The sequence below is a fragment of the Eucalyptus grandis genome, chromosome 1, assembly GCF_016545825.1.
Source record: "Eucalyptus grandis isolate ANBG69807.140 chromosome 1, ASM1654582v1, whole genome shotgun sequence".
NCBI lineage: Eukaryota > Viridiplantae > Streptophyta > Magnoliopsida > Myrtales > Myrtaceae > Eucalyptus > Eucalyptus grandis.
In genome coordinates, this window is record NC_052612.1 from 636,324 (window position 1) to 754,105 (window position 117,782).

Consider the following 117,782-nt stretch of genomic DNA (forward strand, 5'->3'; position numbering starts at 1 on the left):
TTTTATAGGATAGAAGAGTGCTCAGGCTTGCATGTAGAGCCTCATAAAACTATTGTTAGAGCTAATGCATTTGCTCATGAAAGTGGCATCCGTCAGGTCACTGGCTATGAACTTTGAGTTTGTGGCTTCTTTTCACCTATTTGCTTACTTTTCTTGAATAATTTCTTCGGTAATTTCTCTAGCAATTCATTTTAGATGCCTAACTCTTAATGCTCTTGGTGGGATAAATCTCCTTATTGGTTACTTAGGCTCTGTTTGGTAAAAAGTGTTTCTATTCCCCGGAACATAAATTTTTGTTCTTTTATTCCGAGGAACAAGAAAAGAACAGAAACGTGTTTAGTAAAACTTTTGTTCCTGCGAACAAAAGATCTATTTTTTTGTTTCTGGGAACAGACTTGGAACAAAAACAATAAGTAGAAAAAAGTTGCTTCTTATTATGGGGAACAATTTCAAGAAATAATTTTCTCTTCTTTTCTTCTTCTCTTTCTTTTTTTTTTCTTTTGTCTTTTTTCTTTTGGCTGGTTGCTGGCCTTGGCCATGGCTGGTGCTGGCAATCGGCTAGACAAGGGCCGACGACCTTGCCGAAGGGTCGCCGACCCTCGAAGATGTCGCGCCACAGCGAGGCTTGTCAGCCCAAGCCTCGCCATGGCTGGGCCGGGCACGGAAGCTCGGCCTCACTTGGGCTAGGCGAGCTTGGCCTCACCGGTGGCCTAGCGAGGCTCGCCTAGCCACCAAGGCCACCGACAAGGCTTGGCCTCTCCTAGATCTGGCGAGGCTGAGCCTCGCGGTGCTTGCCGATGGTTAAGCGAGGCTCCAGCGAGCTCGCCAGATCTCGCCTTACCGATCGCCGGCCACCAGCCACAAAGAGGAAGAAGGAGAACAAAGAAAAAAAAAAAAAGAAAGAAGAAAAAAAGTAAAATATTAAAAAAATATTAAAAAAACTAAAAGAAACAATAAAATTTTACAATTCTACCAAACACATTTCTTTCCCGGGAGTTAAAATTTTGTGCAGTTACCAAGCGCATTCTTCTACTCATAAATTGTTCCTGAAAACATAAACCAAAAAAATAAAAATAAAAACTATTTATGTTCAAAAATTGTTCCGCGGAACAGAAACGTTACTAAACCCGCCCTTATTATATGATGCAAAAAAATTTGCCATCATTTTAATTGCGGTCCCTGCCGAAACTATGGAGCTTAAACTGATATCTTATGATCTTCTAACGTTGCCCAGTCAAATTTTCTTTTATTCTATTTCCTAGTTTATCACTGGATGCGAAGTTTAACCATGACATTTTTACCTTAAGACATTGATTCTACAAGCAGTAGATACTATTCTTCTAGCTTTTGTTCTCTGTTCCAGAAATGTTTTCTTTGGTTGCTAACTTGAAGGAGCTGATTTAAGCTTTGGTAGCATTTTTAGGAGATCTAAGACTGACGTTTGGTGGTTGTTGATGTGGTTGTGAATGATGGATATGCTTGGAGGCGCAGCGCACAATCTAAACATGTGTAATAGATACCGGAGGATTCGTCAATCTTGGAAGGAACAGAACAAGAATACCAGGGGCGTGAGGCTATAAATGGGCCAATCAGAAATAGATGGTCTATAGATTGACCCAAAAATTTGCATAATGAACACCACTTTTTAAGAGATTAATTGAGCCATGGTAAGAATCTTAAGAGACTGTAACATCTTTAGACCTTTCAAGAGCCAAACAAGTCTTCAGTTTTCTTCCTATTCCTATTTGAAAACAATGAGAATATCATTTTGTTTGTCTCCTAGTTTGAAGAACACTCTTTTCAATTTTCAGAAAACTTTAAAGCAAGGAAAATTGCCAAATGTGTCCATTTTCTTGGTCGCTGCTGAAAATATAAGTATAAAACTTAAATATCCCAAGTAATCACATTAATTTCTTGGGATTTTAGTTCATGTTTTGATTTCTCATTCTAATTGACAACTAAATATATTTGAGAAAAAATTGATCACAACTATGATATTGCCTCTAACAGTGTTTTTTTTTTTTTTTCTCTTTGTAGGACTAAATGCTAAAACACAAAGGTACATATGAAATTATATCTCATGACGATATTGGACTTGAGCGAACCAATGAAGAAGGCATTATCCTTGGAAAATTGAGGTGAGGCATTTTTGTGGTGCTTGTGTCAATTCTTTTGTAAAGGTATTGGTATGCTTTAACTTATTAAATGTAAATATATTGTGTAAAATTTGTCAATATATAGCTTATTAGAAAGGGTCACGCTAATTCCACCCCCAAAGTAGTTTCGTAAATCCTAAAAAATTAGGTGACCAAAGTAGCCTCATGAGTCCTGCACCCATCTCTTTCCCTTAGCTTGCTCAAACTAGCCTCTGGACCACATGCCACCAACATTACTGGCCTTCACACATTGCCGCCATCATACAGTCATCACTTACCTCCGCCACTGCTCATATATTCACTGTCAAATCTTCTATCTCTCTCATGTGACTCTGCCCTCAAGCACCAACCCTCGCCACCTCAAGCTTTAAGTGCATTCCGCCATGATCACTTGGATCGAGGCTGTTTGAGGCGGTCAACCTTAGATTGATCTGGGACTATGGTTGTGAGGTCTTGGCAAACCAAGCACATGGAGGTGCAGGCGGAGAGGGGGAGAATGGAGGATGGTGAGAGATCAGGCATCAACAACAATCAACAAATTGAAATCAATGGAAACCCGAACAGTGGCAACTAGCAACTTGTAACTTGGTCTGGCAACAATGGTGCTGGTCTAGCTAAGTTGGCTGGCGAAGTAGTGTGGACTAGCAGTGTAAGATGCAAAATGTGCAATTCCATGATCTCCAAAACTAGAACAAGAATATAGATAGTCGATTAAAAAGATTAATATACCTGTTTTGGAATTCATCATTCTTGATGTGAAAGCGGAAAAGCGATGATCCACGCACAAGTCATTCTCCTCTATTGTCCTCTATATCACTGGCTTAATGAGATGAGCCCCTCACTCTTTAACGCTAGGTAAATGCTTATTTGTAAGGATAATTGTGAGAATTATGGTTAGAGGAGAGACTTGAGCACTATTTATAGATTTTCCAACTAGGTCCTCTCATTACGGGTCAAGCTTAACTCGGCTCATACTAACCAACCCCATATTAAACTAATTAAGAAACTTTCTATTTCACCTTATACCAACCCCGTAAAACAATTAATTATAATATCAATAAATATAGTCCACATTAAGAAAACTCTCACATTTTCCTACTTGGGTTATATTAATTTAAATTGTACTGTATGTGTGCTCCTTAGTTTAGAGATAATTCTTAATAGTCAATCACATCTCATAAAGTCTCAAACACCGAATCATGGCTGTAACTGTATGTATACAAACAGAGCCTTCCATGGTCACGATTGTTTTCAACTTTATTGACATGGTAGTGTAACAAATGGATAACATCTCTCATAGAGAGATCCCATTTGTCAGTCACCATTCTCTTACCTTAAGTATCACAAAAAACTTGTGTCACTAAAGAATGTCTTTATGGTTCCAATGAACCTATATATAGTTTGTTTTTACGGTTAACATTTCTTTATGTATAACAAGACATATGCACAAGGCTAATAACGAGATGTCCCTAGCCTTTACTCAAGGTTTATACAATACTTTGAGACTTTATCAATAAATATTCAACATAATAACAATTTATCAAAATGTTACTAAATGTGAAACGAAAAAGTAAACTTTATTAGAGAAAAAGTAAAAACAGCTCCCACTAAATAACAGTATCCCAAGATGCTCCAAAACCCATGCTAATGACATGTCGCTCAAACACATAAGGGCGTAGGCCTTTAGTTAGTTGATCTGCAACCATATCATCTATAGATATATGATTTACTGCAATGTCACCATTTTGTATTGATTCATTTATGGTAAAAAAGTTTATCTCCATGTGCTTAGACCCCTTGAGACTTTTGTTGTTATTAATAAACAACATTGCATAGTTATTGTCACAATATAATTATACGGACCTATCCACAAAATCAAAAACTATTAACTCCTTAATGAGGTTTCGGAGCCAAATAGCCTAAGTAGCAGCTGAAAAATATGCTAGAAACTTCGCTTGCATGGTAGAAGAAGATATAGATTTCTGTTTCTCGCTCTTCCATGATACTGCACCTCCTGCCAACATAAATATGTATCTTGTCGTTGACTTCTTATCATCTTAACAGCGAGAAAAATCGACATCTGAATACCCTACTAGTTGCAAGTCCATAACATATTTATAAATCAACATATAATCTATTGTCCTTTTTAAGTATCCTAAAACTTTCTTGGCAACAACCCAGTAATCGCGTCCTGGATTTGATTGATAACTGCCTAGAAGTATTGTCGCAAATGCAATATCTGGTCTAATGCAAATTTGAGCATACATAATACTTCCAAGCACACTAGCATAAGGTAAATCCTTTGTTTGAGCTTTCTCAAAATCTAAATTAGGGTATTATGAGAAACTCAATTTATCACCCTTAATAACATGAGCATTTCTTGGATTGCAATGTTGCATATTGAATCTTTCTAAAATACTATCAATATATGCCCTATGAGACAAACCCAATAAATGGCGAGAACGATCTCTATGGACCTCAATGCCAAGAACAAAAGACGCCTCACCAAGGTCTTTCATGTCAAAAAAATTCGATAACATCCACTTTGTCTCATGTAATAATCCAATATCACTACTTGCAAGTAAGATATCATTTACATAAAGAATGAGAAAAATATATTTTTTCCCATTGACCTTGCAGTATATACAATAATCTACTTTGTTCTCAATAAATCCGAATGAAGTGACAACACTATGAAACTTTAAATACCACTGTCTAGAAGCTTGCTTAATACCATAAATAGACTTTTTCAATCTACATATAAGTTTATATGAGTCATCTGCCGCAAAACCTTCAAGTTGCACCATATAAACCTCCTCATTAAGGTCTCAATTTAGAAAAACATTCATAACATCCAACTGACGTAACTCCACATCAAAATGAGCTATCAATGTTAAAATCACTCTAAAAGAACCTTTAGAAGAAACTGGAGAAAAAATTACTTTATAATCTATTCATTTTCTTTAAGTGAAACCCTTAGCTACCGGTCTGGTTTTAAACTTTTCAATCTTTCATTTGGAATCCCTTTTAGTCTTGTATACCCATATGCAGCCAATGGGTTTATAACCTTCAAGTAATTCAATAAGCTCCCAAACACCATTGTATTTCATAGAGTGCATCATCTTTCATCGCATCTAACCATAAATTGGATTGAGAATATGAAATAGCATCCATATAAGTCACAGGATCAACAACACATTCAATATCATAATCATGCTCTCCTAGGTAGACTACATAGTTTTGTGGTATAGTTTAACGTCTTTCTCTAGTCGATCTTTTGAGTGGAGCTACTGCAACCTCATTCTAAATTTGAGGGGCTTGAGGAATTTCATTAGGAACTGCCTCAATAATAGGATCCTAAGCCGCAACAGGCTCAGTTTGTGGTGTAGGAGGCTCCATAATCGTTTGCACAGAATGAGATAATGATTTAGTAACTACCCTTTTTCGGCTACATCAAATTCCAAAAATTTTGTCGTTTGAGATTCCACAACGATAAGATACGAAGTAACACCGAATAATTTTAGAATCCAACTTACTCAATGTTGGATGATATAACTTCACTTCTGCAGGACATCCCCAAACTTTAAGATGATTCAAATTAGGTTTACGTCCAGTCCACAACTCAAAAAGAGTTAATGGAACCGCTTTAGTAAGAACACAATTTAGAATATAAAGTGTTGTTTTCAAAGCTTCATCCCATAGAAAATTAGATAAATTGGCCCTACTAATTATACTTCTCATCATATCCATAAAAGTGCGATTACGCTTTTCAGCTACACCATTTTGTTCAGGACTTCCAGGCATAGAAAATTGAGCTATTATCCCAGAATCATCTAAGCATTTAGCAAACGGTCCTTTAAATAGTTCAGCATCACCATGCCTACCAAAATACTCACCACCATGATCGAATCTGACAATCTTTATAAGTTTTCCCAATTGTTTCTCTATCGCAGTCCGAAAAATCTTAAATTTGTCAAGAGACTCAAACTTTTCTTTAATTAAGTATAAGTATCCATATTGGGAATAGTCGTCAATGAATGTGATGAAATAAAAATTTCTGTACAAAGTAGCTGTGTATGGTCTACTAATATCAGTGTGAATAATCTTTAACAAGTAAGAACTTCGTACTGCGGTTTTCTTCCTTATCTTAGTCATCTTATCTCTGTAACAATCTACGCAAGTTTCTAGATCACTTTTAAGAGTAGGCGAGATGTCGGCCATGATAAGCCTTTCTACTCTTTCTTTAGAGATGTGACAAAGACATTTATGACATAATACATAAGACTGTTCTTTAGGTAGAGGCCTTTTGAAAACAACATTTTCGGTTAAATAAGTAATGTACATATCATTGGGAGATAAACACAATCGATACAATCCATTTGATAAATTTCAACACCCAATCTTATTTAAATTATAAAACATAGAAATAACATTACTCTTTATTTCAAAAGAGTATCTACACATGTCCAAACAAGACACATAAACTAAATTTCGCCTAAAAGAATGTACGTAAAAAGTGTTTCTCAACATCATCCTAAAACCAAAATCTAAAATTGAAATAATATCTCCCACGAACTCGACGTCAACTTTAATGTTGTTTCCCACAATGAGCTTTGATTCATCTTGATTTGGCATCTTTCGGTTTATGAACCCCTGTATGGTAAACGCAACATGATTAGTTGCACCGCTATCTAGCCACAAAGAATTGGTTGGGGCTTCAAATAGATTAGATTCACAAACAAATACCAAAGAATCATTATCTTTATGCTCACTCTCGGTTCTTTTGGACAACCAAGCTTTACATTTATTGTAGCGTTTCTTTACGTGTCTTCTCTCCCTACAAAAGTAGCAAATAACACTATCCTTTTTAAGAATGTTTTCTTAGGACCTAAACTATTAGAATGACCAGCAGCTTCAAAATTTCCTTTATTGTTGGAAGGACAGCAGTTTCAGAATTGCCCTTATGAGTATAATTTTTTAACTTTTTACCCTTGTCATTACCAGAACCAAAAGCATAAAAGGCATTGTGCCCTTTATCTTTCTTCAATTTTTCTTCCTCTACCACTACCCTTGCAATTAGGTCATTAATTGACCATGTCTCATCTTGGGAACTATAATTGGTCTTGATAGTGCCAAAATCAGGAAGAAGAGTATTTAGAGCTTGATGCTTTGTCTGCAAATCTACCATTCTCAAAACATAATCTCTAACTCCACCAGAACCATCATATTTCATATTAAATAGTGTTTACAGGTGTGTCCCTATCTCAACATTAGACGAAATACAGTTTCTAGCCACCAAAGTTTCCATCATTTGCTTAGCAGTGCAATTCGCAGGCAAACCACTTTTCAAATGTTTCTGAACGTAACACTTTATGAATAGTAAGCAAATTTGATTACTCTTTTCCCAAGCAGCAAAATGTGCTTTCTGAGCTTTTGTACTCTTGGTAGTAAGAGCCATATGAACATCTATCATCTCCATAACAGACAAAAAATCTTCTCTTAATCTCTTAAAGTTTGAATCAACAATAACCTTAATAGTATTGGAGTTACCATTTATAGAAAGTGTGACTGAAAATCAAACAATATATATAATTAGCATCATATGAGCACTGTATAACTTGACGTACAAGTATACATCTAGAGAGTTACATGGAAAATTATATAATCACATTTGGACATAATACATGATATGTAGTTGTGCACTTCCCACGTGATAGCGGTTATAAGAATATATTCTAACCTTCGTGAATTCATCACCTTTTGGCATATGAACCATTAGGATCAATCATTCCTCTACCACATCATCACGTATCACTTTATGAACTAATACACAATCACCTCCTTTGGGAGTATGACCACATATTAGACCAAGATACATCTCAATTATTATACGAGATCGATATTTTAACTTTAGTGATAAGGGCAATATATCACTAAAATCACCCATCATGCTAATTACAATATTTTATTCATTAATAAAAGTTCAAATTAATATATATTATCAATGAATCACACTTTTATAATATTTATGTGATAACATACTTGTAAACCAACACCTGTATTTCCAAAATCACAGAAAAAATACGTGAAAATATTCTAAAAATACACGTATTTAGGATTTTGTATGTATTTTCACATCCATAAAATCATCAAATATGTAAAAATAAATACACCACAATATAGAAAATGATCATATGAACCTGTAGCCGCCAACCACGTGCCAAACAGAGGCTCCACGCGCCCGCATGCACCGCCTGAATGCGCGGCGTGTGGAGCACACGTGCCAATATACTAACCCCTCAAATCCAGTCTGACCGGTTCCTAGCTTAATCGTTCGGTCCAACTATCTAATCCGGTCCACGATTAACGGGTTCCCGTGAGTCGACAGGTTGGATCGGTCGCTGTATCTGGTCAAGTCGGGCCTTAGGGGTTGTTGACGTCATCATGACATCAGCCCTCCCGTGTGCGACGCACGCACGAGCAGCGCCCCACACTTGAGAGCGTGTAAGGGAGCATGATCACGTGTGGGGCGCGTGCTCGATGCCTTGGCGGCGTGTGGCTGCGCATGGGGGTGCGTGGGGCCTCCCCTGGCGACGCGCCACTCATGATTTTGCTCGTCTCAACGAACCCATTCTGAATTTATAATTAAATTTGATTTTAATTGAACAAAAAATCACGAAAATCACGAAAAATAGGACGAAAATTCTATGCATTTGAGTTCTAGGTTATGGTTACTCTAATACCATATGTAAGATGCAAAACATGCAATCCCATGATGTTTATAACTAGAACAAGAACACAGATAATCGAGTAGAAAAATTAATGCACTTGTTTTGAAATCCATTATTTTTTTATGTGAAAGAGAAAAAGCGATGATCCATGCACAAGTCATCCTCCTTTATTGCTCTCTGTATCACTGGCTCAATGAGACGGCCCCTCATCCTTTAGTCCTAGATAAATGCTCATTTGTGAGGATAATTGTGAGAATTAGAGTTAAAAGAGAGACTTGAGCACTATTTATAGAGTTTCCAACCAGACCATCTCATTACGGGCTAAGCTCAACTCAGTCCACACTAATTAGTCTCATATTAAACTAATTAAGAAACATTTTATCTCATCTTAGACCAACCCCGTAAAACGGTAAATTACAATATCAATTAATGTGGTCCACATTAGAAAAATTATCACAAGCAGATGATCTTGGTTTGCAAAATATTATTCTTGAAGGGGATTGATAAAGTTTTCTCTCGGATCTAAGATGAATGAAACAGATTAGATAAAAATCGATGACCTCCAGCACATAGATCTCCTTAAAATGGTTCGGGTGTGTTGTCAAACCATTCACGCACCAATCTGGTCATCATTAATTCAGACTCTAGTCTAGATAGAAGAAATGGTAGAAAAGTATATGCCAGAAGCCATAACCAATGGATATTTATGGCACGTGTATACCCAAAAAGAAATTGATGAACAAGGGAGAAGCTAGAGGACACAGGCGGTAGGTGAACGATATCATCGTGCGGGTACTTTTCTAATTTTACTTTATTAGGATGTGGATGGGCGATATAGGGGTGGAATTATCATGGCTCTATCAAAAGTGAATGGCCAATGGCAACATTTTCTAAAATTAGCTGTCCCTTGCGATATGTACTTAATAAAGTTAATGCTTTAGGGAAGATCACAAAACTAGAAAAGATCAAATACACCGGTTGATATATTTATAACAAATTTACCTCAAACTGATTTTTTTTTTTTGGTAACCCATGGAACCCCATAAGCTGACAGTCAGCGAGCAAATCCTAGGGGAGCGACTGCAGGACCCACCACCACAGTACTCTAGGTAAGAATCCCTAACGACACCTCTGGGATTTGAACTTCTCCCCTTCGTGAAGGGGAGAGAACCTGAGCCAGCTGCACCGCTGAGGGCGGTGGTCTCAAACTGATTTTTTTACCACAAAAAAAAAAACTCAAAATTACTATACATGTGAAAAATTTATTCAAAAGTAATTTTTTTTAATGCCAAAAAAGCTTAAACTAGTATATTTGTGACAAATATATCATCTTTAAATTGGATTAATACCACAGAAAACTAGAAAGCTGATAAATAGAGAGTAAAATTTCAATCTGCTACACCAGTCAACTGTCACGTGTCATCTAACTCAAAAATTTTGTAGTAAAATTTAATGGAAATTAATATAGAGTAAATTTGTCAAAAATGTATTAGTATAGAATAATTTTATCAGAGGTATATGATTTTATTTGAAATAAATTTATGATAAATATGTTAGGCTGGGGTTTTCTTAATGTTAATCCTCTTAAAAATAATTGATGATTTGCTAATCGTTGACAAACAAAATTCAAACTTAGATTAGGAATGGCAACGTCGGCTTCTGCACAGTGGAGAAAATATTAGGTACCCTTTCCTAGGTGCAGTAGGGTGGCGGGCGATTACTCAACTGCATTTAAAGTTAAAACCCTTCTTCTTCTTCTTCTTCACTCACTCCCCAAATCTCAAGTCTCCATTTTTGTCTCCTCCTCCTCCTCCTCCTCCCAATGGCCATGGCTACCACTTTCATCATCCCTAGTTTCTCCTCCTCTGCCGTTGTTGTTGCCACCGCCGCCGTCGCTCCCAAGCTCCGCCCCGCCTCCTCCTCCTCTCGCCGGACCTCGAAATGTCCCACCGCCATCTTCTCCCCTTGCATTGCCTCCCATCCTCCCCCCCAACGAGCCTCCTCCTCTGTGATCAGATGCTCCACTGCTCCTCCTCCTCCTCCTCCCCAGTCAGAGGGCCCCACCACCACTCCTCCCCGCCCTAAGTACATCCCCAACCGGATCCCCGACCCCAACTACATCCGCATCTTCGACACCACCCTCCGCGATGGCGAGCAGTCCCCCGGTGCCACCATGACCTCTAAGGAGAAGCTCAACATTGCTCGCCAGCTCGCCAAGCTCGGCGTCGACATCATCGAGGCCGGGTTCCCTGCCGCCTCCCCGGACGACTTCAACGCCGTCAAGGCCATCGCCCTCGAGGTCGGCAATGCCGTCGACCCCCACGGCTACATCCCCATCATTTGCGGCCTCTCTCGGTGCAACGAGAAGGACATCCAGGCCGCCTGGGACGCCGTCCGCTTCGCCAGGCGGCCCAGGATCCACACGTTCATCGCCACCAGCGCAATCCACATGCAGTACAAGCTAAAGAAGAGCAAGCATGAGGTGATCAACATTGCCAGGAGGATGGTGGCCTTTGCTCGGAGCTTGGGCTGCAACGATGTCGAGTTCAGCCCCGAGGATGCTGGCAGGTTGTTTCCGAAGTTCCTATCTTTGTGTGGCCTTTATGATCTGATTTGCTTCCGGTAGCAAAGTCGAGTTTGTTAATCATTTGATTTTTCGCTGTCTAGCTAAAGCGCATTTGCTAACGATTTTATTTCGAGGAACAATTTTTTATCATAAATAGTTTTTTTTCTATTCCCGCAAATAATTTCTTTGTATAATAAGTCGTTTGGTAAATGCAAAAAAAAAAAAAAAATTATTCCCTGCATAGAAATGCATTTGGTAAAATTATATAATTTTATTGTTTCTTTTAATTTTTTAATATTTTTATTATATTTTTCCTTTTTTCTTTTTTTCTTTTTTTCCTTCTTCCTCCTTTGTGGGCTGATCCCCAACCGCCACCGCCGCCGGCGATTAGCTGAACGAGGGTCGATGAGCCCGCCTTAGCCTTGCCAAGCCACCGCAAGGCTCAACCTCGCCAAATCTGGGCGGGGCCTAGCCTCACTAATGACCTCGGTGGCCAAGCGAGCCTCGCCAGGCCACCAACAAGGCTCGACCTTGCCTAGGCAGTGTGAGGTTGGCCTCGCCTTGCACCGGTCAACAAGGCCGAGAGGCTTGGTGTTGCCGGCCCTCGTCAACCGATTGCTAGCCATGGTCGAGGTCAGCGATCGGCCAAAAGGAAGAAAAAGGAAAGAAAAGAGAAGAAGAGAAAAGAAAAGAAAAGAGGAGAAAAAAATTGTTCCTGGGAATAAGAAGCTACTTTTTTCTACTCCTTATTTATATCCCAAATCTATATTTTTGTTTCCAAGAACAAAAGTTTTATCAAACAGATTTATATTCTTTTTCCGTTCCCCAGAACAAAAGAACATAAATTTTTGTTCCGGGGAACAGAAACAACTTTTACCAAACAAGCCCTTAGTAGTTCCCACTCAATTTGAAGGCCACGAGCAGTGGTGAAGTTGGGGCAGGTTATTTCCTTCTTCTAGGTGTTATGTATGGATTCTTGCATTCGTGAACGGGGTATAGATAAGTGACTTTTCTACTCCATCTAGAACACAATGACATGGTTTTTTTCATTCGGGAGTAGCGTACTGCTACATGTACTCACGGATAATGTGAGTATCCAGTGAATATGCAATCGTAACCTACTATAGTAAGGATTACTCATTGTTCAGAGCCCTTCGCCGATCTTATAAGAATCGTTTGTTTTGTTTCCTGTTGTGCTCGTTTCTTACATTTCCTTGAGGATATTTGCAGCTGCATTTCAGTATTTACTACCGTCGGTGTCGCTAGCTTTTAGTGACAAGAATGCTGCTGCTTGCGCCCCCTATGGTGGATGAATATGATTGATTAATGGGTTGTATGAAGCTTTGGAATGTTACGAAATCCTATTTGTTCTTTGATTTTGATTTTTTTAACCTTGATTTCTAACTAGATCGGAGAGAGAGTTTCTCTATGAAATTCTGGGTGAAGTTATCAAGGCAGGTGCCACAACTCTCAACATACCCGACACTGTGGGTATCACTATGCCTGAAGAGTTTGGTAAACTGATAGCAGACGTAAAAGCGAATACACCTGGAATAGAAAATGTTATCATTTCCGCACACTGCCATAATGATCTTGGTCTTTCGACAGCCAACACCATAGCGGTATGAGGAAATTTTCCCTTCCTAGTTTAATGAAAAACTTTTAGTGAGCATTAACTTAGGACCTTTGAATTCAGGGTGCATGTGCTGGGGCAAGACAAGTGGAAGTGACAATTAATGGCATTGGTGAAAGAGCTGGAAATGCTTCTTTGGAAGAGGTGACTGTCGGCTCTGCCATGTATATAAGGCATGGATATCTGATTTTCAATGAGTGATTGTGTATATGAGGTGAATGGATCTGTAGGAAGATAGGATGGTCGTAATCAGGCAGATTTTCTTTGGATTGATGATTCTAGTGCAAATGACACCATGAACAACAAATCTATTTTTGTTATCAACCTGAAATTATTCGATATAATCAGTTCATAAATAAGGACCGTAATAATGTTTCCAGTAATTTTATGATGTTTCGTTAATAGAAGAACTCACGGGCGCTTTTTAATTTTCAGCATCAATGAAATTATCGCAAGTTCTGCTTTTTGATAAGCAATATTTATAGAGAAAAGGAGATGGGTATTGGATCAGTACATTTAAAGTATGCTGGCAAGGATACCTAGAAAACAAAAGGGGAAAACAATGGAAGATGTACAAGCTTGTGTGCTGTTAATTCTATTTTTCTTGTTCCTTTCTCTTTCTTAAGTTTTTGTGGATCTGAATAGTTCATGTCATTTCGACTATACTTTTCTCTTAGCATGCATCTTTCACTTTTGAATGGGAACTGAATCATGCTGGAATATGTAAAGTATTAACTCATTCCGCTGCATTGCAGCAAATGATGATCAATTCTTAGACTGTAAGATAAGAAAAGCTTGTTTGATGTGATCTGGACACATAGAAGCAATGTTCAGAAGCTCTACCAAGAGACTGAGCTCAATGCTTGGATTTAGGGTAAGCCATATGGACAACCTTAACCTACAAAGGTGTGGTTAGAGAGAACCAGCATAATAAGTTCTATGCACGTCATTGGTGCTTGTACTTATGTTTATTTATTGTCAATGTCTTCCTGTTTATCTCCTTTTGCTGTTTGGTTGAAAATTGTTTGGAGTCCTTTTCTGTTCTTATTTTGCTAATCTTCCTTACCTTTTGTCTTTTCTTATAAAAAAAAAAATTATAGGTGGTAATGGCCTTAAAATGCAAAGGGGGGAGCATCTTGGGAGGTCTTTACACTGGAATCAATACTCGTCATATTGTCATGACTAGCAAAATGGTATATAATTTTGACTTAATACATTTCTTACCTTAATCAACTGTACTTCTGATATCTGTTCAACAATTTTATAGGTAGAAGAGTACTCGGGCCTGCACGTACAACCTCATAAAGCTATTGTTGGAGCTAATGCCTTTGCTCATGAAAGTGGCATCCATCAGGTCAGTGGCTATTAACTTTGAGTTCGTGGCGTGTTTTCACCTATTTGTTTACTTTTCTTGAATAATTTCTCTAGTAATTTCTCTGGCAATTAATTTTAGATGCCTGGCTGTTAATGCTCTTGGTGTAATAAATCTCCTTATTGGTTACTTATTATATGGTGTGACAACTTTTGCCATCATTTTTATTGTGGTCCCTGCCGAAACTAAGGAGCTTAAACTGATATCTTATGGTCTTCTAACATTGCCCAGTCAAATTTTCTTTTATTCTATTGCCTAGTTTACCGCTGGATGTGGAGTTTAACCATGACATTTTCACCTCAAGACATTGATTCTACAAGCAGTAGATACTATTCTTCTGGCTTTTGTTCTCTGTTCCAGATGATGTTTTCTTTAGCCGCTAAACTTGAAGGAGCTGATTTAAGCTTTGGTATCATTTTTAGGAGATCTAAGACTGACGTTTGGTGGTTGTTGATGTGGTTGTAAATGGTGGATATGCTTGGAGGCACAGCGCACAATCTAAACATGTATAATAGATAGCAGAAGATTCGTCAATCTAGGAAGGAATAGAACAAGAATACCAGGGCCGTGAGGCTGTAAATGGTCCAATCAGAAATAGATGGTCTGTAGATTGACCCAAACATTTGCATAATGAACACCACTTTTGAAGAGATTAATTGAGCCATGGTAAGAATCTTAAGAGACTGTAACCTCTTTAGATCTTCCAAGAGCCAAACAAGTCTTCAGTTTTCTTCCTATTCCTATTTGAAAACATTGAGAATATCATTTTGTTTGTCTCCTAGTTTGAAGAACACTGTTTTCAATTTTTAGAAGGCTTTAAAGCAAGGAAAATTGCCAAATGTGTCCATTTTTTGGGTCGCTGCTGAAAATATAAGTATAAAACTTAAATATCTCAAGTAATCACACTAATTTCTTGGGATTCTAGTTCGTGTTTTGATTTCTCATTCCAATTCACAACTTAATATATTTGAGAAAAAATTGATGAATATTGCCTCTAACAGTGTTTTTTTCCCCTCTCTATAGGACGGAATGCTAAAACACAAAGGTACATATGAAATTATATCTCCTGACGATATTGGACTTGAGCGAACTAATGAAGTGGACATTGTCCTTGGAAAATTGAGGTGAGGTCTTCTTGTGGTGATTGTGTCAGTTCCTTTGTAAAGGTTTTGGTATGCTTTAACTTATCAAATGTAAATACATAGCGTAAAATTTGTCAATATATTGCTTACAATAAAGGGTCGCGCTAATTCCACCCCCAAATTAGGTCCATACAAACCCTAAAAAATTAGGTGACAAAAGTTGCCTCATGAGTCCTGCACCCATCTGTGTCCCTAAACCTGCTCAAACTAGCCTCTTGACCACATGCCACCACCATTGCCGGCCTTCAAGCACTGCCGCCATCATACAGTCGTCACTGCTGCCACTCACGTATTCACTGTCAAATCTGTTCTCTCTCTCTCTCTCTCTCTCTCTCTCTCTCTCTCTCTCTCTCTCATGCGCAGGCGCGACTCTGCCCTGGGCCACGCCCTCGACCACCAACCCTTGCTGCTTCAAGCTTGAAGCACATTCCGCCATGATCACTTGGATTGAGGCTGTCTGAGGTGGTCAACCTTAGATTGACCTGGGACTGATGTTGTGAGGTCTTGGCAAACTGAGCACATGGAGGTGCGGGCAGAGAGAGGGAGAATGGTGGACAGTGAGAGATCGGGCATCAATAGCAATCTACAAATTGAAATCAATGGAAACCCGAACAGCGGCAACTAATGACTTGTGGCTTGGTCTGGCAGCAATGGTGTTGGTCTGGCCTAGCTGGCCAGCGAAGCAGTGGCTCTGGATTTGCATGTGTGCCGGTGCGGTGCAGCTTTGGTGTCTGGGAAGATGAGGAATTTGGTTGAGACTTTGAGAGTTGGTGATGGATGATAATGAAAGAAACTCGTTGGTGAAGTGATCATGATTTGCCACGAGGATCTAGATGGTGATGAGAGGGTCTGTGTCCGTTGTTATTGCAATAAATATAATTTGTTTGTGTGGAAAGTGGACTTGCAAATGATCTGGGTTTGCAAAAGATAGTTCTTGAAGGGGACCGTAAAGTTTTGTCGTGGATCTAAGATGAGCGAAACAGATTAGATAAAAATCAATGACCTCCTGCACATAGATCTCCTTGAAATGGTTCAAGTGTGTTGGGAAACCATTCACGCACCAATCTGGCCATCATTAGTTCAAACTCTAGTCCGTATAGAAAAAATGGTATAAAAGTATATGCCAGAAGCCATAACCAACAGATATTAATGGCACGTGCATACCCAAAGAGAAATTGATGAATAGGGGAGAAGCTGGAGGGCACAGGAAGTAGATGGACTATATCAAAGTGTGGGTACTTTTGTGATTTTATCTTATTAGGGTATGGATGGAGCCGACATAGGTTTGGAATTATCCTGGCTCTATCAAAAGTGGATGGTAAATGGCAACATTTTCTAAAATTAGCAGCCCCTTGTGATATCGTACTTGATAAAGTTAATGCTTCAGGGAAGATCACAAAACTAGAAAGGACCAGATTTCATCTTATATAGCAAGACTAGTGAGGGCATTCTATTTTGTGAATCATCAGTGAATAACTTGGATAAAGGGTGTCAATTGAATTTTGATGTTTCTAATCCGTCCCTTATTTTGTGAATTATCTGTGAATTAATTGGATAAAGGGCGTTAATTGATAAGTGTGTCAATGAATTGGTGGGAAAATGTGTCATTAACAATGTAGTTCATTTATGTGTAACTGTTACTTTCCCCTCACAGAATCATGTCACTTCCTTTGTGCATTTGGGCTGTTTGAAGTTTTGAAGTTTGCTCTTACATATTCAAATATGTCTTAAATTTATTCTCTTTCTTGGCAAATCTATCTGGTACAGCGGGCGCCATGCTTTGAAAATGAAACTTGCAGAGGTAGGCAGCATTTTTTTACCTACTTCATGTTTGCCCTAGTTGCGAGTTTCCTTATCGTGATCATTGTCTCATGTTCTATCTGCCCTCTTCAGCTTGGTTATGATATTGATGGTGAACAACTGGACAATATCTTCTGGCGGTTTAAGGCAGTAGCTGAGCAGAAAAAGGTTGGTAAGATGCTGTATGTTTGACCTTCTGATTTTACTGGATTAGAATAGTTCCATAATTTGACTATTTGATAATTTGTTACTTGTATTTATATTAGTTATACATATTCATGGTGTCACTCTTTTCAAACCCCGGTTGGAATAATACAAAACAGAACATCATAGAAAATATGATTGCAACTTTTTTTCTCTGGGTAAGAGGAAAGTGGGCACTGCTGCTGCATATCCTTCCATCACTGCAAGGGTCTATTTTTAAGAGTTTTGCAATTATCTTGTTTTTATAATCTTCTTTGTGTCCTCGTGAATCCATAAGGTGGTCAGAGCAAAATGGATAGCTTAAGTCTGTTTCTTGCCATGTTTAGTTCACTGGATGGTTGGTTCAGGTCTGCTGTATGTTACTGCGATGTGAACCATTTTGTACTCCATTTGTCTCAGCATACATGCACATAGATATAATACGCACATCATTGGTAGCATGAATACCAAGTCAAAATGAACTTAGAGACCATCCCCCACCTTTTACAAATAGCAGAACTCTTGATCTGTGGAAACGATTAAGCAGCAATTGAACAGTGGACATTGACAAGAAAGTACTAGTGCACAGAGTTAGACTTGAACGGGCAACATCAACAAGAGAATCAAATGCTCATCTGGCATTCCATTTGAGTAGTTAACACCTAGTCACAGGCATTTTATAATTGTGGCTGAACATATGTTGAGTAGTAAGACTTGTAAGCTGCAAAAGTGATGCAAAGTTTTCATATGGAAAGACAATAATAAGTTCATCCCCTTTGCGAGTTGTGGTGTATGCTTGCTTCTTTTGGCTCTTAGGAAGACATGTTATGTGACTGCTTTCTTTGTTGTGCTATGTGCCAGAGAGTTACTGATGCTGACATAAGAGCCCTGGTATCTGATGACACGAAAGTCGCGTAAACTGGGAAAGCCTAGCGATGAACAGATCTGAAGCGGCAATGGCAACCATTGCCAAGCGTTGACTAGGTGAGCAGCGACGAGTGTCCGGAGGTGACTGGGCAATCAGAGTCCTTATGTGCAATGGTTAATATCACAAAAAAAAAATCAAAATTGCCACAATAATGATAAATTTATCTCAAATTAATTTTTGAGTCATAAAAAACCTTGATATACCTATGACTATTTATCTTTTGTTAACCTCCGTTAAATTTTAAAGTTGGATGATATATGACATTAACTCAATTGATATGACAAATTCACACGGAAATTCATATCAGCTTAAATTCATATAATAGGAATAGGGAAACGTCGGTGAGGGCAAGAAAATGTCTCTTTGGAAGCAGGCCGAAAGCCTAAGACCTGCCCCTCTTTTTCACCAAATACCATGTCACTCCTCTGTAGAAATCAAAGCAAACGCAGCCTTTTAAACTCTTTCTAGCCTCATTTATTGGTACGGGCTCATATCCGTACATTTCTATTCTTCATTGCAGTTTAGTTGGGTCAATTGGAGCGCCTGTAAGAAGGGGAGATTATCTCAAAGATATCTGTACCACGTGCATGTTTTGCTTTTATGTTATTTGCCAATGTTCATTCAACATCACGTAAAGTCTTCTGTCCTTCTTCACCAAAAACATCCCTCTTTTCGTCTCCTAAAATTTTCTAGCAACAGAAACGGTTAAGGTAATTTGATTTTTTTCAAGTGATTTTGTACATATGAGGTAAGGAAGAACAGTTTCAAATTCCATACAGATTTCACCTAATATCTAGAACCTATTCATTAAAATATGTTCCTCATTTTCCAGAACCTGAAACTTAACCTTCATATATTATAACCTCGAATCTATCTTATCATAAGTTTTAGAGTCGATTTCAAGAACTACTTAGGTTATGCTATTAATACAATTACAGTGAATTATAATATTTAATAACCATTACTTGCCGTTACAATTCATTCACCATAATTTATATTTAAACACACGAAGAATTTAAAACATTAATAATTAAAAGTCTTAGTCATAAAATGAAAATTCAAATTAGTGGTTTCATATTATATACTCGTCATCAAACATTATAAAATACCGCAAGATTGCGCAGAGATATAATCAAGAAAAACACAAAAACTTATTCAAAATTCTAGATTACAGGTTTCAAGTGAAACCTACCATCAAAACAAGCTTACTAATTTTTGGAACATGGAATCTAGCTTGCACATGTTGAAATCAGGAAGCCGATAAGTTCCTATCGGTTTAGTTCTAAGATTTTTTTTTTTTTAGTCAAATGATTAGTTCTAAGATTGCAGATTATATTTCGGAATCATGCTTGCTCATAGTACGAGGGAGAAAATGTTCCTTCGAAAAGCCGTGTGAAATTAAAAAAAAAAAAAAAAAAATTGATGTTTTGAGCAAGGTTGTTGATGATGATGAGCAAAAAGTCAAACTCAGGATATACGAAGGGCCACGTCGGCCTTGCACGGTAGGGGGTGGCGGGCGGGCTCCCCACTCTGCATTAAAACTAAAACCCTTTCTCTCCTTCACTCACTTACTCCCCAAATCTCACTCTCATTTTCGTCTCCTTCTCCGATGGATGCCACTTTGACTTTTGTACTCCATCCAGGCGGAGGAGGAGGATACGAAAATGGAGAGTACAAAAGCGTGTCATTGTGTTCTAGATGGAGTGCAAAAGTCAAGTAATCTATACCCATTCACGAATGCAAGAAACCATACATAACACCTCGAAGAAGGAAATAACCTACCCCAACTACACCACTGCCCGTGGCTTACAAATTGATCGCGAACTACCAACTAGACAGTGACAAATCAGATAATTAACAGACTCGACTGCTACCAGGAACCCATCAGACCATAAAGGCCATGCAAAGACAGGAACTTCGTAACAAACCTGCCAGCATCCTCGGGCTGAACTCGACATCGTCCCATCCCAAGCTCCGGGCGAATGCCACCATCCTCCTGGCAAAGTCAATCACCTCCTGCTTGCTCTTCTTCAACTTATACTTTATGTGGATCCCGCTGGTGGCGATGAACGTGTGGATCCTGAGGGGCTTTGCGAACCGGACGGTGTCCCAAGCGGCCCGGATGTCCTTATCGTTGCAGCAGGAGAGGCTGCAGATGACGAGGACGTAGCTGTGGGGGTCGATGGTTTTGCCAACCTTGAGGGCGATGGCCTTGACAGGGTCGAAGTCGTCCTGGGAGGCGGCAGAAAACCTGGCCTCGATGATGTCAATGCTGAACTTGGCGAGCTGGCGAGCGATGTCAAGCTTCTCCTTGGAGGTCATGGTGGCGCCGGGGGACTGCTCGCCGTTGCGGAGGGTACTTCTGATATCGGTTCAACAATTTTATAGGTAGAGGAGTACTTGGGCTTGCATGTTGGAGCTCATGCCTTTGCTCGTGAAAATGGCATCCATCAAGTCAGTGGCTATGAACTTTGAGCTTGTGGCTTCTTTTCACCTATTTGCTTGCTTTTCTTGAATAATTTCTTTAGTAATTTCTCTGGCAATTCATTTTAGATGCCTAATTGTTAATGCTCTTGGTGGGATAAATCTCCTTATTGATTACTTATTATATGGTGCGAAAACTTTTGCCATCATTTTAATTGCGGACTCTGCCAAAACTAAGGAGCTTAAATTGACATGTAGACTCCTAGAGTGCCATAACATGGCAAAAATGGACACTTAAGTGCTATAACTTACGAAAGGTACACTTAAGTGCCAAAATCGGAGTAAAATTGATCATTTGAGTGCCAATCTAGCCAAAACGCCGACATGTCAATTTTCCGGCGAAACAAGTGCAACACGGCGTCGTTTTGGTGTTGACATGGTAAAAATTTTAATATAAAAAATAATTAAACTAAATTGAAAACTAAATTTATTTAAAACATTTAAAAAATAAAGTAAAATTTTTAAAAAATTAAAAAAATTAACAAATTAAAAAAAAAAAAAAAAGGGAGGCGGCCCGGTGACCCTCCCCACCTTCCAACGACAACGGGGAGGCGGCAACGTTGTTGTTTTGGTGCTAACGTGGTAAAAAAGTTTAATATAAAAATTATTTAAAATATTTAAAAATAAAATTTATAAAAAAATTTATAAAAAAAAAAAAAAAAGGAGGCGGCTAAGGGCTGAAATTTTTTGTAAATTTTTAAATTTTTGTAAATTTCTAAATTTTTGCAAATTTTGTAAATTTTTGTAAGTTTTTAAAATTTTTGTAAAATTTTTAAATATTTTAAATATTTTAAATAAATTTAGTTTTAAATTTAATTTAATTAATTTTTATATTATATTAAAATTCAAATTATTCCAAATTGACGGCGTTTTTGCTTATTTAAGGCTCTATTTTGGACCAACACACAAAATGACGTCGTTTGGGGTGAATTCAAGCTGACTTAGCTCTCCGGCGAGACACATCGGCGAGAAATATTAATATTTTAATGCCACGTATGATTTCCGACCAGCTTCGCCAGAGATGGCACTCAAGTGTTTCACTTTTTCTTAAAATGTGGCACTTAAGTGTACATTTCGTAAATTATGGCACTTAAGTGTCCATTTTTGCTAAATTATGACACTTGAAAGGTTCTTTTGCCAGCTTAAATTGATATCTTATGGTCTTCTAACATTGCCCAATCAAATTTTCTTTTATTCTATTGCCTAGTTTACTGCTGAATGTGTGACATCCTGTATTTTCGACCCGTCCCAATAAAACGAAATGGGCTTTTCATCGGCGCGCCGATAATTCTTTTTCTTTGAGTTGATTACTCACGAATTAACTAATATATTGGGTGAAGTTGTTAAGGAATATAACCGCAGTAAAATCCCTAAAATCTACCCGGTAGGTTAGATTTGACTAAAATCGTGTTCGGTCGATTTTAACCACGGAATTGAATTTGGTTTCGGGAATCGGACGTTCGAGCATGTCACAATTCATTTATAGGACGTCGTCTCGTCTTTCGGAAAAATTCTGTCGAGTTCAGGATTTTTGCGGAAAATCAATTCGGACGATTCGGAAACAAAATGAAATTCGGATGGACCAAATTGAAGGGATGTTTGACCTCCTTAGTGAGCTACTTGGTGAAAGGAAATTGTAGAAATTGTGTGGGTTTCTTCTTCAACAAAATTTGGACATCAATTGGAGAGATTTGTTAAGAAATCGGATTTCGGATCAATCGGAAAAGAATTCGGATGGGAGGAAGAGTGATCATTTTTGCTGCTCAAGACTTGTTATTTGGGGGAATTTATATGCAAGAAAGCAAGTGAAGATCAAGTATTTTAGCATGGGGATTTTTGGGGACCAAATTGAATTGAATTGAAGTCCAATTTATGAAATTCGTGGGCTGGTATGGGGGCTGCAATAATTGGACCTCAACTTGGTTATTTGTGGAATTTTATGTTCATAAAGGCTTAGGGCACCAAAGGAATTTGTATAAAAGCTTGTGGGACCTTTTGAATTGATGAGTGCAAATACTTTATTTAGCTTTTTCCTCTCCCTCTCTTCGGTCTCCCTCTCTCTCTCTCGCACGGTCCCCTCCATCCGAGCACCCCCCCTCGCCATTTTCTTCCATTGGTTTTTCTTTCTTTGACTTTGTGGACTCACCCTTATCCCTCCCTCTCACGCACGTCACTCTCACTCTCTCTCTCTCTCTTTCTTTATTTTGCACGTTTATTTTCCCTCCGCCGACACTCGTTTCCCCCTTATCTCTCCCCCATCTGCCAGCTGCTCCTCCTTCACGGCTCCTGTTTCTCCATTTTCGTTTATTTTCCTTCTGCCCGATCGTCCATCCGCTGCCACACGACCGAATCTCTCCATTTTTCTCCCTCTCTGCCATCTCCACCATCCTTTGTCGCTCCACGTCGCAAGCCCCATTTCCTCCTGTCGCCAGCTGCACCGAGTCAAAGCCAGCAGCGAAGCTTCGGCGTTGATTCCAGCAGCGACCAAAGCAGCTCCTTGCAGCCGCCAGCCCTCGTCTCCACCACCCTGCTTCCACCAAAACTGCTCGCCAACAACGGACGCCGCAGCATCTCCACCAACGACTTCAGTCGGCCCACGCCAACCGAGCCCAGCAGCCGCAGAACTTCCAGCTCAACCGTGAGCTTTATGGGGCCGATTTTAGCCTCAATTTGGCCTACGTTGGTGTGACATTCGGATTTCACCAGACCCAGAATATATAACGGTCAATGATGGGTCGACGAGTATGTCGTTGGACTACATCATTGGTACCACTTTTGGCCGCCGTTTCATTACCACACTCACCGTAACGAAATTTGTTTCGTTACGTTCTTGCGATAGCGTTTCACCTAGAAATCTTTTCAAGTAATACTACTCGAGAGGCCAACTTCTTCCGTTTTATATCCTACTAAGGCAAGCTTTTCGTGTACTCGGGGATGCCGATCTTCGAAACTTCCGACCACATTAAGATGTCTTCCCTTATGCGACCGTGCGACCACGTCAATCAACCTTTCCATGCACATGAGAAATCCATATAGCCGTGCCTTCTCTTTCTATTTGGCCGATCAAACAAGAGAGAGGGTTGCTGACCCATGCAGCTACATTCTGCATGCAAGAACGGCCTACGAGTTACAAAGGAGTCACGTTTCCCCCCGATGGTCAACAAATGAATAATTGTTGACCGAGAGGAACCAAATGCCAGCCACGTTGCTCCTTCACCGTCGACCAGAAAATGAAGACTTGGAATAATGCTGTGGCCACGTCCTTGCATGGGGAACGCAAGGTGGCGTGCGTCCAAGAGGAAGCCTGGCCGATAGACACGCATGCACTGAGATGTGCCCTCCGTTGGCTGCCACCAGGATTCCTTTTAGTTGACGATATGTAGTCAACTAAATCAAGGTCTCGTCCATGCATGAGGCGTGCATGGTGTTCCACGCACAGGCTGCCACCAAGTCCCATCTAGTTGACTATAGGAGTCAACTAACGAAGACACGTACATGCATGAAGGAACCAGCTGTTTCCGCAAGGGAAAGAAACCATCATGCAGACACGTCCATTACTCTCCCTTGTGAGGACATGAGGACATTGAATTCTTCAGTCATATGCACGTACATGTAATGGTCAACCAAAGGAGGAGTATTGACCCATGCACAGCCATGCACGCGGTTGCATTTTCAGCTCGTGCACATGTCCCTCGTGGGAGTCGACTAAACGGGACGCTCAACCAAGAAGTGCGGCCACGTTTTCTTCACCCTCCTCAGCAAGCCGAAGTCCCAAAATATTGCCAGATTGACCGAGACGTGTCAATCTTAAAACGCAAGGGAAGACTTGAGGCATGCAGCGGCCACGCTCATTGCATGGAAGAGATACGTGGAGATGGATGTTCGGTGGAAGGGCCACGTCTTCACCAGCTGCTGCTCGCTCGAAGGGCCGCCGAGGGACTTCAATTGTTGACCGCAAAAGTCAACAACGAGAAGGCTTTAGCCTTCCTTCGTCCAGCAAGCGCCACGAATTCTTTGGAATGTCGAACACCTAAGCCCACCACCGCAAGCTTCAAGTAAACTTTCCTTTCTCTCGGCACTTCATTTTCCGTCGACCCTCTTCTTCCCATTTGCGTTCACTTTGTGTCTCAAAAACCAGCAGCAGAATTCCATTTGAACCTCGGTACCACCTGCTCGAATTTTGCTGCCACCGTGATTTTTGGATTGCTGACTCATGGAGTCAACAATTGGTGAAGATAGCAGCAGAAAGAGCTGCCCTCATTCTCGAACACCATTTTCCTAATTAGTCAACACGCAGCAAACGACCTTTCTTCCTTCTTCTTCGTAGATGCCCAACCTCGCACCATTTTCAGCGACAACTCCAGCAACTTCCCGAACCAAAACCCTTGTGCCGTTCTGGCGGTACTCCACCGCTAACCACCGACATCGCAGCTTGAGTTCTATCGCCACCCCTCTACCGCAGTAGGACCCGAGAGGCCTCGGCTTGCGCTTCACCGCACGCCATTGTTGTCGTCACCGCTTCTCCTCACCTCAACCTTAGCTGGTAGCTTGCGGTCCGCTCGCCGTCAACGCCGTTGGACCTAAGGCAATTTAGAGTCTACTAACCTATGTAGTGTAGTATTGTTGTTGTTTGAGGAAGTACTGTTAGATTAGTAGAATGTGAACTTTGGTATTGGATACGGGTTAGGTGATGACCGAGAAAATTGGGGTTAGGGAATTGAGGAAATGTTCGGGTTTCCTATGTGTGATTTCAACTTTTTGGATTTAAATTGAACATAGATTTTGGGGACTACGAAATCTTGAAAATTTACCATAAATTGATTAGAAAAGCCTCCCGAATTGTATGAAAAACTCTATTTACCATGGCACCGACCTCAAATATTTTAAGAAAATGAGCAGTGCTTTCAAATCTCGAATTCTATATCAATTTTTCTAAACTATTGAAAATCGGTTGAATTTTGGACTTACCTTGCGAGTTTTCAAGTTTACTTATCATTTTGATAAATGATTTGTCGTAAGTGTGGGGACTATTCTCGGGTTACTTTTGGTGAATTTTGAAAATGCTGAAAGGTGAATTGTGAACATGGAATTTCGAGAAAAAAAACCCAAGGTATTTCAGATGTCGATGATTTGAAAATGTTTTGGTATTGAAATAATTTGATGTATCATTGCTGCCGTTGGACCCTCGGGTCAACGATGCCCCGGGAGTCGGGTTGCCTGGCGATGCCTCTGGATGTCTAGGAATCGGTGAGCCCCAGAGGTTCCTTGGGAGAGTCGGGATGCCCGGATGTATGATGATACATGTTCCGGAGGGTAGGGGCAGTCATTGATTTGGCGAGCCCTGGCGATTCCTCGTGATGCTAGGTGAGGGTGTGAGATGCGTGGAGGTGTGACGTAACAATCTCTGGATGCCCGGTGACTGAAATATGGAACCAGAGGCATTCGTGATGCTAGGTTGGGTGCGAATGCCTAGAGGGACACAAGGACCGAGAGAAAAATCTTTTGAATTTTAAAAGCCAATTATTTTGCTGAGTTACACCATTTTGATAGTTGCGCCTGATCACGGGACAAAATTGTGTGGCATGGTATGAGATGTGTCATAACAGTTTGGCCTTATAATCCATGTGATTGAAATGATGTGTTCTAGTTATTAAACTGCGCCCTTGCCATTTCATTGGAAAAGTTCTATTGATTTAATGCATACCTATTCTTCCAAATTATGTGTTTTGTGTATTTTGCATGAAATCAGATCATGAAATCAGATGATGATGATTCTACATAATATAGTTTAGTAGATCTTTAGCTACTGAGTGGTTGTACTCACCCCTCGTGGGGACTAACATATTACAAAGTATTGAAGATGCCACCGTTGCTAGCAAATGATGATAGGGGGTCGAGTGGAATAGAGTGACTGTAGATGCGAGGTCAGTAGCGAAATTTTGGACACCGACACTTACTGATAAACGACTTGTGAATAGCTGATGAAAAATGTCGGTCTAGTTTTTTATATAGCCAAGTATGGGAAACTTTGGCTTTTGATGTACCGACAAAAGATGTTTATCAAGTTTATGTAAATAAATAAATAAATAAAAGTGCCTGGTTATATCTATGTGCATCATTTCAGTGTTTAAGGGAGGGAGTTGTTGGATACGCTTTCGCCATATACATTGTGTAGGGACCAATGAAATATGTGATAGAACCCTCACATGGATTCCCTAAAGTCCATCAACCTAAAAAAGAAGGACATCCAGTATGAGGAAAGGAAACGATGTGGCGACCCTCACGGATCGAGGGCTGTCAGGGGGTGCCACAGTTGGCACCACCATAAGCCCGAGTTTCAGCCGCCGTCGCGTCGCCGTCGCCGTCGCCGTGGACTCATCGGCTCGCAAATCCAATGAGTTTACTCACTAATCTCCGCTTGTTGACGCCTCAAATTTTAATTAAGTCTATCTTATTAATTAAGTTTTTATTTTATTTATCTTGTCTTTTTTCGAAATAATAAACAAATAAAAGCAAACAAAAAATAAAAACAAAACAAAAGCAGAAAGAAAAGAAAGGCCTCGAAAGCCCTCGCATGGGCTGCGAGGCCCATTTCGCGTCACCGGCCAGTGGGTCTTCTTCTTCCTCGTGCAGTTGCAGCGCACGCACGAGGGCGCGACGCCGGAGCGGAGGGGAGGAGCAGCAATGACGCACATGGAGCAGGGGGCGGTTGGCATCGGATAAGAACGTGGGAGGGGCAGCTGGCGTCGGATGGGACGCCGGTTCGGCCGGCGGAGACCGCTTGGCGCATGGGGACCGGTGGTCGAAGCTCCGTCGACCGGTTGCCCCCTCGCCTATAAATAGGCCCCCGTTTCCGACAACGAAGGGCACGCCGAGAACGATCGAAGGTTGCAAAACTTCGAGCTTCCTACTGAGAGACTTCATAAGGGGAGCCGAGGCCCAGCAAACCCAGATCCGAAGGCTCGCGGCCGCAAAGGGAGCTAGATCGAGTTGCAACCCTTGGACACCCCACTGAGAGACTTCAGGGGGGCCGAGGGCTCGCGGCCTCAAATCTGAGCCTCGCCGGAGGGAGAGTAGAGAGAGAGAGATAGGCACACACAGAGAGAGACGCATGAGGGGAAGGAATTCGCGTGGGTCTCGTCGTCGCCGTCTTTGCCCTCGTCGCGCCGTCACCGAGCAGGTATCGCGCTGTCCCCGTCGCCGTCGCCATCTCCCTCGCATAGTCCAGTCATCTCGCCGTCGCCGCCGTCTTCGCCGTCGTCGCCACCGCAGCTCCTCGGCGCCGCGGTCGCAAACCCTAGGGTTTGCGATTTTCCCGGGTTGCGAAGCGGATCCAGACCCGGAAAATCGAGTAGGGTTCGCGGTCTGTGGGCGGCGGGAGTCGGGTCGGGTGTTCAGGTCGGATCCGGGTAGGGTTTACGAGGAGTCGGGTCTCGGAGCGGGCTGTCGGGCCGGGTTGTCGGGCCGGGCTGGATCCCTCCCAAAACGACGGCCCACGACGCCATTTCGATAAATAAATAAATAAAAAAAAAAAAAGAAAAAGACGAAAAAAAATCCGAGTCGGGCCGCGTTGCGGGCACGTCCCTCGTTCGGATCGGCCGGCCCGGTCGGACCCAACCCGCGGATCCGACCGGTCGGATTTTTATATTATTTTAATATAAAATAATATTTTAAATAAATAAATAAATAATAAATATTTTATTTTTTGAAAAATAATAAAAATCAAAAAATGTTTTATTTAAAAAAATGTTAAAAAAATGTTTTATTTTAAAAAATCGAGAAAAATCAAAAAATAATTTATTTTCCAAAAATATTAAAAAATATTAAAAATATATTTTATTTTCCGAAAAATCAAAAAATAAAAGATATTTCATATTTTCCAAAAAAAAATACCAAAAAACCCAAAAAAATCCCTTTTGTGTTAAAAAATTAGAAAATGACTCAAAAAATGTTTTTCCTCCCAAAAATGCATGGAAAATCCCTCGAACATCCAAAAAACCTCAGGGTTTAAACAAGATTAGGTCGAAAGGGCATTAGTGATTAACTAATGTAATCAAGTCCCCGATCCTAACTTCTCTGGTTGCGCAGGAGTAAGTATTTCTCCCTATACTTCACTTGGGTTTCTAATCAACCCACCCCAAATCGATTAGTGGCGACTCAATTTTAAAAATTGATTTACAAGTTAAAGATTTAGACTATTAAAGTCGTGAATTGGTGGACTTAGGAGAGTCCGGGCATAACTAATTTCAGCCGAGCCATTAGCCTCCTTAGGTGCTTGTACCCGATTGCGGGCGCCAGAAAAAAAGAGGTCGCGACACCGCTTAGAGAGTTACTTATGCTTAAGAGTTGATTAGTTTAAGTTAATTGGGGATTATGTGGTTAGTTAGAATGGATTAGTGACTTAATTACTTGTTGATGCATGTTAGGCAGTTAGACCGGCTTAGTTAGCAACTAGATAAATGGTAGTATTTATCTAGATTGGTTCGGAAATTTTTGGGCTCATCTCGGCTTTTTATTAGGTTTTTCCTGGCCTAAGTTGCATTTATTGGTATTTAATTAATTAATTTTGGTATTTATTTAATTAATTATTATTTTCTGGAAATTAGACTAAGATAGCTGGTGACCAAAATTTCGTGCCAATTTCAATGGTGTGATCGATTTATTTAATCGAATGCTATTTTGTGCTAATTGAATCAAATTTGTAATTTTGGGAGTTTATCCCAAAATTGAGTATTTTCAGTGTTTAATCGGGAAACATCGGGCGTCGGTTTATAATACCAAAAATATTCTAGTGGACTATATTAAATAGTGAGATTTTTGAAAATGAAAATATTGCATTTTAGCTAAGGCCGACCGTGTACCTACACACGATTATCTTTATCGGGAATGATAAAAATAGTGAAATTCTCAGTTGGTGAGAACAGTATACTATATCATCCTATGGGCTTTGATATATCAGCTTAGTGTGAGCAGTATACTTTATCAGCTTAGAGTGAGCATCATCGCTATACTATATCAGCCTTAGGGGCTTTGATATATCAGCTTAATGTGAGCAGTATACCTTAGCAGCTTTTGGTGAGCATTATCAGTGTACTATATCAGCCCACGGGCTTTGATATATTAGCTTAGCGCGATAAGTATACTTTATCAGCTTAGTGTGAGCTATATTATTTATCAGCTTTTGATGAGCATTATCAGTATACTATATCAGTCTGAGAGCTTTGATATATCAGCTTAGAGTGAGCAATATACTTGATCAGCTTCGATGAGCTATACCATCTGTTGTCAGCTTAGGGTGAGCAATGTTCGATTTGATTGAATTGTGTGGATGGTATCAATGGTATGGAGTCAAGTGAGTCGACTGATTAATGTTTGATGTAAATTGAATTGAAATGATTTGTTGATTATATAAATCGTATTAACTTGCAGGAATGAACTAAGGCAAAAGTAAGTCCTATGTCTTGTGCTTGTACATAGTAGGGGTGAGCATCAGTCCAGGGTCAACCCTGGACCGACCCTGAACCAGCCCAACCCTGCTTGTCCTCGTCCGGTTCCTAGGGAGACTAGGTTGGTCCTTGGTCCTAGAATTCCTGGACCAGTATTGTGTGGGTCAATTCTCGGTCCTGAGAGTTTCGGGTCAGTCCAATCCGAACCCACCTTATATATATATATATATATAATATTCTTTATAATTTTTTATATAGAGAAAATCTTAAAATAAACGACGTCAACAACATTAAACAGCTTTTTAGTGAGGAGTTCAAGTAATTTTACATTGTTCTTTGATAACTTGGATTTTTAATGTCTTTTACGGCAACAATAGTCATAACTTACGAAAGAGGAAGATGTTTTTGTGAGGAATCCTTAGGGCGTCCAAAAATATATATACAACTCATTATGGCATCCTTCTCTAAAATTCATTCTCTTCTATCTTATTTGTCCTCTTAGTCTTCAATTTGCCAAAATCAAAATAAAATAACTTCTCTACTCGCCACTTGACACTCGCCTCGCTCGCTTTGAGTCACTTGTGCCGCTCACTGCTCGATTGTCGCTTGGCTTGTTGTTCCTCGCTCGACATTTGATACTCATTTTGTTCGATGATCACCCCACTTGACCCTTACCGCTTGCCTTTCTTAGCTAACATCGCTCACCATCGAACTCATTAAGTTGGTACGGTCCTTAGTTGCCATTTCAAATAGTACAAAAAAATAAAATAAAAAATTATTGGTTAGTCTTGGGTTAACCTTGAAACTAGGCCGAACTCATTGGGTCAATTCGATCATCAATCGCTTTTTTTAGGAGTACAAAAAATGAAATAAAAAATTATCAATTGGTCCCAGGTTGACAACCGGACTGAACCCATTGGGTCGGTCCGATTCTCGGTCCCAAGCTCAATAGGGTTGGTCCTCGGTCCCAAAAATTGAGGACCAACATTGTGCGGGTTGGTCCTAGGGTTAGGGAGTGGACCAGCCCAACGCGGAACATGCTCACCCCTAGTACATAGGTAGCCTTTGGGGTGTATTTCCTTCCTAGTTGGGGTTTAGGGGATTGACTTGCTAAGACGTTGTCTCACCACGTCGTGGGTTTAACTTTTCAGGTCCCTAGAGTGAAGAACTCGGAGCTTGAGACAGAAGGGTCAAGGGCATGGGTAGCTCAGAAATTCTTTTCAAAGATAGATCTTCTGTACTTAGATCCTAGAGTTGGCTTTTATTTGTAAACCAGATTGTTTATTAAATCTGTGTTATTTGATTTGAAATTTGTTGTCCCACTTTTCTATCCCAAGATATTTGTTGTCAGGGAATTAGTAATTCACTTCCGCATGCGCATTTCAAATGAGTGGATCGGTAATGCATCCTGGGACGTTGCAAATTTATTGACCGCCGAGGGATGAGCACATGCTCGAGGATCGGGGCATGTCATCCCTGCTCGGAGTGGTATTAGAGCCGGTTGATAGTTGAAGTGATAAGAGGCGATGAGTCATGGGATAGTTAGTAGGAAATGCCTTTTAATCATGCCGATGCATGTGTTTGATAGCCGATTGGTAGCTTATTTGATGTGAGTCACTCAAATTCTAATCTAGTATTGGAATTAGAAAATAGGTTTCTATAAAGATCTTGTAGCATAAGTAATCAAGAGCAAAGTACTCCTAGAAAGAGAATCATTAGACCTGTTACTCGAGGTAGAACGCCGACATAGATCGGTGCTCGAGGTGGTCATGGTAGAGTGCAAGCTCAGGCCAACGCGAGTGTAAGAGTACCACTGCAGGCCAGTATTGAAAGTGTAGCAGCACCGAGCGATCCTATGTTTGACGAGATCATTTAGGCACTAGTCAACCTAAGGAACTTGTTGGATTAGCAAGCACAGGGCCAAGCTACCACTGTTGCCGCTGTCACTACCACCGCTAGTGCCGTAACTGTTGTTGTTGCCGCACTTGCTGAGGTCCAACTTGGAGTTGTGATCAGGGAGCAAGCTATCGCATCTAGGACAAGGTTCTAATCCAGCAGTGATGGCAATCAATTTGGGAAAAGGCCGATGTCAGGAGAAAGGTATTCTATTCTACCCAACAGGAAGGGTGGGATAGACAAGTCAACACCGAATCAGAATGGAGTATGTCGTTCCTATCCTATGGAAGACAACATGGATTGGCCTTATGTTTTCCTAGGACAATAATTTGTTACGAGTGTCGCTAGCACGGCCACGTAGTCAATGATTGTCCGCACGGGCCGATGGGATCGCAGGTGCCACCGCCACCGATAGAACAGAACAGAGGGAATGTACTGCAGGACGTTTAGTGGGGCATTTGGAACAAGCCCCAAGTGCAAGGAATGGTGCACACTGCCATCTGATGGGAGGTAGAGGACTCACCAAATGTGTGCCAAGTCTGTAGAAGGAAGCATGGATTAATCCAGTGTCCTGGTATAACGGGAGTGTGCTGTGGATGTGGTCAGCACGGCCATCAAGTGAGGGACTGTCTGCATAGGTCCAAGGGAACATAAGCACCGCTACCACATACAAGACACCACTAGGATGGCGAAAGGGACATGAACGAACCAACCATGCACCGATCAAAGGAGGAATGTTTTGGGGTGATTTTATTAGAGTAGTGTAGTAGAGTTTTGGGGTTAAGTTGTAGAATTTCAGTTTGTTGTATAAAACTGTAGAAAGAAGAATCACTAACTAGAGTTGTACATGACTAGTTTGCTTATGTATAACTTTGATATCATATATGAAAAGAGTTGGCTCAAGGAGCCTCTCGTAGTGAATTGTTGTCGTGAAGTAAATCAGTTTAATCCGTTAGCATGTGAAAGTATTGAGTTTATTAGGAGTCGAGAAGGACCCTCAATTACCTTAATCTCGTCACTTGAGGCAACCCGTTTGTTAGATGGGGGTTGTCAAGGTTACTTAGCAACTGTTGTAGATATGACAATGGAGGAGCTGAAGATTGAGAACATCGTTGTAGTGCAAAAGTTTCCAGACGTGTTTCCGAAAGAGTTGCCAGGCTTACCACTAGAGAGAGAGATAAAATTGCGATTGAGTTAGCACCCGGGACAAAGCCAATCTCTAAGCCTCCTTACTGAATGTCGTTATCTGAGTTGAAGGAACTAAAAGTCCTAATGCAAGAATTGTTGGATAAGGGATTCATACATCCTAGTGCATCACCTTGAGGAGCACCAGTTCCATTTGTGAAAAAGAAAGATGGTTTATTGCGCCTGTGCATCAACAACCATCAACTTAATCAGATGACGATTAAAAATAAGTATCCACTACTGAGGATCGACGACTTGTTTGATTAGTTGCAAGAAGCGTCGATATTTTCAAAGATCGACTTAAGGACAGGGTATCGCCAGTTGAGGATTAGAAATAAGAATATATTGAAATCAGCGTTTCGTACTCGATATGGCTATCATGAGTTCACTATAATGCCGTTTGGTTTGACGAACGCACCAGCTGCTTTTATGGATTTGATGAACCGAGTGTTTAAAAAGTATCTAGATTAGTTTGTGATCGTGTTCATCGACAATATTCTTGTGTAGTTGAGACGTTCTGAGGAACACAAGAGGCATTTGAAGATGGTACTTCAGACCCTAAGGAATCATGAATTGTATGCTAAGTTTAGTAAGTGCGAGGTTTGGTTGACTTGGTTTTGCGTTCCTAAGTCATGTGATTTCAAGTGAAGGAATCTCCGTGTACCCAGCCAATATAAAAGCAGTTATCAATTGGCCAAGACCAACAACCGTGTCAGAGATCATAAGCTTTTTGGGTTTGGCAGGCTACTACAGAAGGTTCGTGAAAGGATTTTCAATTTTGGCATCATCGATGACTCGACTACTGAAGAAGGAAGAGAAGTTCGTGTGGACAAACAAGTGCGAATGTAGTTTCCAAGAGTTTAAGCAAAAGCTAACTACCACACTTGTGCTGATCATTCCATCTGGTCTTGGAGGATACAAGATCTATAGTAATGCATCGTTTAGAGGACTAGGTTGTGTGTTGATGCAACATGGTAGGGTTGTTGCATACGCGTCCCGTCAGTTGAGACCTCATAAGCTGAATTATCCGATGCATGACCTGGAACTCGCAGTAATCATTTTCGCTCTGAAGATTTGGAGACAGTATTTGTGTGGAGAAAGATCCCAGATCTTCACTGACCATCAAAGTCTCAAGTATCTATTCTCTCTGAAGAAGTGGAATATGAGATATTGTCGCTAGATGGAACTCCTGAAGGACTATGATTGTGATATCTTGTATAACCATGGAAAGGCGAATAAGGTCGCAGACGCTTGGAGTCGGAAGTTTTCAGTTGCACAAATGATGGTCAAGGAATGAGTTTTATTTGAGAGAGCGCGAGATTCAACTTTTAAATTTGAGGTAGGCCACCTTTCGAATCTTATGGCCACCCTCAGACCCAGATGTTTAGAAGATTCTACAAGAGGACACCAATAAGAGAATGGCTGATTTTCAGATTTCTGAGGATAGAATGCTAAGGTTCCGAGGATAATTGCGTGTACCTAACAATGTAGAGCTTAAAGATGAGATCTTATCGAAAGCTCATCGTAGTAGTTATAGCATTCATCCTGGCAGTACGAAGATATATCAGATTTTGCATCAACACCATAGGTGGTCTGGTATGAAGGGGGGACATCGCCAAGCATGTCGCCAAGTGCTGACATGCCGGCAAGTGAAGGCACGGCATTGTAAGCCGGGAGGACCTTTACAATCACTGAGAATCCTGAGTGGGAATGGGAGCATACCATGATGGAACTTTGTGATGGGCTTACCAAGGAGTCCGAGTAGTCATGATTCCATTTGGGTAATGGTCGACAACTGACGAAGCCGACTCACTTCATCGCTGTGCAAAATGATCTTGATTTGGACAGACACACAGAATTGTACGTGCATCAGATAGTTCGTCTGCATAGAATGCCGATGACGATTACATCAGACCAAGACCTAAGATTCACAGTTGCATTTTGGAAGAGTTTGTAGACTACTTTAGGGACGAAGTTGCAACTGCAATACAGTACGACATATCATCCTCAGACGGATGGCCAACCTAAGAGAATGATTCAAACTCTCAAAGACATGTAGCGAGCTTGCGTGTTGGATTTCAAGGGAAGCTGGGAGGAACAGCTTCATTTTATCGAGTTTGCCTACAACAACAGTTACCAGCAGAGCAATCAGATGGCTCCTTTCGAAGCGTTGTATGGCAGAGCGTGCAGAACGCCCATGTGTTGGGATGAAGTTGGGGAGAGAAAGATTACAGGCCCAGAGTTAGTCCAGCAGTCAGTGGATGCAATTGTCGTCATTAGAGACAGATTAAAGACCACTTAGAGTTATCAGAAAAGTTATGCAGATAAGCATCGAAGACCATGGAATTTCCAAGTTGGTGAGCACATTTTTCTGAATGTGTCATCAATAAGTGGTACTTCACTTGCCGCCGAGGTTGGCGCAAGTGCATGATGACTTTCACGTGTCGATGTTGAGGACGTATAAGCCTGACACGACCCATGTGCTAAATTTTGAAGAATTAGACGTGGACGACAAAGTGTCGTACGTGAAAAGCCCGATTCAGATTATGAATCAGAAAGAGCAGATTCTGCGCACCAAGGCGATCCCCTTGGTTAAAGTAGTCTGATAACACCACAGGACAGAATGAGCTGGGGGCGATGTCGACCTTCCCTTGGAGGTCATGGTGGCGTCGGAGGATTGCCTGCGCTTCCTATGATGGATGAAAATGATTGATTAATGGGTCATATGAAGCTTCGGAATGTTACGAAATCCTATTTGTTCTTTGATTTTGATTTTTTTAACCATGATTTCTAACTAGATTGGAGAGAGAGTTTCTCTATGAAATTCTGGGTGAAGTTATCAAGGCAGGTGCCACAACTAACGACTTGTAGCTTGGTCTGGCAGCAATGGTGTTGGTCTGGCCGAGCTGGCCAGCGAAGCAGTGGCTCTGGATTTGCATGTGTGCTGGTGCGGTGCAGCTTTGGTGTCTGGGAAGATGAGGAATTGTTGGTGATGGATGATAGTGAAAGAAACTCATTGGTGAAGTGATCATGATTGCCACGAGGATCTAGATGGTGATGAGAGGGTCTGTGTCCGTTGTTATTGGGATAAATGTAATCTGTTTGTGTGGAAAGTGGACTTGCAGATGATCTGGGTTTGCAAATGATAGTTCTTGAAGGGGACTGTAAAGTTTTGTCGTGGATCTAAGTTGAGTGAAACAGATTAGATAAAAATCGATGACCTCCTGTACATAGATCTCCTTGGAATGGTTCGAGTGTGTTGTGAAACCATTCACACACCAATCCGGCCATCATTAGTTCAAACTCTAGTCCGTATAAAAAAAATGGTATAAAAGTATATGCCAGAAGCCATAACCAACAGATATTTATGGCACGTGCATACCCAAAAAGAAATGGATGAACAGGGGAGAAGCTGGAGGGCACAGGAAGTAGATGGACGATATCAAAGTGTGGGTACTTTTGTGATTTTATCTTATTAGGGTATGGATGCAGCCAACATAGGTTTGGAATTATCCTGGCTCTGTCAAAAGTGGATGGTAAATGGCAACATTTTCTAAAATTAGCAGCCCCTTGCGATATCGTACTTGATAAAGTTAATGCTTCAGGGAAGATCACAAAACTAGAAAAGTCCAGATTTCATCATATATAGCAAGACTAGTGAGGGCATTCTATTTTGTGAATCATTAGTGAATAACTTGGATAAAGGGTGTCAATTGAAATTTGATGTTTCTAATCTGTCCCTTTATCTGTGAATTAATTGGATAAAGGGCATTAATTGATAAGTACGTCAATGAATTGGTGGGAAAATGTGTCATTAACAATGTTGTTCATTTATGTATAATTGTTCTTTTCCCCTCACAGAATCATGTCACTTACTTTGTGCATTTGGGTTGTTTGAAGTTTTGAAGTTTGCTCTTACATATTCAAATATGTCTTAAATTTATTCTCTTTCTTGGCAAATCTATCTGGTACAGCAGGCGCCATGCTTTGAAAATGGAACTTGTAGAGGTAGGCGGCATTTTTTTTTCCTACTTCATGTTTGCCCTAGTTATGAGTTTCCTTGTCGTGATCATTGTCTCATGTTCTCTCTGCCCTCTTCAGCTTGGTTATGATATCGATGGTGAACAACTGGACAATATCTTCAGGCGGTTTAAGGCAGTAGCTGAGCAGAAAAAGGTTGGTAAGATGCTGTATGTTTGACCTTCTGATTCTACTGGATTAGAATAGTTCCATAATTTGACTATTTGATAATTTGTTACTTGCATTTATATTAGTTATACATATTCATGGTGTCACTCTTTTCAAACCTTGGTTGGAATGATACAAAACAGAACATCATAGAAAATATGGTTGCAACTTTTTTTCTTTGGGTAAGAGGAAAGTGGGCACTGCTGCTGCATATCCCTTCCATCACTGCAAGGGTCTATTTTAAAGAGTTTTACAATTATCTTGTGTTTATAATCTTCTTTGTGTCCTTGTGAATCCATAAGGTGGTCAGAGCAAAATGGATAGCTTAAGTCTGTTTCTTGCCATGTTTAGTTCACTGGATGGTTGGTTCAGGTCTGCTGTATGTTACTGCGATGTGAACCATTTTGTACTCCATTTGTCTCAGCATACATGCGCATAGATATAATACGCACATCATTGGTAGCATGAATACCAAGTCAAAATGAACTTAGAGACCATCCCCCACCTTATACAAATGGCAGAACTCTTGAATCTGTGGAGACGTTTAAGCAGCAATTGAACAGTGGACATTGACAAGAAAGTACTAGTGCACAGAGTTAGACTTGAACGGGCAACATCAACAAGAGAATCAAATGCTCATCTGGCATTCCATTTGAGTAGTTAACACCTAGTTGCAGGCATTTTATAATTGTGGCTGAACATATGTTGAGTAGTAAGACTTGTAAGCTGCAAAAGTGATGCAAAGTTTTCATATGGAAAGACAATAATAAGTTCATCCCCTTTGCGAGTTGTGGCATTGTATGCTTACTTCTTTTGGCTCTTAGGAAGGCGTGTTATGTGACTGCTTTCTTTGTTACGCTATGTGCCAGAGAGTTACTGATGCTGACATAAGAGCCCTGGTATCTGATGAAGTTTTCTAACCAACGGTTGTATGGAAGCTTCATGATTTACAGGTACATCTGCCTAGTTTTTCCAGCTTATACCGTGGTGATTCTGATGCCAATCCGTCTGGTTTAAAAATCATAGCAAATGCCATGCAGGTTACGTGTGGAACTCTTGCTCTGTGGACAGCAACTGTGAAACTTATCAGTGCTGATGGAAAAGAGCATATTGCTTGTGCTGTTGGTACTGGACCTGTGGATTCAGCATACGAGGCTGTTTTCCTAATTGTTAAGGTTTGAATTTTCGATTTTGTCCTATTACACTCATATTGTATTAAGAAGTCAGTTTAAAGAATACCTTTACCAAATGTTATTTTACTTTTGTAGTATCATTGTCCTAAAAGTAGGATATTTGTAATTTTAATTTAATAAGGAATGAATAGGGAGAACACATTTGAATTTCGTCATCGTAACCAGGTATGGAAAACTGCTCACTGAAAAGATATTTTTCATCTAGGTACTTTTAAATTTGGGGGTATAGTATAATCATTAGTTTATTATCAAATTAACATTGCAAAAGATTATAAGTACCAAATAAAGTTGACAATATTAGAATTAATTTTGTTGAGGGTTGACTTTCAGTTTCAGAACTGACAGATGTGCTCCTGCATTATGCTGAACAGGTACCTGCAACGCTCCTCAAGAACTCCATGACTGCCGTCACAGAGGGCATTGACGCAATAGCCACAATGTGAGTTTTGATCCGTGGCGAAAACAATCACACGTCTACACTTGCTTTAACTGGGGAGACTATACACCAAACCTTCAGGTACAGGAGTGTTTAATATGTTTACAAACCATGTTGTTTTACTTCACGTAAACTTCGAGTTATTGCATTCATTGTTTGAATGCCAGTGGTACTGGGTCGAGCATGGATATTGCAGTTTCAAGTGTGAGGGCCTATATTGGAGCATTGAACAAGATGTTGGGTTTCATGGAGCTGAATCCCTCATTGTGATGACAACATGAAGAGTCCTTGAGTGTTTTCCACACATTCCTGGGGAAAAGTCTTCAGAAATCTATTTATCAAGGATTAACATTTTCAACCACTTCACTCCCCCTAAAAGCAATGAAGAAGAATCATTCCGGTATTGGTGAGGTAACCTGAAATTCTTGAGCTTGTGTCTGAGGAGTGTCTTAGTTGTGTATTATAGACCAGACAGATGGTGTCTCCAATTAGTGAGCTGTTTAGATGTGCCAATACATCTTAGTTTCCTTGTTTCCCTTCTCTGAAGGATTGGATTTTTAACTTGTTTTTCAAGCTCTCCTAAATTTGTTGCAATTTTTTACGATTAGTGTTGCATTTGTTGCATATAAGAGAACCTATTGATCATTATTAGATGCGCAACTCTAAAGCTACTCTCTAAGGTCTGCCGGCTTCGTTTCCTTCTCCCTCCACCATTTCGAAACTCCAAAGCTTTGTCCAACCATCATATAGCAGGAGGTGGGACACAGATCAGGTTGGCTAAGTTTTGGCCATGAAGATAAAGTATTCGCCTATGATTTCTACCATCATTTCTTCAGCATTACGATTCTCGTAACGTGTGCTGTTAAGAAACATATTTGAAGATACTCCGCTTTTTATGACTAGCGGAGCTGGAGATGGAACTAATGGGCAATGGCGGGTGCCGTTTAGCATAAATTTCATGAATTCTTCATTGTATATTCATGAAAATTTTAGTGGAGATTTCTTAACCCCATCCCCTCGCGTCTAGATTTCATAAAATTTACTTAGATGCAAGTGACTCTGGCTTGAATCCGTGGCAATTCTTGGCTTTTGATTTCTGACTGATAATAAAAAAGTTGTGGTTTGGGACCGGATTCATAATGCTTTCGTGCGAGAAAAGAAGCCTCCGTAATGAATGGCATGGACATTAGAACGTGTTGATGGTCATGATATTCAGTGGGATCAGAGTTGATGAAGCCTTTGGGTGTTGCTTTCAACCTGGACATTGTGGTTCCTTAATGACTTTTGCGACTTTGAACCTAACCATCCTTTTGAAATTGAAAGCATGGTGATGGTATCGATTGCCTCTCCTCTTTTAAAGTCAAAGCTCAATAGAAAAAGAGAAGATACGTGAGCGACGAGAGTGGTGGTTGTAGTCTTGTAGAGCGCTCCATCAGTGCATATGTACTCATTTACAATTATAGATTGATGCGTTGATGCAGAATAAGAAAAATAAAATTTCGTTCAAGACGACAGCATCGGCTGGTTGGCGTCACTGGCCAGTTGGTTAGGTCAGGCCATGTTCAAGCTCCCGATGTAGTTTTTCGGCCTTTTTCTTTGTTTTTTCTTTTGCAGTTTGAACTGGAATTCCATGATCGTCGTAATCTTGAGCTCGCCATCAAGGTTCTTGGTTGGGTTGGCCGCTAGATCCATGGATGAGCTGGCTCAAAGCCATGGGGGAGGACAGATCGAGAGGACCAATCTGGATGAGCAACTCAGGAGCGATGATGGAAAGCGTGGAGGTGGTTCGACGAGATGGTGCTGTCCAAGTTGAAGGGCTGGTGATCTTAAAGCTTATAAAGAGCTCAATGGCCAACCAAATTTGGCCGAGCAACATTGACGATAGCCGTGGATAAGTGAGGCTCACTCGTAAGTATTAATTACTGAGGTAGCGATTTACAATAATTGAATGTTTCCTTGCAATAAAACGAGCCTAAATTGGCCAATGTAAGTTGCTGCATACATACATACATACATATGTATATATATATGTACATATACTTATATAAATATATATGTACATATATATATATATATATATATATATATATATATATATCTAATTCAAGGACTTTCAAGAAATTCATATTCTGTAGATAGTTTTTTGCCCAAAAATAGAAATTCCCAACATGCTATATATCATTTCAGTTCAAGGTAGAGAGAGAATAAGAAGCAGAAATGCTCATCTCCTCTTCTTCCTCTTCCCTCACCTGTCACTTTCTCATTGTAGAGTCTCTCTCTTTTTGGCTTTTGAAATCTCTCCGATTCGCATGCATTTCACCCCCAATTCAGTTCTCATCCTCCCACCCCATTCTTCGAACTCTTTCCTTTCTTCCCCCTTCCCACCCCCCTCTCCCTGCTTCCATTTCTCTAGAGGTGTCAAAATGGGTCATAGACCCATTTTTGGACTCATATTTTATTTACATGGTCGTATATGAGTCAAAAGCTTTTAAAACTCAACTAAAAATAGGTCAAAAAAGTGAGTCTAATTTAAATTGGTCGAAAATGGATCATAACTTATGACCCATTTTCGACCCATTTTAAATATAAAGTGGGTTAGAACCTTTGGAACTCATTTCTTAATTTTTAACTCAAGCCCCACACAATCTTTCATTGTTTACCTTTATAAAAATGTTTTTTTTTTTAAAAAATCGAAATTATAATTATTTTTCATATTTCAATTTTCTTTTCTTTTCTTTTCTTTTCTCTTTCTTTTTCTTTTTTCTTTCTTTTTCCTCCTTCCTTAGCTAGTGGCTAGCACGGCGATAGCCGGCAACAGGCCAAGCGAGACTCGAGCCTCCCTAGATTTGGTGAGACTCAAGCTCATTGGTGTTAGGTCGCGCCTCAACCTTGCTAGATTGGCGAGATCAATTCTCGCCAGCGAGCTCAAGTCTCGCCGGGATTTGGCGAGATTCGAGCGCGCTGGCGTTGGGTGAGACCGATGCGCTCGGGCGAGGCCTCGACCTTGCCAGATTGGCGAGATTGAGGCCCCACCAGCATCGAGCAAGTCTCAAGCCTCGAGCTCTAGCTTGCCTGTGGCCAGTCGCCGATCGTCGTTGTGGCCAACAGTGGATGGAAGAAGAAGAAAAAAGAAAGAGAAAAAAAAGAAAAATAATAATTAAAAAATTATTTTTAAAACAATAAAAATTATATTTTTAAAAATAAAAATAAATAAAAATTACATTTGTAAAAATTAAAAATGATTAAAAATTCGATTTAAAAAATATTTTAAAAAGAATTATAAAAATTTTCCATTAAATTAGTATTGCATAAAAGTGTTTTAGCAATATCTTTTTTATAAAAAAATCATAAAAATGAACTTTCTTAAGTTTAGTTAAAGATTATTTATATTACAATTTTCAGTTATTTAATAGTATGTTCACTTCAAATTTGAAGAGAAGCATGTGCATGGTCTAATTTTTTATAAATATTTCAATATATAGGTTTTTTTAACTTTTTATTATTTTATTTACTATTTTTAATTTAATTTGAAGTTTTAATCCAATTAGCATATAGTAGGTGTGGGTTTTCCTAAAATATAATAGGTTTTATCAATATGGGTCAAGTGAGGTATGGCTTGTGTATGGATCGATAGGTATGGGTCATTAGATTTACACTACATAAATATGGGTCCAAACGAGTTAAATGGGTCAAATATAGATCGACCCATTTTTTACTCAACCCAAACCTGATCTAACCCACCCATTTAATACATTTCTCTTTCCCGATCGATCTGCATCCTGTCGCGTCATGTCTGATCGTGTGTGTCTTCTTCCATGGAACGCGAACGTGAACCCCATCGCCGAGGTTTAGTCGTGAGTCTCTCTCTCTCTATTCTTGCGTTGGTTCCCACATGGTCCGAGTCGTTCTATATTTGTCATTCGAGGTATTTATAATGAATTCAGGGGATTTTCTTTGTTCTTTCTTTTTTCTGAATAATCTTAGTACACATATGCTTCTGAGCCAGACTTCTGAATAATCTTCGTCTTGGTGATTTGTATAGGGTCTTTTGCAATCTCCGCAACGTAAAGAGCACGAACTGAAATGAGTTCCAATTCTGTTCCTCTATTTCTACTTGTTATGGTATGCTCGTCCCCTTGAATTGCCCACTCGGGGGGTTGGTTCTCCTCGTCCACGATGACGGCTCAACAACCCCTGAGGCCCTGAGGGGGCCCAGTTAGTCGAGAATGCTAGAAGGTAAATTGGCCGTCAAAGCCTAGAAGAGGGCTCAAAGTTCAACAAACCCCAGGCGCAACGACACGAAGGTCGCGTGAATTGGAAAAAGCCTAGCGACGAACATATCTAAAGCGACAATGGCAACCATTGCCGAGGGTCGACTAGGTGAGCAGCGACGGGTGTCCGGAGGAGACCAGGCAATCTAGGGTCCTTATTTGCAATGGTTAATATCACCCAAAAAAAAATCTAAATTGTTACGATAATGATAAATTTTATCCCAAATTAATTTTCGAGTCATAAAACACCTTAATATACCTATGATTATATATCTTTCGTTAACCCACGTTAAATTTTAAAGTTGGATGATATATGGCATTAACTCAATTGATACAACAAATTCACATGGGAATTCCTATCGGTTTGAATTCATAGAATAGGAATAGGGAAATGTCGGTGAGGACAAGAAAATGTCTGTCTCTTTGGAAGCAGGCCGAAAGCCTAAGACCTGCCCCTCCTTTTCACCAAATTCCATGTTACTCCTCTGCAGAAATCAAAGCAAACGCGGCCCTTTAAACTCTTTTTAGCCTCATTTATTGGTACGCGCTCATATCCGTACATTTCCATTCTTCATATCGGTTTGGTTGGGTCAATTGGAGCGCCTGTAAGTAGGGGAGATTATCTCAAATATATCTGTGCCACGTGCATGTTTTGCTTTTATGTTATTTGCCAATGTTCATTCCACATCACATAAAAGTCTTCTGTCCTCCTTCACCAAAAACATGCCTCTTTTCATCTCCTAAAATTTTCTAGCAACGGAAACAGGTAAGGTAATTTGATTTTTTTTTTCAAGCGATTTTGTACATATGAGTTAAGGAAGAGCCTACTAATTAGAACATATCCGTTGGAACAAAATCTTCATTTTCAAGGACACAGGCGGTAGGTGAACAGTATCATAGTGTGGGTACTTTTCTAATTTTACTTTATTAGGGCGTGGATGGGCCGATATAGGGGGTGGAATTATCATGGCTCTATCAAAAGTGAATGGCCAATGGCAACATTTTATGAAATTAGCTACCCCTTGCATTATGTACTTGATAAAGTCAATGCTTCGGGGAAGATCACAAAACTAGAAAAGATCAAATTTCCTCTTATATAGCAGGACTAGTGAGGGCATTCTATTTTGTGAATTATCAGTGAATAACTTGGATGAAGGGTGTTAATTGAAATTTGATGTTTCTAACCCGTCACTTATTTTGTGAATTATTTGTGAATAAATTAGATAAAGGGCATAAATTGATAAGTATGTTTGATGAATTGGTGGGAAAATGTGTCGTTCATTATGTAACTGTTATTTTCCTCTCGCAGAATCATGTCACTTATTTTAGACTCATTTAATTGGTATGTGCTCGTATCTCTACATTCAAATCTTCATTGTAGTTTTCATATTATTTGCAAACGTTAAGTTCACATTTCCTTTCATGATTTCGTCCTTTAAAATTTTCTATATTTTCTAGCAACGGAAAGAGTAATGTAATTTGATTTTCTTTTCTCAAGCGATTTTGTATGTTCTTGGAAGAAAAATTTTCTCTGAAAGTCATGGGAAATCTTTTTTTTTTTTAAAAACATATGTACAAATATTAAGAAAGGTTAATATAACGAAAAATCTCAAATTGGTACACTAATTGATATATTTATAACAAATTTATCTCAAACTAATTTTCTTACCACAAAAACTCAAAAGTGCTATACATATGATAAATTTATTCCAAAGTAATTTTTTTAATTGTCAAAAAGCCTAAACTAGTATATTTATGACAAATATATTAGTTCTAAAGTGAAATAATATTATAAAAAACCACAAAACCGATACAATTGTGATAGATAAAAAGTAAAATCTCAATTTGGTACACTAGTCAATCGTTTCATGCTACCTAACTCAATAATTTGATAATAAAATTTAATGAAAATGAATATATAGTAAATTTATTAAAAATATTTTAGTTTGGGATAACTTTATTAGAGGTATATCAATTTATTTGAAATAAATTTATCATAAAAGTAATTGATGTTTTGCTGATCACTGACTAACAAAATTCAAACTTGGATTAGGGACGGCGACGTCGGCTTTCTTGCACAGTAGAGTTTGGCGGGCGACGTCGGCTTCTGCAACAGTAGGGTCGGCGGGCGATTAAAAATTACTCAGTTACATCTAAAACCCTTTCTTCTGATTCTTCTTAACTCCCTCCCTAAATCTCAGTCTCCATTTTCGTCTCCTCCTCCTCCCCATGGCCATGGCGGCCACTTTCATCATCCCTAGTTTCTCCTCCTCCTCCTCCTCCGCCGCCGCCGCCGCCGCCGCTCCCAAGCTCCGCCCCGCCTCCTCCTCCTCCTCTCCCTCTCGCCGGACTCCGAAGTGTCCCGCCTCCGTCTTCTTCCCCCGCATCGCCTCCCGTCCTCCCCAGCAACGGGCCTCCTCCTCCGCGATCAGATGCTCCGCCGCTCCTCCTCCCCCGCCGGAGGCCCCCACCACCGCTCCTCCTCCCCGCCCCGAGTACATCCCCAACCGCATCCCCGACCCCAACTACGTCCGCATCTTCGACACCACCCTCCGCGACGGCGAGCAGTCCCCCGGCGCCACCATGACCTCTAAGGAAAGCTCGACATTGCCCGCCAGCTCGCCAAGCTCGGCGTCGACATCATCGAGGCCGGGTTCCCCGCCGCCTCCCCGGACGACTTCGGCGCCGTCAAGGCCATCGCCCTCGAGGTTGGCAACGCTGTTGACCCCCACGGCTACGTCCCCGTCATCTGCGGCCTCTCCCGGTGCAATGAGAAGGACATCCAGGCCGCCTGGGACGCCGTCCGCTTCGCCAGGCGGCCCAGGATCCACACGTTCATCGCCACCAGTGCGATCCACATGCAGTACAAGCTGAAGAAGAGCAAGCAGGAGGTGATCGACATTGCCAGGAGGATGGTGGCCTTCGCCCGGAGATTGGGCTGCAACGATGTCGAGTTCAGCCCCGAGGATGCTGGCAGGTTGTTTCCGAAGTTCCTGTCTGCGTGGCCTTTATGATCTGACTTACTTGCTTCCTGGTAGCAGTTGAGTTTGTTAATCATCTGATTTGTTGCTGTCCAGTTAGTAGTTCCTCTTCAATTTTGAAGGCCAGGGACAGCGGTGTAGTTGGGGCAGGTTATTTCCTTCTAGGTGTTACATATGGTTTCTTGCTTTCAAGAATGGGTATAGATAAGTGACTTTTCTACTCCATCTAGAACACACAATGACATGGTTTTTTCATTTGGGAATAATGTACTGCTACATATACTCATGAGTGAATTTGCAGTTGTGACCTACTATAGCAAAGATCGCTCAATGTTCAGAGCCCTTCACCAATCTTATAAGAATCGGCTGTTTCGTTCCCTCTTGTGGTCGTTTCGTACATTTCCTTTCCCCGAGGATATTTGCAGCTGCATTTCAGTATTTACTGCTGTCGGACTAGCTTTTAGTGACAGGAATGCTGCTGCATGCACCTCCTATGGTGGATGAATATGATTGATTAATGGGTCGTATGAAGCTTCGGAGTGTTACGAAATCCTATTTGTTCATTGATTTTGATTTTTTAACCTTGATTTCTAACTAGATCGGAGAGAGAGTTTCTCTATGAAATTCTGGGTGAAGTTATCAAGGCAGGTGCCACAACTCTCAACATACCCGACACTGTGGGTATTACTATGCCTCAAGAGTTTGGTAAATTGATAGCAGACATAAAGGCGAATACACCTGGAATAGAAAATGTTATCATTTCCACACACTGCCAAAATGATCTTGGTCTTTCGACAGCCAACACCATAGCGGTAAGTGGAAATTTTCCCACCCTAGTTTAATGAAAAACTTTTAGTGAGCATTAACTTATATATTAGGACCTCTGAATTCAGGGTGCATGTGCTGGGGCAAGACAAATGGAAGTGACAATTAACGGCATTGGTGAAAGAGCTGGAAATGCTTCTTTGGAAGAGGTGACTGTTGGCTCTGGCATGTATATAAGGAATGGATATGATTTTCAGTGAGTGATTATGTATATGAGGCGAATAAATCTGTAGGAAGGTAGAATGGTCGTAATCAGGCAGATTTTCTTTGGATTGATGATTCTAGTGCAAATGACACCATGAACGACAAATCTATTTTTGTTATCAACCCGAAATTATTTGATATAATCAGTTTATAAATAAGGACTGTAATAATGTTTCCAGTTATTTTATGATGTTTCATTAATAGAAGAACTAACGGGCGCTTTTTAATTTTCAGCGTCAATGACATTATCACAAGTTCTGCTTTTTGATAAGCAATATTTATAGAGAAAAGGAGCTGGGTATTATATCTGTACATTTGAAGTATGCTGGCAAGGATACCTAGAAAACGAAAGGGGAAAAAAAATGGAAGATGTACAAGCTTGTGTGCTGTTAATTCTATTTTTCTTGTTCCTTTCTCTTTCTTAAGTTTTTGCAGTTCTGAATGGTTCATGTCATTTCGACTATACTTTTCTCTTAGCATGCATCTTTCACTGTTGAATGGGAACTGAAACATGCTGGAATATGTAAAATTTTAACTCGTTCTGCTGCATCACAGCAAGTAATGATCAATTCTTAGACTGTAAGATAAGAAAAGCTTGTTTGATGTGATCTGGACACATAGAAGCAACGTTCTGAAGCTCTACCAAGAGACTGAGCTCAATGATTGGATTTAGGGTAAGCCATACGGACAACCTTAACCTACAAAGGTGTGGTTAGATCTGTAAAGATAAGATTTGAGTATTTGTATCATAGTGAGGACCTACACTAGCTAGAGAGAACCAGCATAATAAGTTCTATGCATGTCATTGGTGCTTGTACTTTTGATTATTTAGTGTCAATGTCTTCCTGTATGTTTCCTTTTGCTGTTTGGTTGAAAATTGTTTGGAGTCCTTTTCTGTTCTTGTTTTGCTAATATTCCTTACCTTTTGTCTTTTCTTATAAAAAAAAAAATAAAACTTACAGGTGGTAATGGCCTTAAAATGCAAAGGGGGGAGCATCTTGGGAGGTCTTTACACTGGAATCAATACTCGTCATATTGTCATGACTAGCAAAATGGTATATAATTTTGACTTAATATATTTGTTACCTTAATCAACTGTACTTCTGATATCTGTTCAACAATTTTATAGGTAGAAGAGTACTCGGGCTTGCACGTACAACCTCATAAAGCTATTGTTGGAGCTAATGCCTTTGCTCATGAAAGTGGCATCCATCAGGTCAGTGGCTATGAACTTTGAGTTCGTGGCGTGTTTTCACCTATTTGTTTACTTTTCTTGAATAATTTCTCTAGTAATTTCTCTGGCAATTAATTTTAGATGCCTGGCTGTTAATGCTCTTGGTGTAATAAATCTCCTTATTGGTTACTTATTATATGGTGTGAAAACTTTTGCCATCATTTTTATTGTGGTCCCTGCCGAAACTAAGGAGCTTAAACTGATATCTTATGGTCTTCTAACGTTGCCCAGTCAAATTTTCTTTTTTTCTATTGCCTAGTTTACTGCTGGATGTGGAGTTTAACTTTGACTTTTTTACCTCAAGACATTGATTCTAGAAGCAGTAAATACTATTCTTCTAGCTTTTGTTCTCTGTTCCAGATGATGTTTTCTTTAGCTGCTGAACTTGGAGGAGCTGATTTAAGCTTTGGTAGCATTTTTAGGAGGTCTAAGACTGATGTTTGGTGGTTGTTGATGTGGTTGTGAATGGTGGATATGCTTGGAGGCGCAGCGCACAATCTAAACATGTATAATAGATAACAGAGGATTTGTCAATCTAGGAAGGAATAGAACAAGAATACCAGGGCCGTGAGGCTGTAAATGGTCCAATCAGAAATAGATTGTCTGTAGATTGACCCAAACATTTGCATAATGAACACCACTTTTGAAGAAATTAATTGAGCCAGGGTAAGGATCTCAGAAACTGCAACTTCTTTAGATCTTTCAAGAACCAAACAGGTCGTCAGTTTTTCTCTTATTCCTATTTGAAAACATTGAGAATATCATTTTGTCTGTCTCCTAGTTTAATGAAGACTCTTTTCAATTGCTAAATGTGTCCATTTTCTCGGTCGCTGCTGAAAATATAAGTATAAAACTTAAATATCTCAAGTAATCACACTAATTTCTTGGAATTTTAGTTCGTGTTTTGATTTCTCATTCCAATTGACAACTGAATATATTTGAGAAAAATTGATGACAACTATCATATTGCCTAACAGTGTTTTTTTTTCTCTATAGGACGGAATGCTGAAACACAAAGGTACATATGAAATTATATCTCCTGACGATATTGGACTTGAGCGAACTAATGAAGCGGGCATTGTCCTTGGAAAATTGAGGTGAGGTGTTCTTGTGGTGATTGTGTCAGTTCCTTTGTAAAGGTTTTGGTATGCTTTAACTTATCAAATGTAAATACATAGCATAAAATTTGTCAATATATTGCTTACAAGAAAGGGTCACGCTAATTCCACTTCCAAATTAGGTCCATACAAACCCTAAAAAATTAGGTGACAAAAGTAGCCTCATGAGTCCTGCACCCATCTGTGTCCCTTAACCTGCTCAAACTAGCTTCTTGACCACATGCCAACACCATTGCTGGCCTTCATGCACTGCCGCCATCATACAGTCGTCACTTACCTCTGCTGCCGCTCACATATTCACGGTCAAATCTGTTCTCTCTTTCTCGCGCGCGCGCGCGCAGGCACAACTCTGCCCTCGGCCACGCCCTCGACCACCAACCCTTGCTGCTTCAAGCTTTAAGCACATTCCGCCATGATCACTTGGATCAAGGCTGTTTGAAGTGGTCAACCTTAGATTGACCTGGGACTGATGTTGTGAGGTCTTGGCAAACCAAGCACATGGAGGTGCAGTCAGAGAGAGGGAGAATGGAGGACAGTGAGAGATCAGGCATCAATAGCAATCTACAATTGAAATCAATGGAAACCCAAACAGCAGCAACTAACAACTTGTAGCTTGGTCTGGAGCAACGGTGTTGGTCTGGCCGAGCTGGCCGGCGAAGCAGTGGCTCTGGATTTGCATGTGTGCTGGTGCGGTGCAGCTTTGGTGTCTGGGAAGATGAGGAATTATTGGTGATGGATGATAGTGAAAGAAACTCGTTGGCGAAGTGATCATGATTGCCACGAGGATCTAGATGGTGATGAGAGGGTCTGTGTCCGTTGTTATTGGGATAAATGTAATTTGTTTGTGTTGAAAGTGGACTTGCAGATGATCTGGGTTTGCAAAAGATAGTTCTTGAAGGGGACTGTAAAGTTTTGTCATGGATCTAAGATGAGCGAAACAGATTAGATAAAAATCAATGACCTCCTGCACATAGATCTCCTTGAAATGGTTCAAGTGTGTTGTAAAACCATCCATGCACCAATCTGGCCATCATTAGTTCAAACTCTAGTCTGAATAGAAAAAATGGTAGAAAAGTATATGCCAGAAGCCATAACCAACAGATATTTATGGCACGTGCATACCCAAAAAGAAATTGATGAACAGGGGAGAAGCTGAAGGGCACAGGAAGTAGATGGACGATATCAAAGTGTTGGTACTTTTGTGATTTTACCTTATTAGGGTATGGATGGAGCCGACATAGGTTTGGAATTATCCTGGCTCTATCAAAAGTGGATGGTAAATGGCAACATTTTCTGAAATTAGCAGCCCCTTGCGATATTGTACTTGATAAAGTTAATGTTTCAGGGAAGATCACAAGACTAGAAAAGACCAGATTTCTTCTTATATAGCAAGACTAGTGAGGACATTCTATTATGTGAATTATCAGTGAATAACTTGGATAAAGGGTGTCAATTGAAATTTGATGTTTCTAATCTGTCACTTATTTTGTGAATTATCTGTGAATTAATTGGATAGAGGGCGTTAATTGATAAGTATGATGACTTGGTGGGAAAATGTGTCATTAACAATGTAGTTCGTTTATGTGTAACTGTTATTTTCCCCTCACAGAATCATGTCACTTCCTTTGTGCATTTGGGTTGTCTGAAGTTTTGAAGTTTGCTCTTACATATTCAAATATGTCTTAAATTTATTCTCTTTCTTGGCAAATCTATCTGGTACAGCGGGCGCCATGCTTTGAAAATGAAACTTGTAGAGGTAGGCAGCATTTTTTTACCTACTTCATGTTTGCCCTAGTTGTGAGTTTCCTTATCGTGATCATTGTCTCATGTACTATCTGCCCTCTTCAGCTTGGTTATGATATTGATGGTGAACAACTGGACAATATCTTCTGGCGGTTTAAGGCAGTAGCTGAGCAGAAAAAGGTGGGTAAGATGCTGTATGTTTGACCTTCTGATTTTACTGGATTAGAATAGTTCCATAATTTGACTAATTGATAATTTGTTACTTGCATTTATATTAGTTATACATATTCATGGTGTCACTCTTTTCAAGCCTTGGTTGGAATAATACAAAACAGAACATCATAGAAAATATGATTGCAACTTTTTTTCTCTGGGTAAGAGGAAAGTGGGCACTGTTGCTGCATATCCCTTCCATCACTGCAAGTGTCTATTTTAAAGAGTTTTGCAATTATCTTGTTTTATTCTTTGTGTCCTTGTGAATCCATAAGGTGGTCAGAGCAAAATGGATAGCTTAAGTCTTTTTCTTGCCATGTTTAGTTCACCGGATGGTTGGTTCAGGTCTGCTGTATGTTACTGCAATGTGAACCATTTTTTGTACTCCTTTTGTCTCAGCATACATGCACATAGATTTAGTACGCACATCATTGGTAGCATGAATACCAAGTCAAAAAGAACTTAGAGACCATCCCCCACCTTTTACAAATGGCAGAACTCTTGAACCTGTAGAGACGATTAAGCAGCAATTGAACAGTGGACATTGACAAGAAAGTACTAGTGCACAGAGTTAGACTTGAACGGGCAACATCAACAAGAGAATCAAATGCTCATCTGGCATTCCACTTGAGTAGTTAACACCTAGTTGCAGGCATTTTATAATTGTGGCTGAACATATGTTGAGTAGTAAGACTTGTAAGCTGCAAAAGTGATGCAAAGTTTTCATATGGAAAGACAATAATAAGTTCATCCCCTTTGCGAGTTGTGGCATTGTATGCTTGCTTCTTTTGGCTCTTAGGAAGGCGTGTTATGTGACTGCTTTCTTTGTTGCGCTATGTGCCAGAGAGTTACTGATGCTGACATAAGAGCCCTGGTATCTGATGAAGTTTTCCAACCAACAGTTGTATGGAAGCTTCATGATTTACAGGTATATCTGCCTAGTTTTTCCAGCTTATACCATGGTGATTCCGATGCCAATCCGTCTGGTTTGAAAATCATAGCAAAATGCCATGCAGGTTACATGTGGAACTCTTGGTCTGTCGACGGCAACTGTGAAACTTATCAGTGCTGAGGGAAAAGAGCATATTGCTTGTGCTGTTGGTACTGGACCTGTGGATTCAGCATACAAGGCTGTTGACCTAATTGTTAAGGTTTGAATTTTCGATTTTGTCCTATTACACTCATATTGTATTAAGAAGTCAGTTTAAAGAATACCTCTACCAAATGTTATTTTACTTTTGTAGTATCATTGTCTTAGAAGTAGGATATTTGTAGTGTTAATTTAATAAGGAATGAATAGGGAGAACACATTTGAATTTTGTCATCGTAACCAGGTATGGAAAGCTGCTCCCTGAAAAGATATTTTTCATCTAGGTACTTTCAAATTTGGGTATAGTATAATCATTATTTATTATCAAATTAACATTGCAAAAGATTATACGTACCAAATAAAGTTGACAATATTGGAATTAATTTTCTTGAGGGTTGACTTTCAGTTTCAGAAATGACAGATGTGCTCCTGCATTATGCTGAACAGGTACCTGCAACACTTCTCGAGTACTCCATGACCGCCGTCACAGAGGGCATTGACGCAATAGCCACAACGCGAGTTTTGATCCGTGGCGAAAACAATCACACATCTACACTTGCTTTAACTGGGGAGACTATACACCGAACCTTCAGGTACAGGAGCGTCTAATATGTTTACAAACCATGTTGTTTTACTTCATGTAAACTTCAAGTTATTGCATTTATTGTTTGCATGCCAGTGGTATTGGGTCGAGCATGGATATAACAGTTTCAAGTGTGAGGGCCTATATTGGAGCATTGAACAAGATGTTGGGTTTCATGGAGCTGACTCCGCTCCATCAATGTGATGACAACATGAAGAGTCCTTGAGTGTTTTCCACACATTCCTGGGGAAATGTCTTCAGAAATCTATTTATCAAGGATTAACATTTTTAACAAATCATACCTGTATTGGTGAGCTAGCCTGAAATTCTCGAGCTTGTGTCTGAGGAGTGTCTTAGTTGTGTATTATAGACCAGACAGATGGTGTCTCCAATTAGTGAGCTGTTTAGATGTGCCAATACATCTTAGTTTACTTGTTTCCCTTCTCTGAAGGATTGGATTTTTAACTTGTTTTTCAAGCTCTCCTAAATTTGTTGCAATTTTTGACGATTAGTGTTGCATTTGTTGCATATAAGAGAACCTATTGATCATTATTAGATGTGCAATTCTAAAGCTACTCTCTAAGGTCTGCCGGCTTCGTTTCCTTCTCCCTCCACCATTTCGAAACTCGAAAGCTTTGTTCAACCATCATATAGCAGGAGGTGGGAGACAGATCAGGTGGGCTAAGTTTTGGCCATGAAGATAAAGTATTCGCCTATGATTTCTACCATCATTTCTTCAGCATTACGATTCTCCTAAGGTGTGCTGTTAAGAAACATTTTTGAAGATACTCCACTTGTTATGACTAGTGGAGCTGGGGGTGGAACTAATGGGCAATGGCGGGTGCCGTTTAGCACAAATTTTCATGAATTATTCATTGTAGTTTTTTGGTAAGGAATTCTTCATTGTATTTTTATGACAATTATAGTGAGATTTCTTAACCCCATCCCCTCGCGCCTAGATTTCATAAAATTTACTTAGATGCAAGTGACTCTGGCTTGAATCCGTGGCAATTCTTGGCTTTTGATTTCTGACTGACAATAATAAAGTTGTGGTTTGGGACCAGATTCATAATGCTTTCGTGCGAGAAAAGAAGCATCTGTAATGAATGGCATGGACATTAGTACGCGTCGATGGTCATGATATTCAGTGGGATCAGAGTAGATGAAGCCTCTGGGGATTGATGTCAACCTGCGCATTGCGGTTCGTTAATGACTTTTGCGACTTTGAACCTAACCAACCTCATGAAATTGAAAGCATGGTGATGGGATCGGTTGCCTCTCCTCTTTTGAAAGTCAAAAGTTCAATAAGAAAAGAGAAGATACGTGAGCGCTACACCAGTGCATATATGCTCAATTCCAATTATAGATTGACGAGTTGTCGCGGAATAAGAAAAAAATTCGTTGAAGACGGCAGCGTCAACTGGTTGGCATCACTGGGCGGTTGGTTAGGTCAGGCGATGTTCAAGCCCCCGATGTAGTTTTTCGGCCTCTTTTGTTATTTTTTCTTTTGCAGTTCGAACTGGAAGTCCATGATCGTCGTAATCTTGAGCTCGCCATCAAGGTTCTTGGCTCGGTTGGCGGCTAGATCAATGGTAGAGGTGGCTCGGAGCCATGGATGAGCAAGGGTTGCAGCCATGGGCGAGGACAGATCTGGAGGACCAATCTGGATGAGTAACTCGGGAGCGACGACGGAAAGGGTGAAGGGCTAATCTGGATGAGGTGGTTTGACGAGATGGTGCCGTCCAAGTTGAAGGGCTAGTGATCTCAAAGCTTTTATGAAGAGCTCAACGGCAACCAAATTTGGCCGAACAATGCTGACGACGGCCATGGACAAGGGAGGCTCCCTTGCGGGTCTTGCTTGCGCTGGCTTGGCTCATCTAGGGGAAGAACAAATTTTAATTTAATATCGCATCGGCAAACACAAGTCAATTAGGAGTGGATATGAATAAATAATACTCGACACATCAGTTATTGAGATAGCGATTTACAGAAACTGAATTTTATTTTGAAGTAATAAATCCTAAATTGGCCAATGTCAGTTGCTGCAAAATGCCATAATCTAATTCAAAACTTCAAGAAATTCATATTCTGTCGACAGTTTTCCCTAAGAATAGAAATTTCCTGCGTGCTATTATAAAAATAAAGTAAACGATCATATCAGTTGGAGCTCGAGAGAGAGAGAGAGAGAGAATAAAAAGCAAAAGCAGAAGCGCCCATCTCCTCTTCCTCCTCTCCTTCCTCTTCTTCCTCCTCCTCCCTTACCTGTCACTTCCGTTCCAATCTCATCACAGAGTCTCTCTCTCTCTGTCTCTCTCGCAACAGACAAGAGACGAGGCAAGGATTACAGAGGGATCCCAGGTAGACTCTTCCCTCAAATTCGGTACGTCTCTCTCTCTCTCTCTCTCTCTCTCTCTTCTTCTTCTGCTTTTTGAAATCTCTCCGATTCGCATGCATTTCGCCCCCAATTCGGTTCTCGTCCTCCACCCCATTCTTCGATCTCTTTCCTTTCATCCCCCATTTTTCCATTTCTCTTCCCCGACCGATCCGCATCGCATCCCGCGTCCCGTCGCGTCTGATCGTGCGTGTCTTCTTTCATGGAACGCGGACGCGAACCCCATCGCCGAGGTTTAGTCGTGAGTCTCTCCCTCTTTGTTCTTGCGTCGCTTCCCACATGGTCCGCGTCGTCTTGTATTTCTCGTTCGACATTTTGGGATGAATTCAGGGGATTCTCTTTTCCTTTCCTTTTCTTTTTGTTTTTCCCTTCCTCTGCGTCTCTTATGCTTCTCCTCGATGGCTTGCTCCCGAAGCTACGTTAATGAATGGTTCTGTAGGACGACCTTTAAGGAATTCTTGAATTTCGGGATGATTAGGATGAGCGTTTCGAGTTCTACGTTGCTCGGTTTATGAATCCGGATGGCCTCTTGTTCCTAATTCTTTTGCATTACAAATTGGTTGGGGGGAAGTTATCTGGGTATATGGAGAGGATGGGAATTTCAATCTGTTCTGAATCCTCCTGATTCCTAATGGTGGAGATGGGTTTTTACATCCTTGATCAGTACAACTCAAAGTTTTGTCCTTGATCAGATAGTATCTGAAAGTGGATAGCTTCGCTGGGTTTTATCTTTTCGATCCCGGATGTTCCCGTCTTTTGCTTGGTACGATGAAAGATTTATCTGTCTTGCAGGCACATGCGCCTCCTCCAGGTTACTTTGTTCGCCTGGAATATCGGAGAACTCGAGAGAACCTTCTCTTGAAGAAGAGTCCTAGCAAGAAAATGCGTCGGTGGCTTTGTTGTACCTGTCAAGTCGAAGAATCTTACGCTGCAAATGATGATGAGCTACTGAAAAGCCCAAGGAACCGTGTACATGGTATATTTCTCAACATATTCTGTTCCGGAATTACCCCTAGTCAATGATTATGAAAGGGTAGCTCCTCTTCAAGCTGATTTTCCATAAAGTTTTCTGGGAAAAGTCAAAATTTTTGGTCCTGATAAGTAGGTTTCTTGACCCATCAACTTTTCTTAGGTCACTGTTTAAATTTTGAAGTTACGGTCAGAAGGTATCTTGATTTTTGGTCCCATACATCCTTTTGGCTCCAATTAAGTAGGTTTCTTGACCCATCAACTTCATAAAGGTATAATACTGCCTTAGGTCACTGTTTAAATTTTGACTAGTTACGGTCACCAGATAGGTATCTTGATTTAATGAACCTGCGTCCCATACATCTAAAAATTGAGTACTTTTGGCTCCAATTAAGTAGGTTTCTTGACCCATCAACTTCATAAAGGTATAATACTGCCTTAGGTCACTGTTTAAATTTTGACTAGTTACGGTCACCAGATAGGTATCTTGATTTAATGAACCTGCGTCCCATACATCTAAAAATTGAGTACTTTTGGCTGCAATTATTAAAATATCTAGCATGTGAACTTAAATGATTTTGTGCATCTGGCACATGCTAAGACGTCTTGTTCCTGCTAGTATTTATTTTGGACCTACTTAGCATGGTTCTGTGGAATTATTTATTTGATTTTTAGCATCTGGAATTTATTTTTAGTCTTTGTTTCTAGAAGAGTAAGGTCTTGGCAATATAGGAAGTATTTAAGCAGAGAGACGTCATACACTTTAGTGAAATAATTGAATAAATCAAGCCCCAGGACTTCTGTATATTCATTTTCTAACTGTTTTACTATGCCTAATGACTGTCTATAGTACCTAAAGATCCAATGGAAGCTAACAGATATCTGGAATGTCTGATGTCTTACTTTGTTGTTTCCTCCGTATTGTAGACTGTAGTTATGCCACTAGTCCCAGAAAATAATTATTCATCAAATATTAGAACAATTGAAGTAGTTGATACACTATTTCAATCCCAATGAAGATAATTGTGTTGGAACTTTATGACTCTTGGTCTTCACATATTCTGACAAGTAGTCCTCTCAAAGGCAGTAGAGTGAATCCTTTCTGTCATTCTGTTCCCCTTATCTTTTTTCGTCCCAATTTTGGCACAGGGCCCCAAAAAAATTCAAAGTTGTCTGCTCCTGTTAAACCTGAAGTGCAAAAGTCAGCACCACCTATTGAGGTTCCTGCTCTGTCGTTGGATGAACTAAAAGAAAAGACTGATAATTTTGGATCAAAGTCATTGATTGGTGAAGGATCTTATGGAAGAGTATATTATGCTAACTTAGATAGTGGGAAAGCTGTGGCTGTCAAAAAGCTTGACAATTCATCTGAGGCTGAGTCAGATGTGGAGTTCCTGACCCAGGTATGTGCAGAATTTGAATTCTGGTTAACACCATCTCAGAAAATGAATAACTGTATTATTCTGTTATGTTATTCAACGACAGTAGATCCTTGATTGTCATGGATGTATGCATTCAGGTTTCCATGGTATCAAGGTTGAAGCATGAAAATTTTGTACAGTTGCTTGGTTACTGTGTTGAAGGGAATCTTCGTGTGCTTGCATATGAATTTGCGACCATGGGATCACTACATGATGTACTACATGGTAACTGAAGCCTACTTGTCTTTCGTGGGTTAACACTTTCAGGATAAAACCTGTAGAGATAAAATATTCTAAGTGAAGGGATTATCACTTTACAGGAAGAAAAGGAGTTCAAGGTGCGCAACCAGGCCCTGTCCTTGACTGGACACAGCGAGTGAGAATTGCTGTTGATGCAGCGAGGGGATTGGAATATTTGCATGAGAAGGTTCAGCCTTCTATAATCCACAGGGATATTAGGTCTAGCAATGTGCTTCTTTTTGAAGACTTCAAAGCCAGAATTGCAGATTTTAATCTGTCAAATCAGGCACCTGACATGGCTGCCCGCCTTCATTCTACCAGAGTTTTGGGAACCTTTGGCTATCATGCTCCAGAGTAATGCATCTGAATCTCTCTTTTCTATTGTATGGAGGCTATTGATGAGTATATATTGTTTGGCCGTAATTGTCTATCCAGCTGGATGCTGAAAAATTGTGTGAAAATTTAGAAAATATGATATAAGAACTCACTTTGTATTTGGGTTCAAAAGCAATTTTGCGGTTCACAAATCAATTAGATTGGCTCATCATTGGGCAATCACTTGTTACTGAAATTATCCTTCTCTCTAAACCCCACATATCCTTCATAGTATTACTTGTCTCGATAAGAACGGTCAATTTAAAGCTTGATTTTTTTGTTGTCTGTCGCCTAAAAGCAAATTGCCATCATAGAGTATGCTTTGATTGGTTCAGTGATTGGTAGATTGAAATGTTTCAACTGTAAATGGGGATGATCTACCAATTGGCTGTGATCTAGCTTAGAATCACCCATCTTCAAATGATAATATCTAGGAATAAATTCTTCTGTTTCCCTGACAATGTAATAGGTTAATTGTTTTGAAGAGATATCCAAGGCCCTAAATGAAGATCAAGGTCTAGCTGAGCAACTTCTACCAAACTTTATCTCACCCCTTGACATATGCTTGCTAGGTGCCTTGGCCCAATGCACCATACAGCATTTTGAAAAGTGCCTTAAAAGTGTATATGTTCTTATCCAGGGATCTTTTTCCTTTCTCTGGAATGCTGTAGCTGATTCTTAGTCATATACTTGTCAGGTACGCGATGACTGGACAATTGACACAGAAAAGTGATGTGTATAGCTTTGGAGTTGTTCTTCTAGAGCTTTTAACTGGGAGAAAACCTGTTGATCATACCATGCCGCGGGGACAGCAGAGTCTTGTTACCTGGGTGAGCATTTAGTTTCTCTTATAATCAGTACCATTGGCGAGCATTCCCTTTCTGAGTTCATCGAAATTTGATTGCGCAAAATTTATGGGATTTAGGCAACTCCAAGATTGAGCGAAGACAAGGTTAAGCAATGCGTAGATCCAAGGCTTAATGGAGACTATCCTCCAAAGGGAGTTGCCAAGGTAATTTTTTCTTCTCTCTCTCTCTGTATGTTCGCTCATGTATCCTTGTATATTACATGATCTGCATGTGCACCTTGACGGGCATGTGTATGCACGGTTATGTTAGTAGCTACTGAGAAATCTCATTGGTTCTCCACACTTCCTGGATGATGCAGTTGGCGGCTGTTGCTGCCTTGTGTGTGCAATATGAAGCAGAGTTTCGGCCCAACATGAGCATCGTTGTCAAGGCTATGCAGCCTCTGCTGAAAGCTGCAGCGCCAGCATCTGCTCCAGGGACTTGATTGAAAACGAATTCAAAGTCCTTCCGCCTCGCAGTATCATCTTATGCATAGTTTGCTCCATATTCTCTGGTGCATACGATGATATATTTTCTTTTTTCCTTTTTCAGAGTAGAGATGATGGGTATACATTATTTGATGAGTTGTGTTCTCTGACGGGAGATTGTATTTAGAATGTGAGCGGCCCATGCCAAGCCAGCTGCTAAGGCAGTCAGTGCCGGCATGACGCTCCGTTAGCTTGTACCTTTCGTCGTAAGCTGTCTTCTGTGGACATATATCTTCAATTATTTCCAAGTAAATTTTACTGGCTGTCTCGTTCCTTCTACCCTAATCAAAAAAGGAGGAAAGGCAAAGTCCTGAAGAAGGAGAGCCTGCTTTACATTTAGCAGGTAAGGAGAGTAGTATGGCAATTGGTTTAGAACTGGAAACGGTGAATCAATGCTCCCATTGACTTGAGGGCTTGAACAGCTTCATTGCCATATTATTCTTTGGTCTTTCGGGAATCACGTGATGCGACAACATGCATACGAAATCAATTGACTTCCAACTTGGATGATGAAAGTAGACAAGTGTGGGAAAGATTCGTTTGATAATTAAGCATACATGATTCAAAGTGCAAGGTTCATGGATTTAAATTGCTCGATGATCACCTAAATATTCTCTCTTCTGAATGAGCGCTAGGGAATTTAAGGGAATTATTAACATGAGTGTTGAACAAAAGAAATATCACAACGATATCAAAGCATCAAATCAAATCATAAAAATATAGAAGAAAGAAAATGACATAATGGGCTTTTGAACTTTAGCGGTTTTGAATTTTTAATTTATTCAATGTAATATATAATTTATAACTCAATGTGAATTATAATTTTCGAATTTTCAATTTGTTTAATATGATTTTAGATTATTTTAATACATTGTATTGCCATCCTTCCATCGAACATTTTTATATAATTTTGGGACTAAATTGAATATATATCAACAGTGCAAAAATCACATTAAAGAAATGAAGTGTTTAAAGATCGCATTACATATTGAGTTAAAATTTATGATTGTATTTAATAAATTAAAATTTTAAAATTACATATATATATTTGATCAAAGTTTAACAATTATTTATGGCTTTTCGTTTTTAACACACCTAAATGATATAGAAGTTTCATCTAGATTTCTATGGTTTGGAGATCTTTGAAAACCAACTAATATAAATACACAAAATGAAATTACTCACTCGCCTCTCTTCCTAGAAACTGCATCTGTTGAGAAGCTCCTTAAACCCCTTCTCTCTCTCTCTAAAATCGACATGGCCGACTCCATGGATTCGCCTCCCATGGCTTTGCTTCCTCCGGTCGCTGCGTCCGGCGGTGAGGGCGCGGTCGCCACCTTGTGCCCGGCGCCGGAATCGTGCGGCCGTGCTTCGGATTCGCTGTCCGTGGAAGTTCCGGCGACCGGCGTGAACGGGATGGGCCCGTCCAGTTCTCCAAAGGCGCCGGAGTCGGCCCGTGTCCGGGAAGTCCTTGAGGAGAACTCTGCGGAGGAAGCCAAGAGGGGTTCTGCTTGCGTAGGTATGGGCGATTCGTCTTCTTTGGATATGAATGGGGATGGGGAGTTTCTTGGTGAAGGCGAAGTGTCCGCGAATCTTTTGGAAATTAAAAAGCAGCAGTTGTTGAGTGATCTTGAAGGCGGGTCGATCTTCAGACCGGTAGCCCAGTCGGAGTACGTCGCTGAGGAATCGCCGGATATTGGTGTGATGATAGGGGGCGCTACTGATGGAAACAAAATTTCCGGGGAGCTGGTGCATACTTGTGACGAGGTGGAAGGCGACGACGGAATTGACGGTTCTCTCAGACGTTCGTTGAAGATTCAAGTCATCGATGACATTGCGTTGATTGAACCCGTGTTGTTCGCTGGAATTGGCAATGGGGGTGACGTGGAGATGGGAACGGTGGTGAGTTTTTCAAGATGCACTGAAGGAAGTTCTAATAAATGTGTGAAAGAAGCTGCGGATGGAAAGAAGACTAAACGTCCTCGGAGGAAAGGGAAAGGTGCACAGAGAGAAAATTCAGTGCATTTTGACGAACCTATAGATGCTTGTCGAACAAAGGGAGACGGAACCAAAAGAAGGTACTCGAGGGAAGAAATGGAGGCCCTGAGGTTTGTTAATATTTCGGAACAACGAAAGTTTTGGAGAGAGATTTATAATGGCCTAGGCCCCGTGGCAAGAGAGTATGCAAACCTTGCAAGCTCTAAGCATCAGGCGCAGTCTTCTTTGAGCTATCATTGCCAGCGTCAGTCCCTTGGGAGGGCACAGGATCCTGGTATTCTTGGTGAGTATTATCGCTGCACTAACTCGACCCATGTTATTTCTTTAGCTGTATTATAATATTATATCTTTGGATGAAAAGGGAAGCTTGAAATTGAATTAACGAAGGTAGTCTTTGCATAAGTTGTTTTACATCATCTTGGATATAAGAATTTCTTACAGTGGCCTACCTGTTCAATTTTCATTATGTGATTATCATCGATCATCACATGACAATGGAATCTGCATTCGTGAAAAAATTCATTTCTGCAAGGCATTATATTGTTTCTTTTTTTGAGTATGCATCATGCACCTTGTTCTCTGCTAATCTCCTTCAGCTGTTTCATTAGGTTGAAATTGCAAGACATGTGCTTTTGGGTTTGAGAATATTATGCTATAATAAGAAGCTTAATTTTGGATTCTCATTAGAGGAATGCTCTAGGTTGGTGTTCCACTAGAGATAATGTTGCATGATCTTGCTTTTTATGGTGTTTGAGGACCTTTAACTATTATTTACATAAAGTAGAGGAAACACTCAAGGAAAAACATTCTTACGATGTGCATGAATTTGAGAACCTCAGGCTTGGTCCAATTGTGTTTCTTAAATTTGAGAGATGCAACCGAATGAGCTTTCTCTGACCATGCTGTTGTGGGGGGTGGTCTTTTGAGTATGCTGTAGATATTATTTTGACAATTAAATTTCTTCATGGTTGCTTTAGTCTACCAGTGACAAGGCAGACTGATGTTTCATTCACAATCTTCTTTTTCCTCCCTCTTCATCCTTAGCAAATTCTGGTTTTGTTTCATTTTGCTTTTCTTTAGTGGAGACTCAGTGAATATGCTGAGATTCATGATACCATTTGCAGTTGCGCTGATGACATATAATATTTATGAAGTTAATGTTTCCTTGATGATTTGCACCCTCAGTAAATATTCTTGTTTACATCCAGTAAAGGTCTATTATTGAGGGTGATCAGATTAAGCCTGATTTCTCAGGCTCTTTTTTGTCTGGTTATCTTTTTCGTCATAATCAACAGAAAAAGCTCTTGTGTCAATCTCACTGTTCTTCCATCTCTGTTTGAATTAATACTTTCCTCTGTTTATTTTGACAATATTCAAACTCAAAAATCACTTTATAACCCATTCCTTAAAATAATCATTTACATAGTCATCTGCCCGATGTGTCAATTTGATGGTTCGAATTTCTGTTCTGAACAGGTGCAATTGCTGGAAGTTCAAGGGGGAATTTCTTTGTCCCCACACTAAAGACCCTATATGCAACGAATTGGTCATTTGTTTCTTGATTACTTCTCTGTTGTACATTCAAAGCTACTGTCTACTGCCCTTGGTGTATGGGCAGACATCTTTGTTCATTCAAATTGTGGTGGAATTGTAAATAAATCACGACAAGCAATTCGTTTGTAAATAGAACTGGCTTTTGCAGCAGTGTATGGATTCATATTGTGACCTTTTCAATGACATGTGGGACAGTATTACTCTTATTCTACGCAGCTTGCATTTGGATATATCCCTTGTTCTATGTTTATGTTCCTCTTGATGCAAAGCAATTTCTTTTAAGAAAACTTGGATTTTCTCTTTACTTTCAGGTGAAGGGTGTAAAGAACAGGTTGGTATTGTACTTGAGAACACAGAGGACAGTAAAACAAACTTTGTGAATCTGGATCCTGCTTGTGGTCAAAATACTAGTTGTGAAGATATTGATATAATAGAAGAAGGGGGCGAGGAAGATAGTGATGACAGTGATGAATACTTTGCTAACATCCAAAGACCAGCCTTTTATGTTGAGGGAGAACCCAACTTTGATGCTGGGCCTCCAGAAGATGGGTTAGAGTTTCTTAGGCGAGTCAGGTATATTTTTCTTATTCACCTTAGATATTAAATAAGTCCAATTCTCTCAACAATGTTTGCTAATTTGCCTTCCCACTCCCTTTCTGCTCCAATTTTTCAGTACTATTTAGTTCTGTGAGGAGAGTGAATGACATAAACATTAGTATGGTTGAGAGGGAAGGCTTCATGGACTATCGCCGACCGATCACTTCACCCTTTTTATTTATTTATTTATTTATTTATTTTTGGGGGCAGGGGAGAAAACGGTTGGGGGGGAGTATAAATTTCAATGTAAGAGATACACAAATTTTCTTACAAATATCAGAACTGAGAGGTAGATGTTGTTGCTTCAAGACTAGATAAGTTAGACATTATCAGTAAGTTCTAGAGATTGGAGAAAGTGGTTTGTAGATGCCCAGCGAGCAGATGGGATTAGTAGAAGTGCCAATGTGCTCATGCTTAGAGGGCCTTTGAAGAGTGCATGCGTAGGGGGTGACCTTTAAGAAGATTGATGTTATGAAATTTAGGACAATATGGTAGCAATGAAGCGCAAAGACGTGAAGAGATACCTTAAGGACTCCCTGTTGAGTGATGTTGTGCACCTGGGTTTGTATTTACAATAGTGCACAGATTGCAAGATTGAGACATAGTTTACAGGATAATCATATGCTAAGATATCTGGTAAGGGAAGGAGTGGTGTTTCGCTCGTCGAGAAAGCAACAACTTGAAGTAATGGTATGTATTGTTAATTTGGTGTGCAGTACCTTTAAACTATCTTCTACGGTCATTATGGAAATTCAGTGGCTCTTTTAGCAGCTTTTAATCTATGTGAATTTAATAACTTGAAGTAATGGTATGTATTGTAATTTTTTTCTTATTTACTATGATTCCAAAAGCCTGAAGCCAGTCAAGACTGTATAGTAATTTTAAGCCTATCTACCTTACACATTGAAAGTAAAGGAATATGCAATGATTTGTCTAAAACAAGCTGACCATTTTACCTGTATGTAGTGGGGTCAATTAAATCATCAAGAATGATCCTAAAGTTAAGTTGGCAAAATTGGAATGACGTATCTGGTTTATGGTTTGAAAGGGGGTATCGTGAGCCTTGTAAAGCTGGATTGATAATTGAGGACCCACCAAAGAGAGCTTCGTTAGACTTTTGCCTTCACACTCGCCTTAAATTGATCCTTCTGAGCCATGTATCTCATATCATGACTCTTGTATTATTCATTCGAATGATGTATATTAGTCATGGGGAGCAAGAGATATGGTTGTGCGGTGTCTCTGGATTGGAGAGGCAGATATACTTTGTTGTGTAATGCTCCTCTTTCCTCAAACATGTGTAATGCATCAAGTTACCTCTGTTCACAGCACATTTTAGATTTTACTAATGAGGATGAGGAATCAATGTAACTGAGAGCATGCTTATGGCGGTCATTGTTCAGGCTGATAATAACTAATGGATGGGTGACTATCAATTTTGTAGAGTGGATACTTCCTTTTAACGAGAAATGAAAGTGCAATTCGTTTCATGTTTTTCTTTACTTTTGTCCACCTAACAAAATGCCCATCGGTATTTCATCTCATTTAAGATGCACCAGGCAAACATGAAACAAACTCCTTTAGACTTAGTGCACAAAATATATCCCTTAAGTATGCAGCATGTTGTCCAACCGTGCGATCACTCTTCTAGGGACCTCTTTAACAAGTCATCAGCTCGGTTGTACCCACCACTTAGTTCTTTCTGGCGCTTAAATTTCCAGCTTTAAGGTTTAGTGGTAAAATTAATGTTGGGAGGAAGAAATTTAAAGCATTTGGGTGACCATCTACTTTCTTTTAGTGTAACCATATTTCCATGGTGGCCCTTTCTTGTTTCTCCCATAAGTAGCTAATATTTTGTAATCTAGAAAGAAGTGAAGAAAAGAAAGAAAAGCAAAGTGTCTTCGATAGTTGTCTTGTATGAATACTATCATAGGAGCAACATACGAATATGATAGTTCCAACAACGTGCTTCAACTATAATATAGGTCTTCTCACCGGGTTATTCTTCTAGCATTGCCAAGAATTAGGGTCAGAGCAAAGAAATGGCTTGATATGACCACTGTATGGTGAAACCTGTTGGCTCATACAGCCCCTGAATGTGCGTGCTGCATTCAAAAGACAAGACAGCATGACTACTTCTAGATGAAGGTTTACTCTCATTGATAATCAGGCTTCGTGCAAAGCTGATGTTTGCAACTCTTGAAACCAGTTTTATTAAATGATGGCAGCTTGTGCCGATAGTCTCCACACAATAGTCTAGCAAGGCATGGATGTATACATAACAATGACTATCTGATGACCTCTTAGCCTCCTACCGAACACAACTCATAGTGGCAGCTTCCTGTTCTTTTTGCTTTCTGATGCCGTCGATCCTTCATATGGTTTTCACTGCTTATAACTTGAAAGAAGAATTATTAAAGTGTTCTTGCACTAGTCTAAGACCTTTGGCAAGGCTCTGATTATATATGCATTGCCTTGTCTTAGGTGGGAAGCTGCACAGATTCCAAATGTGAAGGTCGCCAAGCTTGATCAGAGTAAATTCCACAAAGAACAGAGCGCTTACATGCCTGTAATACCTGAGATTGCTGAGTGTCCAGAACATTTGATGCCACTGAAACAATGGGAGGACGCTTTTCTTGCGGATTTTTCAATGTTGAGGAGGGTATGCTCTTTATATCTTTGATATACGTGTGGTGCTCATCTTTGTATCTGGCTAGATTCTCTATTATAGATAAGCTATGTTCCTGGTGAAATGTGAGATGATATCTTGTGTTTGCTGATAGGTGACAAGACAATATATGTTGCCATCCCACGCTCTGTTGTTCGTTACTCCTTACAACTGGAAAAAAGTGCTCACGGTTACCTTATTTTACAGGCTTTGTCAAGTGTTGAGGGTACCGGTGCTGAAATTTCAGGGAAACTGCAATGTTTGATTGAGGTCACACAGGAGTGTTATGTTCAGCATCCCAAAAGTGATGCTTCTGAAAATTTCAACGACTGTCAAAATGCTGGGGAGGTAGATGAAGCAGTCATTAGCCCTAGCCAGAAATCTCTCGGCAGTGAAAAAAGTGAAGACCCTGTCTTGTCCACGATACTTGGGATGGACTCGGTGGCAAGGGTGTCCATGCTCAGAAAACGCATAAACTCGGTGGAAGATGCGAGCCTTCTTTCGAGGAACGATTGTCTGTGGCTCTTTGCTCTGTGTGCTGCCGTGGACACCCCATTGGATGCCAACACTTGCGCATCTCTCCGGAGTCTGCTCCGGAAATGTGCGAGCTTGCGAGCTCAGAAGGCTGAGCTGGACGACGAAGTTATAATGCTGAATATTCTGGCCACTATTTGCGGCAGGTATTTTGGGCAGTCAGATAATTGAAGCCTTCTGCTACTACTGTGGCCGTGCTCTATTTTTCACTTTAAACTCTTATAATATGTTTAAGCTTATGTTTCGTATTGACAAAATCCGGATTTCAGTTGAGTCTATTACATCTAATTTTAAGGAAAAATATCTCTACTGCAACCCACTTTCCCAGCAAATGGAGCATGAGTTCTGAACAATGCCAAACAAGCCATCGTTAAGCGGCCTAGGGTGATAAGATAGATAATATATGAACGGCTTCAGGGGAAAAGGGCCCGTCAGTTAAAAATGCTAAAGCGGGTGGATCGATGAAACATGCACTTAAGTGGAGCAAATCTTATATTTTTGTTCAAACCAAGCCCACATATACAGAAAGCACGAGAGAGAGAGAAAGAGAGAGAGTCGACTTGAAATGAAAGTTGAATGTTGGAAAGGGGAAAAACCGAGGAAAAGCTTTACTTTGGTATATGGACAGTGCTATGCAAAAGGCTAGGTTACATCTTTTTGCAACAAATCTAATGTTCGCTTTTATCTGGGAAAAGAAGCCCAAGGGATGCTGTCAATGATGATCGACCATCGCCACCAAACGAAGGAAAGAGACTACAAATCCCGCCACATCACGTAACCTTTCCTTCTTCCTCCTCTCATATTAGCAAAAGGCATATCACAAGAGTCACGACACATTTTTATCAATTGCCGTTTCCAACGAGAGAGGCACAAAAAATTTGTCTCCACAAATCCATATGTTACATGGGGCTTAATGCGGACACAAAAACCAGAAGTATCACCCGCTCTGCAAGTTCAGAACTATACGGGCACACGTTTCCCTCGGTAACGATCAAAGAACTGCAAAAACCAAACAGAACAGCATGTGAATGGGATGTTGTATGATGTCCCACATAAATCATATAATGGAATTTCTGAATGCTCATTAAGTAAAACAAAAGGCACTTCTCACTTAAATAGATAGATAAACTTAGCCCCCAAGTTCAACTGGATAGACAAGAATATCTTTACCCTTTCGCCATCTGCTTTTGAAAATGCTTACCTGTGGTGTTTTCCGTTCAATCAAGGAGATCTGCCATTACAATTTCAAAAGTGTGTCCCCTACCCATCCAGGTGTAAACAAAAAGAAGCCATGATGGTGGGGGGTGCCACTCATGAAACTTACTAAAGGAAAGCAACCTAATTTGGCAATGCAAACCACTTTGCCGATGCAGGAGGCTACATTAATTCTTCTATTCCTCACATATACTAAATGCTACAAAATAAATCGCATCTCTTAATCGCTTTTACCTAATCACCTTTTTCTATGTAAAAGATAAAGATTAGGTATCATTGTTCCATCAAATCTAACGATGTAGCTCTCATGTCATAGCTCAAACTATATTCTCAAGTTGGAGGGAAACATGTAAATGGTTAAGCTGTTCAAATAGAGAGAGTCCACATAGCTGGGCATCACTTACCATTATGAGACGCACCATCCACTCAACCAAGCTTTCTAAAGAGATTATCATGATCAATTATTCCTCATAGTAGACTGAGAGTAGTTTTATCATTACATTTCTGGATGAACAGAAGTCCATGATAGCATCATGCCAAAACTACATTTGCTTCACATTTTAAACTTTCAGATCCTGTCCAGAATAATGTGAACTGAGTTGGACTACCACCAGTGTCCAAATATAAATCCTAGCATTTCCGAAGGACATAACTGATGATAAATGGAGTTTAACACATAATTAAATTTTCATTTTCAAAAAATACACGACTGCATGTATGAGTTTGAAACGCCAACACGCAAACAACTTTTTAGCAAGCCATATGTTAAAGAATTTGAGGACTGATGAATGTCATTATAGTTCATCATCCTCTATTCATTTTTCACCAACTAGTTCGCCAAAGAACAACAAAGGCCATGCCCCTATCTTTATAACAACAAAAGTAAAACCACCAAAACTGCTGTTGCAATAAATCGACCAAAGGGCCTAAAAAACTGAGAAAACAGATACACATACCGATCTAATGTATGGCTGCTGAATCAACCAACCAAGGATAGGTATCCTTTGTAGAAAAACTGCTAGAGTTGGCCAGAAACCACTGCAGACAGAGAGCTAGCTTAGTTTAAGTTAAACAGACAATAATTTTGAGACTGCTGACAAATGAAAGGAGCAGACCTGAAAAGAACAATAAAACCATATGATTCCAGAATCATGCCAAGAATGGGCCATCCTATGATAACAAAGAAGAAGCCGACACCAAACGAGATTGTTCCCTGGCCATCAAGAAATATAGAAAATGTCAAAAGGAAGATTAAAGTGCAGGAGCATGGCTTTATATGCCGAGAGTTTCTATGAGGTGTCAGGAAAGACTTGGAACCTTGAAGTTTTGCCTTTTCATAAAGAACTGCAGGGTCGACTTCGGTCCTATAGTCAAAGAGACTCCTGAGAGGAAGAGAATCTGATTGAGAGGAAAAAAGGCCAGTTAAATGGAAACCCTATCAAAAGTAGGACAACAAGAACACAAGGAAAGATGTGCCACACAACAGAAGCCAGGTAAAGAAACTCACATTTCCCATAGCAAGCAGTCCCTTGTCAAAAAAGAAGACGATTCCCAGAAATGAGAAGAAGATACCAAATCCAGTCAAGCCTAGCCCGATTTCTGATTACAACAAAGAAATTTTAATGACACTGGTGATCAAGGGCACAAATACTGACTGTAAAAGAGAGTTTGAGTCCCACACGCAAAGAGAAATGCATGTCAAGAGTAACACCTATCAGGTACCAAAACAGCAACTTTGTCTAGTAACTTGACAGTTACAGTCAGAGTCTTACACATTTTGAAGGACTGATTTAAACGTTTATATGCAACACTCACCTACCAAATCTACTTTCTATAGTCAGTTAAACCATAATTGGGTAAAGTGACAAAATTAGTAGAAAATTTTACCACTCAGTTAGAAACAAAGACCATTTGAACTCTCCCTCCCTTTCTCTCAATCTTGTATTGCTAAATCTGCAGTGACAGCAGTGGGGTAGGAGGAGGGGGGGAAATTGGGCCATATCCCAGCACATCATCAACTGAATTTCCAGATGACACTTGTTCTCTTTATACTTTTTTGTGGACCGAAGAATTTTCAGATTAGACATAAATGGTTCGAATATGATTATTACGGTTTTCTTACTTGACCAGAAACCTACTGTATCCCTCCCTGCTCATAAATCATAAGCTGACATAGACTAGACATTCATATCCATCAAAATAACATTGATAAGTCCTTCATGTCATAATTAAGTTCAAAACTGAAGCAAGGCCAAATGAATGGATTAGCTACATCACATTGCCGCACAGATACGAATACAGCATATAGCATAACTGACGGCTACATCTCACAAACACTCAAACAGATCCAGCCTAAGTGGAGAGTCCCACATGACTTCATTCGACATCTATTTCTGCCAAAGAAAGTGAGAAAAACTAGGAGAGCACCCTCCGTTTCAAATGAAGTTGGAACCAACAATTACAGGCACTACTACGTATGTACCTAACAGAATCCTATTCCGCAGACATTTATCATACAAGAGTAATAAAAAACTTCAGAAGCGATTTTGCCAATATTTGTAGTTTGCAGACACGTACACCTACATCTTTGATTCGATTCACAAAACAGAGTCCCAATCCTCAATTTGCATGCCAAATACGACTCAACAAACATCTTACAAGACATATAAATGGCTGAACAGAAGGAACAACAGCAAAAGGAGAAGAGAGATCTCACGGACTTTTGCGGTCATTCATTTCGAACGAAACCATCGCGACTGCTAGTGGCGGCGCTCCCGTGCCCAAACAGCAAGCTGGAATCGACAATAGAAAGAATCGACAAAAGGAGGAACCGCCAGATGAGAGCGACGGAAGTCAAGTCGGAGGCGGCGCTGGGAATGAGGAGAGCGAGAGAACAGGTACCTCGGCTAATCCAAAGCAGGTGGAACGAATCGGGACGGAGATCGCGCGGCGGTGAACCTGCGCGGAAAGCGATGAATGGAATCGAGCAGAAATCAATCAATCAATCAATCAATCGACCAAACAGGAAACGAAAACGGATTGATCGAATCGGATCGAATCGGATCGAATCGAGTCGAGTCGAGCGAACGCGATGTTTCCGGCCGGAAAGCCCTAGCTTGAGCTCGGGGTTGGTGCTTCGCGGCATGCGAAGCGTGGGAATGAGGAACGGATCCGGAGCAGAGAGGACGAAAGCGAGAGGCGCTCACCTTACACTGGCACGCAGCAGCAGAAGAAGACGGAGAAGAGGAAGAAGAGGAGGAGGAGGAGATCAGCGGAGAAGACGAAGGGAAATGGAGATGAGGGAGACGAAGGGAGAGTTTCGCGACTAACGGTTTCTTATTCCATGTGTATGTATGTATATATATGTGTGTGCAGCTTTATGATATCACCGAACGAATGAGAAAAGGGACAATGACACAAAGACTTTGACATAATACGTTGCTTAATCCCTGAAACTTTTATTTAACGTGATTCTTCAACTTTAATTTAATATACAAATCTAATCTTAAATTATATAAAAATATTTCTATATTATTCAAGATATTATTATTCTATAATTATTCAAAATTCAGGAAGTATATTACTAAATTAAAAGTTCATAGATCACATTCTATATTAATTTAAAATTTATGGATCATATTAAACAAATTAAAAGCTTATGGATCAAATTAGATTAAAATTCAGAAATTATTTATGTCAATTTCCCATGAGAAAAATATGCAAAGTTCCATTTTATTTTTCTTTTTAGTTTTTATGAAGTTATTATTGAAAAATAATTTAATATTATCTTAAAATTTCATTCAGATGCATTTTCATTTTTTTGTCCAACGAGTTGTGTTTTAAAAATAATTTAATTTCCTTCATTCACTGATTTCAAATTTTAACTCTTTTACGTTGCTAGTCTGTTTGATTTTTTCCGTGTACTTTACTTTCAAGTGTCCTGGATTTTTTTATTTATTTTTTACTTCCATTAGTTGCTATCTTCTTTTTTTCTTTTTCCTCAGTTTCTCCAATTACTGAAGCAGCATAAATTGTAAATAAGTCGTCTTCAAAAATATATATATTTTTATCGTACAATAATATGTAACTCAAATAAATTTAGCTTTTTCGCTGGATTAATTGGGGTTCACTAAACACTTTTTCCAACTGTCGCACTCGCAGCACATCTCTCTTTAAAAACTGCCAACCGATGATCATGTGGTAGCGGTATTTCCCAAGTCCAGGGATATCCTATGGACGATTCCCCACCTTCGAACATCAAGCAAAACCTACTTCTCAGTGTTCTCTTCCTTCACGATTCAGTAAATGCTTCTGCTATGTCCAAACTACTGCAAACACCATCCCTACTTCGAAAAGGCTCAAACATCGATGATCCTCGGCCATCTGCTGGGATGTGCCCGCCATACATACAAGCATAGACCACCAAAAAAACCCCCCACCCCACAAGAACAAATGAATGACCATGTCGGCTTCCATGAACACAATTCAGAAGGCTAGATTGCGCTATCAAGAACACACAGCCAAGTGCACTTGTCCAAAATGGGTGTACGGATCATCGTCGTTGCAGCAGTGAACATTGGGAGATTACCAGAAAGAACCCGGGGCTCAGTAGACTTGAGATCAAAGGAATAACATACATGTATTGCCACAAAGAGGTAAAGTGGGGCACAAGTAATTGAACAACTGGTGGGCCTATACCAACCACTTCACAGTGAATTCTATAGTTTAAAAAGATGCTTATTGAGGACTGATCGATACATTTGCCAGTATGCTTTTCCGACAAGAATGGTATGAAAAGAATACAACGTACAGTTGCTCTTGTACCTGTCTAAAGCAAACTTATTGTTTACTCTCTACCTAGCTCTATGAAAGGCTTCTTTCATAATGGTCACCAGCACCATCATCAACAGAAAGTTCCTACAATGACAAAATTGAAAAAAAATAATTATATATATTATTGAACAAAGCCAGACAGATCCAAGATTGCTAGGATAGAAGCATAAATTGAGAGGAGGCCAAAGCATCAATGAATGTCCAGTAACATTTAGGGTATGCAAGAAAGCTATAGAGCAGAACCACCAAAACCGTTATCATAGGATTGACTTCAAGGAAAGTATCACAGAAAAACACTCTTAAAAGTTAGCAAGTTTTACGTACAGGGAAGGTTGCACTTGAGATCATACTCACCTCTACCTGTGCAAGCAACGTATAGAAATGTAATGTAATGCATTAGGACATATTTATCTGCTATTCATGCTATCCATATGCACAACCCATTTCCTTAAAACAGATGGGCATTCTTCCAGGTCTGATGAACCTAATACTATATACCTATGATTTGAGATATTCACTATTTATACCTGTAAATATACAAGCATTCCTCTCATCCATCTAAGCTAAAATGTTGGAATTGCAAATGAGTATTCTTGTGAGCTTGGAATTATAGAATGAGGATCTACTGTAATTTGTGTGCTCCATGGTTGTGTTTCTTGGTAATAGGGGTGTGCAACGGGAACCGCCCGAACCGGGAACCGGCCGGACGGACCGAACCGGTCGGTTTGGGCGGTTCCCACGGTCGGCGGTCCGGTCCCCCGGTTCCTAATCTTGGAACCGGTGGCGGTCGGTCCGATTCCGGTTTCAAGGTGGGAACCGGACCGAATCGGACCGACCGGACGAACCAAACTTTTATATATAATTTATATACATAGAATTAATAAAACATATAAACATGATAACTTATTGCAACCAAAATTGCAATTTGAGGTAGCAACCTCTTATGTGGCCAAGAGACCATTAAAATCCTTTTTATTACTCTTTTATTTATAGAAAAAATCTCCTTGATAGTTTCGACGTGGGACTAAGACTTCAAGAGATCCCGTGAATCACACAAGTGAATTTTGAATATTTTGCACGTGGAACACGTGTGATTAGTTTTGTTGAATTGCCCGAGAATCGATTGAATTGATCAGTCAAGAGCGCAGTCACTCTTTAGTTCTTTAGTGCAAAAAGTATAGTTAATTTTTTTGGACCGGACCCGGACCGGACCGGAACCGATGGAACCGATGGTCGGTCCGGTTCCCGGTCCTAGGACCACACGGTCCGGTCCACGGTTCGCAATTTTGGGAACCGGTGCTCCCGGTCCGGTTCCCGGTTCCAAGGTGGAACCGGAGCAAACCGGGAACCGATCACCCCTACTTGGTAATCAGTAGGTGAATAAAAATTAAATTTGCTCGACAGGAACATTTTGAGAAAAAAGAAAAAAAGATAAGACATTGCATCACTTGTAGAATCAACAAGCTTTAAGTTCCATATTGGTTCCAAAAGGGTCCAGGCATATTGAAGGTTTTCAAAAATTACAGGTCAAATAGGTAAGTTCCAGCACAAGGCAAAATACGATCCCGACCTCGTACCCTGCACACACTCCTACCACCTACTTTATGATGATCACATGTTGTTTTGAATTTCATCCAAGGCCAGAGCACTAGGAGCAAAAACTTTGGCCCAAGCCCACAAACAGGTCTAGAGACAACGCAGGTGGTGCATATAGGCAGGAGGGAAATTGCATTGTCATGCTAAATGTGCTGAGTGATGACAATCAGTTAGTGAGATATTCCGAATATTTCCTTCACAAGTTTTCAAGTGCGATTGCACCACATATATTCAACTTGCCTAATAGCCAAAGAAATCCTATAAGAGAAACTTCTTAATGTTTTAGTAAAGAGATCATACCAAACCCAACGCTTCTACCAGGCTTTTAGGTCGCTCTTCACCACAAACGCCGACAAGCATGTTCAGTAGATACTCCCTCTGTTCCGGCTTTAATTGTTTTTCGAGGCCCAGAGCCACCATTTCCATCTCAGGCTACAAAAAGAGTAAAGGGATAAAAATTACAAACGAGATCAAGAATGCTTAGATAATAATGCAATTAAGTAACAAAAAGGCTACTTTTAAGAGCAAAAGTGCACCTACTAACAGCTAATAAATTGGACATGCATAAAGCATATATCTATGTTAATTTTCAGTCATAAACAGTTGAAACAATATAAGATACTTTGGTAACATCTGTATGTATAGAGCTCCTGATCAGGACCATAATTCTGAAAATGAATCAAAGCTTGTGGAATTAATAAAGTTTCTGACAGGGTACATACAGAAAAGTCTCTTGGAGGGAATATCTGGTGAAGAACACAAATACTTGACAGGTGAGCTAGTGCTTCAGAATGTTCACCTTGCATTTCCAGTGCCTGCAATAAAATGTGCAAGTTGCTTATGACGAAATCATGAGGTGGCAGAACATCAATATTGCCTTAGATGGCTTCAACTATTCAAAGATAGACATTTTCCCCATAACTGATCCACCCTGTGGATCTCTGGTTCTAGCATTCATTCTTCGTGTACGGTTTTACTGAAAATTTTTCAAAATAATAGTTTTCATCGTCGTGTTTCTTTTTTCTAAAATTTATGCTTGGTACTAATGACAATTCACACAATCCACACAATCCACATACTTCCATGCACTTTATTTCAATTAAGATTCAAACCCAAATAAAAAGCAAGAAAAGTAGTTCACATAATTTCATTTTTCCTCACATTCCAGTTTGAACACAGTGAAATCAGCCCTCTCTTGTTCTCTAATATTCAAGGAACTGTTCTTAGTTTTCAAAATATTCAAGAACAGGATAGGCTACCAAACATGTTCCCAAACCAGTTATTTTACTTCCATGGAAAATAACACTCAAAACCAAAATGTTTCCAATGACCAAATAGCGCTGATGTTCCAAAGTTCAATCCCGGATTAATCTAAAGTTCATTGCTCTTATGTTTTGCTACAAGAAGGGTTGTTACTAAAGAAGTTATGCAACCAATTTCTCCCACATCTCTTAATCAGTTTCCACCATATCAGCTAATAAAAGAAGGATTAATCTAAAGTCCATTGCTCTTATTTTTGCTACAAGATAATTTGTTACTAAAGAAATTATGCAACAAATTTCTCCTGTGTCTCTTAATCAGTTTTCCACAATATCAGCTAATACAAAGAAACAATGTGCCACTCAATTTAGGAATTCACACAGTCAACCTGATTACGAAAATAATTGAAAGATCATGCCTTTAGTAAGTATTGTATGGGTTGAGCAATATCATAAACCACCTTTCAAGATATCAATCGTGTCATACAACTGCTAGTTTCATTGCTTAATTTTATTCCTTGCACATGTCGTCACAAAGCCCAATAACGAGAAAGTAATGACACGCAGTTAGGCAGTAGAAAGTCATTTTATTCTTCAGCATAACTAGATTCCCCAATTCCCAGAAGTCACAATGGCTCACGAGTGCTACTTTGCATGCTTAGGTTGTGACTAGATACCAAACAGGAGAAATATTTACCCAGGCTTGTAGAAAAACAGATCGTGTGCGTGCAGCAACAGCGGCAGACACAATTCTTGCTGCACGAATGTTCTCAAGCCCTACGTTCCCAGCAAGCCCAGCAAGGAATTGCCTAGGATCTTCCCCATCTATCTCTAAAGAGATGGACCGACCTGAAGAACTATAAATTTCTTAGAAAATCGTAACTTCAAAAGATTAAAAGAGATGACCAAGAACAACTAGATAGAGGGTCCAGTCTAAAAGTACATACTGATTGCACATATTCAGAACAAAGTCAACAGACACACGGTAAAATGAATCGCGAGTATTTTCTGTGCCAAATGAGACTCTGATTCCAGAAGTCCTGCATATGCGACGCAACTGCTCATCCATACAGGCAAAGAGAAGTCCACAATGTCATTAAAGGATCACCTAATAAACAACTGGTGCAGAGGAAAAACCATTACGCAACAAATAGAAACTATAAATATAAAAAACCCAAGGTGTGTAATTTGGTCATAGTATAGAGAAACTGAGATAACATGAGAGGATGAGAAAATGAATCAATAATCTCTTTCTTGAGCTGGCATAACTGTGATAATTTAAGGGCATTTAGTTAACCCTTATACAGCATACAACTTGTAGATGATGTGCACTAATCATGACAGGCTTCTTGGAACAGAAAACCAAAAATGCAACATTTCCTCAGTTCTTGGAAACTGATCATGAATGAAGCTGTCCTGAAGAGAATTGCCTTTCCCTTGGTTATTTTAATTAATTTTTCTTCAAAATTCCAAATACCATGTTTAGAAATAATTGTGCACAATCTAATAATTCAGAGCAAACATTCTTAATCATAAAAATTTTCATTTTGACTGCTGAAACTTAATAGTAAAAGAGCGACAGGAATTACAAACCCATGGGAATTATAAACAAGTCAATAAAATGCTTCATGCCAAATAATTAACAAGTCAAGAAGACTAACTTGAACTATGTCAGCGATCATGATGTCCTTTCCATGCAATCTATTGTCGACAATTTCTGCATAACCATTTTTGTGAGTTGCCTTGAAGACATAATTGAAGGCAATCATAATTGAGAACATATAAGCAATAAATGTTTCCTGTTCACATGCAGAGAACCATTCAAATAATGTTTAAGAAAAAAAAAACTTTGGGAAGAAAAAATTTCCATCAAAGTTCGGATGTAACCAAAATAGCCGCAGACTCAAGGAAATTGGAAGCCTCAGCAGCTGCAATAAGTACTACAAGAATCTAAGCATGAAGATACAGGCGTGTATCCTTTTATATGACCAGAAAGAATGAAAGCAAGCACCAGCAGTACCTGAGTGCAAATTCCCCAAATCATTGGCCAGCTCATATTCCTCATCACATAAAGTTAAGAAATGCACAATGACAGATAAATAAACAACGCATACCGTCTATTCGATCACCATAAGACAATGAAGGCCAGACTATTAGCTTGTATTGCGTGATGCAGAGAATCCAAGAAGACCGAAGTTAATGCCTGCTAAAAGTCTGACTAAGCAACAAGGAAGGGGACTAAAACAAATTTCTTCTGCACTGTAAATCCCATTTCTTCATAGTGTTAATGTTAGTGAAGGATTCCTAAACTCTTTAACTAAGCAGTCTATGCCCTATTCATATCAACCGATAATTCTAGAGCTGAGAACCCAATTCCAGACAGTCAAACCTTGACAACAGGCACAAATTAAATATTAGCACGGTATAATGTCTCTAACAGACTAGCAAGGAAACAACGAGCAAATCAAGACAGCAACAAGCACAGACCTCGCACCAATCTATTAGCCTCCCTCTGATAATACTCCTTATCCACCTCCAATTCTACGGCTGATGAGGCCGTCATGGCTGGCCACCATTCAGGCAAATTCTCCTCAACCCGAGGCGCCATATTCCTACGCCTTCTAGGTGAAGACCTATCGACAGTCACCCGTAGTGCAGGCGAAAGGGGATTATCCAAAACCCTGGAGCCATCGGTCTCCTTCCTTGTCCCCACAACCACCTCCCTGCCGCCAAGGCTCCGGTCTCTCCTGACCACCACAGCTTCATTTCTCCCATACCCGAACCGCGACCTAAATCCCAGCACCAACCGAACCACGACCCTGACCGCGAAAACGACCACGAAGCTCAAAGCCACCACGCTCCCGACGAACTGAACGGTCGACTTCCGGCAGGATATCACCATCTTATTATCGTCGTCCAACGCGACGAGTGTGCTCAGGTCCGCGTACGCGTCCCTGCCGGCGGAGACGAAGGCGCCGAGGCCGGACTTGGCGCGGGCGGACAGGCTAGTGAAGTCGATGGTGAGCTCGACGACGCCGTGCTCGTTGGAGGCGATGAGCGCGGGGGACCTGGCGTCGGAGGAGGCGTCGTCGGAGGCGGCGGGGAGGAGGTGGCGCCGCCGCCGGCGGAGGTGGCGCCTCGGCTTCCGGGAGCAGGAGACGGAGAAGAGGCGAGGAGGAGGGGGAGGGACGGGGTGGCTCCGGAGCCGGGGCGGCCATAGGCGGCGGCGGTGGTTGAGTACGGAGGAAGAAAAGGAGGGAGAAGAGGAGGAAGGAGAGAGGGAGAGAAGAGAGGTCATTGAGTTTTGAGTGTTGAGGCAAACGAAAGAGATGAGACAAAAAGCAGAGGACACTCCCCAGCGCTTTTGGAGGAGAAAAGCCGAATCCATGCCAACCAATGGCAATCTTAGGATCCAACCTTGGTAATTTCACCATACAACTTTGTTTCAAATTCAGTCCACGTTTTCAATTATAAATTAGATGACTCTTTGATCTTTGACCCAAGAATTAGATGACTCCAATATCTATTGAGGTTTAGGGCAAAATTATCATTTTCATATTAGGAATTTTCCTTCTTGATAAAGATCCAAAAAGAATGGCAGACAAGATAATTTCGAGGGAGTGTGTTTAGCTTAGTAATCTCGCACCAAGCTGTCTTTAATAAGATCACTAATTTGAGCCGTGCTACGAGGAAGTATCTAACGAATTGGTGCTCTTCTATGCCCATGAGTTGATGCCAATAACCTTGGACCTTGGCATTTTCAAATGCAACCGAGTGACTTTCCATAAATATTTTTGTTTAAGATCTTCACTCCTAAACAACATGTTCGTGGGGGCCCAGCTCATTTGGGGCATGCGGACTTTGAAGTCATCCCCACCTACTTCCAGTATCTCACTGGCAATGATTCATGAATGCAACATGCACCTTTTTAATTGTTTAGGAGCCATTTTGGAGAGGCATACTAAACTCATTATGTACCACACCACTAGACGACTCGCCTGAATGTCGAATCTTTCTCCGCCGCTAACTCGGTGTTATCGTCACCCACAAGATAAGCCCAACATGACCTTACTAAAGAAGCAAGAAAAGCTCTTTCTATTTAGTCAAGTGCAACAGCTGCAATCAATTGTTAACGCACATTAGAAAGTGTTTGGGAATGCGAATCAAAGCATGACTTTGGCATTCCCACATAGATATGTCTTATGGGCCTGGGAAGCCCGAAATCTTTATAAGGAAAACTTAGTATCTTTTAAATTATGGGCTTATTGTCTCTTTATAAGGAAAATTTAGTATCTTTTAAATTATGGGCTCATCCGAGCCCGATCACATTCCTTTCCTCTCACAAATCCCGTTTTGCATCAAAAGCAGGAGTCGAACCAAAAAAATCTCATAAAAACAAAATGATCTTCAAATTGTAAACAGCAAGTGTGCTTCCAGTATCAATTATCATGCCCCCTCACTGCTTCAAAGTTAATCACCAGCTTGCCATCCTGTTTTCCCCCTCAACCATGAACGAGAACTCAACGATATGTATGTATCAGCATCTTGAAAGGGCTCCACAACCCACACTTACAAGCGAGAGAGAGAGTTTCAACACAACCAATGGCAAACCAAAAAGATTCTGCTGGCCCAACCTCTTCATTAGCTTTTCTAGAAGCTTAAACTGTTAGAATATCTCAAGGATAAATGGGGAAACATAAGGCCACTCCGTAATCCTGCATCTTAACAGATTTCAGCATTTTAGAAGTCTCTAGGATGTACAAGTACTCTTTTTTATGGTGACAAATGTATTGACTGAGAAGCCTTTCATTCTCAAAGATTTCTAGCATAATTCATTTCCCTATTACACGGTATCCTGTAAAACATTTGTTGGTATCAGATGATACTCAAAAGCGACTATAATATACTAGAAAGAATCACGCATACAGCAAGAAGGAAAAAGAAAAGGGGGGCAAAACTCCTCTCTTGGCTGGTCTAAGACAAAGGGTCCACGAAGCTTTTCGCTTGATGTAGAGCCTGCTCAGTCTACTCCTAACTTATGCACTCCCCTCCCCCTGCTTGGCATCAGTGTAGTTTTCCAAGAGCCTCTTCATCATGACCAGCAAAATGGATCCAAAGAAGTGGAATGATTTCTCTATAACTTTATTTTATTTCTCTTTAATAAATGGCTAATCCTGTACCCACCAATCACTCCTGCCAGAATAATACTTTTAATTAGCTTTCCTAGAGTGGGGAAAAAGCAAAAAGGCTACAGCTTGCATTACCAGAAATGAAAAACTTGAGCTGCATCACATTACAACATTTATGATGCTGAAAAACACGCAGATTACTGGAGTAACTACAACTTCCAAGCTCATCTCACACAAACTTAAATGAGTTTCACATACAAACATCAATTTTGTATAGAAAAAGAGAATCACGGGAGCAAGAATTGATGGAGTCTTCCAAAATTCCCAACTCAGCCTAAAAGTATATGTTACATGGCACATTCAGTCTCAGACACTACATCGCATGACATTCATTTCATAGATGACTGGCCTAGAGAGAGAGAATACACAAGTGTAATCGAGGTGGAGAGACAAACACTACCTGAAATAACTTCATCGAGGAAGAAGTGGTTGCCGGTCATCAGATCCAACTCTATGGGTAGCCTGAGAGTAGGGCAAATCGACAAAGATGAGCATCAGTGAGATGACAAAAGTGTAGAAAGAGTACAATCAGTACATAAAAGATGAAGAATTTCACACCTCATCATTAGCTCCTGCTGCCATATTTACAAAGGAATCCCTCGACCTGAAAGATGATCAACAAAGTCAACTCAACTATCCAGCTAAGTAATAGAAGGGATCTTCCATCAAATGATCCAGTCTTATTCCATAGGAGCAACTACACTTGTCTGAGACATTTATTAGCACAAAAATTGTGCGCTTCTTCATTAACATAATTTTCTTAAACAGCCAATGATCCTGGTGATCTGGGTAAGCCCTTTGACTTCAGCCAGGTCCGAATTAAACCTACTTAGAAATTTGCCAAAGTTCAAGTTTTCAGCGACAAGATTAGATCCTATTCTCTAGGTATGTAAGAGTACCAACACGATTGTAAAGGCATACCTGTGATTATCCTCCGGTTCTACCAACTCCAGCATCCCATTCTGCTGTTCATCTTTGACTTTTGATAAGGGTGAAAAGAACTGAACAATTAAAAGCATGAGTCATGTGAAGGAAAAAAAGGTGCAAATATAAGACCACTATTTAACCAAATAACCATGGAATAATTCTCCTTACCTGGTGCATCGAGATAAAAACAATGGAAATTCCCAACATAAAGTTAATTGTCAAACTGTGACCAAATAAAGCTGCAGATGCTATTCCCGTAAAGATTGTGGCAACTGTTGACGAGTACTTCTTCAAGATTGTATCTGGAATGCCCCCAATATACATATATATGTTAGAGATGTTAACCCATCTAAAAGACAGAAAGCACATGAAGATTACTTCGTTTCCATTACATAGGAGGTCTACAGCTCTCAAACCAATGGATTAAGAGCAAAGCTACAAGCTCAAAGAATCAAACATACAGTCCTACCTGCATATTTGAAGAAAAAGGACGATAAAATTCCCTGGGCCGCATTGTTACATATCAGAAGTATGGTAGCTTTCGAAAGTCCTTGTAGGATATCAACGTTGTCCGGACCTGAGAGCGATGACACAAAATGATCACCACAATCGAGAAGATGCATTTTCTTACGATTTCGATTGGTTATCTCAGAGCAGAAAATCTCCATAGCCCAAAGGAGGAAATCTTTACGAAAAATAATGCAAATACAAAGAAAAACATCCTAAAAGTTCAGTATTTTTATTAGATGTACTGTATAGCCAGAAATAAAAAGTTTATATTGCAAATACATGGAATAGAGTGCTCATTGTGTTCAATTAAGGGGAGGGGATAGCTTCATGCTGAAGCATCTAAGTACTCTTGTATAACTGAAATTCAGGCTCTTTAGGAACAATGCTTTTCTCTCTATTTATTATTATTTTTTTTTTTTTGGGCATTTCCCAACATCAGATCCTGGGTCTCCCCACCCCCAAAAACCAAAAGAAAAAGGAAAAAAAAAAAAAGAAGAAGAAGAAGAAACTACCAGGCCACACCACATGACTGGTGGCCTGCAGGAATCATAATAGAAAACCATTTCATGTCCATACCTTTAACAAGTGCCATTCCAACGATTCCTAGAAAGTTGAATATAGCACCATACCCGTATAAAAACAAATTCTGCAAGCCAAAGGGCAATATGAGTACTTAGCAAAAGAAGAAAAGAAATTGAGATTACTAAAGTTATGTGCTCCAAGGGTCTCATCGTAAAGCAATAATCAATGAGCACATAGAAATGCTTTCCACTAAAGACGTCTCTGAATACCAATGTGACAACATTCCCTCTGCAATATTAAATTCTGACTTCCAAACCACTAGGTACATCTTTAGTTCACAGTTTCAAAACATTCTAGATTTAGTAGTCCTCAGTGTTACAACTTCACCATCTTTTCTACTTTTACTTTTAAGAAATTCTTTTTAGGAAAATACAGCTTAATATGCCATTTTTAACTTTGTACTAATCCAAAAAAATGTGTGGCTATTAAAATGATAGCAGCCACATCTTTCTTGGAAAATAATCCAGTAATAAATAAAGAATTCTCAAGATCCAAATTATTGGGCCTCCTCAATCAGGTTCAAAAGATACAAAAGGAAACAGCTCAACTTTCTGCTATATTCCTTGCATTAGGTAAAAAACACCTGTCTTGAATATTCATCTTGAAAAGCTTAGCAACCTATGTGCATCCTAAAGTAACTAAACTAGGCAAAAAGCTCAAGATGCTAACAAGTTGCACTGACTAAAATCTTACCTGAAGGTAGATGCTTGTGTCATATTGGCTCTTCAGTGCATACTCATTGAAGACAGAGGCCATAGATGGCACTGTAACCTGCAAATTTCTCCATAGAGTGAGTGTAACAGATAAAGAAGAAGGTTTTGCCTAATGATAATCAACTCTTGCCAAGGACTAAATGGTCTCATGCTTGATTTATAACTACAATCCATTCTCCACCATACCATAAGAAAGGAATAATAAAAATTGCACACAAACCTAAGACACAAAGAAAAACATAATTAAAATTGCTTTCAAATTTATATCATCCAGAAAAGGTTTCCTCATACTCATTTCAACGCTTGCTAAGCAATTGCAAATGCATATCTGAGAAGGAAAAGCCATCATTTCTAAAAGGGCAAAAAAGCTCACTCACAAAGATCGATGTATAGAGGTATGCACCCGCAGCAACAGGAAGACCTAGAGCAGTAGTCCCTTCTGGCAAAGACCGCAGCTGATTCACACTGATGCCAATGAGCAACAAGGCAAGAGCTTCCCACTGTCAAAGAGAAATAATCAGTTCAGCACGTTCACGTAATTAAGCAACGCCACAAGTGTAGCATAGACGAAAAGTATCACCAGAAATCCGCACTTGTTTTAAGCAAGGTCACAACACAAGAAACAATATAGAGGAGATACCAACCTGAATTATAGAGAACCGACGTTTCATGACAATCTTTAACAAAACAGCAATCACCAAAACCTGCATGAGACATTTCATCGGCATAGTACTCAATGTGACTTTCCAGCTTAAACACCAGTTTAAACAGGAGAATTTGATAGCTTACGATGTGATATTTTCATATCTACAATTAGCATGCCAGACAACTTACTAAGAGTAAAAAACCACATGCTGAGGTAAAGGAGACTAATTCTTGGGTTATCGAAAAACTGAGCAAGGAGGGGGCCAATTTTCAAGAGCATTGAAAGATCAAGCATTTTTTTCTTTAGGAAGATGATGTGCCATCAGGTCTTTGGAGAACAATCCTGATTTTTGGAGAGCGACAGAAGTCGAATAGAAATTAAAGACACCTTACCCTAAAAAGAGCATCTTAAAAATGGGAAGCCCTACAATTACTTTAAGATGAAACGTAAAGCAGTAAATTCACATGGCAAACATTCTCCACTACAATGAACAAGGATGACTTTCAATGGGTAATTTTAAGAAAAAAGCAGGAGAATCAATACAAATACATTTAAAGATATATATGGCCTCCTGGACACAATGGCAAACCACAAAGGAAAAGTTTGCAGGTATGACCACTATTCTCCTAAAAAGGAGAACACCAATCTACCACCAATCAGGGAGATGGACATTACTCTCATTAAGGAACAATCAAAGAAAATTCTAGCTAAGACAATACCTTGAGATTACTTAGCATCTTCACAGTTGCAGGATTGAAATAAAGCTGTAAAAGATGGATTCTATTGTTAGTCATCCCAAATCAACAGGAAAGCAGTAGCTCCAAAAGAAACAATGACTTCAGACTTTATGATTAAAGAATCTCATGAACAAATCTGTAAACCAGAAGCAGCATTTGTGCTGTCTGGTTTTCTTATTGCTTATGGAATCCATCCCTGCTATGTGGGACCTCAGACAAAATATAAAGGAGAAGAAAACAGATAGAAACTTCGCATCAGACCCATTTTCGTAAATTCTATGTGGCTTGAGAAGATATGACCAGTTTCAGTAATAACTGAACTCTTGTCACTAAGTATTCTAAACTCAGAGAATTGCCCTATTGCCATTCCTAGACAAGCCACAATATACATTGGCAAGAACATTGTCAATAAAGTTTCACACTACAAAGAACTAATTCTAGAAGATTCATATAAACCTGTCATTCCCATGGAAATTTTTCGAAAGGGAAATATGCTTGAAGATTGGAAAAGATTGATTATTTTAAAATCCTGCATAATAGACAACAGTAGAAGGCTATCTTCTCCTTTAAAATTAATAGCATCACCACCATCCAGTATGCAAACACAGGCACATGCACGTAGACAACTGCACATGAATCAATAACAATGTACACATTACACATGCAGCACACAGGGAGAGGGAGTTTTTCCTTTCACTTGGCACAAGGGCTTTTGAGGAGAGTATTACCTGCATGATGAACTTCAAATAATTATTGATTGCATAGAGAAAAGCTGGGACAGCAAGAAGCACATTGTTGCGAGCTGCCTACAAAACCATAGACATTAAGAAAGGACTAAATGTGAGAACTACTGCATGTATGAAGACATGAATATTTGCTCTTGCATATTGCTACGATGCACCTTTGTCAATGGGAATTCTATAAGTGGCCAGCTCTTAGCAAACAAAATTGACACAGCTAGAAATTTCCTAGAGCAATAACCTAGAAACTTGGTGGTTGAAAATTGTAAAAGTGGTGATGATTAGAAACTTCCTTTGACACATAATAAAAGTTGGCTGGATATCTTTCTCCATACTTTTTAGAAATTCTGAAGAGACATCTAAAATGCAGCCAGACAACTATAAGAAAGGCAAAACGTATTTTAAGGGGGAAAAAATTGATGTCAAGATAATATAAGCAGAACTCATGATGTTGATCAGAACTGCTTTGAAAGAATCTTTAAGAACAGATGAATCACAAGGAAAGAGAGAGCTGGGTATGAAGCTTTTCCCCTATTTGGGACCTTGTGCAGTTACCATGCAGAGGTGGTCATCCGTCATTATAAATTGCTGCTGCCTGCACCGATGGCATTGGGTAGAGGACAATAATTCTCCTAACTCTACTGTGCCATTTATAATAATTTTCATTTTAATGACATTATCAATTATGTGAAGTGGCATAAAATCAACACCTTCGAAGGCTGTCCTAATGGCCTATAGCTCTCTTCAAAGTAACTAAGATGAGAGAGAACTAAATAATTCAACCACAATCTCCTGCCAACCAAGATTGTTGTTCCGTCTCCTTCCGCCCAATTTTTCACACAAGTCCATAAGAGGCTGATGACAACTGCTTGGAACATAGGACAATTCAGGAATTATTATGTCTGCGTGTAATGAATAAAGTACCAAGAGTCCAAGAACTTCCACTGCTTTCTGGTATTGTCAAGAATAAGTATGAATTCTGAAGTGGCTCAATAGCAAATTCTTTTAAAAAGGCTTTCATTAGCCAAGGACTGATCCATGGAATATTTTGCTCGAGCCACAATCCCGATTCCTCTTTTTCAGAAACTTTTTATTAAAGAAGCATCTACTACTGTTAAACTTCACATCAAATAATCACACTGTAGCATCTGTCAATGGTAGACCATATCAAAGAACCACAAGAAAAAGTTTGCCCATCCATCATCTTTGTGATAATATCAGTCTCAAGAAACTCCTTTGACAGAAGAGAGACGGCAACCACTTACTTCCCTTTTTGTCTCCTCAATCACCATAAACATCTGGGAATTAAGACAATTAAAAGCTTTATTCAGACCTTATCTTATTTTGACTCAAAAAAAAAACCTTATTCGGACCATGGGCCTCCCCAGAATCAGGCCAAATCCACCAGGCAGTCTTTAGACCTTCACCACAATCCACTTCTTCCCATGCTCATCTTACATTTCAGAAACATCACAATGTCTATTTCTTGTTTTCTTAGATAGTCTTGGATTGAACCCCTAAGGTTCCTCTTCTCAATAGCTATTGCATTATCTCCATTGCTTGAACGAAAATATGCAGCCTGCTCAGCCTAGAAGAATTTACTTGGCAATCCATCTAGTATTCTTCTTAGCTCATCCACAAAGTTTGAAATCTTAATTGCTATCATTCTTCCTCTTTGTCCATTGGTGTATCTGGTTTGGTGTGGTCAATCAACAACCACCCCTCTTCCCCCTGATTGCTCAATTGAGGATACTGGACTTACTCATGAAAGTGGTTCTTAATTCTTTACATATATGCACATAACTGAGTAAATTAAAAAAAAAAAAAAAAAACCCGACACTAGAGCATTCTCAGATTAACAAAAGGACTTTTGAGCTTCTCCCTCATTTTCTTAAAGTAAATGATACAAGAACTTGTTTATGGACTTTCTAGTTATATCGATTTATTGGGATTTCCAACCCTTGCTTATCATGATTTATATTTTGAGAAGTGCTCTAAAATGCACCTTATTCACCTATAATGTGCTTCCTTAAGCATGCGTATGAGTGGAAACATCAAAAAGTGTTGAATAACTAATAGCAGCAACAGCGAACAAGAGACTAAAACGATATCAAAATTTTTGAAGAAATGTTCTTCCCATCATAGCCACATTTCAGATCCCATTGACCATTGATAAAAAAAAAAAAAAACCACCATTTACAATAACACCAAGCCCGCTTCAACCTTAATGGAGAACTTCAGAGTTTTCATCATCAATTTAGCATGCTAGAAGATTCTAATGGACTTATTAATGTAGCCTGTAGCGATAAAGTACTTTTTTTGGAAAAAAAATAAAAATCAGTCTGCAGGTGAACTGCAGATCACATAGGAGGCTCCAGCTGGCGTATTCTTCCATAAACAAGTCATTCATATACTCCTCAATTAGCATCTAGTAATTGGAAAGCATGATCACTATGGTGATCCAAGCCAATCCCGTAGAACAACAATGACTTAAATTGAAAATATACTCTGATGTTCCTCTGCACTCCAGCTGCCCCTTCCTAGAAATAACAATAATAATAAAAGAAATAGATTACCTGCACAAATGTGGAGACTGAGAGTAATGGCTTCTCGCCAACTTTCTGATGTCTGGCCTGCAATAACAGAATAAAGTTAACCTCTAACCGAAACATACCAAGTGTTTCAAGGATTTATTAGCTATGCCAAAATACACCTGAGAAAGCACAAGTGCACCCGATTCATTGGCAAATGTGGAATAATTTTTGTTCGGCAAACAACATCAGATTTTTCTAAAGACTCAAGTGACAACATGGATAGATTGTCCATTCCTAGTATATCTTCTTTTTACTCATGGAGAGTTCAAAATAATAAAATCCTATGCAGACCAGCTGAAGTCAAAAAGTTCATATATAAAATTAGGATAAGGATAAACATTACCTGGAACAAAAGCATAACAACTGCAAAGAGGACCTTTGCAGCTTCCGTCAAAAAGTTAACACTGACAGGGTTGAAGTTGAATTTTCCATCGACCTTGGACATGTAAACTAAAATAGGCTGGCCAAAAGACATGGAACATAATCGTCAGGTAAATCCAATACTCAGAAAAAGGCCAAAAGCAAGCTTTTCAAGAAATGAAAATTGAAGAAGATAATTCTTATATCAAAATGGCAATCATTGACTGCTTGCTGTGGCCTATATAAGAACTAACAAAATGACAGGTCTTTACTCTATGCAAATGCCTACAGGCTGAACATGTCAGACAGTCAAAATAGCTAAACTTATACAAGTTCCTTATTGTATGTAAAATACACAATAGCAAGTTTCCCTCCATTTCATAGTCAACTCACTATTTGTCCTAAGTAATAATGCAATAATGCAGAAAGTTGAGTAAATACGTGTATTCATAATTTACCTGTAAGCCAACCAGGATGCAATCCCCAACAACCAAAAGAACATTGAGAGCCCGTTGTTTTGATGATAGGTGCTTTTATGTCGGTCATAAGCCCTTGACACAGTTTTAGAACTTGGGGAGACAAGACGTGAGCGGCAGTTACTGCATTCCAGAATTCCGTTCTTCATATATCTACCCCTCTAAAAATTGCTCCCTCAAAAGTTTTTTCTGCAGCAAACAAAACAGCAATTTACCTCTTTCATCATAGTAAACAGTAATTGTAATAGAAACTGAGTTTTTCTACATTCATTAATCCTCTAGTACTGGATCCAATTTCAACAATGAACACAGGAAATACAGGCTAACCAATGCACTGAACTCATGGCATATAAAACCAACAACAGTCCCTGAATTTCGCTGTAAAATTTTATTTTTCTTGACAGAGTGTTCTCATTTAATTTGTTCTCATTTAAATCGGTAAAAGTAAATAATATATAGGGTGAGGGACAAACAAGGAAGAGGTAGAAAATGGTGACATATCCCACAAAATCCAACAAGTTGATAACTGTCGAAATATTCATTACTACCAAATTTGCTGAAGATGGCCTGATGCATCAAATAAGAGACTTAATAGACTAGGTCCTTTGCTTGGTTGGGTTGATAGTTTTATCCATAGGGTGATTAAATTTCTATTGAGATTTTAATGAGTCTCCTATCATTATTTGAAGTAGGGTTGTAGGTTTTTTTATTTTTTTATTTCTGTTTTTTGTTCTTTATATGAGCAAGAAACTATACGAAGAGCACATAGAAGATAGAAATGATCCAGTGGATTCTCCCAGTGCTTTAAACAAGCAACACCCACCAAATACAAATAATTTTTGTTTTGCAAGATTTCAACAGTAATGATTAAATCCCAAATTACCATTAGACAGAGAGAGGAGATTATAGGGGACATATGGGAACATAAAATAGCTCCGAAGAAAACCGACAACAAGAGCCACCACTAAAACAATGTTCTAGTCAACTATATGTCTTATCCTAAAACAATTCCCTGGAAGAGCTTCAGTGGAAAGAGATTGATCACAGAGACTAATGCCTGGGAAGAACTGGGAGAGTAAACAATGTTTTAATCAACTATATGTATCTTATCCTCATCATGCACACTACATAAGAAAATCTTCGAGAGCTTTTCATTTCTTTTGTCCACCATGGGAAAGATAGACAGGAAGTAAGATGGAAAACTAGCACGCACCAGTAACAGTCAGATTCAAAGGGGAAAAAGCTCACAAAGGAATTTCCCTTGGATTGTTGCGTGATCCTTTGCTCACTGACCTGATGCAGGATGCAAGAGGAAGCCGATATCAGTATAATTCAGTCAACGCTTTAGTACGTTTTCTGGCACTTTGCTTGGACTAAGCTTCACTCAATACCACCACTAGATATGACTTTAACTTGCACTGGCTAGCTAGCGATACCAAAGCCTAGATTGCTACCTGAAACTTCAGATATGTACCTCAATTATAGGGGATAATTATTATAGCGATGGTCTTTGAGAGGGAGAATCTACAATCTCTAACAGCTTTGAGGTTTGGTGAAAGGACTTGGTCTTCTGATAAAGCAATATGCACCACCATGGAATTACTTAGCTTTCTAGCTAGCTATAAAATGCATGACTGAAAAATGGACTTGCTAGAAATCTATGTCCAATCTTCAAGGGTAAATGAAAAAAGGAAGAGACGAGGGTAATTGAATGTAGGATACGTTCAAAGTGCAAATTAAGCTAATGAAAAGTCAATGTTTGATTGACAAAAACGAGTTGCCGCAAATAGTCTATCCTGCACGAAACAACTTCAAACACGATCTGACCCATTCCTGCGCAACCCTCAGCTCAAAATCCATAACCCAATCGCCCACCAAGTCATCACGGATGCCTCTATGTCAAAACGGGGACTAAGAATGACGGCCCAAAGGACCAAACTTTCGGCCATAACCAACCGCTACGAAGCTCGAAACAGAACCGACGGAGCGCTCCCAACACAAAGTTCCACCAACAACGGAGCTCAGGCCAATTCGCTCCGCGCATTGTGGAGATCGTCGGAGATTCCGACTCCCAAAATCGCGATTCCGAACAAACCCGGCATCGGATCTCCAGATCGAATTCAAAGCAGGAGAAACTCGAAGCGATTCTCCCAAAAAAAAAAAAAAAAAAAAAAAAAGCAGACCAAACAAGAAAGCTTCTCCTATTCAGCATCGGCATCGGGCATCGGCATCAGACAATTCATTCGCGTAGAGAGAGAGAGAGAGATGCGTACCAGCTGAAGGAGCACGCAGGGAGGCCTTGGTGTCGGTGTCGGTGACGCCGAGAGAGGGGTAGAGAGAGAGAGAGAGAGAGAGAGAGCAGATCTGGGAAGCTACTGCGGCGGAACGGACAAGAGTTCAAGTATGTACGCAGGATCTCGGCACGGAAGAGAGAGAGAGAGAGAGTAAGAGGGAGATGGGGAAACCGGAACGACACCTGATGGGGATGGATGGCTTCGAGTCGTAGACGGGGTCCGCGTCCGTGTCCGTCTGGTAATCCAAAGCTCATTCAAATCGTGCAGCGCAGCGCATCGAGTAGATCATCGCCACCACGCCCTCCCCGTAAATGGAATGGAACCATAAAGTAATGCTTTGTAGTTGTCCCCCGTCTTTGGGGAATAAAGGGGGAATTTAGCCAATCTTTTCTGTTAAATTAAGGTCGTCATTAAGACACCAAATTTTTAAGATATCGTGACATTTTTCGAGCGTGTTAGGTATGGCCAATATAATAATAGATAATAGACTTTATTAATGTTAAATGATGTAATGATGCTTTGGCAAGTTCTTGGTGAAATTGAGATTGCTATCGCTTTTGTCATTCATAGAATTAGATGCTAGCAAAGCGACACGTGCCTTCATGTGTGTTGTATTGTGTAAGGTTTAAAAAAGATTATATGTTCCTTTGAAATCCTGAGATTCGTCGTGAAAAAGCAAGTGAATTCTAAAACGTTAAAAGTGTCCTTAAATTTTAAAATTTAGCCGATCGATGCAATAAGAGGTTTCTAGTTAGCTCCGCCCAATTTGAGCGGTAGAAAATAGCCATGTGGCAATTGTTTGTGTTTTTCTTTTCTCAAAATTTTTGCCTCTTTTGTCTTGATGCAACTAATATGTATCTGAGTTAAAATATTGAAGATTCCAATGGTAGTTTATAGGAGCAATTGGTTTCAAGGTGGATAAGTTCTAGACTGTTAGAATTGATTTTTAATTGTACCCGATTTTCTTTGGAAAGAAATCTAGAGCCTATTTATTTTTCCGATTTAGTTCCAAGGTCTACCCAAGAACTTATTTTTCTTTTATGCATTTTTTTTTTTTTACAACAAAACATAATATGAGCAACAAAATGATTCATAGTAAAATATGAATGGGGTGAACAAGCAAAGGTGAATAAGGAATAAGCGAGGGTAAGCCACAAGGAAGCTATGAAGAAGGTGAGTCATGAGTGAAAGAGAAGAGTCATGAAATATTTAAAAGAATAGAGAAAACAAAGATAGGAAAAAAATACCAAGAGAAAATTTAGGTTTTTTGATTTTATGAAATCGATTCCAAATTAAATTCAATTCTTGGGTGGTCCTTCACTTGCAACCGGTAATCAAACCAATTCCAACGGGAACTTGGAATTGGACAGGTTTTTAAGGAGGTCCGGTCCAATTTTTGAATACAACTAGTCTGGTTACATGGCCCTAATAATTTACGCAATCCATATTAGAGGGAGCTAACAAAATATCCGATTGCATTAAGGAACAATTATCTTTTCATGTTTGGTTGGGGGGAGGAGATAAGAGAGAGAAAGAAGTTAGGCAAGCATCTTGAAAATTGATGAACCGGATATTTCTAAAGCTATTCCAAGTAGCTTTGCTCATTTTTCTATATTCCACCCCCATCCTCGTTCTATTATTCTCCGCTTTCTACTGATCCTTTCACTTGTTTTGCACGCCGGGCCCAGCTAATTCGTTTTCAATTTGATAGGTGAAAATTATATAGCAGTACCATGCACAAGTACAATGATAAATGTCTCATTAACTTAGAAAATTCTTTGATGTACGACTAGTTTGGTAAGATATCCAACTAATTCACTACAGGTTAGGTTTTGACCTGATAATATTTATTTTTCAACCATTCTTTAATGTTTTTGCAATGGATAAAGTACGTCACATTGTGCCATGACCTATAAATTTATTTTTCAATCAGTCAAAGTATTTTTCTTTTTTTATTCGTCTCTGTTAAGTAAGAGTTTGCCTATAGAAAATGTGGAAAAACCATAACGATCTAGCCAAAGAAATTTGCATTTATTAGTAACTACTTGCAGATGTAGTTATTCGTTCCATGGGATCAATATACAATACTCGGTAGGCATAAATTCTTGATGCATTTGTTACTACGATGCTAAGTTCTCATTTCTCCATGTAAATGTATGTATTATCTCATCCAAGTAGAAATGAATAGATGTTCCGGTAAATATAACAAGGGTTTAAATTTCTTAGTGATTTACCTTTGAAACCCCGCAAGGCTCTTTTTAAGTTTGAGCACCACCAAACTTTCTTTTTCAAACAGTCGTGTGATGTTCCGGGGATAAGTTTTTATGCATCTCAACCGGTCCCTCCCTACACAATCAAGGGTTCACTCCCGATATTGGCCTGGTGTAATTTTACTATTGAAGAAATGCCAATGCGACTGAAGATAGGACCACCAAAAGGGGAATTGAATGTAAAATCACAACCACACACTGGTCGGACTGTGGCACCCCGAACCCTTCGTAGGTCGCCACCAGCGCCAATGTTACACCTTATTGGATGTAAAAATTCATCGACACTTTTTTTTTTTTCACACGGTCCCAACGCGACCAGCAAATTTAAACATCACACTCTCCCCCTACCAACCAAACAATCGGACAATCAAGGATATTGGCTACGATGAAGATAGGACCACCAAAAGGGAATTGAATGTTGGCCCTCGGGCAAGGTGGCGGAAGCTTTTTATAAAGTCGATGGAGCCTCTTCCCAAACCCGCCTGGCTTCCATCCCTAAAGCCATTAGATCAAGTGGGCTAACATAGACGTGAAAGTACCTAATGATTTTTTGTGAGATGGTTGGTTTCTCTTTCACTCGAAAGAAATTGCGGCCGTTGCCGCCGCCGCCCCCACGACAAGGTGGTTGGCTCATGTTACTTTTCTTTTTTTTTGGGTCGAATTTTGGCTCATATTACTTGAGTGTTAGAAAATGTTGAATTGAATGTTTGTCTGCATATGTTGTATTATTGATATTCCAAATTTCATATGTGGTTACATTAAGTGTAGCCTCGGCAATATAAAAAGTGATAAATATATTAGAAATTTTAAAATCTATCACCAAACTACAATTAAATTCTAAAACTTTCATATGGTATAACGGAGTCCTAAAGTTTTAAAACTCAATTACACTTTTATGAATTATTTTTTTAAAGCTTGATTATACTTTTTGAAAGTTTTTTAATTTATTTATATTTTCGTGAAAAATTTAACAATTTATAATACATTTATTCCCATAAAATACTCAAAAAGTAAATCAACCATTGAAAACACAAAAAAGTATGAATAGCTTCACGACATCACATTGTTCTTGAAAATCCTAATCAAGTCGATCTCATGCTTGAAAAGTCGAGCTAATTAAATCAAGCATGCGCGAGAACCACTAAAGTAATGACGACCAAAGTGGTCGGCCTAGTACAAAGGTCGACCGTTCTTCACCAGATTACTAATTCAATTCACATCGCGAACAAATTTCTCAAAATGAGGATTTTGTATTGTCTAATTACGAGGCGTATCTGCAGCATGCCTAGTATGGAGGGGTTTTTCGACTTCTAGAGACGCGAGATGGTCATGATTGAATCCGAACGTGATGCTTCGATGGTGTGCGAAACTTTACAATGATGGATGATGTCGGACCGGGGTTGTCCGACGGCGGTCGCTCTCCCCGCGCCAATTGGAGGAAAATGGGGACAGCGAAAACGGCGATTTAAGCACGGCACGAGGAGGAGCACGGGAAGTAGTTGAGCTACCACTCCAGTTTCTTCGGCACAAAACGAAAGCCCCGCCGCACTCCACCGTCTTCCTCCGCCCATTACTCCCTCCGTCGCCGACCGTCGGGGGAAACGATGCTAGCGATTCGATCGGCGTTCCGCGGCGGCGCGAGGCCCGTCTCCGCCTCTTCCTCCTCGTCTCTCCTCTTCACTCTCGGCTACTCCTCTTTCTTTCCTTCTCCTCCGTCGCCGTCGTCGTCGTCGGCGGCCGCGGTTCACGCCGACAGGACCATCATCGAGGGCCCCCGGAACGACTGGTCCCGCGACGAGATCAAGTCCATCTACGACTCCCCCGTCCTCGATCTCCTCTTCCACGGGGTCGGTTCCTCTTCTTGCCTCTCCTTCTCGTTTCTACTCTTTTCGCCCCCTTCTCTCGATTAGTGTAGGGGGAGAGAGGGTTTGCAAATGCACGTTTGATTCGTTCAGTTCGGTTTCGTGCTCTGACCAAGTGTTGAACTTTGCTGGCGGAGTCTTTGACATGTGGAAGACTTTGCGTGATGCGTATATTGTCCTTGTCTCTTGTTCGAAAGGAATTAATTCTAATGGGGAACGGCTTTTATGAGTTTTTGGGGGCTAAAGTTTGTGCTTTTTGGTCAGGCTCAAGTCCACAGGCATGCCCATAACTTCAGGGAAGTGCAGCAGTGCACTCTGCTGTCCATCAAGACAGGTGGGTGCAGCGAGGATTGTTCCTACTGTCCGCAGTCCTCCAGATACAGCACCGGGTTGAAAGCCCAGAAGCTCATGACCAAGGATGATGTCCTTCAGGCAGCTCAAAGGGTATTTCCTCTGGACTACTTCATGGTCATGTTGATTCCTCTCTTTTATCACCTGTCCGAGGCGCTAGCGCCGCTTTTTATCCTTTAATGCTACTTGGTTTGAAAGCAAATCATTCCTCTTCTGGGTGATCTTAACCGGTGTAGTATTTCAGGCCAAGGAGGCTGGTAGCACCCGCTTTTGCATGGGAGCTGCCTGGAGAGATACCGTAGGCAGGAAAACTAATTTCGGCCAGATCCTTGAGTATGTGAAGGAAATAAGGTAATATTTTCAAGTTGTCATGTAAAAGCATTGGGAATATCCAAATTCCAAATGATTCCATTCCTCTTTTATAGTGAAGTAAGTTAGCATTTCATAATCATGACATAAAATAGCAGGATGACTACTCCTCGAGACAAGCCTAGCCTAGATCAATTCCAAATCTCAGAGTTTCTTATTAGAGGAGCAGTGGGTTGTTCAAGTACTGCCCTTTGGGCATAGGGATTTCAGCTTATGTTGCATATTGTTGGTGGAGCTGTAGTTCTCCTTTGTTCTTAAAATATATGCAATGCAAAGCATCCTACTCAACGAGAGATTTGAAAAAGAAAACAACAAAAGCATTTTCCGTCTAGCTGCTTCTCTCAGCATGATATAAGCATAAGAAATTGCTCTACATTGTTGCGGATCTCTTGCTTTCTTGCGAATTTAGGAACTGTTGCTGTTGGATTTCACCATGTGTCTTGCAACTGTGCATGCAGTTTCCTGTTTGTTATTCATGCTCTTTGCCCTACAAAAAAGTCCATCTCAGCCAAAATCATTAATGTTTATTTATTTTGAACTCGAAACCTTGAGATCCAGTTTGATAATACGTTCCTTGAAAGTTTCATTCTGACATCAATTAGTCACTCAGCCCTCTTTTCCTTTTTCCTTTTAGCCTAAGAGTTTATGACAAGTAACCTCGCCTTAGTTGGTAAACTCAGCCTTACCGTGTGAAATTGAGGTATCTTCAACAATGTGATGTGATGCATATTTGATGTATATCTGAGTGATTCAAATATAATTTCTCAGATTACTTTTGGTCTGCTGCTTTATCTGTCTTCCTGATTACAACCATGTTCTCCATCATGTCATGATTGGTGGACTAGAATTATGCATAGGCTGAGTTCGAGTGACTTTTGGTAATTATCAATGATCTAGAGTACAAAAGTTGTTGTGGAAAATTGAGTATTAACCATGTACCTTCTGGAAATTTACTGTTCCTTTTAGCTATCCTATCATTTCATGATTGATGGACTAGAAATATGCATAGGATGAGTCTTGATTGACTTTTGGTTATTATCTCCATATGCATCTCATCTTGACCACCGTTGCTAAAGCTTAATTGAGCTTTGGAATGCCTCGAAGCTGTCTATTACACATTTCCAGCCACAACAGTCCATATTGGTTGACATTAGTTGGCCAATCTTTTGCCACTCGTCTTGACAATCCATTATTAGCTGCTGATAGTTAAAAGTGTCATAAATGAAGATAGATGCCAATAGTTTGGTATGTTCAAGACCACTGTAGCAAATTTAATCATGTTACGAAGTGCTACCTTGGCCTTGGCAAACTTTTTCTCTTGGCTGCATTATGCATTCTAGCCAAATTTGTTTCCCACAGATCTGGCTGTCCCTTGTTTTATAGGTGTCTCTCACTCCTTTTCCCGAATTATACTCTTAGCAACTCCTATGTTTGAAGCGAAAAGGTTTTCTAACTAGCTCATGGCTTACAAATGTCTGGAAAAAGCTCTATTGCTATTTCCCAAGGCAATCCACATTGGTGTAATGGAAGTGAGGGTCCTACGTTCTAACAACCCATGTTTTACTTGCGTGCATGGGCCATGCATGATTGCATCTGAATAATCTCAAAAGTCAGAATTTGTCATCTTTTTTTACTTTGTCGTTCATTTTTCATCTATGTACTTCTTTTCTTGCTAACATTTCTTTCTCTTTAAAAGTTTGACCTAGCTACATGTTATTGAGCAGGGAGATGGGGATGGAGGTATGCTGCACCTTGGGCATGCTAGAAAAGCAGCAAGCCATTGAACTCAAGAATGCTGGCCTGACTGCGTATAACCACAATCTCGATACCTCAAGAGAATATTATCCAAATATAATCACCACAAGAACTTATGATGAGCGGTTGAAAACCCTCGAGCATGTCCGCGATGCAGGGATTAATGTGTGCTCTGGTATGCTCTCACTACAGATTATTACTATCAGGATAGATTCTTTGTAGTGCAAAATGTAGCGTAATCAGAAGGCTGTCTTGTTTTAGTGGAACTTTTGTCTGTATTTAACAAAATTGTTCATATTTCTGAAGTTCTACTGAGGATCTGACCTATCTGAGGAATATGGAGAACAGTCTGGAGCATTTTAGGGAAAAATAATTCAAATTGATGTTTAGCATTAAAAGCTTGTTTGTACTCTCAACTACAGTGTAGATAAGGGAGACTTTCTTTCTTAATATTTAATCTCACGCCAATTTAGTAGCGAGTTCAGTTAAAAGGCATGACAAAAAACATATAAGCAGTTTGGATCGCTAGAGTTACTCCAGCTGCCAGTAGCTGCTTTAAGGAGATTACACTCTCTCTCTTGGCATGATTAACTTGAGTAGCAATTCTGGTTGGTGCTTTTCTTACCAATTCGTCCAGTCCTTTTCTTCTGGCTTTCTGAAGTAATTGTAGCTCTTAGATGTTTGGTCCCATTCCACACAGTTCACTGATGTTATTCATTCTTCACCTGCAGCCAAGTGTAAACCATCTTTCTCAATCACCTAAAGAGCATGAGTTTTTTGTTATTTCATGGTTTTGACCTTAGATTTTTTTTTCTTTTGCCCCAAGTCTCCATTTTCTTCAATCATTGATGTTACTGGTGTTAGCTTTGCAAGTATTAACCCACTGGGTATTCTCTGGTACATTTTTCTGAAGTCTCTAAGGTGATGGAAAAATTAATGTATTTTAAATAGTCAATGATGATATTTAACAGGAGTGTTTTAGACTGGGCTTCACCTCTCGACGGCTGTAACATATAAGGACAACTCTTCTCAAGAAACTTCTAGTAATAAATTCAATGATTTGTAAGATCAAGTCGAAACTCCTTTTTAACTTTTAAATATACAGGAGGAATAATTGGGCTTGGAGAAGCAGAGGAGGACCGGGTTGGTTTGCTGCATACTTTGGCAACCCTGCCAACACATCCAGAGAGTGTCCCCATTAATGCGCTGATTGCTGTGAAAGGCACACCTCTACAAGATCAGAAGGTAAACTGATTTTCCTTGGTAATAAATTAGTAAATCGGATGCCCGAGCAATTTTTAATCAGTAACAGCTTCTTTAGGCAGATCGTTGTTGCCCCCTTTTTCTTCTTTTCCTTATCTTTCTTCTTAATATATGAATCATGTTCTATTGAATCTTCACCTTGCATTGCTGTCTGAGATTTCATGGACGTAGATGTTCGCTGATAAAGACTTGGTATGAAAAATGACAGAAGAAAAAAAGAAATTGGGCAAAAACAACTTTTAACATGTCAATGGAAACTAGTTGGGATTGAAAATGTCCCGGTATTGTGTGAAAATGTTTTATCAGGAGCTATATTTTCTATAGGGAAAAGACATGGGAAATTTTAGTAGATTTGCAGAATGATCTCTGACAAATTTCAAACGATTGGAAAATGCCACTATTAATCGCACAACAGAATTTAACAAGCACGCATACATTAATGAGTGGAGATCACCAATTGTCTTATCAGTTTATTTTTTATGAATCAATAGCATGAATAATGAGGTTACCATGCATCTGTTAGATTTCGTTAGGAGATTTGTCTTGAAAAAAGACATCTCACTTTTATATCTGCTTTTAGCCAGTTGAAATATGGGAGATGATAAGGATGATTGCCACTGCGAGGATAGTCATGCCAAAAGCAATGGTACGGTTATCTGCCGGCAGAGTCCGTTTCTCTGTGCCAGAGCAGGCGCTATGCTTTCTGGCCGGTGCGAATTCCATTTTCACAGGCGAGAAGCTTCTAACAACTCCTAACAATGATTTTGATGCGGATCAACTCATGTTCAAGATGCTGGGACTAATTCCAAAGGCTCCAAGTTTTGACGATGATGGCGCAAAGCATGATGCAGCAGAGCATTGTGAGGAAGCCATTTCAAGTTCTGGTTGAGGTTATCTGGATTGGTCAAAAGAGGAAATAAATCATGATGGGTAAGCCTCAACTGGAGGTTTGTCTGTTCAATTCAGTGAACTGAGAAAATTTCCTGCTAACTTTGTATTCACCAATTAGTTGGGTAACATGGAGCTTCATGCACTAAATTCATGGGTTATGGATTGGATTTACTTATTGTTAATTAGTCAAGAATGATCAAATTAATGTTCTGCTGTTGGCTGCATGGAATGACAGACGCAGATTGCACGCAGGCTCCATGTTGCAGCCTGTTTACTTTGAGCCAGCACAAGCAAGGATTGCCACCACCCGGGTAATGCAAAAATCATCTTTCATACTTTCATGGAGGGTTTCTTTGCTTTAATGAAACTTAAAACCCCTCATAAGTCTTTTTTTTTTTTTTTGGTCGATGAGCGCCCCTGGGGACTTGTCAATACGCATGAACAGAGCAGTTTCCTTGTGGACTGCTCACTAGTGTCCTGGAGGGGCATTCCATTAAGAAAATGCAGAAAGCAAGGCGCCCGTGAGTTTTGGTTGTCGAGTGCTCTGTCCTCATTACGAATTGGTCGTGCAAATGTAGAGTCCGTGCCAAGATGGAGTATCGGGTACTCATCAGTCATCTCCAACGTTTGATCATGAACATGGTTGGCTAATTCTGCGAAACTTATGAATTAGTAGCGTTTAGAATTCAAAGCAAACAGACAAGACGTGGCGCGCAATTTTCGTGTGCTATATATAATTGAGAATTCCAATTTTTGTGTTTTTTTTGTTTTTTTTTGCCTTTTTTGCGAGGGAGCCGGCGGAACTAATCGTATATTAGGTAATACTTTTATTTAAGTTTAGAAAACCAGGAAAATTTTCAAATTTGTTAAATGGCCTTGAGACCTCATGCATCTATATTTCAGTATTCGGGTTGTCTACTATTAAATGGAAAATCCATCTCAAATGCTAAGAAGGGCATAACATTTTAAAAGAAAGGAAAATGTCACGTCCTCGTTGGGTATCCGCCAAACCCGAAAGGGTTAAGGGACCCACAGGATCCCCGCGATGATGCCGTGGGTGAAACATCCTGGACGCATTACGAAAAGTAGCTCTGGGTGGCCTAGATCTCATATTTAAGAACTTAGTGCGTTGGGGACGCAATGCAATCAAATCGGAAGTTGACTTCTGAAGAAAGAAGCATATAATTAATTTTCTTTTCTCTTGACCTCGAGGTTGATGCGCCAACCTACACCCTATCACAGCTCGCATATTCCTTCTTTGAACTGGGTCCGCCCTCTCGGTCTCGATCGGGCATGTGCCCGAACCGATGATTTGTTTTTAAATGAAGGAGTTTTTCGATATTCTTTAATATTGTAAACGGATTGGATAGACTTTCATCTACCGATCAATTCCAGCACTGCCGAAGATAGGACGGTCATGAGATAGAGGATGATTGCATCCATGAAATTACCCTTATTCGTGATAGTTTATCGATGAAAGAATCTGTTCTGTACAAAATATTGAGCTCAAGTTATGCCACGGCCAAACCCCTGACCAGTTTGTTTTGGGCACTTCACGGGGCAAGAAATTAACTTTTTACATTATAAGCCTTTTCAATTAAAAATTACAGCTGGGTTTTGGTGATTCTATGCAGTGATGATGCCGAGGAACGTTGGACTTAGGTGTGCTCCACCCATTGGCAAATCATAGCTATGTGATGAACCGCTATTCATTCAATTTTGATGCTGAGACATGTCCATTCTTGTAAAATGAGAATGCCCTTTTGTGCTTTGCTGTTCTATTTTACTAATTGGGATTTGTTTTGTTTTGTACTTTTTATATATTATATGGAAATATGGATAAAATGTTTACGAAAAGGAATGGGCTGACCATAAGCCCCGGCACTGAATAATTTACAAGTGTCATCCTGACGCCACACGACGTGGTCTTGATACACAAGGAAATGAATTTCAAAGAATTAGGCAAGAATCCACTACTGTTGCTCTTGTGGTTGGTGAAACTACCGTTGGCCTCGGCGCCGTAGCTCTTCATAATCAGACTGGCGGGGCCTCGGTTGTTGCTGCCGGTGACTGGGGAGCTGCCGGAAGCGCAATCGCTCGGGACATAAAGGTCACAGCCGTCCAATTACCTGAGGATTGAATGGGGGTGGCAGTCGGAGGTGGTGTGCCGGCCTTGCTATCGTGGTGGTGGTGGTGGTTGTGGTTAGTGCTTTGACCTTTAACCAAGATGGTTCCTTTCTGGTCAAGCGAGGGCTTGGCCACCTTCGTCGGCCCCAAGTGATGTCTGTGACCTCGCTCAGGATTAGCAAGGGCCGTCAAGCCCTCACTTGGCCAAATTCGGTGCGGGTGTTGCAGCCCTCACCAACTTTGTGTGAGGGCTCACATCCCCTCACCCAAAGTTGGTGAGCGGCACGACACCCTCGCTTGTGGCTGGCGATGGTTGGTTGGCCACCCTTGCTAGCCCTCCTCCAAAACCCAAAGAAAAAAAAAAAGCAAAGAAAATGAAAAAGAAGAAAAAAAATTATAAAAATTTGAATAATTATTTTAAATTTATTTTAAAATGTTTACATTAGCACTAGGCATCAACATTAATAAATTCGGCCAAAATTTGCCGAATGATTTAATTGACAAAAAGTAAAAAGGTTTAGGACTCAATTGATAAAATTAAAATATTTATAACTGAATTGATAAAAGTGCAATTTGTTTAGGATTGTTTGGACAAATTTCTCACTTGATGTGCCACCTATATCTTATCATGGGTCACATATTCCTTCTTCAAACCAGGTTCACCTTCTTGGACTTGATGGGCCTGATGATTTTTATTTTTTATGAGGGGAATTTTATTTGATATTCTTTAATTTCGCAAACGAGACTAAATAAACACTTTTATCTACCGATCAATTCTAGTATTGCTGAAGACAAGAACGGTCATGAGATAAAGATCGCACTCATGAAGCGACATTGGTTTTCGTTACCCTTATAAGAGATAGTCAATCAATGAAAGGATCCATTTTGTACTAAATCACAAGCTCGGGCTATGCCAAAAGCAAATCCCTGATCAGCTTATGTCAAGTACTTTGCGAGGTGCAGGGGTTAACTTTTTACATTATAAGCCTTTTCGATCACAAATTATAGTTTATTTTTGTTGTTTTTATGCTGTGATGGTATTGGTGAGATCGAACTTAGGTTTGCACTATCTATTGGCAACCCATAGCTACGTGATCAATCACCATTCGTTCAAATTTTGATGTCGAGACACATCAGTTCTTGTAAAATGAGTTGTTGTTCTATTTTGCTAATTAGGATTTGTTTTGATTTGAACTTTTTGTGCATTATCTTCAAATATGGATAAAATACTTTAGAAGAAAAAGGAAATGGGCTCCTGTGCCGTTGTGAATTGTCTTTCAGCCGCTCACCTACCGCCTTCGTTCACATTGAATTCTGAAAAACCGACAGGACACCCTCGTCTTCTCCGCATTCATTGACGATGTCCAGATTCTCTTCCCCATTAGGCAGTCGCTTTGAAGACCGGGATTGCGGATCCCGGGCCGCATCGCAACCTTTCATTCTAGTGAAAAGTCCGCATCTTTGAACGCTTGTATTGCGCCTCGTCCTTTTCGCATGCAGTGGTTCAAATCCCCAGCTTCTTCCCATTCCTCTTCGCGCTTCTAGCTCTCTCCGTCTACTTCTTCAACGCGCATCGACCGGCGTCTCGTGCTCCTGAAATGGCCGAGGAATCGTCCAAGTCCATCTACGATTTCGCCGTCAAGGTGCCTTTTTTTTTTTTTTTTTATCTTTTGAGATGTCGACTGGGATGATGGGTGGTGCTTATCCTGTTCTGTCTGCTCTTGGGTTGGAGAGGGGAGAGGTTTTAGAGGCTGCGCTATGTGCAAGATTGGAACTTTAGCGTGCGGTCGAAGATGGGTCTTTTTTTTTTTCTTTTTTTTTTTTTTTTTTGGGGGGGAGCGGAGATTTCAGCTGTCCCCATGGGCGTACGGGCTGATTGGGTTTGAGATGGTGATTGCTTGCGCGTACTCGGTCAGAAACTAACGGCGTCGTTGAAATTCCTAACCAAGGACGAGCCTTGATCGGTTTGTTTGTTCTGCGGCGTGTCGTTAACATGTGCCCGTTCCATGAAACGTTTGTTTGTAATTCTAGTGCTTTTCTTCTGCAACTACGAACTGGCGGGTCGATGACCTGAATGTGGGAGTTAGGTTGAGTATCGATCGGATCATGAATCTTTTGCTTTATCACAATTTCTTAGTCAATCCATAATTTGCCTTGAATCCTAATACTGACGATTTTGAATCTTGTTCGGTCTTCTTTCAACTTGATACGGATCCCTGTTTGTACGTTCGTTTCTGCGGAAGAGGTGGATATGCCATATTGTGCTTCTTACGTTGTAGAAATTTATTTGATCTAGATTCCCTTTTCATGGTTTTTATAGTTAGTAGATGTCAATTATCTGATGCATATGCAGGACATTCGTGGAAATGATGTAAGTTTGAGCGAGTACTCTGGGAAGGTTCTTCTGATTGTCAACGTTGCTTCAAAATGGTATCACCACTGAATGCGCCTTCTCTTCAAGAATTGTGTTTCTTTGATTAGAACCTCGATAGGAATTTAGCAACTCAAGCGTTCATGATATGGTTTAGTAGTTGACTAGTTGGTCCTGTTGTATGTCGCTATGTGTTTGACTGCATGCAGAACACTTGCATGTCCAATCTTGAACCTGTTATCACTCTTTTGGTAGTTTAAACAGCATGAGCCTTCGTCGATCCCGTAAGCCTGGGCTGCTTCTCTTTCCCCTTTAACGGCTAATGCATAGATCTATTAACCATTTGTTCTAGATGTAATTGAGTGGCCAATTGTTAAATCCAGTTCATGTTCCCAGTAACAGTCAACTCCTTGAACTTATATCATCTGCTTTGATACTTATGATATCTAATATAGCGCACACATGTTTGCAGTGGTCTCACCCAATCAAATTACAAGGAATTGAACACTTTATATGAAAAATACAAGGATCAAGGTTTGCTCTTTGGTCTTTTGTGTTTTGATTTCGTTCTCATATGTTTTACTCTGCGCCATATCCTTGGGGTTTGTATAGGTTCATGACCGACATTTCTTTGCAGGATTTGAAGTACTGGCATTTCCATGCAACCAGTTTGCAGGACAAGAGCCAGGGAGTAATGAAGAGATTCAAGAGACTGTATGCACTATGTTCAAGGCTGAATTCCCTATTTTTGACAAGGTAAACATGAGAAGCCCAAAACAATGAGAAAAATATTAAATTGAAAGGGAATTCTTGATATTCTGGCTCCTCATGCTTTTTGGTCGTTTTAACTTGAGAGCACTATCAATCTCATAGTACGCATAAAAATTGATGATTGACCAGTTCCAGATGAGGTTGAGAATTTGCTTGCAATGTGTTTCATTTTCTCTTTCCACAGTGTGATAAAAGAGACTTGTATATGCAAGTTCAAGTTGCATAACCGTCCTCCTCTTTTGCAAATTTGACTCTGTACAATATGGAGAAAAGATGTTCTGAGTTGATATTACACTATTTTTGATATTGTAGTCTATTGTGCTACAGGTTGAGGTGAATGGCAAGAATGCAGCCCCTCTCTACAAGTTTTTAAAATCTCAGAAAGGAGGGATATTTGGAGATGGCATCAAATGGAACTTTACAAAGTTTCTGGTGAACAGAGAAGGGAAAGTTGTGGAGAGATATGCTCCCACTACATCACCTCTTAAAATTGAGGTTAGGGATCTGATTTACAACAATGCGAAAGAGCAATTTAAGTCGAATCTAATTTATTTTTTCGGTTATCCTGCAGAAAGATATCCAAAATCTGTTGGGATCGTCTTGAGCAATAGAGGTTTGTGCTGTAGTCTTGAGCTCTTCGTACTTTTATCCTTATTACTTGGTCACCTGCCCAGCAATGCTAATCAAAATTACTTAGGAGATGAATATGGGTAAAACTGTATAGGGTAGTCTGCTTCTTTTATCGCCAGAGGGAATGGGCTCTATTTTCAGTTTGTGTCAACTGTCTAAAGCTGCGGGTACTATAGATTTCTTCTAACTCGACCCTCTATTTTCTTTCACAAAGAATTCCCCCATACTAATAAAAAAGGGGCAATTGAAACATCTTCATCATCCGTTGCTGGTGTGTCTAGTTGACAACATCCCCTTTAGGGCCTTTACAACAAGAAGATGGTGAATTTACCTACTTAAGAAACATTTGTGAAGTGACTTAATCATTTTAAGGAAGTAGTTGGCACCCTACCTAACAATATTTAGTGTAGTGGAGTATGCTGAGGGTGCGTTTGGTAACGCTTCTGTTTCCGGGAACAATTTTTGATCAGAAATGATTTTTTTTTATTCTATTCTCGAGAATAATTTCTAAGGAAAAGAACGCATTTGGTAACTCGACAAAATTTTTGATTCGGAATAGAATTGCGATTATTACCGTGGTCAAAATTTCTACTCCAAATTATTTTATTTTAATTTTTAAATAATTTTATTACTTTTTCTTTTCTTTTTTTTTTTTCCTTTCTTTCCCTTCTTCTTCTTCAAGTTGCCAGTCATTGGCCTTGGGATGACCGGCGACCAGCCAGATGAGAGCTGGCAATCTCATTGGAGCATTGCTGGTGGTTGGGCTTGCTTCCGACAAGCTCGCCGGACCAGTTGCCGGCGATTGGGGCAGCGGACGGCGGCAAACGGCAACTGTAGTGGTGGAAGAAGAAGAAAAGGGAAGAAGAATAAGAAAAAAGAAAATAAAAAGAGAAAATATGGGCTTGATTTTAGAATTGTTCTTGAGAACAAGAATCAATTTTTTTTTTTTTTTTTTGATTTTGTTCTAAATCTACTTCTACGAACAAAAAGATAGAAATTTGTTCTCGGGAACAAATATATTACCAAACGCATTTTTGTTTCAAATCTACTTCTAAGAACAAAAGGATAGAAACAGATACTATTAGGCAAGTTGCCAAACAGCCCTGAGCGTTTCTGAACAGTACTAGCTATTTCTTCCTCTAGAAGAAAGAAAAAGAAGTTGAGTTACAAAATCCACCTTATGACTTGTTGGTTCTTCAGGGCAAAGGTCGTGGAGGAAGCTCCTTGGAGGAAACATCTACACATTCTGGTCGCTGCAGTTTACTTTGGTTCAACTGGCATCCCTTATATTTTCTTTCCGTGCAATTCGATCTCTTTGCTTCCTTTTATTGTTATAGACAAGCAACGGTCTCAATAATGTTCCATTTTGTGTTTTTGCGTTTGTTCTCTCTCTCTTTCCTTTGCTTTTATATATTTGTAATACCCTGCTCTTCCCATGTCATCATCATCCCTAATAAAGTATGAGATTTAAGTTATGTGCTTTCTATGTGCCGACCATAGGCTCGTTGGAGGTGATTTATGCCTGTGGATCCGGCACGGCTTTGGTTGGATCCTTTATGTTTGGATGATATGGGAACGTCCAGAACTACTGAACTATTGCTCTAAGTAGAGCACAGACAGTCAATTAACACACTTCTACACTCCAAAAGAGAAGTGCTATGTTCGGTCATTCAAAATGACAGAAAGTACATGTCGAAAATCATGCGAGTCCAATGCATTTTGGGCATAAAACTGCAAGTCGGACCAAAAGCAAGGAGCGGGCGCTACTGAGTCCCGTGCTTTTTCAACTGCTCTCAGCAAGTGAGCGACATGCATGCAACACTTTCGACATAAACAGGCAAGAACTGAATTTATAAGACAGCATACTGCACAATTGAAAGATTGATCTTCTCTATAACTTCCTCAATGAGCCATCATTCTTTTAGCAATTGAAAGATTGATCTTCTCTACAACTTCCTCAATGAGCCATCACTCTTTTAAACAGTATCCTTACTGGCCAAGACTCCAATGAGTTAGAGGACACCGATAAGTGATTACCCTTCAAATTTTCAGAAACAATTAATTCGAGTTTCTCTCAAAATATTCTCCAGATGATCCGCCATGCCAACGACATAATGAGTATAAGAATATTAAAAATGCTAGAAGTTTCATATAGCACGTACTTTAAGGTCAAAAGATTCCATTGACTCACTTAAATTATGAATAAGTGAAAAACAATCAATTAAGTGCCTTTGGACAATAAATTTTGGCTAAAAATATTATATGGCTTTTATAATAAAATGTTTAATCTAGCATGAAATTTTAAGACTAAAATCAAGTCCACGTGGACTTCTTAAAAAATGACCCGCATGTCGCAAGGAGCCCTGGCCAAAAAAAGGCGCATGAAGCTTTTCTCAAAATAGATTCATAGTGAAAATTGCCCTCTCTCCACTGTTCGAAATCACTGGTCATAGTTGCTTGGTCACCATCACTCGCTGCTAGCATATTTTTCGTTTCTATTGCTATCGGTTAGTCACTCCTTCAAGGTTCATCAGAGGACACTGATCAATGATTACCCTTCAATTTTTTGTAATCAATTAATTGAGTTTCTCCCTAAACAATCGCCAGCAACATGCCAATGCCATAAAGAGCATAAGAATATTAAAATTGCCAAAAGTTTTGTATAGTGCTCACTTTAAAGTCAGAAGTTTTTGTTAACTCACTTAAATTGTGAATTAGTAAAAAACAATCAATTAAGTGCCTCTGAACCACAAATTCTGGCTAAAAATATCATGTAGTCTTTATAATAAAATGTTTAATCTAACATGACATGTTGAGACTAAAATTGAGTACACGTGGACTGCTTAAAAAATGACTCACTTGCCTAAACGACATCGCGGAGAGCCTAGGCCAAAAAAAGATGCATGAAGCTTCTCTTAGAACAGATTCACTACGAAGATTGTTCTCTCTCCATGGTTCAAAGTCACCGGTCAATGTTACTCGATTGCCATCGCTTGCTTGAGAGGATACTTATCATCTATATTGCTATTACTTAGTCACTCCCTCAAGGTTCGTCAGAGGATACTGATAAGTGATTACCCTTCAAATTTTCAGAATCAATTAATTCGAGTTTCTCTCAAAATAATTTCCAGATGAGCCTCGACGAGGCTGAGCCTCGCTGTGGTTGGGCGAGGCTCAGCCTTGCCTTGGTTGGGCGAGCCAACATGCCAACGTCATAAAGAGTATAAGGATATTAAAATTGCCAAAATTTTCGTATAGTGCTCATTTAAAGTCAGAAGTTTTTGTTGACTCACTTAAATTGTGAATTAGTGAAAAACAATCAATTAAGTGCCTCTGGATGACAAATTTTGGCTAAAAATATTATATGGCTTTTACAATAAAATGTTTAATTTGACATGACATGTTGAAACTAAAATTGAGTCCATGTGGACTTCTTAAAAAATGACTCGCTTGCCTAAACAATGTCGTGGGGAGCCCAGGCCTAAAATAGAAGCATGAAATAGAAGCATGAAGCTTGTCGTCAAAATAGATTCACTGTGAAGATTGTCCTCTCTCCACAGTTCAAAATCATTGATTGATATTGCTTGATTGCTATTGCTTGCTTGCTAGCATACTTGTCATCTCTATTGCTATCACTTAGTCACTCCCTCAAGGTTCGTAAGAGGACACTTATCATTGATTACCCTTTAAATTTTTACAATTAATTAATTTGAGTTTCTCTCAAAATAATCTCCAAATGAGCCAATATGCCAACGTCATAATGAGCATAAGAATATTAACAATATCAAAAGTTTTGTATAGTGCTCACTTTAAAGTCAGAAGTTTTCATCAACTTAGTTAAATAGTGAATTAGTGAAAAACAATCAATTAAGTGCCTTCGGACGACAAATTCCGACTAAAAATATTATATGGCATTTATAATAAAATGTTTAATCTGACATGACATGTTGAGACTAAAATCGAGTCCAAGTGGACCTCTTAAAAAATGACTCGCTTGCCTAAATGACATCGCAAGCCGCCCAGGCCAAAAAAAAATGCATGAAGCTTCTCTCAAAATAGATTCACTGTGAAGATTGTCCTCTCTCCATAGTTCGAAGTCACTATCAATGTTGCTCAGTCGCCATTGCTCGGTCGCTAGCATACTTATCGTCTCTATTGCTCTCACTTAGTCCCTCCCTCAAGATTCGTCGAAGGACATTGATTAGTGATTACCCTTCAAATTTTCAAAATCAATTAATTCGAGTTTTTCTCAAAATAATCTCCTAGATGAGCCAACATGCCAATGTCATAATGAGCATAAGAATATTAAAAATACCCAAAGTTTTGTAGAGTACTCACTTTAAAGTTAATAAAGAAATTCCACTGCTTTCTGGTATTGTCAAAAATAAGTATGAATTCTGAAGTGGCTCAATTCTTTTAAAAAGGCTTTCATTAGCCAAGGACTGATCCATGGAATATTTTGCTCGAGCCACAATCCCGATTCCTCTTTTTCAGAAACTTTTTATAAAAGAAGCATCTACTACTGTTAAACTTCACATCAAATAATCACACTTGTAGCATCTGTCAATGGTAGACCATATCAAAGAACCACAAGAAAAGTTTGCTCATCCATCATCTTTGTGATAATATCAGTCTCAAGAAACTCCTTTGACAGAAGAGAGACGGCAACCACTTACTTCCCTTTTTGTCTCCTCAATCACCATAAACATCTAGGAGTTAAGACAATTAAAAGCTTTATTCAGACCATATATCTTGCCAAAACAAAATTATGTTCTCATTGACCATTTGATAAAGAAAACCTCTCCTTGTCAAATACTTCTCTAAACATAACCATGGGCCTCCCCAGAATCAGGCAAAATCCACCAGGTAGTCTTTAGACCTTCACCACAATCCACTTCTTCCCATGCTCATCTTACATTTAAGAAACATCACAATGTCTATTTCTTGTTTTCTTAGATAGTCTTGGATTGAACCCCTAAGGTACCTCTTCTCAATAGCTATTGCATTATCTCCATTGCTTGAACGAAAAAATGCAGCCTGCTCAGCCTAGAAGAATTTACTTGGCAATCCATATGGTATTCTTCTTAGCTCATCCACAAAGTTTGAAATCTTAATTGCTATCATTCTTCCTCTTCGTCCATTGGTGTATTTGGTTTGGTGTGGTAATTCAACAACCACCCCTCTTCCCCCTGATTGCTCAATTGAGGATACTGGACTTACTCATGAAAGTGGTTCTTAATTCTTTACATAATCTCCCAAGCTCATATCTCGCGCGACGTTTGTTTTTGTATTTTAATTCTTAACAACCTATGTATTTTTAGGAGTTGCCACTAGCCTATTGGGGTTGTTTAGAAATCAATCAAAACGTATGCAACTAGAGATTTTTAGGAACGGAGAATTGTTTACGCCAATGTTTCTATTAGCGTCATTGAGGTACCACTAACTTGGAAGGTTGTTTATCTAAATGGCCACATAATCTTGATTACTAATTATAATCATCATAAAACTGCTAAGTGTCTATACAAATGTTTTTGTAGGTTTGTTTTCCTTAATGTCTAGACTAATCCTAACATAATTGAAAAGAGAAATTTACACTCAGATTATCGAAAAGCGGTGCGGTAAGTAACCATCCAAGAAATTGAAATGACTTGAAAGTAAATGCGGAAGAAGAAAACCCGATACAAGTCGGGAAAATCATATTACATGACCTTATTATCACGCCCGTGACAAGATCCTCGTAAGCGGAATGAGAATTTAAATATGCATGAAATTACTCTAGATGCATGAAATTATTCTAAATAATTTTAATTTACGCAAAATAGATTATTTACAAAAATGATTATAAAATATCAAAATAGCATCAAGTTAGGACATACACTTTATAAAATTAGGAAAATCTCATAAATGTCAATTATGCCATAATTTGATACTATCTAACATTTTTTTGTTGTTGATATTTTTGAAATTTTCATATATTTCTTTTAGTATTATTATTTTAAAAAAATATTAATAATAATTCCTTAAACCGATCTATGCTAACATGGAATAACACAGCACATGAATATCACAATAATCAAGCTCAAATCGACTGTTTCAAAATTGAAACTTGGTTTGGGCATTTCGTCGAACAAGTAGTGTACATCAACCCACCTTAAGCAACTTCCCTGAGCCGTATTCGTGACCCTCAATCTTGACCCATGAGCAATTTTATGTGGAATTAAAGTATCAAGATTATACTACCACATGCAAGGAGCAATATTAGATGGAAATCATAGCCTAAAACACAAAAGAACCAAGCTAAAATTGGCTTCAAATATTCGGGTTTGAGCTGATTTTGCAAATCTGGGTTTTGAGTCCAAGTCAAACAAACATATTGTATACCCGTATTCAGGCCCTGACAACCATCACATGCAAGATTCATAGAGAATATCACTTCATCCAAATAAAAATATGTAATATGAACTTTCAAATGCAACCAACATTACATAGAACGATCAACCGGACATATCGAAATGAACTCTTCAAGAAGCATATATGCATGATCTATGTTGGCCAACCGTGTCTCAATGGGGGTTGGCTTGGCTTTTGGCTCAAGTTATAGACGATCTCATGGTTCATATGGAGATTTAAAGACTAAGCATTATTTGTACTCCCCTATAACATTAATCAAAGTCACAAAGACAAGTAATGCACAAAAATGGGGTATAGTAAATCAAAGATGCAAGACTCTTGAAGAGATTTTAACACTTTGAGAAAAATTCCAGCTTCAAAATCAGTTTTTTTTTACTAGTTTTCCTCTTGATTTTTCATTATTAAAACATGTTCAAACTTGACAAAAATACATATAAGATTCTTACATTGCTTCCTTGTTTCTGTTGCAAGTGGCTCTTGGTCAAGGAAACAAGAAATTATCCTTCAGGAGCACGTGCAAAATGGTTCATTCAAATTGAAAATGAGATTTGTAGAAGAAAAAAACTGACAACGAAGGTTTTTGTTGACCTCTAAAGTTAGACTTTAGAACCTCTTTTGTTGGCCAAATTAACACTAAACCAAACTATATGTATTCTAGTTTAGGTTATAAGTCATGGCTTTCCTCATTTGTCTCTCACTTTTCTCAAAAACACTCGCTTTTCCTAACTTGTGACCAACCGGATAACACTCAATTTTAGGACTTCCTTGGCCCACCAGGAGGGTATTTTTCGGGGGGCTTTAGGAGGTTTTCATGATCTCCATTATGGACATGCGACCTATGATTGGAAAGATATTTAAGTGAAGTTTCACTTTCTAATTGAATGTTTTGGCTATTTGGCCGCAAGTTTGTGAAAATTTCACTTTTCTCTACAAAAGTTGATCTGGAATTTCTGAGTTTTTTTTTTTTTTTTTTTTTGAGTTGCTTGTGGGGGTGTTTTTGGAAAACGACCGTGAGCTCCTCCTAGTGCTTCTTGTCTCCTACCTTTTATCTTTCAAAAGAGCTTGCTTCATAGATCTTATCCATTGAATTCATCAATCTCTTGGTCAGCTTTTTGCCCCCAACCAGGCCTGCCAACTGATCTAGTTCACCTACTTTCTAACTTAGCCAAAATTTTCAACTTTTGCGGCTATTAAGTGTGTGGATTTTGTTGCAATTTTCTCATACTTTCAGCAGCTTATCCCTGGCCAATTTTTTTCCACTTGCACTACTGATTACAGTCTTCCATCATGTGGTAAGATTAGGCTGATTAGATTGCTGAGTAGGATATGTTGGGGTTACAAACTTGCTTACTCAACAGCTCTGAATAGAAACCAAATTGTAGACTAGGTTTTGGTAGCTGATTCAAGTGTCATAATCCATCAATTTGGCTGCAATTTTTGATCAATTAACAAGCTTATGTATAGTAATTTAAGATCTTGGCCGGTCTTTGCAATTGTCTTCGCCCAATTTTTCAAGAAAATCCCTAAAAGTTGGCCATTTTCTTGCTCGAGAATGCCCAATTCAATGCAAATTTGGTCCTTTTGGCCCGATTTGATTGATTTGACCTGGCCCAAGTTCAATTTCAACTTAATTGGTGGCCAAGATGATGATTTAAGAGCTCAAGCAAAATTTTGCAAATCAGTCCCTCAGTTTTTTGAAATTGCATTTTGGCCCCAACTTGCTGTTTTAATTACAATTTGACCTCCTGAGCTTGGCTAGTCACATTTAGATCATCAACTCCAATTTTTTTTCTTTTTTTATTTTTTTATTATATATTTATATATTTATATTTTGATTTTTTTATACCAAAAAAATAATTGCATTTAAAAAATACACTAAATGCCTAGGTAATCTTTATGCAATATTTTGACAAGAAATATTTTTGCGGAAAAATAAGTTCTCATTTTTTTAAAATGCTCTTTGGGCAAAAAATTTAAGTATCAACAAGATTCAATGTGAAGATTGTCCTCTTTCCATAGTTCGAAGTCATTGGTCAATGTTGCACGGATGCCATTGCTCGCTTGCTAGAATACTTAGTCTCTATTGCTATACTCCCTCAAGGTTCATCAGAGCCTCAAAGGACACTTAAATTTTCAGAATCAATTAATTCAAGTTTCTCTCAAAATAATCTCCAAATGAGCCAACATGCCAACGTCATAATGAGCATAAGAATATTATCAATGCAAAAAGTTTTGCATAGTGCTCATTTTAAAGTCAGAAGTTTTCATGAACTCACTTAAATTGTGAATAAGTGAAAAACAATCAATTAAGTGTCTCCGGACAACAAATTCTGGCTAAAAATATTATATGGCATTTATAATAAAATGTTTAATCTGATATGATATTTTGAGACTAACATGGAGTCAATGTGGACTTCTTAAAAAATGACTCGCTTGCCTAAACGATATCGCAAGAGCCTAGGCCAAAAAAAGACGCATGAAGCTTCTCTCAAAATGGATTCACTGTGAAAATTGTCCTCTCTCTATAGTTCAAAGTCACTGGTCGATGTTGCTTGGTTGCCATCGCTCCCTTGCTAGCATAATTATCGTCTCTATTGCTATCACTCGGTCACTCCCTCAAGGTTCATCATCTCCTCTCACTTGCTTAATTTGCTAGAAAAACTAAGGCTTTGAGAGAAAAATTAGGGCTAAGCTCTTGGTGCAGTCGAGAAACATTGGTCTAGAGGAGGAATTTGAGGTTCCTGATACTTTTGGTCTTCATCTATGAGATAGGACTATTAATTTTGGAGAAAAATCGAATTAGGATTTCAAATATGGGAAAATGATTGAATGTTCAACTATGCTAACTGGGCATAGTGAGCCACATCAGTTGGAGAAATTAATAAAATAGGGTTACGTCAGATTTTCGATGACCAATTGAATTTGTGCTTAAGTGATGATTTTTTTTTTTAAAGTGACGTTTAAGTGATGCACAAAAACCTTGACGCTCCCTAAGAAATTTTGGCATTTGTAGTATATTTATGTCTATCAAAACCCGTGCATGCATGGCGTGAAAGAGATCTCGGGGCACTTTTCTGGGACCTGTGGCGTATGAAGTGGAGTAATCACCCCACGTACTGGTCGAATTATTTCGATCGTGTCCTCTCCAGGAGGCAGCATCCTTCGTTAGTTCATTCTTGATGAAGCCGGGTGAATCCTTATGGAGAGCGGCTGGCTTGTTTTGGGTTTTGTTTTATCTTGCTTGATCGTTCAAGTATCTTGGATCCGGTACCTTCATTGAAGAGAAGGTAAAGTGTCAATAACGCAGAAGGCTTCGATGGTTTTCTTTCAGCTCAGTGATACACAAGATATAGCGGTCCAATAGTTGGATTTGAGTCCATTTTCTGTACATGGAAGCAGCTTTAACCATTCCTTGTGCTCATTATCTGATTCGTCTTGATTGCTGCTAAAGTAAACATTGGATGGAATTTCATGCTAATTTGCTTTAACTTATTTTTATAACTTCAAATGATTTAATTACTAAATTCTTCTGCTCAATTCCTGCTCCCAAACAATTCTTACGTAGGCCTTATTGTTATAGACCAAGTAAGGGCGCGTTTGGTAACGATTCTGTTAGGGCGATTCGACTAGAAATGATTATTTTGATTACGTTCTCGGGGCGATTACGAGTAAAAAGCGCGTTTGGTAGCTGTTCAAATTTTTTATTACGGAATAGAATTGCGTTTGGTACCGTATTAATTGATTCTGTTCTAAATTAATTTCTTTTGATTTTTAAATAAATTTTAAATAATTTCTTTACTTTTTCTTTTCTTTTCTTTTTTTCTTTTTTTTCCCCTTTTTCCTATTCTTCTTCTTCTTCATTTGGCCGGTCGCCGGACCGCGCGGGGCTGACGAGGCGGTGACGCTCACCGGAGCGTCGCCGGCCCTCAGCGCGAGTCGGCCTTCGTCGGTGAGCCTCGGCAGAAGCGGGCGAGTCTCGCCTAGCCCGCCGAGGCTCGGCCTCGCCCGGATCTGGCGGGGCCGAGCCTCGTCGGTGGCCGGGCGAGCCTCACGGCGGCCGGGCGAGGCTCGACCTCGCCCGTCCGGCGAGGCCGAGCCTCGCCAGTGCCGGTGAGGCTCGCCCGGCCCGCCGGTGGCTAGGTTGGCCTCGCCGGTGGTTGGGCTTGCCTCGGCGAGCTCGCCGGACCTCGCCACGGCTTCGGCGAGCCTCCGACGACCGGCGGCGGACCCGGCGGCGGGCGGCGGCGGGACGGCGGCGGACGGCGGCGGGCGATGGCGAACGGCAACCGAGATGTTGAAAGAGAAGAACAAGGGTTTTACCGTTTTGATTCTTTTCGATTCTCGGACATAGAATC

General features: G+C 39.8%; 9 protein-coding genes across 15 annotated transcripts; 6 read left to right on the forward strand and 3 right to left on the reverse strand.

Moving 5' to 3' along the window:
* The first annotated feature begins 10,715 nt into the window (after positions 1-10,715).
* On the forward strand, positions 10,716-39,721 carry LOC104451563 (2-isopropylmalate synthase A). Its single transcript, XM_039310898.1, is given in 12 exon segments — positions 10,716-11,455; positions 12,862-13,075; positions 13,150-13,230; positions 14,187-14,279; positions 14,354-14,440; positions 15,482-15,582; positions 17,368-17,401; positions 17,494-17,568; positions 38,580-38,663; positions 38,751-38,885; positions 39,275-39,420; positions 39,507-39,721. Coding segments are annotated over 12 exon segments (1,893 nt in total). The 3' UTR covers positions 39,610-39,721.
* Positions 39,722-45,780: 6,059 nt separating this feature from the next.
* On the forward strand, positions 45,781-54,176 carry LOC104451573 (2-isopropylmalate synthase A). Its single transcript, XM_010066202.2, is given in 13 exon segments — positions 45,781-46,203; positions 46,206-46,587; positions 47,190-47,403; positions 47,485-47,565; positions 48,583-48,675; positions 48,750-48,836; positions 49,851-49,951; positions 51,695-51,728; positions 51,821-51,895; positions 52,773-52,856; positions 52,945-53,079; positions 53,466-53,611; positions 53,698-54,176. Coding segments are annotated over 13 exon segments (1,926 nt in total). The 5' UTR covers positions 45,781-45,839; the 3' UTR covers positions 53,828-54,176.
* A 1,584-nt stretch (positions 54,177-55,760) lies between these two features.
* On the forward strand, positions 55,761-60,607 carry LOC104444729 (PTI1-like tyrosine-protein kinase 3). Of its 4 annotated transcripts, none has more exons than XM_010058687.3 (8): positions 55,761-55,959; positions 56,786-56,969; positions 58,112-58,365; positions 58,482-58,608; positions 58,704-58,977; positions 59,696-59,828; positions 59,924-60,010; positions 60,166-60,607. In XM_010058687.3, the coding sequence occupies exons 2-8, from the start codon at positions 56,876-56,878 to the stop codon at positions 60,289-60,291; spliced, it is 1,095 nt and encodes a 364-aa protein (XP_010056989.2). In that variant the 5' UTR covers positions 55,761-55,959; positions 56,786-56,875; the 3' UTR covers positions 60,292-60,607. The 4 variants fall into 4 exon arrangements, with proteins under 4 accessions (XP_010056989.2, XP_010056915.2, XP_010056837.2 ...); XM_010058613.3 differs by having other exon boundaries at positions 55,788-55,981; XM_010058535.3 differs by lacking the exon at positions 55,761-55,959 and adding an exon at positions 56,050-56,234 and having other exon boundaries at positions 60,092-60,197.
* A 968-nt stretch (positions 60,608-61,575) lies between these two features.
* On the forward strand, positions 61,576-67,986 carry LOC104444959. Its single transcript, XM_010058765.3, has 4 exons — positions 61,576-62,615; positions 64,198-64,459; positions 66,968-67,145; positions 67,359-67,986. Exons 1-4 carry the CDS (start codon positions 61,592-61,594, stop codon positions 67,854-67,856), a joined length of 1,962 nt encoding a protein of 653 aa, XP_010057067.2. The 5' UTR covers positions 61,576-61,591; the 3' UTR covers positions 67,857-67,986.
* A 271-nt stretch (positions 67,987-68,257) lies between these two features.
* LOC104445044 (vesicle transport protein GOT1) lies at positions 68,258-72,252 on the reverse strand. The gene is made up of 8 exons (XM_010058878.3): positions 72,107-72,252; positions 71,802-71,858; positions 71,621-71,692; positions 70,408-70,499; positions 70,218-70,298; positions 70,016-70,113; positions 69,857-69,938; positions 68,258-68,684 (listed from the first exon to the last, which is right to left on the reverse strand). The coding sequence occupies exons 3-8, from the start codon at positions 71,649-71,651 to the stop codon at positions 68,646-68,648; spliced, it is 423 nt and encodes a 140-aa protein (XP_010057180.1). The 5' UTR covers positions 71,652-71,692; positions 71,802-71,858; positions 72,107-72,252; the 3' UTR covers positions 68,258-68,645.
* Positions 72,253-73,514: 1,262 nt separating this feature from the next.
* Positions 73,515-79,957, reverse strand: LOC104445122. 2 transcript variants are annotated; one of them, XM_010058968.3, is made up of 7 exons: positions 79,076-79,952; positions 78,250-78,305; positions 77,536-77,645; positions 77,286-77,445; positions 76,052-76,144; positions 75,630-75,761; positions 73,515-73,817 (listed from the first exon to the last, which is right to left on the reverse strand). In XM_010058968.3, exons 1-7 carry the CDS (start codon positions 79,884-79,886, stop codon positions 73,764-73,766), a joined length of 1,416 nt encoding a protein of 471 aa, XP_010057270.2. In that variant the 5' UTR covers positions 79,887-79,952; the 3' UTR covers positions 73,515-73,763. The 2 variants fall into 2 exon arrangements, with proteins under 2 accessions (XP_010057270.2, XP_010057329.2); XM_010059027.3 differs by lacking the exons at positions 77,536-77,645; positions 78,250-78,305 and having other exon boundaries at positions 77,286-77,437; positions 79,076-79,957.
* A 1,387-nt stretch (positions 79,958-81,344) lies between these two features.
* On the reverse strand, positions 81,345-92,664 carry LOC104445265 (CMP-sialic acid transporter 2). Its single transcript, XM_010059223.3, is given in 18 exon segments — positions 81,345-81,781; positions 82,178-82,239; positions 82,336-82,381; positions 82,699-82,778; positions 82,873-83,006; positions 83,174-83,281; positions 83,791-83,860; positions 84,490-84,567; positions 84,887-85,009; positions 85,154-85,213; positions 85,875-85,919; positions 86,621-86,698; positions 89,209-89,265; positions 89,570-89,686; positions 90,045-90,118; positions 90,121-90,251; positions 91,276-91,355; positions 92,336-92,664. Coding segments are annotated over 15 exon segments (1,212 nt in total). The 5' UTR covers positions 90,212-90,251; positions 91,276-91,355; positions 92,336-92,664; the 3' UTR covers positions 81,345-81,781; positions 82,178-82,188.
* A 3,279-nt stretch (positions 92,665-95,943) lies between these two features.
* Positions 95,944-102,974, forward strand: LOC104425844 (biotin synthase, mitochondrial). 3 transcript variants are annotated; one of them, XR_005551589.1, is made up of 8 exons: positions 95,944-96,473; positions 96,753-96,932; positions 97,084-97,190; positions 98,933-99,138; positions 100,069-100,208; positions 100,807-101,156; positions 101,353-101,428; positions 102,752-102,974. XR_005551589.1 is itself a non-coding variant. In XM_010039817.3 (7 exons), the coding sequence occupies exons 1-6, from the start codon at positions 96,231-96,233 to the stop codon at positions 101,113-101,115; spliced, it is 1,185 nt and encodes a 394-aa protein (XP_010038119.2). In that variant the 5' UTR covers positions 95,944-96,230; the 3' UTR covers positions 101,116-101,156; positions 101,353-101,878. The 3 variants fall into 3 exon arrangements, 2 of the variants coding, with proteins under 2 accessions (XP_010038119.2, XP_039169832.1); XM_010039817.3 differs by lacking the exon at positions 102,752-102,974 and having other exon boundaries at positions 101,353-101,878; XM_039313898.1 differs by lacking the exon at positions 102,752-102,974 and having other exon boundaries at positions 101,359-101,878.
* A 1,529-nt stretch (positions 102,975-104,503) lies between these two features.
* Positions 104,504-108,491, forward strand: LOC104445716 (probable glutathione peroxidase 2). The gene is made up of 7 exons (XM_018869934.2): positions 104,504-104,887; positions 105,598-105,674; positions 106,088-106,149; positions 106,253-106,371; positions 106,714-106,881; positions 106,958-106,999; positions 108,217-108,491. Exons 1-6 carry the CDS (start codon positions 104,843-104,845, stop codon positions 106,988-106,990), a joined length of 504 nt encoding a protein of 167 aa, XP_018725479.2. The 5' UTR covers positions 104,504-104,842; the 3' UTR covers positions 106,991-106,999; positions 108,217-108,491.
* Positions 108,492-117,782: the final 9,291 nt, after the last annotated feature.

What these genes read in the sequence shown, in the direction of transcription:
- LOC104445716 (XM_018869934.2), top strand. Translation starts at nt 104,843, where the DNA reads ATGGCCGAGGAATCGTCCAAGTCCATCTACGATTTCGCCGTCAAG. An exon ending in TGAAAAATACAAGGATCAAG is followed by an intron (nt 106,150 to 106,252) that starts GTTTGCTCTTTG and finishes ATTTCTTTGCAG; the next exon opens with GATTTGAAGTACTGGCATTT. An exon ending in AATTCCCTATTTTTGACAAG is followed by an intron (nt 106,372 to 106,713) that starts GTAAACATGAGA and finishes ATTGTGCTACAG; the next exon opens with GTTGAGGTGAATGGCAAGAA.
- LOC104445122 (XM_010058968.3), bottom strand. Translation starts at nt 79,886, where the DNA reads ATGACCTCTCTTCTCTCCCTCTCTCCTTCCTCCTCTTCTCCCTCCTTT. An exon ending in CTGTTTTTCTACAAGCCTGG is followed by an intron (nt 76,145 to 77,285) that starts GTAAATATTTCT and finishes ATTTTATTGCAG; the next exon opens with GCACTGGAAATGCAAGGTGA. An exon ending in TCCCTCCAAGAGACTTTTCT is followed by an intron (nt 75,762 to 76,051) that starts GTATGTACCCTG and finishes CTCTTTTTGTAG; the next exon opens with CCTGAGATGGAAATGGTGGC.
- LOC104425844 (XM_010039817.3), top strand. Translation starts at nt 96,231, where the DNA reads ATGCTAGCGATTCGATCGGCGTTCCGCGGCGGCGCGAGGCCCGTCTCC. An exon ending in TCGATCTCCTCTTCCACGGG is followed by an intron (nt 96,474 to 96,752) that starts GTCGGTTCCTCT and finishes CTTTTTGGTCAG; the next exon opens with GCTCAAGTCCACAGGCATGC. An exon ending in GAGTATGTGAAGGAAATAAG is followed by an intron (nt 97,191 to 98,932) that starts GTAATATTTTCA and finishes GTTATTGAGCAG; the next exon opens with GGAGATGGGGATGGAGGTAT.
- LOC104444729 (XM_010058500.3), top strand. Translation starts at nt 56,196, where the DNA reads ATGGAACGCGGACGCGAACCCCATCGCCGAGGTTTAGTC. An exon ending in TTTGGCTATCATGCTCCAGA is followed by an intron (nt 58,978 to 59,695) that starts GTAATGCATCTG and finishes TATACTTGTCAG; the next exon opens with GTACGCGATGACTGGACAAT. An exon ending in AGCAGAGTCTTGTTACCTGG is followed by an intron (nt 59,829 to 59,923) that starts GTGAGCATTTAG and finishes TATGGGATTTAG; the next exon opens with GCAACTCCAAGATTGAGCGA.
- LOC104445044 (XM_010058878.3), bottom strand. Translation starts at nt 71,651, where the DNA reads ATGGTTTCGTTCGAAATGAATGACCGCAAAA. An exon ending in TGAAAAGGCAAAACTTCAAG is followed by an intron (nt 70,114 to 70,217) that starts GTTCCAAGTCTT and finishes CTTGATGGCCAG; the next exon opens with GGAACAATCTCGTTTGGTGT. An exon ending in AGCAGCCATACATTAGATCG is followed by an intron (nt 68,685 to 69,856) that starts GTATGTGTATCT and finishes TGGTTTTTGCAG; the next exon opens with TTCTTTGATCGTTACCGAGG.
- LOC104444959 (XM_010058765.3), top strand. Translation starts at nt 61,592, where the DNA reads ATGGCCGACTCCATGGATTCGCCTCCCATGGCTTTGCTTCCTCCGGTC. An exon ending in ACAGGATCCTGGTATTCTTG is followed by an intron (nt 62,616 to 64,197) that starts GTGAGTATTATC and finishes CTTTACTTTCAG; the next exon opens with GTGAAGGGTGTAAAGAACAG. An exon ending in ATTTTTCAATGTTGAGGAGG is followed by an intron (nt 67,146 to 67,358) that starts GTATGCTCTTTA and finishes CTTATTTTACAG; the next exon opens with GCTTTGTCAAGTGTTGAGGG.